This window comes from Vidua macroura, chromosome 11 (assembly GCF_024509145.1).
Source record: "Vidua macroura isolate BioBank_ID:100142 chromosome 11, ASM2450914v1, whole genome shotgun sequence".
Taxonomy (NCBI): Eukaryota; Metazoa; Chordata; class Aves; order Passeriformes; family Viduidae; genus Vidua; species Vidua macroura.
The window spans coordinates 18,576,703-18,681,776 of record NC_071581.1 but is presented as its reverse complement, the minus strand read 5'-3'; the positions used below and the strand labels follow the sequence as shown (position 1 = coordinate 18,681,776).

General features: G+C 40.8%; 3 protein-coding genes across 3 annotated transcripts; 1 reads left to right on the top strand and 2 right to left on the bottom strand.

The window, feature by feature from the left end:
- Nucleotides 1-13,025: 13,025 nt before the first annotated feature.
- HSD17B2 (hydroxysteroid 17-beta dehydrogenase 2) lies at nucleotides 13,026-25,176 on the bottom strand. The gene is made up of 5 exons (XM_053987534.1): nucleotides 24,918-25,176; nucleotides 19,698-19,910; nucleotides 19,193-19,378; nucleotides 16,536-16,673; nucleotides 13,026-15,100 (listed from the first exon to the last, which is right to left on the bottom strand). Exons 1-5 carry the CDS (start codon nucleotides 25,174-25,176, stop codon nucleotides 14,778-14,780), a joined length of 1,119 nt encoding a protein of 372 aa, XP_053843509.1. The 3' UTR covers nucleotides 13,026-14,777.
- A 20,337-nt stretch (nucleotides 25,177-45,513) lies between these two features.
- Nucleotides 45,514-48,933, top strand: SDR42E1 (short chain dehydrogenase/reductase family 42E, member 1). The gene is made up of 3 exons (XM_053987533.1): nucleotides 45,514-45,804; nucleotides 46,034-46,135; nucleotides 47,430-48,933. Exons 2-3 carry the CDS (start codon nucleotides 46,068-46,070, stop codon nucleotides 48,541-48,543), a joined length of 1,182 nt encoding a protein of 393 aa, XP_053843508.1. The 5' UTR covers nucleotides 45,514-45,804; nucleotides 46,034-46,067; the 3' UTR covers nucleotides 48,544-48,933.
- A 3,972-nt stretch (nucleotides 48,934-52,905) lies between these two features.
- PLCG2 (phospholipase C gamma 2) lies at nucleotides 52,906-104,537 on the bottom strand. The gene is made up of 32 exons (XM_053987201.1): nucleotides 104,315-104,537; nucleotides 92,440-92,580; nucleotides 89,764-89,857; nucleotides 88,594-88,641; nucleotides 86,116-86,200; nucleotides 85,286-85,369; nucleotides 83,885-83,928; nucleotides 82,736-82,808; nucleotides 81,764-81,865; nucleotides 81,492-81,610; nucleotides 80,515-80,600; nucleotides 79,487-79,607; nucleotides 78,263-78,431; nucleotides 76,327-76,431; nucleotides 76,009-76,098; nucleotides 75,294-75,472; nucleotides 74,712-74,912; nucleotides 73,323-73,442; nucleotides 72,121-72,301; nucleotides 70,844-70,912; nucleotides 69,622-69,731; nucleotides 68,730-68,826; nucleotides 67,737-67,803; nucleotides 67,327-67,484; nucleotides 64,613-64,715; nucleotides 63,446-63,655; nucleotides 62,702-62,847; nucleotides 61,548-61,662; nucleotides 60,190-60,357; nucleotides 59,787-59,875; nucleotides 56,226-56,410; nucleotides 52,906-55,455 (listed from the first exon to the last, which is right to left on the bottom strand). The coding sequence occupies exons 1-32, from the start codon at nucleotides 104,508-104,510 to the stop codon at nucleotides 55,413-55,415; spliced, it is 3,798 nt and encodes a 1,265-aa protein (XP_053843176.1). The 5' UTR covers nucleotides 104,511-104,537; the 3' UTR covers nucleotides 52,906-55,412.
- Between the last annotated feature and the right edge of the window lie 537 nt (nucleotides 104,538-105,074).

Here is a 105,074-nt window from a genome sequence, read left to right as displayed (position 1 = left end):
CAATGAGCTTTTTTCTGTCCTTAAAAAGCTTGAGTGAATGAGTTTCTCTTTCCAACCAACTGCCAGGTAATAACAATTTGTTTGCTATCAACCATCTGACGCAGAGGCAGCAGCGTGCAAGAATACCAAGAATACCAAGGCTTTTCCTTCTGTCAGACCCCAAGCTAGAAAGAGTCAGTGTGCCTCTATCCAATTTGGCCATGGAAATGCTGGTGAGGTATTCACAGCAGCCCTGGCCTGAGAGTCATTTGGCTCTGAAGACCTTCAGCAGTGTTTCTGGCCACCTGATTTCCTGCAGCTGGGCCAAGATGACTGGCTGGCAGTCAAAGAGGGGGAAAAGCAAGAGAGGATTGAAGCGACCTGTGGGTGGTGATAAGTCTCATCTCAGCAAGCAGAACAAGGTGACCTTCCTCTGAGTAGCCTGAATCATGTTCTGACAGTGTTTGGGGGTTGATTTTTTTTTTGTTAAAGTGATCATCTTTTACTATGTTGAAATACTTTTCCACTGAACTTTTAAAAACCTTTCCTGGTGACCTGACTTACAGCTCCATGAATCGTCAGGTGTTCAATCAATCAATCAATCAATCATCAACTTTTGTTTTTTTGTAAAATAGCTATTGGTGTTGTTATTAGTTTCTTGGCACCTTACACTAGAATTTCATCAAAGCAAAATGCTGATGCAATTAGCAAAGGATATCAATTTATGCAGCAATTCACATTATCCCTTAAAGCTTCATTAGCCTCAGAAGCTCAGGCACTGGAGGGAAAATTTAGGGAAGTGCTCTGTTCCCTTCTGCAGCTCAGCCCATCTGCGCTGCTGCAGTGCTCCCACGTCAGGCTGCCCTTTGCAGCTGGCAAAGGGAGATTTGGCAGCACCCAGCTCCTCGGCACGGGGACTCAGCTGCCTCCATCTCCCCTGCTCAGCCTGAGTACCCACTCACCCTTTTGGCATGAGTCAAAGTTATTGTGTGGGACTGAACATGTTTCAACAGCCAGAGTCAGAGCAGCCTGGGGCATTATTTGTAAGAAAAAAAGAAAACAAACTAAAATTCATCTTTCCTGTCCCAGACATGGTCTGGAGCTCCTGTTGATGGGTGATGCTTTCCTTCTGTGCCAGTGTGCCCTGACCAACTCCTGCTTCTCCTCTTGTTCCCTACAAACACTCCTGAGGTCAACAAGGCATAATTGCCCCATTATTTCACAGAAAAGCCACAGCTGCTGGTGGGATGGAAACCTCACTTAGCAGCCCTTTTGCTGGGAAGGTAATTTGGTCTTTAAAACTCTGAACACAACCACCTCTTTATACCTGTTTCACTGCACTTACCAGTAAATATTTGATGTCTGGGGTATTGGTGTAGGGTTTTTTTCTCTTTCAGCTGAATAACTTTAATAATGTTGATCCATGTTGTTGTCTTTATCTCTGCAATTCTGAATAGGAGCCTTGCCCTTGACTGCACAGCACAATGAAAGCCTCCAGGTCACAGCTTTCAAAACACTTGATATTGTTTTTTTTTTCTTTCTGGAAAAAATAAATAATATTAACCTCTCTTTTAGTGTAGAGAAAAGCATAAAAAGGAAAAGGCTTTCAAAGGCATATATTGGGCTGGGAGGATTTTAAACCTATTGACTTATTTGTACAGATTGACACAAAAATTAACTCATCTCCCAATTAGCTGAATCATTGAAGTGCATCATCAGATTTCCAGTCACATCAAGGAGATAGATTTACTGGAGAAGCCAGGTGAAACAATATTTTCCTTTTGCATCCACATCCCAGCTGGAGCTGGCTTGTACAAAAGACAGGTACTGCCACAGTGCTGTACCTGGAGGTGGAGGCTCAGGGAGACAACACAGGCTCAGGCTGAGCCTAGAGAAGCAAAAAGTAAATGGTCTGCATGTTCCTACATGCAGATATTTGATTTATCCCACTCTAAAACTGTTCTGATACAAATCCTCCTTCTTGTTAATTATTCTCTTTAACATCCTAGTTTTCAACCTTCTCTCAAGTTTGTAAGACAAAAGAGGTTAAAAAAAATTAGAACATGAGTAATTGTGCTATTTTACTTGTCTACAGTGACATACATTATTGTCCTCTTAAATTTTTTAGCAGCTTGGAAAACAGCAGGAATTAGCAGAGGATTTTCTAAGTGAACTAGTCCATTTAAATTAACTGTGTTATCCAGCTTCCTCTGGCTCCACGCTTGAAAACAACAAATCTGACTGCTAAAAACCAGCATTGTTGCTGAGCTGGAGGTGAGAACAGTCTGGTGGCAGGGATATTAGATGGGATTTGGAGACAGACACCCAGTTCCATCTTCCATGAGAGGAAGATGAGTGAGCTCAGGGCTGTCATGTACAGACACATTTTAGAGGCAGCCATTTGCCTGCTGGTGCAGATCAGCAGCCACAGGACTCATGGGCAGGAACTCCTGGGCCATTTGCTGTGCTGAAGTGCTGAATTGCAGGATCCCAAGTCACATTAATATCAAACTTTTGGCATGCACAGACCTTTTAAATAATTGCATCTTAAATTTAATTAGAGGACCACTTCAGAAGATCAGGTGCAAGGAGCCCAGAGTGTCCCAGTGCAAGCAGGGCACGTCAGGAAGCCTCAGTGTCTGTGGCAGCTCCTGGGAAGTCCCAGAAGGGAAACAAATCCCACACCTGACACCTTGCAAGGGAAACACTGGAGCTGATATTCACTTTTCTGAATCCACATTCAGGACAGGAGACACATCTTGGCTCTGACAGCACTTCTAGGAGCTTTCCTGGGTCTGGTTTTTCTAAGCAGGGGTTTCAGGAGTGTCTATTGACACCCAAAATTTACACCCCTGATCCAGCTGAGGGTGTCTGCATGAGACAAAGCAGAGATGACTTTGCTCTGAACTCCAAGACATTTCCTCACACTAGTGGCTAAGCAGGAATTGCTCTCTCACAGGATTATCTCTGTGCTCTCTTTAGCTTTGCCTTCACACCCAGCCCATCTGATCCATGGCAGGATCGGGCACAGGAAGGCTGAGCCTCTCCTGCTGCCATGGGCAGGACCTTCAGGAGCAGCCCATAGGATTCCTTAGCCCACAGATGGCCAACACCCCTCGCTGACCACCCCATGGCCATTGTCATGTCCAGCCACCACCTCACCTCACTGAGCCCAAGGAGTGTTTCTGCAGGACAAAGAGCACACCAGGTGCTGCTAGGGTGCAACCATGCTCCAAGTTCCACCTTTTCTGCTTTTTCAGCTGTATCCTCGTGACAGATGGCAGATTGTGACACAACTACAGCATCTCCTGTTCAACTGCAGAACAACTTTCCCTCCTGGCTTCATAAACTCCATCACTGCACAAGCCCTTGGTGGCAGCTGCTGTGAAATTATGGAATAGTAAGAAGCTGTCATTCATATTTCTCTGAACCTCTGCAGAATTGAGAAAATTGTATTTCTGGATAAGATTTAAAAGAATAAAACTCATCTAATTAAGAAGCACAGCCAGGCAGTCACATAGATTAAGGAGAAGAAAAAGAAGTTTCAAGGTGAAAAATTGAATCTGCCTAGATGGACCCAAGAGAGGAGTGTAAGGACTCTGGAGGAAGAGGTGCACTTTAATTAATGTTGTCTGGTGGGAACCTCTACCAGATACAGCCTGAGGGGCATCAGGGGCACAAAGAAAGAAACAGAGCCCACTGTCAGGAGAGGATAGGTGAGAAGGAGAGAGTTCTCTCCAGTTTAGTTTTAGTGCAGTAAGCTTGACAGTTTTTCCTCATTTTTTCATGTTTCATTTTGATTTTGTTTAATTCCTACCTGTGTTAGTTATTCAGACATTACAAAAAAAGACCTAACTCCTGGTAAGGGGCTGATGGGCTTCGAACCTTTCATGGTTTCCAATTCAACAAAGATGACCACAAGAAAAGACTGCTGGTGTTGGGGCTTGGCTTCTTCCCCTTGAAATGCTTTTTGCTTAGCATAAAGAAGTTGGGAGCCCTGGCAAGGCCCTGGACAGCCAGCTGCATCTGCACCAAACTGCAGTGCTTCCCATGCCTGGGAAGATTTCACAATTTCTTCTTCATTATGCATGAAATATTATTTCATTTGTAAATTCAAGCCCTGCATTTTTTTCCCCTTGGCTTTTGCTGTTTACAAAGATCTAGATTTTTATGAGAACATCCTGTGAATCTCACTCTGCATATTCCTGGCAGTAAGCATTTACTCACGATGAGAATATCAGATTCCTCAGTGCAGTGCATTTAGCTAAAGAAGGGGACACTGTGTCTGCAAGGAGGTGAAATGGTTTGGCACTTCTCTTTCCTTAACCTGGGAGGAAGATTTGCAGTTAGTTGCTGTTCAAAGTAATTAAGGCTCTAGACTGGGACAGTGTGTACTGTGCTCTTTATTGCAAACCACCTCCTTAGTACATTCAGATTGATTCTCACTGTTTTTATCACTAAGTTTGCATTCAGAGAGAGCACAAGCGTAATTTTTTTAACAAGAAAATGCAGCCCAGACTTGTTCATTGCAAACAGTGAGAATTCCCTGCTGCAGGTTCATCACTGTAACAACACCAACTGGCCACGTGTTCAGTACAAAAATGTATGTGAGGGCAACGATGTTTTCATAAAAGCAGCAAAAACTTTCTACAAAACACACAATCTCAAAGCTGCCAGAGTCCTTCCTCTGTTTTCTAGAGCTGTAAGGCTACTACAGCAGTAAGGACCAGTGTGGGCTGGGTGCAGTGCAGTATTGCCAGGAGAAGCCTTTGGTACCCCCCTGCCTCCATGGGTTGTGCTCAGCAGACCTGACACCTCAGGAAGGCAGCGTTGGGTTTGATGGGAGATGTCCTGCAGCCAACTCCAAATTTCCTGTGCCTGGCACTCAGGATGCCTCATTACCTGTTCCTGATGGCACCTCACAACACACCATTGCCTTGCTTCTCATCATTTTCACCTCTGTCATTCAGACACAGGCGCTGTTCCACCTGTCCCTCTTGGCAGCTCACATCAAAATGACACATCCTCAAAACACCCGTCTCAGCAGATGCTGCTCAGCCATGGAAATCCCTGCTTTCCTTCAAATTCTCCAGGTGGTACCTCCACTCCACTCCAGCCTGATTTTCCTCTTCATCTCCCACAGAAAAACAGCTAAATCATCTGCTTGTCTCCCTGTTAATCTTACAACATTGTTGGAATTAAGGAGATCACAGCTCAGCAGCAGAGGAGGCCTGTTTGTTGGGTAAAACTGGCACGACTTTTAGGAATTCTTGGGATTATTTTTTTTTCAGTATGTTGCATCATTCCTCACAGCCCAAAGCACCTCTGTGTGTGAGAGGATTTGTAGCTCAAATTCAGGTGTAACTATGCTGTAAATATTTATCAAAGCACAGTGAATTGTCTTGTTAATATGCTGGCAGAGAGACACAGCCTCTGACTGCTGCCTGAGCAGTTTTCAGAGTGGTTGCAGCTGAGCAGGCAGCAGCATGTTCTACTGCCTGGATTTTAGGGAGAGGGAGATTTTACCAATGATTGTTACCCCCAGGTCCCTGTGAGCACTGGCACAGAGGTGCCAGCAACATTCCTCCAAATATTGCGCACAAGAGATGGGTTGTGCCCCAGCAACACCTACTTTTATTGCTGGTCCCAAGTCACACTGAAGCTGCTGAATGAATCAGACCAAGGAGAAAGAGGAGCTTCAGCTAGCTGAGGTTGGAAGTGAGTAGAAAGCTGCTCATGGGGAAGATCAGTGAGCAGCTCTGCTGCCTGGAATAAATTGGATTGTCAAAGTCACCCTCGACACGGGCAGAGAGCAGCCAGCTTAATGGCATGGAGGGGACACAGAAACTCCTTCTTCACAGAAGATACCAGTGATATTTGGCACAGAGAAATTCTGTGATGCTGAAACAGCTTGTGAGACAACCCGTGGGGAATCCCAGCTCATTAGTGTAAAAATTAAGACACTTAAATGCTTTGGTATTGAAAAACTAATTACTGCACCAGGAATTTGTTAAATGTAGAAACATCCATTAAGAACCAGGAACAACCCAAGCTACAGCAGGGCTTCAAAAGGTGAAGGAAACCAAGCCTGAAGAGCTTCTAGTTCTCTGTGGAGGCATTTGCTCTGTGTCCAGGGCCTCCTGCAATAGCAGCGTGGGATGTTGCCCTGGCCATCCTGCAGGCATTACTGGTGCTCTGGCAGCATTCCTGCCCAGCTGTATGTGTGCCAGGAACAAGCTCATGGATGTAAATAACTGCCCATTCCCCAAGGGAAAGCCAGCACTTGTCTCCATTCCCAGCAATCAATACACTCAGATGGAGAGAGCTCTGACACAGCTCTGGTGTGCAAATGCTGTCCTGCTTGTGCAAACAGCACTGGTGTCACTCTGGAAAGAGAAAGGCTTGTGAAGGTGTTTCCCACATCCAGGTAGGATCCTGCCAGGCCCCTCGGTGCTGCCCCAGGCTGGGATGGAGCCAGGATCAGCCTCAGAGTGACTGTCCCTCCATGTTCTCCATAGTAACACTGCTCCAAGATGTGCAGCTGCAGGCTGAACAGCACAGGAGCAAGGATTCTTCAAGACCAGCCCAAATCAAGACCAAGAAGCAGCTTTGGGGAGCCAGCTTCCATGGTGGTAAAAGAGATCACAGTAACAAATAGTAAAAATGTGGTGAACCCCAGTTCAGGGAAGAAATGCTGATGTCTGGCTCCAGATCAGAAGGCTGAAGGATAGCTTTATTAAAACTATACTCTATTACATTCATATACTATTTAAAGAGACACTATCCTATTCTACACACTCACTTCTTACTCACCTCTCTAACTCAAACTCGTGACTCTGCTGAGAGCCCAAGCCACAGCTGGATCCCACTGGTCACTGACCCCAAACAACCTTCACCAGAATCCAGCCCAGCAATCACTGCAGGTGAACAATCTCCACACCACATTCCACATGGGGAAAACAAAGGGGCAGAGATAAAGATTGGTTTCTCTTCTTCTCTCTGTGCTTCTCCAAGAAATCCTGAGAGACAGAATTGTGTCTCTCTGTCCAGAGAATGTGAATGGCACAGTAACATGAGACCATCAGACCTTAACAGACGGGCAGACCCTTTTTCATCAGCCCTGTTTCCCCTCCTCACCCAGGTACACAACTGCCAGAGCAGAGCATCCTCCGGGCTGAGCAAGCACTATGGAGTAACAGGAGAAAACCATAAGCAGGGCTTACACTCAGTGGAGACCAGGAGGTTGTGCAAACTTCATGGGGAAGATTAACCCTTTCAGAGGAATTGTGTTTTTCTAAGCCAATTCCCTCAAAATGTTTGAGACTATTTTCTGTGGCCACTGGATATTTTTTTGAAGTAAGGAATGCAAAAGGTTTCAAGAGCTGTCTCTCCGCTCACAGAATCAGGAAACCCTAAGCTTTTCCTTCCAGCCACAAAGATTTGCATCTTCAGTCATTAATCCCCTAAGAGACAGACAGTGGTGTGCAAGCATCACATCCTACAGTTAAAAGTCTCAGATAGCATTAGGGTGAAAGCTCATAATTCCTTCCTTCCTCACACAGTAAGTCTGTGATACTTAAAATGCTTTCAAGGGGCTTTAAGCCAACTTACAACACAAACAAAAACAAAAAATCCACTTCACTCAGCCCTGGCCTGTGCACCTCAGCACCAGCAAGGACACAACCTCTCCCAGACCAGGAGTTCCTGTATCTCCTCTGCACAAAACCACCTTGAGAGATTTCAGCTTTAAGCTCTAACTGGTACATGGCACATCCATCACGTGGCACTCATTCAAGCTGAGGCACCCTTTCCTGCCTGGTGCCCAAATTCAGCTGACTCCAGTGGAGCTGGGCTGTTTGCAGCTCCTCTTGGACACCACCATCCATTACAGTGCACGTGTGCACTCTCACCACATCCAGATTGCTTCTCCACACCATATGTTAAACCTGGAGGCTGAGCACAATCATTTTTCTTCTTGGTTTTAACATCAGTCCTTTTTTAATATTGCAGTTAGCCTTTTCCTACCCTTAAGGACACTTGCAAAATGCAGAGGGAGCAATGGCATGGCCCAGAGTCATTGGCTTGGGTCACTGGTGGTGCATGGATCCTGTTTTGGGGGTGTTTTTGTGGGGTTTATGGTTGGTTGGGGTTTCTTAAACTTTGAGAGCAGTGCTTCCTGCTCTAAGGCAACCATAATGGCAGCATTTGGGGAAAAGGGATATAAACCACACTACTATTGCATGAGCATGCAATTCAAATCACACTATGAAACAGCCAGCTCCCAACATGAACTTCTAACACATTTCTACATGATAAAACATTTTCAAAAATGCTACGTTTTCAAAGCCTATCACTGCCTTAATTCATCTGTGCCAAGCACACAACATGATTACATTGCTGCCTATACATTAGAACACTGTTAATTAAGACTGTTTGCTCTGCTTTCCCCAATTCATCCTTTTAATTAAATTAGTTCTTTAGGATTTTGCTCTTCAGGCAGTGAATGCAGCAGGTTGTCCAGAGAAGTTGTGGATGCCCATTCCTGGATGGGGCTCTGAGTAACCTGGTTTAGTGGAAGCTGTCCCTGCTCATGGCAGGGGTAGAATGAGATGAGCTTTAAAGATCCTTTGTGACCCAAACCACTCTGTGATTTCATGAATTGAGCTTTTCTGAGAAACTAAAGGCAAAAAGATGCTTTCTGAGATACACAGAAGCCATAACACTAATTCCTAACCCTATGTCTTAAAAAGACAGGACTTGCCCACACAGCAGGAGAATAAATCACCCTCAGGCCATCCTCTGAGACATCGTTTTCATCCTGAGAGCTTTGTTGGCTGTGTCATGCACACACCAGAAGTTTCCACACATGCCAGTGGATCGGTGTCAGCGCTGGCTGCTGACAGTGCAAGCCCACAGGAAGCCCAGACAGACAGACAGCAGTGCCTTCTCTCACAGATTGCTGATATGTAAATTACTATGGCTAAAGGCCAAAGATTTCTCTTTTTCCACTATGAAACCAAGTACACCATGATATCCTTTCCCCCAAAGAAAGAGAGCAAAGAAGTCAGCACTGCCAGGCTTGTGTGGGCTGGGTGTGGGAGGGTAATGCTTCACCAACATCTCCCCTTTCACAGGGGTGTGGAAATATAAGACTTGTGTCTCCCATTACCACCCAAAGCAGAAGCATCCACCCCTGTCCTCACCACAGCACCCCATGTCCTCTTTCTTCATGGGCTGGGATGCTACAAGACCAAGAAATGTAAGACATCAAAGTAAGCAAATTTATCACAGGTCACAGCCTCTTAAATGACACTTTAAAAAGTCAGGTGTTAAAGGAGGCGGTGGAAGACAGTGGGTAGGTCAACCTGACCCAGAGTGTAACGTGTCACTGGAGCTGAATCTGCCCAAACCCATTTCCTGAGAATCATCCTTGCTTCCTTCCTTCCCTCCCTTTGTACCAGTCACTATAATTTTGTTTGCTTTATATCTTTCATCTTCACACCCCTTGATCTTTGCTCCATATTCTGGCTCTTATTTTGAAATGTGTCCTTTGATACCACAAGGGAAAAGTCCCAAATCAGGGAAACATGGCCAGAATGTACAACTCATAAATGAAAAACAGCCTATTAACAGGTCATTTCTGAAAGGCTCAGTGGAAAGAGCAACACACTCTGCACCTCCAGACCCCTCCTGATTTAGCAGACTGGTAGTGAAGGCCACGCTGGCTCCACCAAGATTTGAGAGCCATCCTTTGACCACTGAGCTGCCCCCCCTTTTCTCACTCATGGCAGATGCTGAGATCCAAATTCTCAGTTCCCAGGATGAGTTCCCAGCTTTTTCAGTGCTCTTTCCAGAGCTACAGGCAACAATATGAACAGGGATATAAACTTGGATTGTTTATCCTACATATTCCAAACTTGAAACCTGTGGAGACTGTTTATATCTCTGTAATTACTTTCATACAGGTTGTTAAAGTCAGATTCATTAGCTTAGGTTACAATGACCTGTACAACATGCTTAAAATCCATTTATCCTATTAAAGGGATTTAAAACTCACCTCCTTTCATGAGATGTCAGTGATTCTTGATTTATGGTTTGGTCATGCTTTAAAAATAAAAGCAATTACCTCTCTTGCTATGGTAAAAGCCCACTGCCTCAAGGTCGCCAGAATTCATCTATAATTGAACAGCAACAGCCCTGATGTTCAGCTTGACTGACAAAAGCATTGGCTGTTGAAATCCTGCCACGAAGGTGTCTGCATTCAGGGAGCCCTGTGCCAGCTGACAGATTCTGTCAGGAACAACTGCACCCCAGGATGCATTTGTGCAGGGTGTTTCCCTGCAGTGGGAATACTTTCCATTTATGTATCCTCAGACTTTTGGGAGAAAAAAATAAAATTCCCCACCCAATTTCCTCACAAGTGCCAAGATTTTTTTGTTTGAACCCTTTTCCTTTGAAGCCTTCATGAACTGGATTTCAAATTAATTTCTCTGAGCATTCCTAGAAATATGATGACTCTCTGATGCACAATGCCCTCAGGGGGTGCATCATTTTAGGAATCCAGTTGACTTTCCAAACACAGACATAAACAGGATAAAACAGACAACACTGTGACCCAGAAAAGATCCCATAATTAGTCTCTTTAGGAAAAATATCCAAATTCACACATTTGTCCCAAACATGCTGTAAATATGATTGGTGCCCAGATGGGTGCTACATGTGGACTCTTGGCTTCAAGCAAATGAAATGTGACCCATTTTGGTTGTACCTCTGCAATGCTGTGGCCAGGTGAGTAAATTTACAGCAAAACCAGAGTGTTTTGACATCACTGAGACCTGAATGTTCCTTGGAAGCATCCTCTGGAAACAAAGAATGCATACAAAAATTCTAAAAACTTTTCATATGCAACTATAAACAAAAAAAAAAAAAACCCTCACACATGCCAGAGGAACATGGAAATTATTCCCTCTTTTCTGAAGATAGCAGGGACTCAAACTGGCAAAATCTGAAATACTTTAGTTTAGAAATCATTAATTTCTGTTCATGCTCATTAAATTAGACAGAGTGACTATTACCTTTCTCCCTATTGCTGTTTTTGGCCCCTCCTAGTGAAAAATGGATCTGACCAAGCTCCTACAGAACTTGAAAGCAGTTTTAGGATTGATCCTTGTCCTTGCATGAGTCCATAACACTCAGTGACCTGGAGCCCTATTCTCCTACACCACTCTTCTATCCAGCCCAAACCCCCCTGTCAGAGCTCTCATTTGAGCACACTTTAAGCTTTCTCAGCCCTTTTCCTTACCTCCAGCCCATGTGTGGACAGCCCCACACATTAGCACCATGTTGATGGAGTGTTGGTCCTTTGGCAAGTGGCCACCAAAACTTCCCTGCCACAGGCAGTCAGTGACACAAACACAAAAATGCACAATATTTTAGCCATCTTCCCCAACCTGCAATGATGCAGGCATACATCAGGCAGGGTTGTCAGCAGGGGCCCCACAAAGAGGGGAAATGGAGCCAGAATAAAAGAAGATCTAAAAACAAATTGCTTTGTAAGTCACCTTCTGTATCCCCAAAGCTGCAGATCTTCAAATCAGCTCCTCCCAAGAAGGAAGCAACGAATGCAGAGCAGGAGAGTGAGACCCCCAGGACACCAGCCAGGGAATTTCTTTGTAAAAAACATCCAACAGCATTTACTTCTTGGTCACAAACTTCATTCCAGAGGCTGGATCAGAGGGATGTGTATAAAACCTGCTCTTTAATAATGATTTCCATAATTTATAACCCCTTTTTACTCTGTACACATGTGTTTGTAATATATACCCACTTGATTACTGTGGGGCATTACATGATGTTCCAGTCTATTATTCATCATCCTTTTTTAGGACCACAGCCAATTTCTTCAGTTTCTCAGCTGCTTTTCCTCACACCATGTGCATTTAAAAAAAAAAAATCTTATCTTTGAAAATAGGCCCAAATCACAAGAATTCATTTGGGGTTTTTAATACAATAGTTTCCACTGCTAGAACTCAGCATCCTCTCTTCCCACTCCCCAAATATCTTCATATCAGATCAGCCTTTATGGCAAGCAAAGGGCCATAACACCCAGACATTTGTCCTCAATAACATCCATGTGTGCTTGTTGACCACAAAAACCTACAATTTATTCTGCAGTTCTGCTACTCTCACAGTTTGGATTATTTGCAATGCAAGCCATTAGCAAAAGAAATTTAGTTCTAATACTACAGCCCATTAAGTGACACATAATTCAATAATGTGTTACAACAGAATTATCTTTAAAACACAAAGTAAGATCCCTGTAGGAACAAAACAATAGCAATCTTTGATATCGCAATTATTAGAGACCTGCTAAAATATCTTTGTAGTTAGGTGAAGAAACACAAAATGACTATTTAGAACAGAAATTTCCTGGGAAATAAAAGTTAAAAAAAAAAGAAATTAAGTCAAATCTTCCAAGTAAATGCCTAATTTAATATGTCTGCAATGTGCAAGATAATATTCCTATTAGGAAAGTCAATGGGAGAAAAAAAGATTACATTTTATAACCACAGCCAAATAACAAAGCAACAATTAAAGATTGTTATGGAGATTGCTAGGCAAAGCAGCTGACTGACTGCTAAGACAAATTTCGGCTGTATAGTGTGCCTAAGGGCAAAATTCCAGCCCACAGAATTGATACCCAAATTGGGCGTGAAGGGGAAAACAGCCACGTCCATGCACGATGGAGATGGAGATAGGCTCCCTGGCAGCAAGCCCCCTCAGCCTGAGGCAGCCAAAACTCCCAGGCTGCCACCCAGCACACCCCAGCTCCACACTCACCTCTCCTTCCAAGCTGCCTTTGAGCCAACTGGGATCTCATCCTGCCCAAAACAGGACACCAGCTGCCATTTGTCCCTCTTCCCTGGAAAAGCTCCCCACCCCTTCCCCCTCAGTGCTCTCCTGCTGTGGGAACAAGGCAGGGGATGGAGCACTGAGCCCCAAAAGGCACAAAGGGTGAGACAAGACAAAGAGTCACAACCATCTGGTTACTAAATATTATATTGTTTTATTACACGTTTTTGTTGACATACTAAAAAATGAGGGGAAATAGATAAAGGAAAAAATTGGGAAAGAGAGAGAGAGAGAGAGAGAGAGAGAAATAGTCTCAGATTTCCTGAGTTCAAGACATTGAGTGCACTTCCTCCAAGGAAAGCAAAACTCTGCAACCAGGGCACTGATACAAACCCAGCAGGTGATAAACCTTAGTAGCAAAAGCAGCTATTGTGAGAAAGTGTTCAGGACAGGAGGGTTCCCCCACTGGAACACAGATTGAAAGGACGGCCCGAGCCCTCTGAGCATCCTCTGTGCATCTACAGGAGCCTGGCATTGATGTGACAGACATAGGACAGTGAGGAATAAATACCATAGCTGCAAATTAAATAGGGATTTTGTCCAGTTGAGTGCAAGAGCACATCACACGAGTAGGGTTATGACAGAAGAGTTAGAAGTTGCTCATGAAGGAAAGGAAAAAAAATGTGGCTACATTTAAAGCTCAGAATGTGATCACTTTCAGTTTATCATCACTGGAAAAGAAATGCATCTCGTCAAGAACAGGACACATGGCCAAACCATGGGACTTGGGGGGATGAGGATTTCTTTCAAAGTATCACAGCCTTTCAAAGCCCAGGGATGTGACAGACAATGCAAAAAGGCAGGAAAAATACAGGTGAGTTGCCCAACCACTTGCCATTGGCGAGTGGAGGGAGGGCACCTGGTGCTCCTGGAATGAAGTCAGGGAAGGGGGGTGACCCCAATCCATCAGAAGCTGGGCACTGGACTCCAGCAAAGCCCCATGAAGATTGACTGATCTTGGACGAGTGAGCACAAACTCCCCCCAAAGCAGAGGGAGACACAAGAAGGTATCAGGTATCACATGAATTCTTTGTAAACCCAGACTTGAGTAAGGAATTGTACAAAAAGCAGAAGTGACATTAGAGTTTACTAACAATTAGATAAGCACAGGCATATACAGGCAATGCACAGAATGACCCAGACAGACCTAAATTAGCAGCTGATATACCCACTATGACTATTTTTAGTACTGTAGGAAGGAAATTGTTTATCATCTCTTCATAAAGATCTTGATCTGTTTGCATTCATTCCCCCACCCCCAGCCAATTTATGTTTTTTATTCTAGCAAAGAGAGCACATTACAAACTTTAAAACTATACATTGAAACTGAATGTATACATTACAAAACTTGGGGGGGAAATGATAATCATTTCTCAGGTTCAACAACAGAACAAAAACACCAGATCCCAAACATATTAGGCTGAAGCTATAGAGAAAAAGACTTGCATTACACAGTTTTAAGTCTCTTCAACAATAGGAAAATATTAAACTTTTTACAAGATTTAAGGTTGGTGACTCTCTAGGGGTTTTTGTTTTGCTTTAACAAAACATATTCTGCATCTCTTGTGTGTTGGTGATGCCTTTAGAAGCAGACAGGAACTACATGATTTCATGAGGTACCTTACACAGAAAGCAGGATACAAAGACAACAGGAAAACACTAAAATTCCTCAAAAAATGTCCCATCTGGGAATACCTTTCTATTTATGTTTATCCACTGCTTTTCCCAAACATGACTCTTAACACAAAGATTTAATGTTAATGCAACTTAACAAAGGCAGCACAATAAGCAGCAGTGTCTGTACAGAGCTCTTCCCAGCTACCTCATCCAGTGAGATAAACACCAGTGGACACCTCAGAGGTTCTTGTTTTCATCTCCTGATGCTCTCAGCTCCCTGGGAACTCAGCACTCAGCACCTTTCTAATGAAGAAGTCGTAGAACCAGAGGGGGAAGCAGCAGAAGATGCAGAGGAGGACGTAGGCCCCCTTGCCAGGGGTGTAGAGGCCCTGGGGTCTCCTGGCCAGCAGAGCATGCAGGACAGAGCCCAGCACGGGGGACAGGTCGGGGGCACAGTAGGAGGGCAGGTGGAGGAGGTAATTCCTCAGCCTTGGGAGATATTCCTCTCCATAGGCCTGCCTGGTGTCTGCCGGGACGCTCTCCATCAGCTCCTTCTCCTGCTTGTCCCACTGCTCTGCTGTGCCTTCGATACCTGCAGGAGCAACATCACAGGATAGCAAGGGGGTTTGGGGCTGGATTTGAAAGGAATAAATCTGTAATTAATAGTCAGTGTTGATCTAAACTGGGGCAGTGAAGAACAAACACCACAGCTGGTCAGCAGCCAGTGCTTTTAGCTGGAAGAGGAGGAAAAGCACGAGTGCTTTGTGCTACACAAAAAGCACAATGTTCATGCCCCATTTGGCTCCCTGTTCTACCTAAAAATGCTCTCTCACAGCCAAATCAGCATTTTTTCTTTCCCCCTCCTCCCCCCTTTGTCATTCTGTCCCGATTCATTTTGTGGAGGTTTCCAATCAGTATTTATTATAAACAACTGAGGACAGGCAAACTAAGATGAACAGGATTCACTTGGGTTGGCCAAGTGCTAAACTGCCCTTTCACAGGAGACATTAGTATGTCAATACTCATTTCCTGAAGGATTAGCATTCTATTAGGACAGATTTAAAATTGTAATTTAATCTATTTGTCCACCCCATCTTCATAATGTAGGAATGAAAGCAGGGGCTTCTCCAATGGAATTATTGCCTAGCTACCAAAAATTAAACATAGCAAATAAAGAAAAATCTTTTTAAAAATATTTAAGTCTCAAACCCCAGGACTCAATTTTACCCATAAACCTGAGAGCAGCTAAGCAGGGCCCTGAAGGTGAAGCCTCAGGCAGGTTTCACTGATCACACAAAGCTGTCAGAGCCCAGAGCCTCCCAGGGCCCTTCCCAGGAGAGAAGCATTCAGGGAAGCAGCATTTTATGAAAAAGACCAATTTGATTTACATTGACATAAAAAAATGCTCTAGGTAGGCATGGGGTGCACTGAGGGCATGTGCAGCAGGAGATGAGTCTAGAAGCTGGACAGGCTCTGCAAAAAGTGCTCAGTTGAAGGGGGAGAAGAATTTGGAACAGAAAGCATCAGGAGCACACAGGGAAGGAGTGGAGAGGAAAGATCAGAGGACATTGACAGCAAGGAAGCAGGATGAGAGGTATTGCTGCAGATACTGCCAAGCAAGACAGAGCAGCTCAATAAAGAGAGCTCTGATATTGAGGAAGGGAGGAGTGATGGGGGACCTGAAGCTCCCAGGTGGGACAAGTGAGCCATAAACTCAAACTGGGCACACAGTGCAGCTCCGTTTGTCAGCTCCAACAAAGTTGGGGCAAAGGGAAGGCACCAACTGCCTGAATGCTGCCCTGCCTCAAAGCAAAGACAGCTCTGCCCAGGAGAGGGGAGGCAGGCAGTGTGCAGAGCTGGAGGGAGCATCTCTCACAAAAAAACACTGAGCTTCATTTCCATAACCCACATAAAGAATGGGAAAAAACATCCGACCCCTGAGAATCACTCGGGGCTCCGTTTGAGGCTGCTGAACTACAGGGAAAGAGGAGAAGCAGAAAGAACAACCCAAAATGTCAAGCACCAACCTGTTCTGAAGCCTGATGGATGAATTGCCATGACTTTAATGCCCCATTTGGAAAGCTCTTGCCTCATTACTCCAGAAAACATGGACAGAGCTGCTTTGGATGCCCCATACGCAGCGTACCTCGGTAGTGGAATGCCTCCTGCAGGAGCAATAGAAACCTGATAAACCTCAACAGTGGCTCTTCCCAGCCTTTATTTTCATGATTTAGAAGGGAGATTATAGCACAACCAAAATTATGCCTCTCTCCCTGAGGTTAAAGACAAGTCAGTGAGGGAATCTCTTCTTGCTAGAGGTTAAAAAAGAGTGAAAGTTGTAAATGAACAGTTGCTTACAGCAGTTACACTCAGTAACACCTGGTAAGACACCTTGTAGGGCAGAAAAAATAAACTGGACTGCATTTAAGGGTAAAAACTGCTGAAAGTTATGACTGTTGATTTGAGAAACACTGAATTATTTAGTTCATATAAATAGTGAAGTAGTAGTTTTATACTCCTGTTCTTGTGACTTCAAGCCCCTGCAATAAACCACAGAACAGGGTAAGTAATCTCAGTTCTAGCTTTATAAAGCAAACTGTCTTTCCTGTTCTTACCAGAAAGGCCAGAGAAAATAATGCAAGAGTGGGGAAACCCTCTTGCACACCAAAGCTGGAATCACACCCCATGAGTGACTGGACTCCCTGAGACCCAGCATAGAGGCAGATCCCCTGCCTATAGTTATATCCCATCTTTTTCAATCCCAGAAACATTTGTTCAGATGGGAAAGCTATGAGAACAGCCAGTACATTTACAAAAGCAAGCTTCCAAAAAACTGTGTCTCCCAAATGCAGAGATTTCCTCTGTCCCAAAAAACTGTCAGATTGTCACTACTTCAGTGCTAGAAAAATACAAACATGCTTTGATTTGAGCATCTTCCACAGCCCTCCCACTTCCCCCACAAGGTTGGTATTATCAGCACACAGGTTTAAGATCATCACAGCCACCACAGGCTGTGCTGGGAGGAGGGAACAGAATGAACAATCCTTTCCTTGAGACACATCCCTCCTTCTCCTGCCTGCATGGGCAGTTGGGCACATCCTGCCTCTGTTTCACACGCTACACATTCATCTCAATGTCCTCGAGTATTTTAAAGGAAAATACCTCAGATACAGGGGGATTTTCAGGTAAGCCACTGGTGCTATTGGGTATTGTACTGGGATGACCAAGGTATCACAGGAGCTGTTTACACAGAGCCATTCCCTTGAAGAAGTCAGGCCAATTATATGTTAATTATTCTTCTGTATGCATCTCAATAAGCTGGATTGGTTTGAGCCAATGGAATCACATACTTTCCCCTCTGAGGTCAGGCTAACCTGAGCCCAGTTAAATGAGCCCTACACAGACAGGAATAGATTCAGCACAATGAGACCTCACTAACTTCTCCATTAATGTTTTACCAAAGGACCCCCAGACCCTGAGTTAAGAGGAAACTCTTCACCCAAACCAGCCTGTGTGCAACAACATCTCTGCAGACAGCTGGAATTTAAGCAGGGTCATGATCAGCTCCTGTAAGGGCACACTACTCAGCACAGGGATAAATGCATTTATTCCTTCAAGGCAGCTCAGGGATTCTCACAAGGAATTAAGACATCTGCCCCAAAACACCCACAGTGAGAGCTTCACTTGGGTGCACAGAGGAAACAGGGCTCTGGCCTCAGAGCAGCAGCAGAAAGGTTCTTCTGATAATTCAGTCCCGATTTCTCAGCGTGTCAGCAATAAACAATGAACACAGGCATGCAAATACAGAGCTTATCTGGGATTATAAAGAGAAAGCAATGCCAGACAGTCATTGCCTGATAGCCAGACTGCAGCCACATCCTCAGCATAAAGGGAACACCTACACAAGCCACCTCAAAGCAGCAGGATTGAGGGAGACTCTAGATATGCAGAAGGGCAAAGAAAAATGTGGGGAGCACATGACCCAGCAAATCCCTAAGAGCTCTAACTCCAAAATACTTTCCAGCAGCATGACCTCCTGCTTCTAGCAGGTCTCATTTTCAAAGGAGCATTCTTGCTCCTCAGCTGTTGGCTACCAGATACTGCATTACTGTATTACATTAGTTCCTACATCTTAGCATCTCAGCTGTCCTCCTAGAATAGAAGGTCAGGTTATAAAGACATGCATATATATCAAAATTTATGGGGAAAGAAATTAAAAGCATATGTTAAAATCCAAAACCTTTTTAAATTTTTTTCATGGCAAAATACCACTTTGCTAATAAGTTAGGACTAAGTATTTCTAAGACATCCAAAATATTTTTAGAGAAATATAGACACACAGCTCCCAAGTTATCAACAGATATCACAAACACAGATTTCTGCCTGAACATGTTATAGAAATACCTGTGATGTACCAGCCATCTTTATGGAAGCTCACAAAGTTATCTCTCACAGCATCTAGAACACAAGATCTTAATTTTACTGGGATTTTTTTCACAGCACATTTTAGCCACATTAAACTCTTCTTTAAAGGCTGTTTTCTGGGAGTAGTATCCCAAACTAAAGAAAAACCTGGATTTATTATCTTAACATTTATTCCCTGGATATACTGACGACCCAGACTGACAGATGCCTTCCTTGGCATGTGCTCCAGGACTTGATGTGGTGCTTTAGCCCAGCTCACCTGCCATGCTGGATATGTTCACCAGCCTCCCCTGCGATTTCCGGAGCAATGGCAAGAAAGTCTTGGACACCTCCACAGCCCCAAAGAAATTCACCTCCATGCAGTGCCTGTAGGTGCTCATGGGGAGTAGCTCCCCATCAGCAGGTAAGCCCAGGATTCCTGCGTTGTTCACGACACCCCAGAGCCCTGGGAAGAGGAGAAAGCACAAGGCTGCAACACACCAGGAAAACAACTCCATAAGGATTACTCCAGTCAGCTGGATGATGACTTAAGACCAAAGCAGAGATGATCTGCAGCTATAGATGCACATCCCCCACTCCTTGGCCAGTCACTATCATCTTCCCATATCCCAGAAAACAGAAGTCATGGATGGAAATGCCCTGACTGCCCAAGACTTTACCCTGGAAATGTCCTACACACCTAAGCCATGGTGCAGCCATGAGATGCACCTGCTAAGCTGCTACATCAGGACTTCCATTGTAAAGAGGGGAGAAAAAAGCTGTACCTGCATTTTGCACCTTCTCTGAGACTGTCAGGTAGGCCTCCTTGACCTGAGTGGTGTTGGTGATATCCAGCTGCAGGACTGAGAGTCTCTGGGAACAGGAACGCCGCAGCTCCTCAGCTCCAGGGCCATCCTTGTTCAAAACCCCAGCGAACACAACAAAACCCAAGCTGTCCAGGTATTTAGCCAGTGCATGTCCAATCCCAGTGTCACTTCCTGAAAGCATCAAAAAAATATGGAAAGTAGGTCTGTCCTACACCATTAAAAAAAAAAAAATACACACATTGGAAAGCCATGCAAATATAAACAAAAATATGATGACAAAGTCCCTGAAATACATATGTCAGTAGAAAGAAAGGTTCAGATCTGAAGTTTGAGGAGCTGGACCTTTAAATGTTCCTCAAAGATTGACAGGTCATGTTCTTCTGACTCGGAGCTGGTGGAATCATTTCACCCTCTGCCACTGACAGATGCTCTGACTTTATACGTAGAGAAGAAATAAAGCCCTACTTTGGTTTTATACAAATAATCAGACTGAAACCTGATAACAAAAGTATGTAAGAAAAAAACCAAACAGCAAAAAAAAAAACCACCACACTAATGTTTTAACTTGAAATCTCCAATGGGCAAAGCAATTACAGGGCTTTCAGATTCAAATTCTTGGATTCTATTTCTACCTTCCAAAAAGTAGCATTATTTCATTCACACATCTACCACACAAGATCCCTCAGATAAGCACTTTTTATTACAGACTGTAACCAAGCCAAAACTAAGCAACTGTTGCTTTACCTGCAAAGCTTTCCAATGTTTTCAGAACCTAAGAAAGCTTCCAAATGACATTTTTGTGCTAAGTCAGCTACTGAATTCATGTAAATTTGCATCAGAATTTCTCTTACCCTCTCTATCATCTTCCAAACTTATTCCCAAACTTTGTCTATATAAAGGGATGACCTAGCAGCTGCAGGAAGCACTATTAGAGCAAACAAACAATGGTCTTTGGGATCACAATTATGTAGTTCTTCCCATCAGGCACCAATGAAGGATACTTAACAAATAATTTGATTCACGAGTCTGTCCCTGTGACAGAGTATTTTGGTGCTGCTACAAACTAAAAGACAAAATGGTTTGGGTTGGAAAGGACCTGGAAGATCATTTCATTCCAACTCCCTGACATGGACAGGGACACCTTCCACCTTCCCAGGTGGCTCCAAGCCCTGTCCAACCTGGCCTTGGACACTTCCAGGGATCTCTGGGCACCCTGTGCCAGGGCCTCACCACCCTCACAGGGAAGAATTTCTTCCTAATATCTGATCCCGACCTGCTGTCTTTCAGTTTGAAGCCATTCCCCCTTGTCCTGTCACTTCATGCCCTTGTCATCAGCTCTCTTGGAGCCCCTTTAGGCACTGGAAGAGCCTCCAAGGTCTCCCCAGAGCCATCCCAGCTCTCTACATCTGTATTCACAGGGGAGGTGTTCCAAGTCCTCTGATCATTTTTGTAGCCTTCTCTGGACTCACTTCAGCAGGGCCACATCAGAATCCCCCCTCCCCTGCAGCCCACACGTTTTTTGGAAGGAGACCAGGACACAGCCGGATGTCTGGGCTGCCAGCACACGGTCCTGGGTCACATTCACTTCTCATCAACCAACATCTCCATTTATTATAAGTTAATTTTAAGTGTTTTCTCTCCATTTTTAAAATTCTGGTTTCCATTCTTCCCACCTGCAGTGAAACTTACTCCATAAGGAAAGAAACACATCACCCATGTCCCCACCAAGCCTCCCAGAGCAGTGACACAGGAGTGACAGGGAAGGAGTTCATAGGGGCTGTGCTTCAGGAGCTTTGCAAAGGACAAGATTAGGAGGAAAATTAGGAGTTTAATAAATTAATACAGTTTTTACACTGTAAAGCATCAGCCTGTTCTACAATTCTGCACCAGATCCTCCACTGTAACTACAGCAGAGAAAGGTCCTGGATGCTGCTGTGCACTGGGATCCAGCATCTCCTGCAATAACAATTTGCTACATCAATGTTCAGCTCCCAAACCCTGGAAACCAATGTGAGAGAAAGGACTGGAACTCCTGCCAGATCTTTTACTATTTTCTTGTTTGTGGAAGAGCTGCAATACTTCCTACTTAACCCTACTATAAAATTCTGAAGGTTTCTTGGTGTGATTTTGGCACACCAAGAAAGACATCAGTGTTATTCACAGGTCTGCTCCTACAGTCAAAGTATGTTGTCAATAGAATTAGATTGCCAAAGAGACTCATCATAAGCATGCTAGATCCTCTTTTCTGGGTTCTGTCTTTTTAAATGGGGCTTTAGTCCTGACTGGTGAAAAATATTAATTCCAGGTGGCTTGAAGAAAACACGTACTAAATGTCTGGATCAATCAGCGCATCTTGAAAAAGTAGAAAAGAATTGCTCATGCTCTATTTAATTCCTAGGAAGAAAAAAATCAGCTTTTTGGCATTTCTGAAGTCTGCAATTTGCTGAAGATGCACCAGAACACTACAAATATCACATCAAGCTTCTCCAGTCCTGACCTGACTGAATAAACCTGCATTCTTTCAATTCCCTAAAGAGCCAGAAAGAAGCCTGCAAATATCCCAGACACTAAGTTTGGGAGTGGGGTGATTTTCCTTCTTTTAGTGAAAAACCCTTCTTTTAGATCAAATCCTTCCTCTTTCATAATTTCCAGAAAGTACGCAGCCACAGCTACATATTACCTAAGTTTTACGATGCAGCTTTAGCTTGAAAATGGGCAGAAGAGAATGCAACTTGAACTTGGGATGGGCACAGCAATTCCAAGAAAGCCATAAAAGTTGTTTTGATCGTTGCCTGATGCTGGGTTTGTCCCTGGCTTTTTAATTCCAAAACAAATATGATTTAAGTTTCAGATCTGTTATTGAAGTCCAGAGAAGCTTTACTCTTCCAGCTCCTAGAATTCAAAGAGTCTCCATAGGGAAAAAAAAAAAAAAAAAAAAAAAAGGAGAATTGCTTCCCAATCACACTCTTGCTTCTATGCCAAAAATAATTTGTGGGTTATGAGAAGACTTATTTTAAAGAAAGCAGTCACTATTGACTGTGATGGATCCATTACTGAGAATTTACAATTAACTCATGCTGAACATGCACCAAATCACTCCCCAAGAATGGAAAGACCAAATTAACTGGAGAAATTCATCCCAATGCACATAGACTAACCAGGGACAGAACTTCACAACTCCTGTTACTTCAGGTCTTGGTTGTAATTTAATTTTTAGGGAAGGTGGCTATTGCATTTACCACTAAAGTGTTTGCATGCTGGGAGCTTGTTTAAGGACATTGGAGCTCTTGCTCCCACCCACAGGATCCACAGCAGAGTTTCAGCAATGGCTTTGAGCCTGCTCACATGCCCAGTTATCCATGTGAAAAAGCATTTTGACCACTGGGCACAGTTTTTCCCTTACCCTGGTATTCTACTGAACTGCTGCCTTATTTATAATGCAGAGCAGCACTGGTACAAGGAACATCCAAAGAGGACCAGAACAACCCATGACAGAATCCAGGGAGAGCAGCAGAGCTTGCTCCGGCCTCTGGCCAGAGGCTCTCAAGGAATACCTGGCAGGTGCTCAGGACACAGCCACATTCCTCAGCCCTGCAGGGCTGAAAGGCAGAGGGAAAATGAAAAAATAATTAAAATCACCACTTTCCACCAAATGCCTGCCTGAGGTCTTGTCTAAACTGGAGAAAATGACATCAAAATCTACTTAAAAGGCACCTTGCACCTGCAAATGAACCGGGCCACACATCCTGTAGTTGGTATGGGGGAAAACACCACAATCAGAGCAATTTAATCAAAACAGAGGTTGAGTAAAACTGCTGTTTCAGTTGATGGAGGGTTTAATGGATTGCATAGGACTCCAATAAAGTCAAAGAAGAGCCTCCTCAAATTAGTCAGTGTCAGAGATGTCCAAACTTGCATTTCTTCAGGACAGTTGCAGCACAGGTACAAGGAAAGAACATTCCCTTACTGGACTATACCCAAATGCTCCCAACTCCCTTATATTGCTCTAATTCAGACTCCAGAGCAGATAAGCACTCCCAGAGAGTGCTTTATCCTGAAGATTTGCAGTCTTACAAAGAGCAAGGAGATGCCCAAGTGCAAGCACATCCCCTGAGTCTGCAGAGGTGGGAAAGGATTGCTCCCCATTCCCCACACCAATATCCATCTTCACCTGACACACTTACAGGGAGAAACCCAGCTGGCAGATAAACTGCAAGGGGAGCTCTTGCTGCTGATCTTGTCCTCTCTCAACTTTTATATTTAATCCCTGTATTAAAGCTTGCTAGGCAAATCTAAATTATTTCCAGGTGTCCCTATAAAACAAAATGAAATTCTGCTAGAAATTGCTATATATAAACCAAAGCAACTTAATTCAGCATTCCAGTGGGGAAAAAAAAAAACCCAGAAAATAAAACCCAGCAAGTTAAGAGTGCAAAAAGCAGTCAGCAGGCACTCCAGTTTAAAGGTTTGATTAACACAAATAAGCAATATCTAAATAAACAATACCTAAAGTTTTAGAGGAAATAGGAGAAAAGCCATGAAGCTACAAAAATGCCATCCCTGCAAAATAAAAGTGGGTTTTGAGTGGATCAGAATGGTAGTAGAGACTGAATTAATTAGCTCTGAACTTTCTCTGCTAGTGAATTACTCCCTCCTAAATGATTTCACAGAAGGTTTCAAAGAGATGGCACCAAACCAGTGTCTTGAAATATGTGCATGATAGACACAGTGTATGTATGTACACACACACCCCCAAAAGACAATTGTACATCCATAACCAGCACAATTAATTCAAGCAAACAAAAATAATGTATGAATGTAGTGTTCTGAGGGCTCCCGGGAATTACTGCCTCTCCTAAAAAATTAGACCATCAGAAGTATTCTTATGCTTCTTGCACCAGTTAATTTCACAAGTATGTCTAAAAAGCTACTTGTAAAGATTAAATGAGACACTAAAAAATAATAGCATCTATTAAGATGCTTTTCCACTTAATTTCAGAGCACTTATTTACCTGGAAAAAAAAAAAAAACCATCTCTGCCAAAGCAAATAAAACAAGCAGAAAAAAGGATAAAAGGAACCCTCACAAGCATGCACTAACCGGAGGACAAGAAGTTTTCCAGCCCACTTGTGAGAAAAGGCAGGTTTTGTTCGTTTCTGTGCACTGGCAGCGCCTTACCTGTGATGAGCACGGCTCTGTCACCCACGGGCAGCAGGTCGCTGTCCCCCAGGCACACGGAGCACACGAGGCACATGGCCACAAACACCCCCAGCCCCCCGCCAGCCCCCAGCGTGGCCACACACAGCAAGGCGGGCAGGAGGCTGCAGAGCAGCACCTTTGCTTTGCCCAGCGGGCTCCTCTGGGCCATGGGGACCCCAAAAAGCCTGGTGACACGTGTGCAGAGCCAGCCAAGGGGGCTGCTGGCCGCAGCATCCATCGGCAGGGGGGAGCAGGCAGCACTCGCCCCACCGCCGGCTGGGTGGAAGCAGGTATTGCTAAATGCAGTGTGTGTTATATAGGAGCAGGGGGTGGGGCAGAGAAAGGGGACTCTGTTTAAAGGTTTGACATAATCTCACTTACCCTTGGCATCAGCAAGGAGCAGGAGCCTTCCTTTCCTTACCTTTCATTCTTTCTGCCTGACAGCTCCACCTTCTGAACAATGTGCTGGCTGGATAATGATTGACAGCATCAGGAATGGACATGATGTAGTAAGCACTGGCTCCAGGAAAATATTAACTGCTTGTTTTTTTTGGTTTTTGTTGGGTTTTTTTGTTGTTGTTGTTTTGTTTTGTTTTTTGGTTTTTTTTTCTTTTTTTTTTTTTTTTTTTTTTTTAATATCTTCAAAGTACACTTTCCTAGACAGTGAGAAAAGGAGCAGTTTCTTTTACAAGGAATAGTTGGGCTTTCCTGCTTAAAAAACTTAGGGTGTCGTTTCAGTGGAACTGGTTTTTGATGGGCAATGACAAAAATGAGTCAGGCCAGGGTTATTTAATCTCTGGAACACAAACTGACTGGGGCTTTATCACGTATGGATAACCCTCCTCTTTCAACAAAAAGCCCCAAATTACCTTCTCTGCTTTAGTGCCCACCTTTGCCTATTTACCTACTCCACATTCAGCAAATACCGACAGTGAACTGACATTCAGGGGGTGCTGGGAGGCTGGGAACAGATGATTGCTGGTTTGCCAGGGGGGCACTTTGTTAGGTGAACAAAGGTAGCACACCTGAGATCGAGTCTTCAGCTAACCTCCAGTGATGACATCCACCTTGGGTTTGGCAGGAATCACTGGCTTGATAGCCACAGCAAGTTGTGCGTGGGGGAAAAGTAATAAATTAAATATATTAAAGAGATTTAATATCTACTGTGCTGTGTTCTGGAAGTTATTTAAACAACTAAAAAAATTAAAAGCCAGCCAGCCAAAGGGATTGAGATACAAATTAGCCATGAATATTTAACCCTGTTTAAAAATCCCTGGTGACTGATTTGAGACAAGCCTACGTTCCACAGACCCAGCTACCAAGATGTAGCTGGTTTTCTAAGGCAATGTGATGCTGATCTATCTGATTTCAGACACGAAAAATTGAAGTGCCTGGTGCAAACCTGACATGAAACAGAGCACATTCCCATTCCATTATGCCTTTGGGGTTTTAAGGGATTACAAATCTGTTGAATATACACTTTTCCACCCAGGGAAAATGTCTACATACCTCTGCAGGTAGTTTACATCGGAGATGAAGTAATTTTCTTAAAGGAACATCACCCTCAAGGTCTGCCCATCATTCATTACTCTTGTGAACACACATCCACCCATCCTCCCACCAGTGCACAAAAAGAAAAAATATTTTCACTTCTCTTTGCCATTTGCTGCTTCTGCTTTTATTACCATGCTGCTCTTGAGGTCAGCTATACTTTGCTGTCCATTAAGGCATCTTCTTAAATATTTTCCTGGAGAATTTTGCTCTCTCCATTATTGGTCTTTGTCACACAATTTAGATGATCACAAATGTGCTGGCATTTAGAGCATGAGCTCTCACACTTGAGTGTACAGAGAGATGGAGCTTTTCCACAGTGGGTTGAGGGGCAGAAGTGATCACCTCCAGCCTGATGTTTGCTCTGACTCCCCTCAGCCCGTGGGGATGAGGCAGAGGCGGGCAAGGGGCCACGCTGGGATGGCCACCAGGCCTGGTGGCTGCAGAGCAAGCTCCATGAGATTCCCCCTCTGCTCCAGTCTCCCCTACCACATCCCCCACTGAAATGTGGTTTGTGCTCATGCACAGCCCCTCCCTCAGACCCAGCTGGCAGGGTGAGGAATATTTGGAAAGCTGGGGGGGCCACATGCATTCCTTATACACCCCCCCACTGTGGTGCACGGACACACCACCTGTCTGCACCCACACCCCTGCAGAACAGCTGAGGGGACTGATCAATGCTCAGTTTATCATTTTTATATAAAATACAATCACTGAAGGCATCTTTTAATGAGAAGTTGACCATGTGTTCAGCCAGGTGGGTGAATAAAATTCCATGTAAATGTGTAGATCATACACACCAGAAAGGAGGTTATGATCCAAAACTGGCTGAAAAATGCTAGTGTGGAGTGCCCACTTCACAAAGCCTCTGCACTTCTCTGACAACCAGCAATGACAGATTGCTGCTTGAGGATTTTTCAGCACAATTTTGCCACAAGATAACTTTTATCATCCTATGCCAACTACTTATCTTGAAAAAACACCTACTTTTCTCTTTATGCTTTTGAGATGTCTCCAGCTCTAAAAGCTGTACAGTAACCCAGGATTGCCATTGAGTTTGCATTATTTCCTATTTCTCTATGCCATGCTTACTCATGCTATGAATATACACCATTATCTCACCTTCTTCTTATAATTTCCTGCAAAAAGGAAGGTTCCTCCAAATTGTCAGGATTTTACATCACCATGACATCTGTGTTCCAATGAGAATGGATTTAAGTTAATTGATGTGGGGCTAAGCTCACCCTATCCTTGCCAGAACAGTTCTTTCTTCCAAGAGAAGAGGGATGGCTTTTCAGAGCCACCTCACAATAACTCAGTGCCCTGTCCTTTTATACCATGGCAAGTACAGAGTCTGCACTAAAGTCTGGACCCTGATTCCAGAGTCAGTCCATGCCAGAGGCAAACAGCAGCAGAGAAACGATCCTGAGCATCCTCCTGGCAGCTGTGCCATTGCTGGCCCTCACTGAGCACTTTGTGCCTGTTCCTGATGTTTCTCCTGGGGACTTTGCAGATCTCACATGTGCCCTAACATCTAAATCTCTTCATGATACATGGTGACTGTGGACAGTCAATTATTCAATGGCAAAAGAATATGGTTTTCCTGGAGAACAATCACTCCATGGTAACCAGCAACACGAATAGCCAGTCTCTAAAAATTCAGCTTGTCTTCCTTCAAATCCCACAGTCACAGCACCTTTCACCTGCTGCAGTATCCCTGCAGAACACTGTCCCCAGGACACAGCAAGGACACCCCTCCAGTGTGTGGGACCTTTGTCACAGACATCAAATTGTTGACTCCACCCTCCCATTCTGGAGGCTGAATCCCTTCTTCACAGACATTCACCTACTCCCTCCCCATTTCTTGAAGCTTTCGTCCTGACATATTGTGCTGGCTTTATGTTTTTCAGCATGATGGATGCAGCCTGTGCTTTTGATTGCTGTTCTTAACATAAAAAAAAAAAAGAGCAGAAGAAAGGTTCAGGTTCCCTAGTTCCTTTGAAACGTGGTGAAGCTGAGCCAGGTCACAACTTCTTTGAAATACACCACCAAGCCATTTCTTGGTTTTTCCTTGGTAATGAGTTATCTTCTGTCTTTGCTTATCATGGCTCCCTTTTGAGTTCAGTGATTTTCCTGATGTTTATAATTTTTTTAAGCTTCTCTGACTTTCCAGCATAGTAGAAGCTTCCAGTTCAACCACGAGGTTTTCAGGCATGTCTCTGTTACCTCATCCTGCATTGTTTTTCAGTTCTTTGGCACTTTTCCCATGGGCTTTCTTTGTACTTTCCAATTATTTACTAGTCAGTATTTTTTCCTTTCAGCACTTTCCCTTCAGCCAGAAGTACCATGTGTCATATCCAATAGCTGCTCTCCCAACTGGATACAAGTGATATTCTTCTGTCCCAAGTGGAACATCAATTACACCATCTAGAAGCATGAAGCACTTTTTCTATGCTTCCAATCTCTGTTTCAGCTTTCTCTGCTAGTCACAGATTTGTTTTTCATTTCAGGTTATAATTTCCCAGAGAACTCTTCAATTTACTGTTTTGTTTTGCCTGCTGATTCAGGCTTTTTCAGCTGTGGCTCCTGAGAGCTCCTGCTCCCTGTGCTTCTTGCTCTTTTGTGGCTTGGGTCAGGGCTCTGCATTTTAGGTTCTGTAGGGAGGTTCTGGTATACAAGATTTTTCCTGGAAAATAATTTCAGCATAAAACAGGTTGGAATCTGTTTCAACAAATGAGTCATTAAGCAAGACAGAAAATATATTCTAGTGATTAAGTACATATAGGACCTGTAGAAAAAAAAATTACTTACTTTTATTGCTGCAGCTTCTGAGAGACCATAAACACCTTCATACATTTGGATTTTGGTGGACTTAATGGCTATATGAACACTTGTCAGGATGTCAGGCCTGGATGCAGAAACTGTTGAACTTCCATAAACAAAATTAATTTGGGCAAACAGATTTTCCTCTTATAAATTCTGTAGAGCTCCTTTACAAAGGTCAAAATAATCCTCTTCTTTCAGCCTGTTCTCTCTTCATGCACTCAGCTTGAAGCACGTGAATTGTCCCAGTAAAGACAACAAAACCATTACTCTGCCTAAAGCTGGAAATGCAGCCAAGTGCCTTTGTGAATTAAGATCTCTGAACTCACAGGAATAAACTGAATTAAAGCAAAAAAGGATTATATACAAGTGAAAATAAAGCTGTGCAACCTTTCCTTTGTCTTCAAACTGTTTATTTAATAGACCCTTAGGGAAAATAATTCCTGTCAAATAAAGTGTATACCTATTAAAGAAAAATAAGAAATATCTTTTACCTCTAAGCTGCTGGTGATTTTGTTTTTGGAAATATAATAATGGTAAATATTGTAAATTCAGAGATAGACAATAGATCCTGAAGATCATCCCTTGACAGTGAACAAAAAACTGTAGCCCATCATTCCTCAAAATTCAATACTAACAAAAGACACTAATAATAACAACAGCAAAAATAACAACAATTTCCTCAGCTATATCTCCTGTTATTTTCTCAAATGGAAAAAAGAACCTCAGAGTGAAGAATGTCTGTACTGATGACAAATTTGGACCTGTAAATTAAGCCAAGGGCTGTAAGTTCTGCCTCAGTATTTACAAGAACTCTAATCACCCTTTGTAAATTTCTTGCAATAGACGAAACATCAGAGAAATCATTAAAATTATGAGCACTCCTTTGTATTTGCAAGGGAGGTTTTCCCCCTGAACTCTCCAGACATCCATGGGCTTTCAGGAAGAGCTAAAAGGGGATTGCACTCTTTCCAAAATAAGTAATTTTTATCAACCCAATTGTGATTATTTTCCAAGAAGAGGACAGAACCAGAAAACCTAAAGGCAATAAGGCACTCCTTGGGAAGTAAGCCAAGGTTCCTCATGAGAAATTACACTTGCCTGCCTTTTTTCTGTCATCCAGTAACATGAACCAGTTTTCAGAGAGCCATCAATGCAAGAAGAAAAGATACCACTTTATCTTAGTGCACTTCTCTGACAGCACAGACTGTTCCCTAAAATTTCCTCTGGTATATTCAGAGTAACACCCCAGCCCTGCCTAGGACAGAGCACAGCATAGTGCTGCCTCAATAAATGAGAAATAAAGACATAATCTGTACTCTCAACATGAAGTTTAGTTTGTTTTTCCAACTAGATTTTCATTATATCTCCCTATTCCCTTCCCTTCTCTGCAGCTTTGCCTCTCTGAAGTTAATGGCAGCATCTCAGCATCTCTGTGCTTAGAACACAAAGGATTTCCACATTTTCATAGACCACAGCCTGATCATTTCTTTGCAGGCGCTTCCTGAAAAGCAAATGCAGTTTTGCCTCCCTTACTTCTGATGCTCTGCCCTAACAAGTCATACCAGCCATATCTACATCAGATAAAAAACACACTTTGCATCATCTTTCTGTAACTGTCTTCAAACATTGGCAGGTTGGAGACACATCTGGTTTACATCCAGCCTTTTCCATTACATCTTAATATCAGACCACAAAATGTTTTCAGACATTTAGGTATTATCTATGCGAAAGTCACATAATTTTGGTGAAGTTAAATTCATGAATAGCAATGTAAATATAGAGGTAAACCCAGAAATTAGGCAAGCATGGTAATCAAAAGTCTGATTAAAGCACGTGTGGACAAACAGAAACTCTCTCAAAGAGTCCCTTCGAAATGGGGGGGGGGGATTTACAACATCACCAACATAACCTGTCATTCACTGAGATAGTGACAACATTAAAAATGAATCACACACAACTCAGAGCCCCAGAACATGTCTGAGCTTTGAGCATGGACTCTGCAAAAGGGATGAAAGAAAACGGGTGATAGCATCTCCCCGTTGTCATTTGGGTTATTAACTACGCGCATCTGCCACGTGCCTTCCCTCCACCTGCAGACTCTTAAAAACATCTCCGCCTCTCAGCGGGGGAATTTGCTTATTTTTAGATTTTCCTCAGAGTTACATCAGCCAGCCTTTGAAATGAAAAACGAGCCATGATTCAAAAAGCATAAAGCAATCAGCCATGACAAAGTGTCACCTGCCCCCAGTGCTCTCTGTTTGCTGTCACTTGAAGGACAAGGCCCTCACTTCCAAAGGCTGCAGCCATGTATTTTCCTGTTGAGGAATTGTGACCTCACTCTGTGTGTAAGCAATGGCTTACATTGTTGCAGTGATTGAATGCTACGTACTGGATGTCCCCGATTTCCCCTTCAGTGCTGAGATCTGAAGGACGTTCCCATTCCTGGCGGTTTTCAGCTGGTTTTGTGCTGCAATTGCGTTCAAACGTTGTCAGGAATGACTCAGTGACAGATGATCCTGCCATAGAGCAGGGGGACCAACAACCCTTCAAGGTCCCTTTCAGGATCTGGGGGGGTTTGATGGTTCTGTGGCAGGCAGCATTTTAGTTAAATGGTGTTTTTCCTCTGGTCAATCCACTGACTATGGAAAATCTCTGTATTCAATGTAATTTTTTGGTTGGTTCGCTTCCCTTTATTATATTGTCCATCTTAAACATTTTTTATCATTCAGTAACCTTTACCCTGACTCAAAAACTGTTTGGATGTAAGCAAATTTAATCCCATTAAAATCACCATGACTACCCACTCATAAAACTATACAGATGATTTAATAGGTTGCTGAATGACAGTCCTGAGACCCATTAGGCCTAAATGTCCCCCGAGAGCCCAAACTCACAGACACTTATGCACATTCTTAAAAATAAACACAGATATTCACATGCAAGTAAAGAAAGAAATATTCACAGCTATGTTTTTAAACATGCACACCTGCAGAATTAGAGCCTGCCTTAAACACCTTCCCCACCTGGATTTGAGATATGATAACTGATTCATGCAAATGAACCTACACCATAAAACTATTTATTTCTGCTTTCCAGGTGACACAACTAGCAAGTGAAACTTTAAAATGAACTTCTCCAACTTTTAAAGTCAGTATGAAAATATTGTCAGGCTCCAGGTGGAGGTCATTCCCAAACAGGCACAGATTCTATGGGGAAAAGTCTGTGCAGACACTTCAAAATAATCATCCCTTGTAAGAGATCCCTTCCTGAGCTGTGCAGAGCTCATAACTTGTTTTATTAATCGTGTAAATTATTGCTTCATTTTTATTTTTTAATTTTAAAACTGTTTTTAACAATATATATGACAGCCTGAGGGCAAATGTCTCTCTTGGAGGCATGCAAACTTTGCTGGAATCACTAAGGGTTAGGCAGGCGTAGCTTCAAAGGCAGATTTGGGACCTATAACATTAATTCATCCACCAAATGGAGCTCCAAAATCATTAAGGAAAAATAACTAGTAACCATCTGTCTTTATTCATCAGGCTGAAAGCAGTTAATCAAACCTAGTGGACATTTTTACTTTCTTCTTTCTCTCTCAACAGCTTTGAACACAGATGCAGCCTTTCCATAATTAAGTTGAGCATTGTAGCTCCTAGACAGATTAATTCTGGAGAGCTTGTCAAAAATGTCAGATGGCAGACAGGTTCTGTGTCTTGTCCCAGGGATTTCTGGGATTTTTATATTTATATCTACATATATGGGCAGATTCAGAACACAGATATTAAAATTAATAACCCTTTATAATTCTTATCCCATTCTCTATGATGTGGTAGAGTTTTTTTCTCTCTGTTAGGGATGCAAGTCAGGATAGGACCTCAGCAGTGAACAAATGTCTCCAGGAACTGAGCTGAAATATGGGATACAAATGGGCACCAGAAGGGAAATACTTTTGCTCACCACTGAACCACACTTTTAACTGAGGGGCAAAAAATTCTGTAAACACATTGATAGTGTTCTGAAACAACATAAAGGTGTCCAAGATTACAGGAATTCTATTCTAACAGGCTGGAATATCATTAAATAGCTCATGCCTAAGAGCTATTCCAGGCACGTGCTCTCAGGAAAGTTCTCAGACAGTTTCTATCAACTTTAAAAGGATACACACAAGTATCCAAGGAGGCTTTTAGTTCTCAATTACTTTTAACAATGAGCTCATATGGGGGTTTGATTCCCTTTTTCTGAGCTCTAACATTTTAAAGCAGAGAGCATATCCAATTCTTAAGGATTTTATGTTACCTGTTAAATATTATGTTTTTTCAATTTAAGTCTACAGTAAAATTTATGGACTGAAGCTAGAATTTAAAAGACCTTAAGAGTAATTTTTGCTTCCTTCAAACTGGATTTTTAAAGAAAGTAAAAGATCATGTCAAGCACATCTTCGTGCTGATAAAATAAGAATTTCAATGTCATTTAAAAGTTCAAAGTTTACAAGTTCTTACCACTATAAATGGTTACAAAGAAGAGTCAGTTACCGTTACATTTGATAAAATAATGCAGCTTGAAAATGAGATGTGCCAAATAATGAGAGATGGTCCCAGAGAAAGCCACTCAGTGACTGCAGCAGAGAGACAGGTGGGGAGGTTTTCCAAGCAGCCATTAAAACTGGACCACAGGAACTACTGAGGCAAATCAGCAGATATTGATCAAACTTAACTAGTAAAATTCAAACTAAATTAAAAAAATATATGGAGTATGTTTGGATCCTCAGGGGTATAATTTTCCCTTCATATGTTTAGCTGCTGATAACTGATTCATCCTCAGCCTTCTGTCCCCACAGTTACATTGAAAATGGCAAATGGAAATGAGGCACCCAAATACATGTGGAAAAGTGGGAAAGAATTAAGTACCTCTAGATATCAGACTCTACAGCAGAAAATAGAGAAGAAAGAGGTATTTTGAAGAAAAACTCTGCTGGCACAATCTCTCTTTCAATGGCACTTCTTTCCACCAGAATATTTAACCACTTAGCTGTCATAAAGGTTCCAAGATGTGAATACCATTCCCACAGAACACATCAATGAACTGAAGCAGAGAGATCATCATCTATTTAGTGCAAAATCCCAGCTAAGAACTCCTGGATCATGGCTCTCAGTCCTGTGCTCAAACACTCAGGGATCATCCTGATGGGAAATGCCCTTGGAGCACACACAGGCTACACCTCATCAGATAACACTTCCCAGACATCACAACAAAGGTCAGTTGACAGTTGTGTTGGAGATGCTGATACAGAATTTCTCTGGAGAATGAGAAAAAGTAGGAAGATGCCCAGCTGAGAAAATCCAGAGTGGGCAGTGGAGACAGGAATGGCTCATCAGAAAGGAGTCAGCATCTCTCTGAATCAGAGAGAAGTGTAAGAAATGTCTACATATGTACATATGTAAATAGGCAGATACAGGTGGGGAAAAAACTGCTTTTCCACAGAAAGACAAGGAAAGATGATATTATTAATCCATGGAAATTATGCCAAAAGCATGAATAAAAATGTTATTGTATGAAGATTTTGCCCATGGCCAATTGTAACTATGACACACCTAGTGTTGTGACTCACAAAGTGTTCCTTACACACAAGATAACCCTCTACTATCTGATAACTGATGTTATCATCCTCACTTGGTTCATGTCTGTTATCAGAAACAAAATTTCAGCATTGATAAATCCAAGAACAATTACTGAAGATAAATAAACTAATTTTTTTAAATGGCAGGAGTTTTAAAATTCTGAAGGTGAGACTCTTCCTACTCTTTTGAAGGCACAGTTTGTTCAAACTTGAAACCAACTTGCCAACAAAACAAGTCTCAAATCCAAGATCTTCAGCGAGGCACAAACTGTACCTGCATTGCAGCAGAGGCACATTAAGCTGGAATTTATGGACAAAGCAGCAGTGAGATGTTAATACAGGCTAAGCTCCTACAGGGTGCTGTTCTGCAGAATTGCTACAGGCTCAGTCCTGAACACTGCCGCAGTTTCACAATTCTGGGAGGATTCTTTGCACCCCACTCTTACCTCTTCTATTACCTTTCACACATCTTCTTTGCTCCAAGTCCAGCTGGAAGGAGCTGAGGGGGACCCTGCCACTCACTGTATCCCTCCTGAGAACAGAAGTTCCATGAAAAACTCTGGATTTAACCAACAGAGGTCAGAGAGGAGATACCTCACAGATGGAAAAAGTACAAACCTGAGTCTCAGATGAGTATTTTTAAGGGCTAAGAACCATAGAATCATTTAGGTTGGAAAAGACCCCCTAGGATCATCAGATTCATGACAGGAATTGGTAACACTAGAGCCTTTAAAACTGGAACTTTACACTCTGTGAAATTTTGTGAGCATGTTAAACAGCTACTGCAACCTCACGAGGCTAAAGCACAATCCCGCCTTGTACACACCTGCACAAACAGGAATGCATTCAACAAATTATCCATGAATGTAAAACTTCAAGTTTACAGTAATGCAAGACAAAAAATAAAGAGGGAAATACAGACTTCTAATTATTTTAATCCAACAGTTATTATTCATACAATAATTTTTTTCATCCAGCAATTATTTTCATCCATTCTTCTGAATGCCATCACATGCTTGAGTTTGTGCTGCTATAAATATGTCCTTTTGTAACCTCTAAAGTCTCTAAAATGCCAGAGAACACAGAAAGCTTTTATAAAATCAGTATTTACAGTAAGGGATCTTGAAGACTTAGATGAATGGTGTTAAAGGTTTACATTTGATACCTCACCTGCAAGAGAAGTTCAACTACTAAAAGAGTCAAAATTGGACATCTCCATCACCCAGAGACTTCAGAGAGTGCAGCTGAAATACAACAGTCATAACTCAAAGGCTGCAGATGCAGCACAGAACACAGGAACCAGAGGGGAAAAAATTACTGTAACTTTTCTTAAGAGTGCTGTTGTGAAGCCTTCAGCATGAGACACAAAAACAAGCTCGAGCTATTTCATGTGAACTATACTCTGTAGTACTCACATACATATGTTTAATTTAGCCTTAATTTATACACTAAATATTTCTCTATTTATTCCATAAAGGAAGAAAGTAAATTAAAAGTTTGTAACATACAGCACCTTCACCCCAAGATATCAGTGATGATAATCACTTCAGCTGTTATGGCCAGAAGCACCAGGCAGTCAACTTGTTCAAGAAATTCAGTAACCCAAATAATCTAATAATTCTAATTTGAAGAAGTCTGAATTATGGAACTCAATAATGATGTGATACTGCACCAAGGCTACCTAGGAAAAGTAGATTTGGAGGCAGTAGATGTTAACTGAGACCCCTTTTTAAAATGTAAGCTACAGGAGATGGAGCCCTGCCTCTTTGTTCAGCCCTGCTTGGACTGCTTCTATTTGTTCCAGAGATAATGAGGGAGTTTCCAACCAAAATGGGAAGAATGACTGTAGCCTGTTCTCACCAGGGACATCCCAAATTTGAAATGCTCTTCAAGTTAATAAACTTCAGGGCACCAGGGGAAGCCCATCATGAACAAAACCCTTGCTGAGATGGCAAAAGCAGAGTGACCCATTTGCACACAAGACACAGGGAGTTTGGCTGCACAATATATTCTTACTGACACCTCCAAACTCTGAGTCATTTTGGTTTCTCAATTACAATTATGGAAGGCATTTTCTCATAAACAGATAAAACATGACGGAAGGTGGGATGGTTCTGCCTGATAAGCTAATAATGTGTGTGCTGTTGAAGTGTGATTAACTGCTTGCTTCAGTTGATGCCTGTTCCTAGCACAGATTACCTTTATTTATGGCAGAAGGGAAAGGAGCCAGGACCAAACATGAGAAACACAAATGGTGAAATCTGCTGGCTTTGCCATTAACAATATGGCACTGCAGGGATTGTCAGTGGCCACTCAAACTGCTTTCACAGGCTTTCCCAGAGCAATTTTTAAAAAGATAAAGGAGCTCAGGCAATGTAAAGTCAAAGACTTGGGAAAAGAACTGCACCAGATTAATGTTTTCTCCTGGAAAGTGTTAAAACAACAACTGCTAAACCAGGCCTTCTTTGCTACAATTTTTTTTTTTTTTTTTTTTTTGGTAACGGGAAGATTATGTATTCAACTTGAGAAATCTTCATTATACAAGAAAGCCAATTACTAGAACATGTTGTTCCTCTAAGTCATCTAGAAGAACATTTCAGCTTATGCAGTTTGTCCATAATGCGTTTGATGTTTGATTCTTCCATGATCCTATAATGAATGAAGAATTAAGCTGATGTATGACTGGAATTAATCCAGTGTTTTCCACTTGCACAACTTCTGTTTCTATGGGCTAGATACTCTCTGAAAGACATTGAAGCAGCATTTCAAATGTAAAGCTCCTTCAGAACTGTTTTACCATAAGAATCAAAGAAAAAATCAGATATTTCAATTCCCTCGTTATTCAGATCCTGCTTCTCCTTCAAAAGATGCAAAAAATCAAAATTAGTTATAACCAGATGCTGCACCCACAAATTCTGCCACAAGGAGTGAAAATTAGGAGCAAGAATAGCTTGCAGTAAATTACTAAAGTTATAGCACACCTCCAGTTGCATAGATCCCACCTTCTTTGTGTTATCATTCCAGGATAAAACATGTCCAAATAAGGCTTTTGAACAGAAGAAAAATGCATGTTGTAACTATCTCATCTTTGTAACATCAGCAATTTCCCCCCATTTTAGAGTTATTGGATTTATTTTGTTTTGACTAAGTACTTTGAACCTTCAAAATTTTTGGTTCTGAACAAATCCCTTTTAAAGGAAAACTCAGGCTTGTGTCAGAATCTCTTATCTTGAAGTAGCTCAGAACAGAGTCACACATCAGGCCATGATAAAATGTTTATGAATTCTGAATTCTGCAATCATTAGTTTCATGGAACAGAATAAATCAGTATCAAAGATACACAAGAGTGTGGTTCTCTTGCAAACACCAAGATGCCATTAAGGAAGCCTTATGAAGGTTATCTTGCTCAAGCACAGCTAAAGCAAGAGATTTTGTCCTCTTTTGAGTTTGTTTTCCCCTACTACCCCACTCTTACCTAATCTTTCCTCTGCAAAATTATGTAATTTTTGGAATGTTTTCAAGGTCATTACAGAACTAAATGGTAGTAACATTTTTAAAGCCAGTGTCCTGATTTCATGCAGCTCTAAGTGCCTGAAAATGGGAGACCACTGCCTAGATCTTGAACACAAAACCAGGAATATGAAAGCACCAGGAGTGTGAAGACAGAAAACACTGAAGAAAATTTCCTCAGCAAATACACTTCCTTTCCCCCTCATCAAGTGCATTTTCCACTGAGAAGCCCACAGAAATGCTACAACAAATTCAGGCCCTGGTGTTCTTGCTGACACATCTCATCCCCACCACCAGTGTCTGCAGACTTCTTACACACACAGAGAAAATTAGCACAGTACAAGACTTGGATTAATGAACGCATTTTGCCTTGAGTTTGTTCTACATATGGTATCTACAGCACATGATTAGCTGCCTGTGAAGCTGAAAGATCCCTTAGATCCTTCCAAAAGATCAAAGTAAAACATCAACTGGGTGTTCAATTATTAGTGTCAACCATTCATAACAGACCAACCTCATCTTGCTTTTGCTGGAGGGTAAGATTTTTGTAAACCCATAGATAGCTGAATTAAATTATAAATCACTTCAACAAGAAGCCTTCCCTTGTTATTAGTGTGGTAAATAAGGGTATCTGAATGTACATCAATCACACTTGAAACTGTATCAGACAATTACTGAAATGTAAGTGTATAATTACCTTCTGAAGTAGCCTCCTATTGAGAACTTAGAAGACTAGCTTTAAGTAACAGAATCAAAGACATTCAGCACTGCATTCCAAAACCTGTCCTCCCCTACTCTGAGAGCAAAAACATCTGTGAGAGTATTTGCAATAATATTTTATTAGTCTTTCCATAAGACATTTCTTAACATACTAACTTTTAAAGTATATAATCCTTTCAGGTACAAAGAGGCTCAACCATTGAGCCCATGCAGTCCTGTGTGCAATATTGAAACTATTAATGAGGTTACAGGAAGAGCTAAAATTTGGCTTTTACTTCCAAGGTGCTGCAATTACATTGGATAGCATCAGCTTGTACTGCTAAGGACTAATATCAGTGCAACATGTTATGCAAACAGATATCAACACCTCGGGACACCAGGTCAAATTACCACTTAAAAAAACACATGAGGCTTAAGGGAGCTAAAGATCAATATCACAGGAGCAAACACTGACTTCAGACACCTGGACTGAAGTGCTCAGCAGTGGATGAGTCCCTGCAGACTCTGTTCAGCTCCATGGAGGTTATGAAGATTAAAATATACTCATTCTAAGAACTAGATTATTGATGTGCCCTGCAGGGTACACAAAGAGACACAGAGACCACAAACAGCAACTTGTCATCAAAGTAAAAAGGGAGAACACAGTCCTATGCTCAACCATTCACTCATCCCAAAATATGCAAACTTTCTTCCCTTCCCTTTATGATAAATAACTGCTACTTTTGGAAGTGGGATAATCTACATTTTTCAAAGCATTACAGAATGGAAAATAAGTTAATTTCTGATGGCTCCACAGAATATATGCATCACTCCTACTGCTGAATGGACACCTCAGAATCAAGCTTGTTCCCTAAGAATCTTCACCAAGAGAATTCAAAGCATTTTCAGTGTCTTTTATAGGAATGATTTTTTCATAACTAACACAGTGAGCATGGCCACACTGAAACCCACCCAGAAAAACCAAGTTAGCCAAGGCATGACTACTGAGCTGAAACTGTTGTGCTCTTGATGCCTTGTGAAGGCTGACCTAGAACAGAGGCTGGACAGAGTTAAAGAATAGAATAGAATAGGGATTTATTAAAATGCCTCAATGGATCCACCTTGGGCAGTACAAGAGCCCAGCCAGGGCTACATCAAGATGAACCAAAATAGTCACAAAATGGATGACTGGTCACGGGGTCTCTCACTTTTATAAGTTCTGGTCCATTTGCACCTTGGAGTTAATTGTCCAATTACAGCTTTAGCCCATGAAGTCCCATCCTTCTTGTTTTTCTCTCTCCAGCCCACGGTGTTTGTGCTCTTGGGCCTGAGATTTGGATCATTTGTCCTTGGTCCCCAGCTAGAGAAAGAATTGTTTTGTCTCCCTACTCTGTGCAGAGAGCTCACCATCCCCTAATATGAAGCCCAGAACCACACACTAAAGCAGTACAGAATCTGAAAAATATAAAAGCTAAAATCTGAGGCATCATTTCCCCCCTTAAGGCATCACTCTGTGAAGGAAGGCTGCCCTGTGCCAGCCTGTTGTTTACACCACACAGGGCACATGTGTTGTCTGAAATACCTCGCTGGAACTAAGCCCTGACATCAAATACAACAGTGACATTAATGCTGTCAGTGCTGCAGCAGTGCTACAACAGCTCCCTCTCTCAGGGCACGGGTGGTATCTGAGTATGGAACTGCAGAAGGAACCATGCAGACACTTAAAGTAGTTGGTTTGACCGACAGCTGCTTGGTATTTCTGCCCAACCTGTTCTTTTGGGGTGAAACAGCTGAAGTTTGAGCAGTTTGTCCCTTCTGAAAGCTGACTGCACCTTCCTACACCCACACTCCCAGCCAGAGCTGCTCCTGGGGATGGGGGGGGATGGAAGGTTCCCTCCTGCACAGCCTTGAGCAGAGCTGCCTCGAGCAAAAGAGGAGGGACAGAACCGCGTGAGCAGGGACAGCATCACATTCCCCTCTCTCCATGGGTTATTCACTGGATCTTGCTTCTGGACATGTATGGAAAGGAACTTGTTAGCTACAGGTTAACATTCACCCCAAAATCCACATCCACACTCAAGAGGATCCCAAAACTCTAACAAATTGGAGGTTTATCCTTTGACAGTATAGAAAGAATTACATAACAAAGCCTTTCAGTACAACATAAAAATCTTCCTTCACGCAAGGATCTCAAAATACTCTGCAAACAGTCTGACCCTTTCCAAGACTGCTGAGTAGAGGCCACTTTCCATTTTGTGAATTCCCACTTTGATAAGGAATCCACTACTCCCTGCACCTCCTTCTAGTCAGGACTAAAATGTTTATAAAGTCATTTCTCCTAAAGTGAGAGAGCACAGCAAAATTAGATTAGGAAAATGATATAAAGCAACTGCTTGGATGAACAATTCAGTGAACGGTGTTCACTAAGCAGTAAATACAATTAATACTGAAATCCTTTTCCTTTCTCAGTGTGGAAAAAAAATAGGCTAAATTTTTCCATTACTGGAACTCACAGGAAAAAACACCTAGTAGCACTTTGGATGGTCATCTCCACACCACCAGATGTGTGACACTTCCACAAGCAACACTGTACAGTCAACAGCTGCCCTAAGAAATCAGTGCTAACATTTTCAAAGGGTGTAACTTGCACACTTCTCTGAGCTCTTTAAGCTCCATAAATCTGATTTCCTGGTTTATTTTTACAGCAGTTCCCATCTGAGCATCAGAAACACAAACGAAACCAGCACGACCATAACCTCAGGCAGGGAGAAAGTTCAATGACACCTTTGTCACAGAACACAAATCAATGTTCTGAAGGTCTCTACGGAAACCTCTGCCAGAACCAAGACAAAAACTCAGACTAGCATTTTTATCCATAACACTTTTCCCCTTGAAACATATTCCAGTCTCATCGAGACTGAATGTTTGATTCTAATTTTGAACATTACAATTCTAATTTCCCTCCCTGTGTTCTGTTTTCAACTCTTTAGTATTATTTTAACCAATTGGTTTTATATGTTTTAATAAGGCCATAAACATGGTTGGTTCTACCTAGTTTTAAATCTTGTTCTCTTCTCTCATTGCATTGTTCCATGAAAAAAAAAAATCACAATTAAGTAATACCCAAAAGAAATCAATCAAATAGTAAGAAAACAGTAAGCTAAGGTTTATTTCCTCAGTTGAAATATTGCCCAGCTTCCTGAAAAAGTACTGCTAGCACACTTTTTATTTTGATGACAAAAATAATTTTACTAGCTAAGTATTTTAAATTGCAAAGGGAACCAGATGAACTAACAGACTATGAAAGAATAATTAATTATTTAATTGCTTATTCATTCTAATTTGCACTGTTTACAGCAGCTGTCTATTTAGCTGATTTAAGGATTCCTTTGCAGCCCATTTCAGGTTCACTGCAGAAAATTCCCAGTTACACTGCAAATCCTTCTACCCTGACATATCTTGCCCTAATGTGTAATTCAAGGTATCAATGCAATCTCTGCAAGTAGTCTCATTCCCTGCATACTGAGATACATGCAAGTCATGCTCCAAAAAGCCTGGATCTTTAAAGGGAAAAGTGGGTTTTACATGGTTTTTTTAAGAAGGACACAATCTCGGGCCTAACATTCTATTATGTATAAAATAAAACTGGAAGTCCATTCATTTGATGGCAAAACAGAACTTATGATACATTCAGAAAGTCCATAAAACCTTAGGAAAAGCAGAGTCTCACAGGAAATGAAAAACCAGTAATAAATGGGTTGTGCAAAACTCAGATCTGTGAGTGTCAAGTCTTAACACCACATCTGTAAATGTCAAAGGAGGACAATATTGACCCACAGCTTTCACAGACGCCACCATTTTGAAGGAATGAATCTTCCTCATTATTCTCTGAAGCCAAAAAAGGACAGCTCACTATAATGAGAAAAAAAAAAAAAAAAAGATAGTGGCTTAAGAGCAACATCTTTACAGTATCTAAACCACAGCCTTATTTAAGTCACAATATCCATAAATATGAGATAACCTGTCACAATTCACTCCCTGTAGATGACATACCAGGCAGAGAGCAAGATAAAGCAGAAAGTACAGAGAGGGGTCTCAGTCCTGCAAATTGTCCTGGATGGACACATCACAAAGTCCAGGGACAAATGTCATCCTGAGGTTAACAGCTGCCTATGCAAACAGAGGGATTTACTCACACAGCACGGAGGGTGAGGTCAGTGCTCAGAGAGCACAAAGTTCTCTGAGCACTGAGGAGAAAGTGGCTGAACACGAGTTCATCTTTGGAGATACTCAATGCCAACACAAACCCATGGAACCCCTCTGGCTGGACCTGCTTTTCACAGGGGTTCAACAGGGCAATATCCTTCCAGCCTCAGATATTCTGTCATCCTTCAATATTCCATTCAAACACAATTTCTTTGATCAAAAGAGAGCCACCAAGAGCCCTAATCTCAGTAAAACTCCGCAAAGGTTAAAAAAAAAACTTTGTGTCCACAGATCTCAGGGAAAGTTCAGGACTCTTTTGGACTTTGCAGGTGATTAAACACTTGGGAAAATATTCTCAAAACCTTCTTGGGAAAATATTCTCAAAACCTTCATCAAGATTATGAATTAATCCTGAAGGTATATGCAGCCATACAGAATCCTTATATTTAGTATTTAGGAATAAGTAAGGGATTTTTCTGCTTGTGAGCTAGAATTCTCATACCTCTGTGAACACACCATTGATTATATGTCTGGATGGTATCTTAGGGGATGCCTCAAGGCTGTTTCAAACCCACTCTCCTGCTACACAGACAGGAGACAGGGAAATCAACTATGATTGAGGGATGCCCTCCACACCAGACACTGCACATCTCCACAGGTGCAGCAGCTCTGTATAATCAGGTACAGCACCGGCTCCATCTTGAAATTTCTATTTAAGAGTCCCAGAGGTTCACCAGCAAGAAATCATTGCTAAAGAAAAAAAAATCTTTAGTACTTGCAGAATTCTTAGAATCTGCTTAGTTCTAATTCTTGCCAGCCATCCATCAAAAATACAATAAAGCCTACTGCCTCTACTTCTGTCAAGGTTTTGCAAAACAGAAAGGAGTTTTGCAGTTTTAAGTAGCTTTGACACTGAATCCACTCTCTGGCATTTCCCAAGTGGCTCAGTTCTGCAAATGAAAAATGGAATACACCACAAGCCAGGCTTTGATCATGTAATTCTTCATTGTTTTCCTACTATAGCTCTCTCTCACAGACAGCTGGGACTGCTGATGTGAACTCAGGAGCAGTTCTGCTGCAGCCAGGCAGTGCTGTGCAGCGTCTTCCCACTGCCAAAACCATCTCAGCCTCTGCACGGGGCACAGCAGACTCCTGAGAGTGTGCTCCATGGTTCAGGCTCACAACAAACGCAGCAGGATGTGGGACAGCCACTTTGATACGGGGAGATGCTGTGAGGGCACAGCTCTCTCAGACGTGGTGGAACATTCAAAGGCAGCACCAGGGAATCACAGACTCACTAAGGCTGGAAAAGACCTCCAGGATCATCAAGTCCAACCTTTGACCTAACACCACCTCGTCAACTAAACCACAGCACTGCCATGTCCAGTGATTTCTGGAACACCTCTGGGGTTGGTGACTCCAGCACTTCCCTGGGCAGCCCATTCCAATGCTTGACAACCCTTCCCATGAAGAAATGTTCAGCAGCAAGTCCAGAAACTCCCATGTCCACCCAAATTACCCAGAGTCAAGGGTTCTTCAGCCCTTCTTAAGTATTCCAGACCTCTGCAGAGCCTCATACCCTGGGATGACACTTGCAGGCACCCCCTGAAGGAATCACAGGATGGCTTGGGATGGAAGGGACCTTGAGGATCATGTAGGTGTCCTTTCCCATGGCAGGGAAAGGACACCTTCCACTAGACCAGGTTGCTCCAAGGTCAGGGATGGGGCAGCCACAGCTTCTCTTGGCAACCTGTGCCAGGACCTCACCACCCTCAGAAAGAAGAATTTTTTCCTAATATCTGATCTAACCCTACACATTCAGTCTGAAGCCATTCCCCCTTGTCCTGTCACTACATATATTGCAAATAGTGTTGCCCCGTCCTTCCTGAGTTCCCTGCAGCTACTGGAAGACCACCATTAGGTCACCCTGGAGCTTCCTCTTTTGCAGGATGAGCAATCCCAGTTCTCACAGCTGGAGGCAGCTCTGCAGGTGGGGTCTCACCTGAGCGGGGCAGAGGGGCGGAATCCCCCCCGTTCCCTGCTGCCCACACGGGGGGACCAGCCCGGGGGGATCAGCCCGGGGCAGGGGGGGTTCAGGGCCGGGGCAGGTCCAGCTCCCAGCCACCAGCACCCCCGAGCTCTTCTCCCACGGCTGCTCCAGCCCGGGTCGATCCCGGGGGCTGCGGTACAAACATCGAGGCTCTGATTTCACCACCGAGCCGCGAGCTCCGTGTCAGAGCGCCTCACGCTGCGAGGGGAGCGCAGCAGCACCACCGGGCCGGCACAGAAATCCACACGAGCACGGCTGGCCAGGGCAGCCCAGGCCCGGGGCAGCCCAGGCCGAGCTCCCCGCCGCCATCTCGGGCCGGCCCCGCCCGGCTCCATTTCGCGGGCTCGGCACCGCCCCGGCAATCCGGCAGGGACGGGCAGGGACGGGCCGGGACGGCGGCGCCGCAGGTACGGGGGGATCCGGGGGTGGCACGGCCCCACCGCAGCGCTCCCTCCTCCGGGAACAGCTTCCCTTTGGAGCCATCCCGGCGCTGAATCGCCTCCCGCTCCCCGCCGGCCGGGGAAGCGAAAGGCTGCGATTAAAGCGTGAACGAGGGCAGTGAATAAGGACGGGAATGTGCGCCGCTGGTAAAGCGCGGACTGGTTTTAATGGGCGTGTTTGCGGTGTGTTTTGTAGGTCAGTTCCAGCGCACGGTGCGGAAGGAAAGAGGATGGAAGAAGAAAACGCTGCCAATGAAAGAGTCCTCATAACTGGAGGAGGGGGTTATTTTGGCTTCCGGTTAGTGCATTAAGTAGTTATTACATGCAGGAATAAATGCAAGCGGTTGCTGCTGGGGAGGCAGCAAAATCCATCAGTAGAATGGAGACTTGTGGGCCTGAGACACCTGATCCAGTTGATCCCATCTTCTGGTCTCCGTTTTAAAGAACCTCAGTTACTCTGTTTCCAGAGGCTGTAAGTAACGCTGTTAGCCCGTTTCCAAATGTCAGGCCTGGCAGACATTTATTTACCTGTGTGCTCACCTCTGTAGAGGGGTGGGATCACCATCGTCAGCCTGCTCTGAAGGACAAGCCTACACTTGTACACACATTTTTCTTTTGACCTGCAAATACTTACACGTGTTCTTAGCTCTACAGATTAACAACTCCAGCTGAACACTCAAGAATATATTATTTTCATGAACAGTGATGGTTTAGGATTAGGGTTGTTAATAAGGTGCACATTTCAGTAAAATCTATTTTCCCTTGCTGTAGCTGGCTCTGCAGGCCATTTAAAGAAAAAATCCTATTCTGAGCCCTAGACTATAACTGCTAACAGAGGGGAGAGAGATCACAGTCAGGACCAGAAAATAAAGTAAATTTCAAGTCAGGAGAAGGAAAGAAAAAATCTCAGGAGATGCCTCTCTGACATCTGCTTGGTTTTTCCCTCCACTCTCATGCCCTTAAAGCACAACAGACATACAAAAATGTAGGAAGGGGGAAGAGAAACACCAGAGTTACACTTTGTGTCAATACAGAGTTGCACTTTGTGACTTGGAGTAAAATGTAGACATGTGGCAAAGCATTCATAGCAGTTTACAAGCATCTGTCCCACTCCTCCATAAATTTCGAACACAACAGCGAAAACCAACTTGTTGTTTTGCCAAAACTGGGATGGCACAAAAGCAGTAAGATAAAACAAGTAAAGTTTTTTGTGTTGTTTTGTTTTTTTGGTTTTTTTTTTTGTTTTTTTTTTTTTTTTTAATATTTGGCAATAGTTGCACATCTGAAAGTTGCTGTTACTGATCTGAAGGGGACATAACTTCAGTTATTTCTCTTCAGAACTTTCATTTACAGCAGTTCTGCTTCTTTTTTCTTTTTTTTTCTCCAAGTATTGATGGAATGTGAGATATCTGTTCAGTACCTAAACTATCACAACTGAATCTTCCCTAAAGTGGGGGGGCTGAGCATTTAAAAGACTCCTATCAGAAAAATAATGAGCATATAAACAGTTAATAGTCCTCTCTCCCTTCCAGGTGAGATGTTTCATGCACCATGGTGCTGTATCCTAACTTATGGTTTCTGTCACGTTTCAGTTTAGGTTGTGCCATATATCAAAAGGGAGTGGATGTGATCCTCTTTGATGTCGTGAAGCCACTTCAAACCGTGCCAGAAGGAATAAAATTCATGCAGGGGAATATCTGTTGCCTGTCTGAAGTAGAAGAAGCTCTCAGAGATGTAATCTGCGTATTCCATATCGCTTCCTATGGAATGTCTGGCAGGGAGCAGCTGAACCGAACACTTATAGAAGATGTTAATGTGAAAGGAACAGAAAATGTCATCCAGGCCTGCAAGAGCAGGGGAGTGTCGAGCCTGGTTTATACAAGTACCTACAATGTGATATTTGGAGGCCAGATTATAGAAAATGGGGACGAGTCTCTGCCTTACCTACCTCTGCACCTTCACCCCGATCACTACTCCCGAACGAAATCTTTAGCTGAAATGAAGGTGCTGGAGGCAAACGGTGCTGAGCTGGGAAATGGGAGAGGTGTCCTGAGGACCTGTGCTCTCCGGCCAGCAGGGATCTACGGGCCTGGGGAGCAGAGACACCTGCCAAGAATAGTCAGCTACATTGAAAGGGGACTGTTTAGATTTGTGTACGGAGACCCTCTGAGTCTGGTAGAGTTTGTACACGTGGACAACCTGGTCCAGGCTCACGTCCTTGCCTCCGAGGCCCTCAGAGCCAGCAAGCAGCACATTGCTGCAGGCCAGGCCTATTTTATTTCTGATGGCAGGCCTGTAAATAACTTTGAATTTTTCCGACCACTAGTGGAAGGTTTGGGTTACAAGTTCCCAACCCGGCGCCTTCCCCTCTCCCTTGTCTATTTTTTTGCATTCCTTACTGAAATAGTTCATTTCCTTGTGGGGCGCCTTTATAACTTCCAGCCCCTCCTCACTCGCACGGAGGTTTACAAAACTGGTGTCACGCACTACTTCAGCATGGAGAAGGCCAGGAAGGAGCTGGGCTATGAGCCCCAGCAGTACAGCCTGGACGAAGTGGTGGAGTGGTTTAGATCCCAGGGATGTGGACCAAAGCCAAGAAATTACACCATGATGCAGCTGGTTAGGGATGGAGGGCTGCTTGTGGTGCTGATTGCTGTGCTGGTCTCCTGCCTTCCATCTGCAGTGACATTTCACTCTGAAAGATGAAATACTGAGGACAGAATTTAGTTACATTCTCTGCTTACTGTTGGTTTTGACAAGTAATAAAAGACTTTTTAAAAAATAACATATTTGTGTGATTGAGGTAAATAACACCTTTATCCTCAAGGAATGGAACTGCTGAGTAAAAAGGTGCAATTTTTTATATATACATTCTCTTCAAAGTAAAATTGATCAGATCACTAACAAGATGAAGCTCAGAATTACTGCAAACAGCATTTTATTCTCAGGTACAACAGCACAATACAGTGAACGGAACAAATGTCCTTAGGCTAACTCTCCTCCCTGATGGGATTATACTCCTGATCCCTGCCCTTTATTCCTCTAAGAGTTTGTGTTACGTGATCCAGAGGAAAATAAACTTATTCTTTGATCACATTCCAAACCCCAGTTCTGCTTCCCAGCTTGGATGTATATATGCCTAACCAAGATTAACTGTTAAACTTCTAGACAATAAATAAATGAGGTTTTTACATGAATACATTCTAGTATGCTTTCCTGAGTTAACTCTGATATCTAATGACATTTCTGGAAAATGGACCATGCTTAATCTAAATTACAGCAAAGTGCTTGAAGCACCACAGATTTGTAGATTTTTCTAACAGTAAAATATGCCTGTTTAAAATGAATGAGCCAGCTGAAGTGCATTCATAAACAAAACCTATGATTTTTCCCAGCATTATTTAATGGTTAAACAAATAATTCATCAAAGACATTTGGTGAGTGATTGCATTCACGTTCCACTATTTATAAAACAATTTTAGCCTTTAATAATATTTATTTAACACCTGACACCATCTGAATAGAATTTCAGCTTTGTGATAGGAAGATAAACACTTGCTACAATGAAACTCATAATTTTGTGGAATTTTAAGATTAGAAGATAAGATTAAAAGTACAGGTCAGTGCTGTTCCATGCAATTCCCCCTGTCAATTTAATACAGAAACTGGGAAACTTCACCTCAAATGTTAAACACAAAGTTGTTTTCCCTTAACTCATCAGCATTGCAGGGTTCAGTACCCCTTGATAAAAGCAGAATCCTTCAAGAATTTAAAACTTCTCTTTAAACTTTAGTCTTTCCATTTTAATGGCTGAAGCTACACTGATCTTAAATTAATAGTAACTTCCAGATGCTTCTGTCAACTCTGCTGCAACTGAAATGAGGAAGTAAAGAATAAGAAGCAGAGCAGTTCCATTGCACTGTTAAAGGAGTCTCAGAAAACAAGAGGGCCTAAATAGAGGAACCAAGGTAGAAATCCACAGCCACCCCTGCTTAGAAGATGCAGATTTTTACAGCTCATGGTGACTGAAGACAGCATTATTTTTTGCCTGTTGAGTTCTCTTCCTGATAAGTTTACCTTAAAAAAAAAACAGCCCACACTATAGATAACTTTTTGTATTTTTATGCTTCAAATCTGACTTTTCTCCCTCATTCCCCTACCAGTAAGTACACCATGAAAGAAATTAAATTTAATACTTAGCTTGAGGGACAGCTCAAGAGACAACTCAGTTTTTTTTTTCCCTCTCTAATAGCAAATAAGCTGTTTCTGTAGCAGGAGTGTTGCACTCTCTTATAAAGAGCTTATGTGTCTCCAACTGAGCGCTGATGGCACAAGGGACACTCTCCAGGAGTCATTAATATACAACATCATCTGCAGAAAGAAGAAATCTTCTTTTTAATAAAACAGAAAAAAGACATCTATGACCTCATGAAAGCACTGGACCAATGCTCTCTTTCCAACAGCTCTGTTTTTTCAAGTGGAAACCAGTTTGTTCTTTTCCCCTTTTAAGTTCTCTGGCTTTGACACAATGTTATCAGAAATAGATTACAAAATTCTAATGCCAGCAGAAGACAAAACCAAAACGTAGAAGAAATTGCACAAGCCTGTTGCACAGAAACAGCATCGCTATTTCATGCCAAGTCTTGTAAAAAATTTGTTTTTAACGCAGGGAATTGAACTCCTGTGCCCCAGAGGAATTTTCTCTGCTACTTGTATCTTTTAGCAAAACCCAGCTACTGCTATTTATAATTATCTCAATGGTGGGTTTAGTGAAAATCATCTATGGAAGGGTCCTTAAGCCATGAATCCTAAATCCACTCTGTCAATACCAGTTGAGGTTCAGGCCCTGGTCAGCTTTTGAGGTACAGGAGCAGCAGCAGCTCCTGACAAGACAAAAACAGCCCAACAAAACCCCAGATACCAGAAGTCCTGCAGGAGCTGAGCTCAACATGTGAAGCTTTTCATCTGCCTGGAGTCAAGGACAGAACTCTGATAACAGAGCATGAGGCACTGTTTTGTCCTAGTGGAGTGTGCTCCAGCACAGGGATTAATGTGGGGACACACCCCAGAGCCATCATCAGTGCACTGGGTTCATTAATTCTCCATCAATTAGCTCCATCTATTAAAAAAGCCAAAGTCCTGACCACAGCAGAGTTGAAGGATACACTTACTCTTTCCAAAAGGAAAACAGGCAGTCTGTGTATCTTTAGATACTCTAAAATTGCTTGAAAATTCCAGCCCTGTAAAGACAGTCACAGCTGCTCTATTTGAAGTATTTTGCAACGAGAATTCTCGCTCCTTTTTCCTGTTTTTTTGTCATTACTCCTCATGCATGAATAGCTGGGTAAATTAGGGTAATTAATTCAAGTGTTGTGTCTCTTTTCAAATTTTCGTCTTACCTGTTTTCCTGAAACTGAATTACCAGAAATGCACCTAAAAATTGGAAGAGCAAAATGAAAATATAGCTCAAATTCAATTTTTCCTAGTTCTCAAAATTACTGAACAATTGATAGGTGCCTCAGTATGAAGAATGATGCTGATGTTTAATGTGAATAGTTTTAGAATATTTGGTCAGCTACTTAACCTCAGACACAGCATTTCAAGGTACAAATTTGCAAGATATACATGAAAACTTATACTTCTCATGTGTATTTAAATGTATTTATTTTAGATGCTTAATCCAACCAGATTTTTCCAGGCCCTTCTCCTAAGGGATCCAACCAAAATGTCCCTTTGTTTCTATTTATCTATCCACATACTTTCCAAATTATAGTGGCATATTTAATAATTTACTATGTGCTCTTCAGAGAAAAGGGTCCTGAAGGCTGATAATTTACACATATTGTAAAGAATCTGGGATTCAACTGTAATTCAGGAGTACACAAGTGTTGGGGAAACTACTGCTTTACTTTAGTCAAGCTCACAATTCTGTTTTGCTGGAGTAACAGCTAAAAATGTAGACTTGCAATGAATTAAACTGCTTTTAATTTAATTTAAATTCTTTTAAAACTAATAGCTGGGCATGTTTATAAATACTGTTATGGATCAGAAGATAAATTCATCTCTGAACTGATGCTGAAGGTTAATTTTCATTATATTTAACTTCTACTTCTCATTATATAAAGGGAATTTCAGTCTGGAACAAAGCCAACTTGTTGGACTGCAGTTAAAAATGCTGACACATGACTGTAGCAGAACTCAACCACTGCAATTCAGCTTCCACACCACATTCAGATTTTTCCAACTGGTTTGAAGAATTCAAAGATAATGGCTGGTACACAGCTCTCACCTTCTCACCATCTCCAAGGTTAAAGAACTGCAAAACTAACAAAATGCTTTCAACAGAGAAATATATAGATATGTTGGGGTGGAAAAAAAGTGGCAATACAGGTAATAAAACACCTAAATGTAGTAATTTTTTGGACTCCAGAACTCATGCATACCAAACTCCCTAAGTTTGGCTGATTTAATGACCCAGGAGAATTAGGCTGCAGACACCTCACAGGGATTCATGTTCAATAAGCATGAAATTTTGATCAAAAGATGAGGAAAAATCTGTTCCCAAGACTCCCAACAATTAAAAAAATCACCACAGAAAGACAGAGTGCATCCACCCAGCAGCAGTTCTCCCTGTGCAACCTCACAGGCAGAAAGTGTTCTGATAAAATTTTTTTGTAAACATCAATATTACTGTCCTTCTAAATTACCACAAATTTAATCTTTGCCTTGCTCAAGCTCATAAAATCTGACTCTTACTAGAGCTGGAGTTTGTATCTGCCTCTCACTGAAAAAGGTTGGTCTGGAGTCACAAGTTAAACTCAATCTTTGACCTTTTCCTTCTGCCTCATGTGTTTGGAGCCAGAGGAAGTGCAATGATAACCATGTCTACTGAAACAATCTTTGAGTCAGTTCATCTTAAAAACACAGAAATGCCCTTCCTCCAACCTCTAGCAGAGCCCACCACACCATACCAGCAATAAGAACTCACTGCTTCAAATGACTGGCAAAAGTAATGAAATTCCATGAGCAATGCTTAAACAAAGAAGCACCTGGCATCATTCACATCAATGTGAGATATTAACAATTATTTATTAAAATAAGTTATTTCAATGATTTAAAACAGTTTCTATAAGAATATAACAATTTAACAATTGTTAACTTCAAAAATTTATAAGTGCTTTCCCTCCTGGATTAAAAAAAATAGCACACACATTCAATTCTACTTTCATACTCAAACAGTTGCAACTGTGATAAAGTTGCTACAGAGTCTGCCCCAAGGAAGAACTGAGAGGTGAGGTCTTGGACATAAAACACAGAATGCAAGAACCAAGACAAGAGTTAGAACACAGCCTTGCCCACCACTTGCAAGTCAGCAGAAGAGTCACTGCAGTATTTTCATTCTGCACACAGTGGAACATCATATTCTGGTGAAAAATTTTACTGTAAAACAAAATGCATTTGCATAAATACTGATGGAGTGCCTCTTATAACCCCTGACATTACGCGTGAGTGGAGAATGTGCACAGCACTTTTCAAAGGACTACAAAATGAGCTAATTCTTAAATATTTGCACAAGAGCAGCATGAGGGACTCACTCCTGTGTCCATCACACAGTGGCTGTGCTGTGTCAGGAATATACACACCACTGGAGGAAGCCAGGACAAGTGGACAGTTTGGCTGGGTCTGCTCTAGAACTGAGCTTAAGAAGAATTCCAACAGGCAGAACAATCCACACCTGGATAACAAAGAGAAAGCCAGCTCTATACAGCAGTCTAGGTTATAGCTCCACCTCCCAAATCCACAGCTGATGTGATTTCTTTTCTTTATTTGAGCAGGGTTTACACCCATCTAATCCTTGAACAGGTCAATCACAGCTGGGTACTGAAGAGATTTCAGGAAGAAGGATGAAAAGCAGAGAATTGCCTTTAACTTTTCTCAGATTTCCAGTTGAGTGATTAGTAATTAATTTCTTTATAATAAAAAATTTACAGAAGCCACCCCATTGTGGGATACACTATTATAACACTTTCATCTCTGAGACAAGACTGTCTTTACAGAATAGCTAAAACCTCAAGGGGGTTCCTCAAACCATCATCTGTGAATGCACAATGGCATCAATTAAGCGCCTCTTGCAACAACAGAAGTCACAGCGTGGGGAGCAAGAGAAATTGAAAATTGCTGAGGCAGCTGCATCAGGCCATGAATCCCAAATCTGTGCAAGTCCTCTGTGATCAGAAGTACAGCTCTGTGGAAGCAGCATTTTGTGCCTCAGGCAGTCACTCTGAAAACTAAAACTAAACTAAACTCCTCTACACACATTTGAACACTGAAATTGGGAATATAGATAGCAAAACTCATCCCATGTAGAGATAAGACAACCAGGAATTGGTAACAATACAGCACTAGCACAAAGGACCAACACATACACAAATTATGAAAACTGCTGTTAAATATTCCATCAAAGGCCTTTAGTTCTGCTCTGGCAGGAAAATACACTTGCTAATCAAACAAGTATTCTCATCTGCAGCTTCATGTTCTTGATTTGATTAAAGGCACCAGAAGGATGTACCTCTATATTTGTGCACATGATCATTCTTGGATTAGTTACATTTTGGGAAAACAGTCTACATTTACAGAACACTATCATTTGACTATTGTCTACATAGGATTGCAAGATTAAAAATTGACAGTTAATTTAAAAATTCATTTCTAAGCACATTAGCAGCTGAAAGGATTTGCAAAAATGATACTGTACAAAAGTAAGTGCTTCTCAGAATTTTAAATACCTTCCCTTTCTGCAAACAAACAGATATCTCTTACTGCATATCTTAAAACTTCTCCTTCCAGTGCCTCGAGGCTGTGAACAGAAGTTCACAGGGTCTATGAATAGAGGTTCACACATTGCTCCTTTCTTAAACCTTTAAAGAGAGTTCAACAGGAAAAACACAACTACAGTAACAGAGGGTATTTGCTTTCAACAAAATTAACATATTATCTTGTTCTCAAAAATGTAACAGAAATTTTTTAATAAGAGACAATAGCTGCCCAAAATATTTTATACAGTATCAGCAGCACAATCTGCTGTCTTGAGGACTGTAACATACATGACGTGACAATGCTGGTGTAGAAGTGCTTTTACAGCATTTAATAAATTAAAAACTCACTACTAGTTAATCTTGAGGAGCCAGGTTGTTAAAGTGGTGTGATTCCATGCATGCAAATTGTTGTGACTGTCTTATCTACAGCCTGTGTACACACATACAGGAGATGATTTGTACTTCAGGTATTGAGAATGACAAGTGAGGTCCACCCAACTACACATCCTCAAGTTTTAAAAATCTTGAATACACAGAAATTCTGGCTGCATAGAGGGTATGCTTTGTACAGAATATAAATTATTAGGTATTAAAACAGTTTTTCTTAGAAAAAGAAATTATAAAGGAAATCCATATTTCCTCTTCCTTCTCTTCTTCCAGTCATTCTGTCTGATGAGACCGTCACTGAGTAGGATGACCAGGATAAATTCATCTCTTCCTGAATTGCACCATAAAGCACACATCAAAGAGTGATGGGCTCTAAGAGTAGAATTTGCTGTTACTGACTTTCTTCTCCTTTAATCTTAAGGGAAAAGAAAAGGAAAAAGTCAAGCCTAATAGGAATTTCTCAGAGGAAAACAGTCCACGAAATTCAATGTACTTGGATACCAATGGCAAGTAATGTATCAGCAATGAGCACTGCAATTTTTCCCTCAATAAATGGGAGTAAACAAGTGATACACACAGCTGTTCAGCACACACAAAAAAGAGCAAGAATATTTAAAGTCTTGAGATCTACTCAAAACTTCCTCTTGGTGCATGAAGCCTCCGTCTATCTCCCTCACCCCCAGCCCAAAGGTGGCAGCAAAGGAGAAGGAACCTTCCCCTAAGCTCTGGATAACGCACCTGCACTGAACTGACAATGCTGTGCTGTTTCAACTCAATACTGGTTTTATCTTTTGTGGTTTGTGTATCTGTTCCCACATATCTCATATGTGCATGACATTTCCAGGGACATAACTCTGATAGTGTAGCAAGAGTGAAGAGGTTTATTTATTTGTCTGTATATACTTCCAGGCTTTCCTCCCAGAGAGCAGCAGAGAGGGATATAAAACCTGACAGGATTACAAGTGTCACTGTGATCGAGATTCCACTGCACACATTCTGCAGCTTCTGCTGGCCTCTAGTGGCTTGAGGCCCAGCCTGGCTTCTCTACAGCCCTTCCTCATTCCAGATGAGCTCATTCTACCCTCACCACTCTTTAGATGCTTCTTTTGATATGTCTGAGGTTTCCTTACCATAAATCTTGTCTAGACAGAGCTGCCTTGGAAGGGAGAATGATCATCAACCCACCTGCGGTTGCAAGTCTCTTGATAAATCTGTAGTTTGTGCTCATTGATGTTGAATTCTTTCAGAATAGCATCCCTGTTGGGATTCCTCAGGTTCATGTGGCCATCATAGAGGAACAGCTGGGTATTCAGCTCCTCCTGGCGCTTCCGCAGTTGCCGACAGGAGGAATAAAGCTCTTCTTCACTTTCCTTCAAAGGAATGTTGGAAATCAAGGTGATTTTGTAAAACACGTTCCCAGAAAGACAGGGAACCAGCAGAGTTTGGGGGATGAGTTTGTTTCTCTAACCACATTTTAGTAACTGCATGGAATGTTTTATAAATTTAGTTTGATAGGATGTTTCTGGAATGTTTCTGGAAACAAACTAACTTAGAAAGCACTAAAAAAAACTCCTCAGCCCCACAGTAAGACCAGCTATACCCACTGACAGGGACATCAGGGACATTCTAGCACAGGTCACAAAATTTGTGTATCTAAACACTTCTACTGGAATATTTTTCCCTAATAGACCATGCAAGTCTGTTGAGGAAAGAACAGAAAATAGTGTATCATGATGGCTTATCAGATTATAATAATATTAAAAATACATTTTTAAAATGTTTAGGTTTTGGGTCTTCCATCATATTTGTGTATCATGTGACAAAGTGACAATCCTGGGGATTTTTTATTTAAATGTAGACTAAAGGTCAAAATACTGACTGGTAAATAGGAGCCCATACAGCAGCAAGTACTCAGATGTACCAAAAAGAAGGACAGATCCTGTATTTCTTTGTAACTATGGCAATTCAGAACTTGCAAAGCAACTGAGTAAGTCTGAGTTTCTATTAAAGCCCACAGTAGTAGGTCTCAAAGTATTTCACAACCATAAGCAATCATCATGATTCCCTTTAGGACTTCAAATTATTTTAATACTTTAAAACTTTGGATGCAAAAGCTGTCTCTTTATAGAGTTACTAGTGGGGAATAGAACTGGCAGGACTGAAGTCTTAATTTTCACATCAGCAGCAAAACAAGATACTCCTTCTACAAGAAATGACATGCAATCAATAAATGTAATAAATCCAAACATTTTCAGAGGCAGCATACTAATAAGAATGCCTCTTTCTGCATTCAGTCCAGATCTAGGAAAATGGATAGCAACATACCCAAGGAGCAACAAGATCCTTTCCTAAACCCTTTTTTTCTCCTGAAACATTCCTATGCAGGCATGGGTTGGAGCAACTGAAACAGCTTCACTGCTATATTGCTAATTAAGACTTAAAGAGTAACTTATTTAATTTTTGTTTGTAAAGGGGTAGGAAACTTTGTATTCCCAAATCACAAAAGAAATGCAGATTGCTAATTACCAATTTGCAGGTGTAATCATCAAGATGCATATGTACCACTGTTAGTTCTTGTAAATAAATGTATCCACAAAGGTACAGCTTAAACTGCATTTTAAGATGTCGCCTTCAATCTTTAAGTCAAGAACATACACACCATTGAGGCTGACTGTAGTCAGAAAAAGCTGAAGAAATACATGCACTTTCTGAAGGAAGCAAATCAATTTTTCAAGCAAATAAAATATGCCTTTAAGTGCAACAACCACCTCAGTATAGTATGATTCCAACAGTATCAAAAACATGTTTGTTTAAGTTGTACAGGTACTACTAAGGCCCCACATAATAATTCCCAAATGTGTATGCTTATGTCTACAATGTTTTCCCTTTACTATTCCTGATAAACTCCACAGCCATCTCTAATTCCTCATTACAATTTTGTATTTCATCTCCAAGCATGTGCAGATGGGCTCTGTATATAAATAGGGCTGTTATTAAATGGCATTAAATGTTATTACATGGCATTCTTTTATGGAAGGCCATCACTTTTTAAAAAGAAGCAGAGGAACAGAGGCAGCCTTGATCTTTTCTGATGCTTCTTGAATGATCTGGCAGAAGTTCTAGAGCTGACAACTGTGGTGAGTCTGGGTTTGTTGCAGACTGCCAAACAAAAGGAAGTTTTGGAAGTTGTCCTGCACTGCATTGCCACCAGGCATTGTAAAAACACCGAGCTGAGCTGCATCTTCATTTGGTTTAACAAGCAGAAGGGGATTCTAGAGTGTGAAATGTGCTACTGTCAAAGGAGTCAGCACTGACAGATTGGGGGACAGACTGCTGCTATGAACAACATTTGAGAGCTGCTCCTGCCCCAGGCAGTAATGATCTGGATTCATGAAGAGAAACCACGGCAGGAGGGATTTGCAATGTATCCACAAGTGATATCCATGCTCAGCATTAGGCAATGGTGACTTTGTCAGTTTTCTCTAAGGGAGCAAGCCCAAAACCAGAAGTTTACCAGGCCTCCCCTATGAGACTTGAGTCCATGAAACATGAACAATTTAAATATTATCTTGAAAGGATATAGGTCTCCTCTTCACACACACATCCCTGGTCTCAGCTTCTAATCCTCTCCTGCTCTCATATCCCTTGGCTGGCCCACAGAAGGAACTTAGAGGAACCTACCACAGCTTTCAAACACTCTCATTGCACACACTGTCGTTTTACATCAGGTGTTACAAGCTGGCTTCATAAAAACCTCCACAAAGAATGTTTGAAAAAGGCTTCCACTCCTTTGAGAAGAATAATGTGACTGAATTCAGTAATTTCCAGTTCAGTGTATGCAACTGCAGGCACAAATCCCTCCAGAGACATAACGACTTAGAGTTCACAGAAGTTGATGTTTCAATCAGGAAAATAATGTAACTGGTGTGAAGTGCAGCGTGGGCCTGAATAGTCTGACAGACTAAAAATAAGAACTTGAAATTTTTTTTTTCTCTGAATCAGAAGGGTGCTGGAAAGCACCCTGAAATAGCCACTTCCCAGAAGCATCTTTAAACTTCCATCATATCACAAGTGTATTTAAATTATGTAATATATTATTGAGAAAGAGTCTGAGAAATATCCTACAAATCAACATATACAGCAGCACCCTTGGAACACCAACAAATACTGTTCACAGATCAGCTGCTTTAATGCCTGGATTCATGAGCATCGTTATTTTTCCCCTACGTGTTTTAAAATACTGCTATTTCAAGTAAGTGTTTAGAGAGGCTTAAAAAGGAGGAGATTAGCAATTCTTTAAGAACCAGATATGTCTTCTACTTGATGGGTTGTTTATTTTAATGAAATACTGGGAGAAATTACTATCTTCTACTGCTGAAGTGATTTCTTTTTATGTAGGACCTTAAAAAAAAGATTAATCTACAAAGCCAAAGCTGATTTTAGCTAGCTTTGCATGGCATCAGTCAGTTAACAAGGAAAGACAATGACCATGCTGTTACAGCAAAAACTATTGGAGGTAATGAGGCTTTGTTTGTGTGTTATTTCTTTTAACAACCGTGTAATCTGTCCACCCAGAGGGAGAGTAACTCAATTTGTGCTATTTGTCTTCCCCAGTACCTGCAGAAGAAATGCCTGACAACAGCACATCAGACACAGAACAGAAAACTGAATCCTCAGTTCCTGGTTTCCACAAAGAACTGGTAACAGACACCCTAAGGGCGCACAACAAACCCCAGTGCTTCTCACCAGAACTTGTTGCATCTCACAGTGCACCAGAAGTGAGGCCAGCTCTAGATCTTCACTGTAGCCATTCTTGAGAGGAACTGACCTAAAACCTGGGGCAGGGGGAAGGAAAACAAAGGGCAATTACAGAGTCCATCAGGGGGGAATTTGCAGTCACAGAAATGGTGCACACTTTGAACATTCTTCAGTGCTCAAATGCTCCTCTGCTGAGGCCGGGCTCTACTATGGCAATTGCAGTGAAGCAAAAGGCAAGACTGGCAAAACTGAGCAACACCTGATTTCACATGCTCTTGAGAAGTAAAGCCAGAGGAAGGAGCTTCATCAAGGCAGGAGGGAGTCTGGCATCAGAGAGGAAGGCACAGTTCAATAATGCTCAACAGCACCTCATTATAATTGCTGCTCTCACCTGATTTGATTCCTTTGATGGGAAAAGTGGCATGTGCTAAGAAGTTGGGATCACTGAACATATCCTCCTCATAAACAACAAAGCGCAGGAACGCCAGATTTGGGTCGTAAATTTCAAATTTCACTTGCTCTGCATAAGGTGCCCAAATTGGATTAAGGCCATTGTCATCTGTAATGAAAAGGAAACATTTGCAGTATGAAGCAATAATTTCACTTCATTCACATATGAGTACGTATCACAGGACATTTTCTAGGGATACAGGAGCCCAAAAATCCTATTTGCCATCTGTCTCATGTTGCAACCTTGCTTCAGAAAGTTTGTATTTGTTTACTTGGTGGTGGGGGTGGGAGGAAACTTGGCAGGGATGAAAATCCATGAAGAAAAGCTATTATTGTATTCAAACATATAAAATCTCCTAGGACATGTATTTGTAAAGAAAAGAAAAAGCTAATTAATTTCTCACATTCATAAGCCTCATGCTCCATATCCAAGAGAAGCAGGGAAAGCTCTAGGTACCTTGGTCAAATTTTTGTAGTTATGCACAGAACACCAAGATTTGGTATATTTGACACAGCCAGGAAGTTTGCTCTGTAAAGTCGTGGTCACCTCCCACAGGAAGTTCAAATTATAATCATCTCTCTGAAGTACCGAGGAGCCACAATGCACATTCTGCTCCTGATGCTGTGTCTGTTTTCCACTGGTACCACTGGTTTGGATAATCAGAACCAAAGCCTGTTTTTTACCAGAGGAACACTGTTGCATCAAGAAATACTAAATGGTGAAATATGAAGTGGCTGAAATATGGCCCCACTTCAGCACACTTAAGTTCATGCACACACAAACACATTCCTTATCCAGAATGCCCCAGGACTAAACTTTGATCAAACTTCTAATGCATTTCAAGTTAAAACATTTTACAGCCCTATACACCCGAGCTGCCTCCAAGGGGGTGCAGTCTTAGAACCTCAGTTTAAATAAACAGTCTGGAGCTCACATTAGTAACTCCCCATTTGGGCCAGTCTTTTGGGAACTGACTAGCACTGTTGGAGGCACTCTCAAGACAGTAATTATTTAAAATATGCAAATACACAAACTTATGCATGGGCAACAACATAACAGAATTGGACTTTCTTTCCCCAAAACCTCAACAGTACTGTTTTTTCTAAATTTGATGTATATCAAAGTTTCTCCAATTAACAGGCCCCATGATAAGCAAAAGAACAAGAGTTTGTGACTCATCAGTCTAGAGCTACAGTTAACTTACTATAAGTTAATAATGGTCATCCTCTGCGCACTTGGTTTAAGTACCCTAAAAGCAGAACCATATCCCTGCAACACAGAAACCCAGAGATACTCACTCACAACTGTTGTCTTGAATTTGCTGTTATCATATTCAGCCCCACAAATTTCAACCTCTACAAAGGGACAGGCAATGCTTCTACCAAGTTTAGGGAGATGACGAGCACCTAAAACCTGCAAAAGCAATTGTAAATTAGAACCACCTCCAAAGGAAACTTGGCATCTTTTTTGTTGAACAGAAGGTAGCCTACAAATCTAGAGGGGGGAAAAATCCAGAACATGTGTCGCCACGCACCACCACAAACATGGAAAAGCACACATTCTCTCTCTTGAATATGTTTACATGTATTATCTGTGCCAACAATAACAACCTCCAGTAGTCTGGGTAACTCAATGATTTTCATTGTAAGAAAAAAAAAAAAAAGACAATGTAGCTGACATTCATTACATACACTGTGCAGCCCTAGGCCAGGCCTGTAGCACAAATTTTGTTATCTTTCCGCTGTGTTTATTACATACCCATTTCAAGACATTTCTGCTTTGCATTCACAGGCCCTGTTTACCTCACCTTTAAACTGTAGTGAATAGCAATTAATGTGTTTCTTCTTTCTCAGAAAACATAATTTTAAAGAACCTGTCTTACTACATAGCAACTGAGAACAGAAACAAGTTAAACCCTGTTTGGCACCCAGTCAAGATGGCAACATTTTCCAATGATAAACTCATCTCTTGAAGACAAATGAGAATGACATTCAGATTAAGTCATAGTGTATTAAATATGAAGTGGGGGATCAGCCTATTAGGTTTTCTGTTTAGTTTCTATATTTCATTATAACTATCTTTCTTTCACACTCAAAATCCCTGAACTAGTTAGTCTGCTGCTAATCAATCTCCAATAGCACCCTTCTACAAAGAACTCATTTGATTGGAAAGTCAGGTTAGTTCATTTGATGTATTTATTAGCAATTACACAAAATCATCCCAGGATTGTGTTTTCAGTCCTATAGCACGTTCTTCATTAGCATGATAAAGACAGAGACATGTATTTCTTTTCAGGAACCAGTGAAGTTAGTTTTAGTCTCTCACACACTGACATTTAAAAACAGTATTTTGACAATCTGTCAGATCTTGCTCTGAAACATAATAGCTTTATTTTTAGTTTTATAGATACTTATGACTTGTAAAAAAAACATGATTTACAAAAGAGATTTACCCTCACTGTCATAATCATCTGCAATTTCCTCTTGGAGTCATTTGGCATTGGGTCATACTCCTCATTTCTCATGCTCTCTGGCTGCAGCACGTAGCCAGTGCGTCCATTCAGGGAAAACAAGGCATGGTTCAATTGCATGTATTTATCTGGGGAGAGAGTTAAACAGTCACAACACAAGATCCCCTGGAATAAAGCTAAGGAAATACCAGCTTAATGGCTCCTCTCTGCAATTCTTTCTGGTCACCACTCCATCAAAAAGAGCTGGAAAGGTGGGAGACTCGGTTCCTTCAGTAACTGACTCTGACAGGCCATTTTTCACCAATTCTAATCCCCAAAAAACCCATCTCCATCCCCAGTTAGCTTCCTATCAGTGTATCACAAACTAGCTGGCCCTCACCAGGGCCAGATGAAGTGCAATACAGCCTTCCCTGTGACTGCACAACTATGCATCCATCTGAAACTCACTGTAAATATGTCTGCTTGCTTAATACAAAGAGATCAAAGTGAAATAAATCTTTTAGGGCTTGGGGGCAGTTAGGCTCAGAGACAGGGCTTTTGGAGACCTATTTCTGGGGCCCGGCTCTGGATGGCAACCCACACATGAAAAAGCAAACTTCAAACACCACTTCTTGCAGAGAAGTTAAAATAATTAGGATGGTGATTAGAAAGGCAGAAGGGCCATAAAGGGGCTCATTTACAGTGAAACAGAAGGTGGATTAGATTCTTTTTCAAAGGGAAGATTACCTGGAGTTTGGAAGTTCAGAGCCACCATCTGGGAGCCACAAAGCCAGAGGCGAAAGGGGTCATAGTTGGATGAGTCAACCCTCTGTCCTTTGGGGTAGACACGAGTCAGACCCTTCAGGTTGTACTTCAACAACTCCACTGGCTTTTGCCTAACGATGCTCTCTGCCTTGGTTTCCACAAAAGAACGGATTTCTCTGAAATCAGGATTGTCTACACAGGGGGAGGAGGAAAAAGAGTAGTTACCAAAGGAAGAAAGAAGTTGACATTTATACTGCATTTTCACCAACATTTTGTTTTACTTTGTTTTGCCTTGTCCTTTAATGCAGGAATTGGCACTCTTTTCAGGCAGTCACGGCAAAGTGATTGAAAATCATGCCTGAAAGTTAAAATTGCCTTCTTGCCACATGCTTTACAGAAGGGCAGATAAGAGCCTGCAGTCATGTTCTCATCTCATCATTGCTAATAATGTACTTCTGATCACTATAACACATATTTAAATGAGACATCTTTTCCTGGGTCTAAACGGGGAGAAGAAAGGGTGAGCCAGGGTTAGCCAATGCCTCAAAAATGACTATAATTATAATGTCTTAAATGAAGTGACAGCTTATTAAAAACATTTGCAAAGAAACTTAAAGAAAAAGGGCACATTTACTGGCTTCTCCAGCAGCAATGACAAAAAACTGGAATAAAAAAGTACATATTTCAGTGTCAGAATCCACAGCTGCACTTACACAGGCCCAATTATATTATGAAGCCATACATCATTCCAACAGCTTAGTCCTGGCAAACATGTTCTTACAGTAAAATTTACAAATGCATAGTAAACCTATTTATGAAGGTTTTTTACAAACAAATCACAAGTGTTCAGCCAGAGTTTTTAATCTCAAAAAAGTCAATTGACACATAACTAGTGAGCTTCCCCATGGAATATACATCTGAGAGTGTGTCTCTAGTTAACTAATTAAAATTTGTGACAGTTCTTTTGTGATAGATGAACAGCACCAAGTTCCCTGCTGTACAATTTCAAAGTGCTATTGAAAACTGCCTGGGTGAAGCAGAGCTTTGTTTTCCAGTAGGACAGATTTTATCTTCAGACCTAAAATCCCAGCTAACATCTGTAAAGATAGTAGAAAGGGTAAAAATCAGATGTAATATTAAAGGCAATACCTAAATTGTCCTTGGTTTTGCTTGTTGGCTTGCAGTAGATTACCAGATCAGATAATTCAATAGCAATTAACTGATTCTTTTCCCAGTATTTCCTCCTGTTCTCCTGGAAAACATAACAAAGTTTTAGATTCTAGGAACACTGAGTATTATGGCACAGTAGCTCCAGGGTGCACTCTAATGAATGCCTTCGTTGGTGCCCAGATTCCTATCTGATACCTTAGACACTTGCACAGATGTACTGCACTTTCAGACCCAGCTCAGAGAACAGGTAATAACAAAATGGTGAGGTTTAGCTGGGGATGTACTCTTAGGGGTTTTTTTTGATGGGGAGAAAGGTGTTGTTTTGTAAGCAAGGGTTTCAGCTCTTCCCTGATCAGTCATGCTCAGAATCCTGGCAACATTTTTTTTTCTTTTAATGTGGCTCCACTCAACCCAATTTTAGTTACATTCTTAACCCTATACCTCATATAAATGCAAATGTATGCAGAAGAAATGCAAAGGGTAGTAAAGTGTTTCTGTATCTATTTATAATCCTTGGCAGAACTTGAATCTTGTTAGTAACTCCCAAACAGTGAAATTCAAACCCTCTGAGCATCGTTCCTATGTCGTTTTCTATTTGTGCACCAAACCCATCATGTTCTGTATGGAAAATCATGTGCAAGCTTGTTAAATCCCCAGCATCCAACCTGCTCTCTCTATTTCCACGTTTGCAAGCACCTGCTCTGTGGAAGCTGAGCAGTGTTCCCTGCCAGCAGAGACTGAGAACTGCTAAAAGCAGCAAGACATGTCCTGAGTGGAGACATTTGGGCTGGAGGTTTTTCAGGCATAAGAAGCAGCTACAGGATAAAATATGTTAGAAGAGTCCTATACTGAACAGTGATTAGCTTTGGCACAAAAGATCATGAAGCAGCAGCAATCAGGAAGCCTTCCAAAAGAATTCCCTCAACACGACACACATAAAAGGAATGAAAATCAGAACCAGCGAGCCACAGGTTTCCAGAATATCTCACTGAACCAGAGATTATACACTGAAATCAAAGAAAAAGAAAAAAAGAGGAATACAGTGTTTAGACTTGGAAATAACCTTGGGAAAAAGCTGCACAAACCTCATTGTACTTAGTAATCCACCACAGTTCCCAGACATTGCTCAACACTTTCTGGTGGCATAGGCTCATTTCCAGCCAGAACCCTCTAGAGATAACCAAGGAAGAGAGCAAGGAACAGCCACCCCAGGGAGCATGGCAAGTGTCAATACTGAGCAGAGATTACAAGAGACATGAAGCTTAGCTTTATTTTTTGTGCATAACAGACATTGTCCAAAACCAAACTCCTTTAAAAATCCCCCTGTATCACACTGCAGCATAGTCTTAACTCACTGTGCTTTTTCCTTCCCCAAAATTCAGCCTCTTAACTGTACTGGCAACAAGGGCCTTTCCTCATCTTCATCCCCTCCCCATGCAGCAGTCAGTCTGTCATGTGAACTTTGTAGAGGCCATGCTGTGAGAAAAGCCTCCCAACTGACAGAAATGAGTTTTAAAGCATCTTTGAACACAGACTGTTTAATACTTCTCCAACTGTACGGAGAGAGAAAAAGCTACCAGGCTCCTGAAGAGTCATTGTTGTAGCATAAAAAACATTCAATTTGGAGACACTTCTTTTAGGTCATGTTTCTCTTTTTCTCATTTTTACTTCTAAATGAAAGCCTGGCACAAGAACTATATCTCTCCTCCCCCAACAATAGGTCAACAGCTCCTGTTGCTTCTCCCCTTGCTGCATTTACAGTCCCCTGCTTGAGATATCAACTTGTCTGCTATAAATAGGATCAGGACAACCCTCAGAGCACTTCCACTCCATATGACAGATAAACAGCATGAGCCTGAAACACATTTTCCATCAACCATATCACCCACTTAACAATAAAAGGTGAATAAAAGCAACAAAAAAAAAAAGAGTATCCTTGAGCACAGACAAAGTAAGGACTTTTTGGTCAAGTCAGAAACTTCTTAAATACTAGAAAAGATTACAGGGAGGTAAATTAGTACATCATAACAGGAAAAGCAAGTCCTGAAGAGTATCTTTAAGTAGCAGTAGAGGGACATAGAAGCTAAACTTAGGCAGAATCCTTGAATCTTTAGGCAAGTACTTGGAAATACTACTATTGAAGAACAGGGAAATCCAGAATGTACTTATTAGTTACAAATAAAGTATCAGCCAAACAATTGTCCATCAGTGCCACTGCATTCACTGGAAAACAGAGTTAGCAAAGAGAATAAGAAGAGTTTAGGGAATGGCAGCTCAGATTTCACACACCCTTACTGGTAGATTCACAGCTCTGAAAAGAACAGTCTGATATCAGAGCTTCTGCTGCTTAACACTGGGATGAACCAGTGTGACCAGATGGAAAATTATTGTGGTATTCACTCTGGCCTACCAAGCACACTTCACTGAGGGGCAGGGTGCAATACAGACAGTACTCTGCTGGAAAACTCCTGTTAACATCAATTTACACAAAATGCTAATTCATGTACTATTCCCCAGAGAGGTTATGGAACAAGATGCACAGCATCAATAAAATGAGCAAACAGCAATATGCAAGAGGGTGAAGGATCATGTGAGAGCAACATTTGGCAGCACACGGCAGCAAAAGACAAAAGCTATTGTAAATTTATAGCAGTTCATTATTAAAACAACAGCAGATAAATTTGCAGCAATACCTCTTCTGCTGTTTTCCAGGTGATCTCACGGATACTTTGGTACCATTCAAAGAGTTCTTCTACTTTATCAGTTGCAAACTCAACACATGGATCTTCTGGATTCTTAGGTTCCAGAATGAAGACAAAAGGCTTTTTGTGTTTTCCTTGTGGCATTTTCACTGTTAGGTAATAGCATAGCAAGAAATTTATACTGAAATCCAACAGCTCTTTTTCTAAGGTGTCATTGTTGATTTATTGCAACATTTAGCGTTATGAAGTTTCAACAAATTAATTCTGCTAGCTATATTAATACAAGTAGGTGTTTGAGGGGTTGGATTAGATTTTTTTTAAATCTCTCCTGCTAAATACAAAGGAGTCTACTCAATAGAGAAAGGTCAGGAGTCCATATGTAAGCATCAGAAAATACACACCAACGTTGTACGTGTTGAGCACCAGGATGCCACGACACAGAGAGCCCAGTGGGTTGTCCTCAATGATCTGAAAAACAGGAGTTAAATCTGACCCTAAATCTCTTGAGTGAATGTGCACAGAACATGAACAAATAAAAAATGTGCACCATTAAATTTAATCTCAGCTTTACTGAAAGCATGCTCACTATAATGTTTAAAAGCCTGTTTTCATACCTAAAAGACACACAAGAATCTCTTCAGTGAGAGAAGTCAAAACAAGACTACTTTGTAGTAGCTTCTGTCCTGACATAACTGTTCATATTTCAAGTCTGCTTAAGATTACAATAACCAGGGGGGAGGAAATGTAATACTTGTGGTTTTCTCCAAAGACTTCTGGAAAATCATTGGAAGTGCTTCAGAAGAAACATAAGAATTCAATGTTTTACTTTTGAAATTCAAAGATGTCAAAACTTATTACTTATTTTCTTTTGTTCAAAAGCTGTTTGTCCAAGACACAGGACTAGATTTTTTAGATTCTTCTGACAAACAGGATTGGTTTATGCATAAAAACTTGATAATGGAGAGTAAAAAAAACTAGCAAGATGTGTTTGGACATATAATTTTCTTATTTGTAAATATTAAGACAGTGATTATACAGGAAAACTAGTTAAGTTTCAGGCATGTTATTGTTTAGACAAACTATGAAAAATCTAACCTGTTTATGATTTTTATTAGCAGGAAACAACCAGAATCTCCTGAAGTCTCACCAACTTAGCTATCATAAAATCATAGATATGTGGAGGTCCCTTCCAACTCAAGATATTCTATCTCCTTAAAAAGCTTTCAGCAAGGGATGTCCTGACAAAAATATTCAGCAGCAGAGAACAATGAAAAATGCATTAATCCCTCTATTCTGCTCTCTCAAACACAGCACATGGAATTGTGAGTGTATAAACCAGACGTCCACTTCAGTAGGTAGCCAAGGAAATGTAGCAGACAAATCATAACCCTCACCTGATTTTCAAGCTCAGCAGAGTTATCAGATGACAGATCTTCAACATAATTAGATGGAAAATAATGTTGGACTTTTTCTCCATAATCGCCCTTCCACCTGAATTTAAACAGACAAGTAGAGAGAATGAAAAAAAAAAAGATAAAGAGCTTCAAAAGGCCATTAATGAACCAATAATCCCCAAGAAATTGGTCATTAATACCCCATACTAGATTGTCTAGCTGCCTATCACCAAAACTATAAATGATGAAGTAGCTAAGAGCTCTAACAAAGCAATCATTAACTGTAGTAACAGATGATTTCAGAGGGATTACAGTTACTGTAAACTGCAATTAATGACTTAAGAGGCTTTTTCCCCCTCCAGTACTAAAAATACTATTATGTGGTTGATTACCCTGTAGAAACTACAGGGAAACATTAGATTCCCAAGCTTTCCAAGCAATTTACAAGCCAGCTAAAAAAGAGAACCTGTTATGAAAGGAGACTGTACGGAACACTAAAAAGGGTGAGTTTGATTCCTGAGCAATGCTTAGTAGAGCAAGGACAGAAGAAGAGCAATGATTGCAATGACTTCCCAGAACACACAAATGCTCAGGAAGGAGGGATGTATTAAGGGAAAAATATGGGATATACCAGGCTGTGGAGGTTCTGCAGGCTAAGGTTATTACTGTGGGATAGAAAAATGAAAAAGGTGTGAAAGGAGAATTGAAGATGAGGGGATTTTGGGTTTGGGTTTTTTTTTTTTTTATATGCTGGCATAAAGATTCCTAAGGACACAGTTAATAAGCAGCAATCAGACAGCAGGCAGTTTTTAAAAACTATTACTCAAAGCTTATTTTTTCCTCCATCTAATAAGTCACCAGAAGTCCTCCCAAGAGGAATCTTTGTCCTTACCAGCCTCCAGTTTCCTTTGTGACATTATGAATTAAAGCTCCTCGAGAGAAGCTCAATTCATCACTCCTTTTGGCTCTGTAGTCATACAAGGCTTTCACTGTTCTCTGAGGCTTTAAGAGAAACAGAGCAAAGGGGTCATCTGGGGGGACAGGTCATAAAATAATCAATAATGCAATCTTAAAACAAAAAAAAAATAGGGCACATTGGATTTTTTTGTTGTTGTTATGAAGCTTAGAAAACAAAATATTGAAGTTCCCGAGTGACATCTATTGGTGGAAGTAAGTGATGCTACTTTGGTACTCCTCAAGAAAAAGGAAAAAAAAAATCTTTCTTGGGTGCTGCAATATAATTGATGTAGGATGCATAAAACCAAAATATTTTTTAAAACCCAAAGTGAAATATAAATCCTCTATTTTTATAACATGTTGAAGTTTTCAGGCTTATGTGCCTCCACTTCAAAACCACATCAGCAATCCTGCTGGCCACATTTCCTTTAGGAAGATATGCAGTTTCAGCAGGATGAGCTAAACCTTTATCTTGAATTTACTAATACCCAAATGGTTCAGCAGCAATGCAAATTCACTGGCAAAAAAAGACTAAAAAGAATTAGTCATAAAATTCACAAGCAGGTGATTTTCATGAGAACTTACAAGTAGGCAGGCACTAGGAAGAATTACAGGTAAGTAATGTTTGCTGGGACACTTGTTTTTGAAACAGTATATAAAGGATAAAAACTCTAATGATTCATTAATAGACCAAAGGCACCAAATTTTTATAGAAAGCACATGAATAAACTCTGCACTTACTTGTACATGCAGAAGATGTTTGCTAATGGAACAAGAGTGCACAGACACCCACACAGAGAAATTTTCATGTTTCAACCTTCTTTCCATGAAGATGTGGCCTTCTCAAATTGAACCCTCTCACAGGCATTTAATTTGGGGGCCCACAAACCAAATCACCTCCACAGACCCAAGAGCAGAAAGTGCCCAAATTCCCAATCTGAATGAATCATTACAGGATTTGCACACAATAAAATGTGCAGGTACAAATTTTAACAAGAAGCTAGAGAAAGGTCACACCCTTTAAATTTCTGTTGTCCAGTCCCAACTAAACCAAACAGCCTGATGCTTTCAATTCTTTTCATTACTGCCAACAGGAAACCAACAAGTCTAATTTTCAGAAGTCTACAGTAAGTGTGAACATCTGTCTTAAAGCATACCACTGTGGGGGTGATTTCACTGGGCTCCACATACATCCTGACTTCATAGAGGGAATTAATATCTTTTTCCTAAAAACAAGGAAGAAGAAATAATCACATTTCAGGAATCAAAAATTTATAAAAGTACGTCACGTTTATAGAACATTTATTTCTGAAACCACCTTTTTGAAAGCACATAGGCCAAGAGAAGAAAAGGGAAGCCAGACACCTCTGTTTTGCCCACTTCTACAGTTGAAAATAACTGAAGATGTGCTATTTAATCTGTCTATGACTCAGTTTAATGAACAGTAAAACCCAATGAAACAGCAATACCTCATAAAGGTATCTCTTAATCAGTCAAAAGGTTTTTTGATTGTGAGTACTCTTCTATGTGCAACCAGAAAAGAAATACCTGCAGTTATGATTTCTGTGTTACAGTACTTTAGTACCAGTATTGGTTTCACAATTAGATAACCCTACAACAATATACAGAGTCATATTTTTCATTTTATCCTCTCCTTGTGATTCCATTTGAACCCACTCCTAAGATACAGAACTTTTGCTGTAGGCAACATTATAAAAAATCCTGAGGTCTAAAGTATTTTCAGCCTCTTTTAGTCTCCCCAGAAAAAACAAAATCCCCAGGTTTTGATTTCCGCAGACCTGCCAGATGTAGTTTCCTACAGCTTCTAAAAGACATATACTTGAAAAGTGAAGACAGCACCTCAGGCTTTCCAAAGCAAAGCTCCCTCCAAATGAAACACATCCATCCTGAAAATAGCCCTTTATCCTCAGTTAATTATCTAGGCTCCTTGTTTAGTCAGTGGCTAGAGACAAGTCTCCTGGGGAGATTTCCTCATGCTTATCTCAGAGTGAGCTTTCAGAGGTACCTTTTACCACAGAAGGCAGTGGGACACCGTTCCTGAAACGTCCAGAGTGAGAGGCACAGCAGAATATTTCCTTTTTTCTGAAGCACGTAGCAACTGGCATCTGCATGATCATTTTAAGATCAATGCCCACTTCAGCAATAGGAGACAGGGCCAACAGTAGGCAAGGCTATTATCAAAAACCCATTTGAGTAGTGCAACGACCCCCAGTACACAGTGCCACTTCTCTAATCAAATCATGAGGAGGGCAAGAGTTGGCTTTTAATCAAAGATGAAGCTATTCTTCACACCTTTGTGGGAGAAGTCAGTATCGCCATCTCGATTTCATAGGAAGTGACCTGCTTAACCTCCCCTGGAGATCCTGTACCAGAGCCAGAGCCCAGCCCAGTCCATCCCAGGCGGTGCCAGTACCGTGCTGTAGCGCTTCAGCAGCTCCTCCGTCACGGGGTAGCGCAGCTTCATCTTCCTGTACAGCGGGTGCTTCTCGTAGTAGGTCACCAGCTCCACCAAGCTCTCAAAGTAGGCCGAGGTTCCCAGCACGAAGTGCCGCCCCTCCTGCTGGATCCGGAAGTGCTTCACCTTCCCCTCCGCCCTGCGGAACAAGGGCACAGCTGGGAAAGGTGGCACCAGGGCTCTGAACTGCACCACAGCTGCTTTGTGCACCTTCATCAAGTGAAATGACTTCTCTCTCCAGCAAAGCCTCTTTTATTCAATTATTATGGTTATTGTAATTATTTTGATAGTTATGGAAATCAGTTTTTAAAGAAAAATTATCTCTTGAGCTTGAACACAAGGTTTGTGTTTGCATTGATAAATGCAGTAAAACAATCCATTGACAACCATCCCATCCAAAAAGACCTTTACACCCTTTTCAAGCTGCTGAAGTTTTGGTACTCCTTGTTTTCCCTGGTGTGAAACGGTTTTATTGAGATGCTGCAGTTCCAGTTACTTCAATGTCCACCTTGGTAACAGCAGAAAATTTCACCCTGAAGTACACAGGAGACTGGGGAATTTTGAACAACTTCAATACACAATAAGGCACCTAAGTAAGCCACCTTATATTTTGCTAAACTGCATTTTCAGAGAAGCACAGTTTGATCTGAAGGCATGATGCAGAACATCACAATTCTATATATTTCATTTATGCTTTTACAAGAACCACAAAACTGTTCAAAATATTTTCCCTGGCAAGAGGAACCAACAATTTCACTTTAACATTTCAGTTTTTTGACCAGTCACGATTTTTAGGGGATAAGGACATAGAATCATTGATGAACCTGCACCTGCACTGCAGTTTTGAAGGAAACTTCAAAACAACACTCTTCAGCAAGGAGTGTCAGGGAATGAAAGAAGGGCCACCCATAGTTCTGTATGGGAGGAAGGGGACAGCTGGTGCTCAAACAATCTTTATAAAAGCATAATGGTTCAGGCCAGTCACAAATTAACTCTTGCACACACTCTCATACATGGACCTACTGCACAAATCAACCACGCTGATTATACAAAGTTTAAAAGCAAGAAAAGCATGACTCTAAAAAGACCATTTTTTTTTAAAGAAAAAACTGAATATTGTTGGGCTGCTAGGCAAGGTAATCCTGTCTGTCTTTTCTTACCTGAAAGTCATGGCAAAAGAATCAGGTTCATCTCTCTTTCTAATGAGAAAGGCTCCATCCCGAGGAATTCGCATGAGCATGTCTTCTGCCTCACCCCGACTCAAGTTGTTATAGTACCAACTGCAACAGTGAAAAACCAGAATGGGCAAAGCATTACAAGGCTTGTCAAATGTCATTATTGGAGAATAACAGAGAGCATTATTAACAACAGAGTTTCAAACATTCTAAGGAAAGTTATGCATTAGATTTTCCCTACCTTGGCACCTATGACAGCAGTTTATTACAAAACATTGTAAGACAGCAGTTTATTTTGGATGAAAGCATCAAGAATATATCAGAACACCTTGTCTTTCTGAAATCATAAAACATAAATCTGCATTTGTTCCTGAAACAAAGGCACTGCATCCTGCTTTTAGTCTGCCATTCGGTTTTCAGTATTTATTCCATTTTGACAGAGTAGATTTAAGATAAAGCCTGAACACAGACAAAAGAAAGACACAAGGGATTTGTATTTTTATTTCAGAGCTTGATTTTATCTTTCAACATAGGGATGGACCTGTCTTGGATCCAATGTGCCTTCAGTGAAGCTGTGGCCACTTATAGTGGCAATGTATCTCCAGCTTATGCAGAAAGGCAGGAAAGCCTAACCCTTAAATTCTCCTTCACATGTCACTAGCCTCCAAAGTTATCTATGGGTGGTCAGTGACTCCCAGATCCCAGGGGGGCAAAAAAAAAAGAATTTTGAAGTCACTGATTAGTATTTTACATGCAAAGAATTACTTTTGCCCACTGCAAAGAAAACAGAACAAAGGGCGGCGATAACAATGTTCTGCCAAAAAAACAAGAGCAAGCTCTGCCCAGGATCTATGGCAGACAATTACCAGCTGGAAATAAACACCATGCTTAGTTCCTATCACACGGGGTGAAGTCAGCCTAACCAGCTCTGACAGGGTGAGGTGGAGGATGGGGTTAGGCAAATGTAGCTGTTTGGGCTCACTGCCCCAGTAACAGAGCTTCCAGATGGCACCGACCATGACCATTTAGTTGCCAAACCACAGCCAACTACTGAAGATCCAACCCAATCCACTGGGTGTTGTAAAACACTGCACAGACAAAGGAAGAACTGGCACATTTCCACAGCATTACAGTTCTCAGTGATCTTCCAGTTGCTGCTAGGAAATTTGCTTTCTCAGTGACCACTCTTTGTCGTACCAGGTTCTCAAAGTCAGTGTTCTCCCTCAGCATCTTTCAAAACCCTATTCCTCAAATTTCCACAGACAAGCAACACTGAAGTGTGCTCCTGAATCCAGGGAATTTTCTATGCAAAAATCCCACCTAAAGCAAGGCAAGGACACTGACGTGAGAGCAGTGCTTGGCTTCTATACATACTCTTTGGTCTCATGAGGGCTGGGGTTGGGCACAGCATCACTGAGGCGCAGCTCAAACTCAGCACATCGCAGGTGGGCCTCCTTGTAGTGTTGGATGAGATCGTAGATGCTGTCAAAGGTGAGGTTGTCTGTCAGGTAGTATTTCACAGTGTCCCCATCACTGGTGGAACGGATCCGGCAGTGCTGGACTCTGCCTGACCTCCTGAAGGAGTAGAGGGGGCATAAGGGAAACACAGGGTTTGTAAGAGATTTTCTTTTTTCAAAGCATTTCCCCACCCATTCCTGGTCAACTACTCGGGGAGCTTGTGAAGAGGCAAGAAATCTGTGTCATCTCATAAAATAGCCAAAGTAACAAGTAACAAACATTCTGACAAGGGAAGTTACAGGGCCAAAAACAGTAATTTTCAACAGACAGTAGTTTAAAATCTGGGATAAACTTATTCCGCAAAATCTGGTCTGACAGCTCTCTAGGTTAGAAATCTATCTGACACTATTCCTCGTAATGTTCCAACCAGAAGTAAAAAAAACCCACCAAACCCAGACAAACAAATCCCCCATTAAATTTGTATGACAATGACCATACCAGAATGACAAGGTGTAGTCATCAGGGAAAGCTTCACTTTCCCTAACCAGGAATGTCCCATCTTTGCCACCCATTTCAGCACAATATTCCTGGAGCAGTTTCTCAGCAGTTGTTCTCCCTCCTTTCATTTTCCCATGGAACCATTTCTCTTTTAAGTGCAGTTCAGTTTGTTTCAAATCCTAGACCAGAGAATAAGAATTTTTTACAGCATATTTCTAATTTTATCACTTTGAAACTAAGTACTTGTTATGGGTGGTATATAACAATCTACTACTTCAGGATTTCATTTCCTCCTAGGCCTGAGCTCTCCAGCCAATCACCTTTATAATTAGCCTGCATCCACAACAGCCAAGTAACACACTAGTAGCACAATACACATTAGTTCATTCTGCTTAGTTTGAGAAGAGCAGTAATACTTAAAAGACTTAGTACACACATCAGCATTAGCATAGAAGTACTGAAGTTATATCCATTGTCCTTGTACTCTTCTTTGCAAGCCCTCCGCTAACCAAGGGAAAAAGTTATTTTATTAAAAATAAGGTCAACTGGAGCTGACCTTGGCAAAGACCCTTTTATAGTTTTTTTTATCCCCACACTTGTTATCTAATTCAGAATCTCTAAAATTTCATCATCATAAAAAACAGACATCTGTAGACATTGAAATAATCTGAAATAATAAAAAGAATATGCTTAAACAATAAAACACAGCCATCACCTTGAATGAATCTTCATCAGCACTCTGTTCTATATCATCACTGAATGAAAGCTTTTCATCAGCAATAGCGCAGTAGTGCCGAGTCCATTTCTGGAAGTTGGGAGATATTAAAACCATTAACAGAGGGAAACTCCCTAACCACTCTCACCACAATCTCAAAACAGGGTGCAACAATAAAAAAAAAAGAAGACTTTCTTCCCCTCATCCACACCTGTTCAATTGACAATATTACTTACAAAAAGATTAAGGAAATTCATGTAAATTTTCAGTATTACAGAACTGATTAACAACCTGTAGCAGATGTCATAGAAATAATACCTGTTCTATTGTATCCCACATGTAAAGTTCTCCTTGTTGCTTCTTTTCTTCTTTCTTTTCTTCCAAGTTCACATCAATGTCTCCCTTTGGCCCCAGTTTTTTGTGCTTAAAAACCAGAAAATAAAATCAACATTCATACACTCAGAGATAATCACACATAAAATTGGTCATACTCTTTCAGCACATTCAGAGTTACTGGAAGTATCCATTGCACAGCCACCTTCTATCATTATCATAACAGCAGCTGTTCCACAAGGAACAACAGGGCTGGAACTTCCTTCTTTAAAATTTAGATCCCATTAATAAAGGTTAAAAAAAACTAGCAGAGGTATCATTGAAGCAGTGAAGAAACAAGTAGTTTGATAAGATCTCACCATTCTTTGGAGAACAGAAAACATGAAGTGACACATACCAAGAAGTAAGGATAAACAAGAATCCTTTTGCAGAAAGTAGAACATAAGGAACAAAAAACAAAAGGAAAAGATAAGGAATTAAAATGAATGAGGAATTCACCCTTTTACAAGAAAAATGAGTACAAGGGAAATCCCTTATGAAAAAAAGGGGTCAAGTTCAACTTTCTTTAGAGTTTTCACAAAAGCGTCTCAAGGGGCTACAGGCAATATAAATTACTTAATTGCAGTTAATGATGGGATTAATCATCTCATACCAGACCTCAACCATGTTCAGTTCTGCACAGCCTACTCTTGGCTGATTTCAGTTTGACAGGCCTGTATGAAAAATCCCACAGGCCAGTGAAGTAGGTGTTGCCTCTGACTGTTTACTGACAACATTTTCTAAACAAAAGCCAAACAACACAAGTGACTCACTGGCAGGTGCTGATCTATTTAAAGACTCGTCAATGCTCTTTTAGACAGCACAGAGTGATATGGATGTTCTCCTGTGCACACTCATAATAGTTTGTAATTCCCTTTAAATCAGATATGTCACATTATTATTAATCATGTGCCTATTGCAAGTCCCCTCTCTGCTCTGCACAGAAACAACAGACAGTCTGGAGAGAACAAAAAACATCCCCAAAAACTTAAGCACAGAAGCTTTCCACCTTATAGGGGAGCTCTGTTATTTCCAATCTTACATTCAAGAGCATATTCTTATACCTATCTACCCTAATTTCTTCCATTCAGATGTCTAATACATGGGATGCACTACTGTTACAAGAGCAAGAAAACAGAAGCATGGACAAAAGTAATTGTTATTTTACTACAGAGATCACAAGCAGCCTTGAGATTCTTCACCAAATTTTGCCATTTGAAAAGTTTATCACAGTTTCAATCTGAGAAGTCTTTTGGTTGTGTTGTTGCTGCACAGCAGAGCTCATAAAACACCTGCACTACCCACAACATCCCACACTAACAGGGACTGCCTTCTCAGAGCAGTGCCTCTGTGTTTCACAAGTGGCTCACTAAACTGCATATTTAAATCACACTGAGTTAGCAAATACTCATCAATTCGTGCAATCCTTACCACTTCAGTGTGCACCCAAAAGAGCTTTGGGTTTCACTTGAACAAAAGGCAGTCTTTGAAAAAAAAATAGCAATACTGATCTATCTTCCTATTCAAGAACATACTTCTATCATTTTTAAGCAGGCCACATGGTGTAAAATGTCTGTGATGAACATCTGCAGCAGTGAACCCTTGCTGAAATTTAGCAGTGACATTTCAGGAGGTCAAAGACCTTTAGAAAAGAGCTGACGTTTGATCTGGCACTTGAACTGCCAACACTTACTGCAAAGGAAACCAAGAGGAAGCACTTTAATACAGAGTTTTACAGAACACTGTACATTACTGGCAAATGTAACCAGTCAACACTTCAAGCAAGGGGTTTCTTGAAACTAATCTGTGAAGTCAGGAACAGTATTTCAGGCCCCTGCTCTTGTTCTCCTGTTTTATCTCCCAGCACACAAAGCAAGCCTACCTTGATGATGATTTTTTCTTTCAGCTGGGTTGGCGATGGGAGCTGATCTGCACTGGCTTCAACAGGCTTCATCAAAAGCTGATCCCCAAACACCTCCTTGAACACTTTGGCCATGTGTCGCTGCTGCTCCACACTGCAGTGCTCTTCAATTGACAGAATGACTGGGTATCTTTGGTGGACAAAACCAAGGTGAATGAAGATAATTTCTTTTTGCTACAGCTAGCAAGGCAAGGAAGACAACACCCTCCCTCAGCCCCCAGATGAGAGAAAAATATTTAAAGGAAACAAGGAAGACAAAAGGAAGATACAGACACAACAAATAACAACAGATGTGCAATCACAGAGTTGCCAAGGGCAGAAGGGACCTGTGAAGGCCCATCTAATCCAAACCCCTTCTTTGGGAAGGCCCAATTCCTAGGTTAGATCAGGTTGTTCAGAACTTTATCCAGCCAAGATTTGAATATCTGCAAGGACAAAGGTTCCCTCCAAGCTCTTTGGGCACAGTTTCACTGCTAAAGCACCATTAGGTGAGAATTTGTTTCTCCTCTTCTCAAAATCATGTCTGTTTTCCTTCACATGTACTCTGAGAACAGTCTGAAACCATAATGCATCCCATATTATGGTTGTCAGTAACACAAAGTTCCTGTGCAGACACTGATCCAGATGGGAAAATACTGCCTCTCTGTCCAAGTGGTACCAAGTGGTAACATGGAAAAACAGGACACTGATAGCTTGATTTCTTTCCCAATTGCTGGGTAATATTTTTCATGTCAAGGACATCTCAGCACAAGTTAAAGAAGGGTTGAAATGCAGATCTAAGCCAATGTTACCAGTTCAGGTATGAGCTCTGTATCTTTTCAGCTAAGACCTTCCCTACAACAGAAACACCACGTGACAGACATATTATTTGTCAATTGTACCATTTTGCTATTTTTTGTAAGATTTAAGACATATTATTAAGCATTTGAAGTTTCATTTTAATCAAAGAAGACCCAAAGAAGGAGCTGGAAACCACTTTAGGGTACTCACTATCTTCCTTAGCAACAAAAGGTTATGCACTGAGACTCTTCCTCAAAACAGCATCTATTAAAGACCCACATGTGGCAATAATGAAGGCTACTGGAATGCATTATTCTCTGATTACTTTTTGCTCTAGATTACTGAGAAATTCAGTTCAGAAGGGTCTAAGCATATGAAAACAGGCTGAAGGAAAACAAAGCTTACTCAGATGTAACAAAGGCATGGTCTTTGATTGCCTGCACTACATCATCGAATTTGATCTTTGTTGTCCGTGTCCATCCATGGTAAATGATGGGTTTCCCATCAGGACCATCCCAGCAATCCACTAGGAAACACAAGCAGTGGAAAAAGCAAGAGAAAAGGTAGCTCTTTAAATGACTCTGGTAAGAAGAATACATCTAAAACTTCAGTGTCCTACATAATGATTCACAGATCTTAATATTCTAATAAAACATTCTATCAGATGAATTTATTCTCTCACAGAGGAAACTGAGTTTACTTAAGTAAGAGCAAGACAAATAAAATACATTACAAAATGTTCCCAAAGCATTATTATGTGGGAATCTGTAAATAAGAGATTCAGGCAACTATAGTGTCAATCTACTACTTTACAGTAATTTTCCAGGGATAAATACACTCCAACAAGTGACAAGCTGAGAGCTTCTGTCTTTTGTTGATTTCAACCCTGAAACTCTAATTTGAGATACATTTTGCATTAGTCAAATAAACAACATGAAATTGAAGTGAAAATTTTCAATAAAGAACACAAGCACAAAGCTGAAGACAGATACACAATTGCTGGAGAACAAAGACATTAACTGATTTACAAGCAAGTTAAACAGGATGACAAAAGGCACAACATCACAAAAATCTCTGTGCCTTCGGCTTGTCAGTATTACAATGAAGGTAAATAAGCTATCTATGCTATACAAGTACTTCAGCTTAAATCCTAAACTGTCATATAGATTCAGGATTGAATTTTTGGTGTAAAGTGAGAGGAGATTTAGGAAGACTCTCTTAAAACTGCCTGGGAACAAGAATCAGAGGAAGTGAATGAGGCATTGGTGAGACATAAGAAAAAGAATTTAGGAATCAGTGATTTTTATATGACTAACTTCAAATTCAGAAAGCAAACAGTTCTTGATTTCAGTTCTTTTTTCTTTCTTGGTAAACAGAGGAAACTACTTGTACAGACAAAATGTTACAAACCACTCCACTAGCTCTTTACTCACACTCAATACATCGACATCCCATCCTGAGGCACCTGATGTAAGCTTCTGTGGAGGATTCACTGCGAAGCTGGTCTCCTGTCAGGTATCTAAGGAGCAAAAGGAAATGTTAAAAAAACACAGTCAATTTCAAGCAGTTCTCACTCACTCACTGGGTGACATTTTGCCTCCTGTTATGGACAATGTATGTTGATTTTTTTTTTTTTTCTGTTGTCATTTTGTTGTTAGTTTGGTTTGGGTTGTCTAATTCTGATGGAAGAACCAGACTTTGCTGAACCTGATGCTATCAGGTTTTTAAATGGACCAAATTATAGCAGGTTAAAGGCTCAATCTAAATAGCAACCAACCCTGACATCCTTGAGAGCAAATAATGAGCTTTGAAACCCACCTAAACCTCATCATGCTCATGCATGAGCATGTGGGAGGTATTCAGAGTAATATCACACCTTATACTTCAAAATACACCTGCATGCTATATCCATGCCCACTTTATTGCATTCCCTGCATTATTTTATTTGTTCATCTCTCCTCCCTCTCTTTACACCTTTTTTTCCACTACAGTGCCAGATGAGCAAATCCCCTTCATTTAAAGACAGTTCAAACTCATCATCACATACTTTGTATAATTAATGAATTCTGTCATGAGCTCAGTTAGGCTGTTGGTGCTTGGAAAAAAAGGAAGTCCCTTCAGTAACTTAAATTTTTGAAAGCAGGGGTGGCTTTCAGAACAGTTTCAACTCAATACTTTATATTTTTTACCAGGACTTGGGTTTTCTGGCAGCTGAGTTCTATCTCAAAACCTGTAAGACCTTATGAGAAGGGGAAAAAACAATCACAGAAACTCCATTTGCCACATTTAGACCACACTGTAGGAAGGTTTCACACATCCACACAGCACATTTCTGGCATAATTTACTGTCTCTCTCACATTCCCACATTTGTTTGAACCGGGATAGACAACAGGACTTTTGGTAACTTACGTGTTATGAGAGGAGGAAATCCAGTAGTGGGACAAAGGATTATTCATGTCCTGTACATCTATTGAATCATATTTCTCATCCCAAATACTGTTTTCTTTTGCAAATAGGTAAGCAAGGAACTACAATACAAAGAAACTGAGTTTAAACATTTTTACCCTATGAGAGTAAAAGAAACCCAGCAATGCAGCAAGAGAGGACTACAGGTCCTACCACCCAGTGAAAATTCTGTGAAAGAAGTCTGTGTGAACTACTACAAAGCACCATTATCTCACCTCATCAACAAAGAGGAAAGGTTCAGCAGTTTCTCTCATAGTGTCGTCGATAAACTTTGTCATTCGTTCTCTGACTTTACTGAGATCCTGTGCCCAAGATTCCTTCAGATAATTGCAATATGGTAAAAAAAATACTTTAGAAGTGGTGTTATTCAATACAAAAATCAAACAAGGACCAGAGAGATCTACAGAGAGAGACACACTATGTAAGTACATATGTGCATTGACAGGGAGAAAAAAGTTGGCCTCCTTGGACATGCCTCAACTATAATCTCATTTCTAAGTGCCTTAGAAAACATCCTTTGAAAAGAGTGAAATTGGGAGAAAAAGAAAGTACCAAGCTTACACAGGAAGTGTAGGTCTCACTTTTAATCACATTTGCAAACCTGGACCTCAGCAGTGCCTAGCAAATACTGCACCATTTTTTCACATGGAGTCTGTGCTAAATAACATCATAGAAATCCATGAAGACACAGTTCCAATCCCTGCCCTCATCCTTATCTGCTTGCTGGCATGGGACATCTACCTGGCTCCATTCAATAGGAAATTACCTTTGAATGGGATGGAGGCAGGCAGCAATGTGAGAGCTGCAAAAATGGGGCCATGGCCAAGGCATTACCCCAATGCCCCTCTGGTGACAGCAGTGACCAGACCAGGCATTAATCTCTGACTGCACACAGCATTTACTTCTAACCTTGTCTGTTTATCTACATGACTAAGTGGAGGCTTGTTAAAACCTTATTTATTTTGTCCTCCCTCTTGTCCTCTGGTGCACCTTCAGAAGCTTTATATAAATGAAAAATAATGGTTCTTGTGGACTTCAATGGCAACAAAGGAGAAATCTTTCCAAGGCCGAGTATTACAGTGGCAATCAATCATATTCTATGACTCTTCACATTTCTGTTTAATGAGCACAGAATTCTGTGATACGATTCCAAGGAAAAGAGTTCAGTATTTCTGTAACCTTCCCACCTGCTGCTCATGTAGCAGGAATCTCTGGAAGTCATGAAGGTGAACTGCTGAAGCATCTGGGCGGTCAGTATTTCTTTAAAAAAAGAAAGGGAAAGTGAAGCTAAAGAAATAAGAGAGGTTAATCAGATGTTACAGCAGAAGATGACATGGGTTTGTATCTTGGATTTACAGTATAAAGGTGCTGCCACCAGCAAGAGACTTTTTATCATTTCAATGGGATTTAGACTAGGCATGCATTATCCAATTCCTGTATTTTGAGCCTCCTGGATTCCTGATGTACTTTTGAGAGGGGTTCATTGGGAAAAGCACCAAACCTGCAGTCATTGCTTTGTAGCAAATGAGCTGCATTAACTTGACCAGAGTTTTGGTAAGTTTAATTGAAACACATGGAAAAGCTCCTTTTAAATTATCACAGAGCCACACTTCACAATTCCTTCTTTATAATATTTAGATTGACCAAAATCTTCTGAAAAAGGGGGCAAGGTGCAGCTGCACCAAGGAAAAGTGGTATCACTGATGTGCCTTCTATAAGTCACAATCACAGCAGCATCTGGTATCAGGAAAGTGCTTAGAAATTTGTGCTTTTAAGTGGCCTCACAGTGTAATTATTACATGATGCAGAGCAAAGGAAATACTCGGTATACTCAGAGCAGACTATTACAGTTACTTCCTTAATCTGTTAATGTCATATTCAAAACTAAGATAAACCAGTTTAATCCACAATCAACGGGTTAGCAATGCCTGGGACCTTCTTCATGCTGTACACAACATGTGGAAGATGCAGAAACCATTACTACCAGTATTCAGCTCAACTCTAGGCAAAGCCTGTGCACCACACACTCTCCAGACTGAAGCAAAACTTTCTGCATCAAATTGTCCTTCTATAGCTCTGTTCAGCTCTTTATGAAATCAGAAGACAGGCAGCTTCAGTCCATACCATTTTTGTAGTCAGAAAGTAAAAAGCAATCACTAGGACTTACTTCCAATGTAAATTCACCTTTCTGAATGTAAAAATATTCGTGATTTCTTTTCACTTACTAAAACATTAGAACAAAAAATTAAAAAAAACAGTGAGATAATTAAAAAACAATCCTGCAACACTAGAACCATATGAAAATGTGGGAAAATAATACAAATGAAGAGTCTCACCCAAGAATGAAAACAGAGGAATCCTTTCTGAATTCATCAAGAATCTTAAAACAAACAAAAAACAAACAAACAAAAAATAAACATAAAAAGGGAAAAAACATAAATAATAAAATAATATCCAATTTTCTATCTAAGTCCATCTAATAATGTCCATTGGTTTGGAAAGGGGAAATAAATGCCTGTCTGCTCTAGAGACCTTGCACACAAGTTGGCAAGACACATTTTTAATTAAATGTATAAGAAAAAACATACTGCCAAGGCTGGCAACTGCACTTCAGGCCTTTCAATGTGAACACAATTCTCAGACAAAATACTTGCTTTGATAAAGCACCTTATACAAGTAGTCAAGTTTCTGGGGAGCTTTTACTGTTTGATATCCCAGCAAAACTGGAATTAAGTATCATCCATCACATTTATTCAAGTGTATATAAAACCTAAATTGTTTTTAGCTTGGCACAGCATCGTTAGAAATTGCAGGAAACTTATCAAGTGACCCAAAGCACTTGTAAGCAAATTGAGAAATTTCTTTGCAGTGATTCACACAGGGCAATAACAGGAGCTTAAAGAAGTCAGAGAGGCTCCTTGATGTGTGTTTTACTCTTCAGTTTTCTGCTCAAGCTAATTAACAGGACTTTCACGGCCAAAACTAAAATCCTGTCAGCTAATCTAGGTTTTTTATCACTTCACCATGATTTCAGCATCACTTTTAAACAGCACAAGCTGTACTGCCAGAAAATCACCATTGACTTTGACTATCGAAGCATCTACTTTAGCATCTGCAAAATTAAAGTTGAATCCACAATAAGCACATAGTCAAGAAAGACATTCATGCAAGTAATTTCAAATTATGTGTTTTCACACAGTTTTAAAGGGTTCCTAACTTTCAGAGTCACTAAAAGTATGCAGTTTCCACCCGCTTCATGAATCTGTACAGCAAATACAAGGACACAGTAGTCAGGCAGTTGCCCACTTAAATTAGCTAAAATGTAATTTCACTGCATTTATGCCTCCCAAGGACTGTCTTATGCATGTTCTGTAATGGACTCACTGCTGGTAATCTGAAATATAGAATTGCTTCTACCAGTAAAAATACCAACCAAACCTAATGAAAAAACATTTAGCATCCTGAACAAACTCACAAAAAGAATTCCTCCTAAAAACCTACTAATGTCTGTGCCTGTCTCTACTACCAACACACAAGAAGCAACATGAATGACTTGTTCATCTCCTTAGGCCAATTGCTGATAGTATCTGTTATCTACACATTGAGTACAGCACTCACTCTTTTTCTGGTACAAGAATGAGGAAAAAAGAAAATGAGTAGCAAACTAAAAGATAACCAGCTCTCACTGCTCTGATGCAGAAGCTGAACAGTATGAAGACTATTTATGGAAAGCTTACCAATTTCTGCTGTTCAAACATGATTTTCTTGTAGAACAAATGAAACTGTTCAAAAGTAAGCTCTTCCTTGTGAGCACCTATTTCCTACAACAGAAACAGCACACAGTGAATTTAGAATTGCCTGAACTGCCATTGCACAGTGAACAAGTTACTCCAGTTGGCATTCTCTCACACATTCTATTCTATTCCAACTTTATTATTTTTAACCACTTGGTTTTTAAAATTTATTTATGCTCTTAAGAATACAAACAAGAAAACAGATGTTGGTTTGTGACATAATGCTCCTAGCCCCCATCTTTGGCCTTGTATTTTGCACCCTCACTCCATTTCCATGAGCAAAAAGAAAAGTAGAGCCTCATTTAGTCATTGTTAGCTGGGCCAGCAGAAGCAAGAATGTCTGCTTTAAGGGTGGAGAGCTGGAAAGCAGGAAAGGGTGCGGATATTCAAGGTTCCTGTAGGAATGGAATGACTTCAAAATTATTAATATTGGCATTAGTTGGAGAGAAGTTATTATTTGATCATATTGAAAAAAAATTAAGATGAAATTCATACAGAAGAAAAAGAAAGATAAAATACTTTTCTATGTACTTGCTCAGTACTGAAGCTCAAAACCCAGTGTTGCTTTGGTCACCCACACAATGAAAAGAAGGAAAATTCATGTCTGTATTTTCTTATACCCTCAGACACAGGCAATGCCAAGCTGACAGATTAATCAGTATAACTTATTTAACTATACATGATATAAATAAAAAAAAAAAAAGGAAGTCCTAAAAAGAAACATCAATACTTATCAGATAGTACCAAACACATTTAAGTAATCAGGTAATTACCGCAAATTTATCCTTCAAATACTTCATGCTGCTCACTTTGAAGTTTACTTGGGGAAGGACATTTTTCAGCTCTCTAAGACTGATACTGGAGGAAAAAAAAGAGGAAATAAAAAAAACAAAATCACCGCAGTTGTGTTGTGCCTAGTCAGCTACTCATATATTTTCTATCAACACAAAAATGTGACTATTGAAACATTTTGTGTAAGGCTCATCTCACATACCTGTAAACTTACATAAACTTAACACCTACATGGAAGCAAGGCAGACATGGAGAAACAGGCATTCCAATTAATTTGGAATTAAAAGAACCATGCTTTATAGATATGTACTTCTCTCTCAGCAATTAAGCAGATCTAGATGTAGCTCAAATGTAGATGTTTATACATGGTCAGATGAACTGCAGCCTTTCTTCCACTGAAACTGGATTACAGACATAGAAAATACCATGCAAAGGCTGTACTGAACAGATGAGCTCAAACAGAAAATAAAAAGGCCCAGTTTTCAATACCATTTTAACCTTTTTCTCCAGATGTTATTCAGTCTGGTAATGCTGATTTGCAGCAGCAAGACTCTTCCCTTCTGCAACATGATCTCATTCTCCTCTCCCAACCAAGTCTTCCCTTCCAGTTCCATTTACACAGACCTGGTGATTCTTTTCACAGAGTTTCAGAATGCCCAGTGACATCCCAGCAACACCTCAAAAACCAAAGTTTTCTAGATAACAGCAAGGCAGCAAGTCAAGGGAGCACAGGTACAAGACCTGTAGGTCCTATTGCTGAAGCCCACAAAATATTAAAGCAATACCAACAGCACCCAACAAAACAAGATGGAGGGACTCAGCCTTCAGGACAATTTAGAAGCCATTAAACTTCTGCAAACACAGGGTCAGAACAGTGTAGCTTGAAAGCAACAAAACCAATTTGCACACAGATGAAAGTAACACTTCCATTCTACACTGTCCATGCAAGCAGCTACCCCGTAAGATATTCTCATCTCCATTGTGCAAGAGGGAAAGAGACAAAGCAAGAAGGACCTAAGCCAAAATCCATGCCCAAACCAGATTAGAACTCAGGAAATTCCTGGCTTTCCACGTCGTCGCCAGACCTCTGGAAAAAAAACACTATTAGAAGTAAGAACGAGCACTCCATTTGTACACTAAACACCAAGCACAAGCAATTTCCTCTGGCCAGACAAGGGCAAGAGAAAACAAAGAGCTAGGACTTCATTACCACTGGAAAAAAATTCAGCCTGTGGAATAGGACTTGCCTGGTAGCCTAACCTTTACAATTAACCTCCCTAAAAACCACAGTTCTGAACACAACAGATCTCAGTCCAAACTCCTTTCCTGAATTTTTCTAAAAGCATGAATAATCTAGAAAGAGAAGGAAAACCTGCTCTCTCCACAGTGCAAGTCTCCTTGGTCCCAACCAAGCTGCCTTGTAGCAATAAAACAATCCTAAAGCAACAAATGAAACCTCTTCAGCAGACACCTACTGTCAGCTACAGCTTCTCCATCTTAACATTTGCTTTTGCTTTGTGAACCCCAACAACACACCCCCACTTCTGGGTTAGTTCTGAAAATGCATCAGGGGGTACAAGTCAATATCCAGTACAGGATGGGACTGTGGCCAGTTGAGGAAACAGCTCTGAAATGGGGTCTCAGCTCACTCTGCACGGTGCCACAGACTGTCTGCACAAAGGTGTGATTTCCTGCAATACCACGGCCTCAGCCACACAATGAAACACCTCACTGCAGTTTGCTTTGGGGAAAAGGTGTACACAAGAGGAAAAGCATGAGCTTTTCTACACTGATTTGTACTTTAGAATAAAATGCATGTTCCAGACAAAGAGAAAAATCATGGTGAAATGATAACACAGAAGGGAGGAAAAGTTAACATTCTTCTTAGTGTCACATGATTTCTGGCAACTCTAAGGAGAGCTGTACAGCTGAATTTGTTTTTTTAAAAAAGTCTCCTTTGTGTGTAAAAGCTACAAAGCCACATCACACATGGACCTGAAAGGAACTACTGAAACCCGAACACATGAAGCCACACATCACACTGGGAGCCAGAACCCCTGGGACCTCTTTCACATGAGAAACATCAGGTCAGAGGTGATTCTTTGGCTTTGGTCTGTTCAAATACAAGGCAGAGACAAGCCCATGGCCAGGCAGTTGCCAGCCAAGCTCAATCTCTACAATAACACCTTGCTCATTTTGGCAAAGTAATTCTAGGCTAATTCTAGTTGTCATAATTTGTTTCCTCATTATACCATGTACATAAACCTGAGGGAATGCTATGAACACATGGTATTTAGCAAAAGGCAAAATTCAAGATGCTAAAGCAAGGGCAAATGCCATTTTCAGGGATTTCATACTCCACATTTTGGACAATGAATTCTTTATTTCTTTTCATTCCATATTAGAATCTGCAATAAAAATTCACTAAAAACATCTGAAAAAAAGACAGAGTTTCTTACCTATTTTTTCTAGTTTGATCAACAGAATAGATCTGCTTTCTCAGCCAGCTTGTAGAAGAGGGAGGAAAAAAAATAAATCTAAGAATTATAAAGCATATGCAGCCAATGAAATTTCAAAATCTATAGACAAAACTCAATAGAAATACTTAAAGGTCTTAAGATTCATCTCTTTTAGCAAAGCAAAAACATTACCAGTGCAGCATTCAAGAATCCAGCCAGTTTTTTTAACCGCATTTGTAAATATGTGCTTTGCTGCATTTTAAAGTCACATAAACAACACAGGAAGGGGAAGGGTGGGCAGGACAGAAAAGAATGAGTAACCAGAAGCTGTAAAAAAGTAAGAGGATGAAGTGAGCCAAAACCTTAGCTAATCTAAACTGGAGTAACTCCATAAAACCAATGATTTCTGCCAGATTTATCTTTGAGCTGTTGGCTCAAATATCTGTTAGATGCATAAAAATTAAAACCTAGAGGGAAGGGAGAGGGGTTTGGAGAATTTTAAAGAAAATTCTCATTACAGTGCATGCCAGTATTAGATGCACAGTAAAATGCTTTTAGTTGCACCAATAGTAAATAAATACATACACAATTTTGATCTAAAAGATGAATGCACTGCTAAGCTGATCTTGAGCCTCAACAGGAATTATTCTTGCTTGACTACACCAGTGTCAAAGCCACAATGTGGTCAAGGAGCAGAGCATCCTCACTAACAGCAGTGGCCACAAACAAAAACGCCAGCAGTGATGAAAAGCAATGGGGTACGGAAACATTACTGAAACCTTGTCCACAGATCTGGCAATCTGAGCCTGAGCAGTTTCACACACAACATCCTCTAAAGGACAGAGGTGCAGTTTCACCTTCATATGGCTGACTTTTGAATTTCCCAAGAAGCCAACACACAAACACCAGCTGCTCTTGTGACCTCATGAAGAGATTTTGTTTTGGGTGCAGAGAACAAGGTGAATTGCAAGTTCGCATTAGCGTATAAAGCAGAGTGTGACTCCAGAGCACCTATGTAGCAAAATAGACATTGAGAATTTCCATATGAGGTTTCAGTGTCATACACTAACTGAAAAGTGTTCTTAGCACCACCTGTTGCACCTTAAAAATTTCATTCAGATTTTCCTCTTTCAATTCCCAGTCTCACAAAGTGAAAATATGTCCACGTACCTCTCTGTGATTGAAGGTGTGGGAGCACTCATGACCTCTTGATACAAGATATTCAAGCCACACAACCATTTATCAGTATCATCTTTAGAGTCAGCTGAAAAAAATAATATGCTATGGTAAACATCCAAACAAAATCAACACAAAACCAAGATATAACTTGTCTAGACAAACCCTAGTACACAAAGCTGCTGACTAACCTTCTTCTTTGATAAATCTCATTGCATAGCTTCATGTTGCTACTAATAAAGCTAATAAAAAATAGCATAAATTTGGGGGCAGGTAAGCTCTGACAAAAAATACCTGCTTCTAGAACACTTTTATCAGAGCAGGAAAGTTTCAATATTTCAGCAAAAAACACTATAAAACTACTGCTGAGCTCCTGTGGTAACAGAATCAAAATTAATTTTCTTATCTTCTGTTTCCAAAGTGGCAAAAGCCCAGGACCCAGATCAGAACAACTTGAAGGACACAGGGAAAAAGAACTCAGTACTGCTATAGCATAAAGCTGGTTCATTATATTCCCAGCAACCTACAACAAAATTGTAATATACTGGCTTTTGACATAATCACCTTCTATTTTATCTTAACCATGCCTCTCAACACAGACTGTTCCAGACTAAATTTCAGCAAGACAAACAGTAAGGGAGCAATGTACAAAACTAGTGTAGCATATATAAAACATTTCAATACAAGTCAAAAAAAGGTATAAAATTCCTTATGTGGCTTAGCTAGAAGCCAGGTACGTCTTCCTCCCTGCCCTGCAAATTAGTATATCACTGCTTTGTTTTGTTTAAAATTTAGTTTGCCTTTCCATTTCCCAAACCAGAAGAGTCCTCACCACTTATCATGATTGCATTTGGTAATTCTTCAACCTGACAGAAGCAAGATGAGGCAAGAAGCAAGACTGCTTGCTGGGCAGGTCAGCTTTCCCTAGGAAATACCAGCTAAGCTGCAATAACCTTGCATGAGATGTGATCTTTACAGCCCTCAGCTGGGCAAAGTCCATTTGATTTAGCAGGCTGGCTCTGAAATGGCATGAAGGCTTTCTTCAATTAAACCAGCTCTGAAAAATCATTTTCACTCAGGAGCTGAAATCTTTTATCAGCCTTCAAAGCAAACAAGTTTCTCAAAAGGTGAAGATTACATTTTATTCAAACATACTTTGAAACAATGATTTATCCCCCAAGGATGAAGCTGGAGCCCAGCCTCAGCTTCCCATTGAAATGTTTTTCAATTAGTTACAATTTCAGACAGAACACCCACTACCACTGCCAAACAAATTCTTCTCCCAAGACAATTCTACCCCTTCAGATAGCTACCATTCCCTTCAAGGAACAATTATTTTATATTGTTTTAAGAAACCATGACAAAGGCTTTCCACAAGGAAAAGGATTTCCCCCTTAAACGAAAGTTATATCATGTTGTTCTGCAGTTCAGCATTACAGCAACAGCTCATGGTACCAAGTGTTTTCAAAGTATTGGCAGAGGCCTGTTTTGAGAACTGCCATGGGGGAGGGACTGGAGGGGCTGTCAGAGGAAACCAAGCTGAAGTCCCTGGCACAGTGGCACGTAAGCACAGCCACTTACTCAAAATTTTCACAGAATTCAGTCAACAATGGTAAAACTTATTTAAAAACTTCTAAGAAAGGATTAGTCTTTCATTTCAAATGCATTTGACTGCAAAAAACTTGTATTCTAATACTGTAGGCTATAAGAAATTCATCCCATAAATAATAAAAAATAAAAGCTGTGAGTATTTAAACACTTACAAAGCACTCCCCTTTTCTCACATTAAGATTTTGCAATTAAGTTAAAGATTTAAATGGGTAAGCATGTTCCTGCTCAGGACAGAAAGAACTACGACTCCAAATAAATTGTCTGTATGGTTCTTAACCAACAACCCATTACAAACTTTTTATAAAAGAAATCTCTTTGTAAATTCCACTAGTTAGAAATTGTATTCAGCCTGTACTGTAAAAACTTATATCCTTTTAATTTCAAAATCTTTGGGTTTGTGACCCTCAATAATCTTGCCTGTAATAAAAAGTGTTCCAACCCTTTCTATAGATACAAATTCTCTTTGTTTCACATAGATCTCTTAATTTTAAATTTATCACTTTCCAATTTTATTTATGGTCCCCTAGTACTTATTTAGAAGAGGTTTAGTATTATCAGGTGACACGCACACAACCCAAACTAAAACTTCATTTTTACAAATTAGTCTGCAATTGCTCATAGGCGATAGGAAAATTTCTGTGATACAGCCGCAGTCCAACTTTTTATGGCTATTACGTCCAAAATCATTTTGGCCAGACTAAAAGTGTTAGGACAATATTCTGGCCACACAGAATAGCTGTCTTTAAAGAGGGCAATGTTATCTCTGCTCTTCAGTGCTGAAAACCTTACTGGAGTTATTTAACCAGCAAAAGTCTACCTCGCTAGAAAAATCAGAAAGGACTCTTGCACGACGCACCACTTGAAAGTGAAACGTTCCAAATGCAGCAGGTCACAGACAAGAAGGGCTGAGTAAAAGGTCTGGCTCCAGATTTTAGGCATCTGGTGCACTCCTGAACTGCAGAAGTTAAAACCACAGTATTCTGTGCATTTCTGTTCCATCAATGAATTTGACTTGTTCAATCAGTAATTTTAAAGAAGAAAGAAAGAAGATAAAAGTACCTGCTAAACTTAAGGTGTTGAGGACAAACTGGGTACCATAAAAAACAGTAAAGCAGTGTTCTTCTCTGTGCCTTGCTTTGCAACGTTCAAAGTCCTTTGAATTCTTTCCTGGGCGAATTTCTTTTATTTCCATCAGATCCACTGAAAGGAAACAACATTCAGTCAGTACAACTGCAGAGACTGAAATGGTAGGATGGATAACTCAAAGTATGCACGCACATATAAAATAGCTATATATATATATAAAAGTGCAGATCTGTATTGGAAGAGAAGTGCAAATTGTGCCAGCTTTCAATCCATAAATCCACAAATAAATAGTAACAAACAACAGTAGAAAAGGACCAGAAGAAGAAAAATAATCTGTCATATTTTTATTATTTCACTGTCACTGATTTTCCATGGACAAGGTGTATACACATGGCCCTTCCACAAATGGCATTAACTCTAATCAAGTAATTTTCCAATTGCCATGACAACTGTTCAGAAACAAAAAGAAAAGATACAATTCTAACTTACCCACCTAAACTATCCACATATATCTTACATAGCCAGCTAACCCTGTCAGCTAGTACAGTCACTGGTGCTTTCAAAAAAAATATTTGAAGCAGTAATATAAAGAGAAAATCAAGCTTAATAATTAAAATGTTGGGTGAGTTTTCTGATGGCCAGTTCCAGAGAGATGTGTTATTTAACATAACCTGTTGTATCACTTTCACCTCGCAGCTCTCCAGAGAACACAGGTATGCACAAAAGCACAGCAGAATGGAACTCTGCACAAGCACACACTCTCCCAGCTCAGCTCCCTTTTTTCAAACCCTTGCTACAGGGCCTGCAGAACAGGAGGGAGACAGCACTGAAATAGAAATATTTGTGCTCTCAAGATAAGATACTTATTAGAAAACTGAGGAAGTGGTTTTGCTCTGCCTGTGGACCAGAGAAATAAACAGCTCTTTCCACTTCTGGACAAAGTGCTACAGGACAAAGAGTGAAGAAAAACAATACATGGCTGCTCTTGAAATGTGTTTATCAGACCTAGCAAGATCCAAGGAAAACAGGTGAGGGTTTCTGTCCATGTATTGAAGAATGCCACAATATAAACCCCCTGTTTTAAATGAGCACCTCCTCAGTAACAGAAGACCTTTAACAACATAATGAAACAGCAGCTCTGCTGCTAGACTTGGGTGAGCTGAACAACAGCAAAGCTTCCACCTGTGTAATGCTGCATTTCTATGACGCCAACATGGACAGACAAGCAAGGAAGTTCATCAACAAAATCCTGATAATGAAATATTAATTCATCTTGGAACTTCTTATTCCTGCAAAGTATCCCAGGCCTAACTTCTACTAGACACTACTTTCTCACAGTCATTAAGCAACTTACACTGTGAAAATGGGACCTCAAAGGTTAACCTGAACTACTCACAGGATACAAGCATCTTTCTTAAATGAATTTTCCAAGCATCATTATTCTCAAGGTAGAAGTTTTAATGTCTCTGCCTCCCTCTCAAACTACGAAAACATCTCCTAAGATCTGCGTATCTAATTGGTGAAGACTCCTACATTTAGATGTTTCCAAAATAAATTCACATTGTGCCTATAAATGACCAGGAACCAAAAGCCCCTAATGATGACTCTCTGATCCCCTTACCATTCAGAGTCTCACCTGGATCCCTAAAGATGTATCCAAATTACCATCCTAAATGTCACCACCTAAAAAAGTTGATCTTATGCCACAAATTTACATTAATATTGACAGAGAAGAATCAGAATGCAGAGATAGAAAGTACCCAGATGGAGAGGGGAGGAGGTTGCATGGCTGCAGTAAATGGCATGGGACTGCACACCAGGCTGCCTCATTCCAGTCTTTGGCAAGTGCAACCCCAGTCACCTCTTCTGCTTTCCCTTCACCCAACAAATCCCTGCTGAAAACCACAGTTTTAACTTCAAAGTGAATCATACCTTTCTTTTCAGACTCCTTTAAATCCACACACATGAACAACAAAACAGAAGGCCCTCTAAAAGTACAAACTAGAAGCAGTGACAAAAGAGATTTCACAACCTGCATTGCTGTTGTCATTTCCAGGGGCTCTTACCTCACACTGACCTCTGAAATAAACACACAAACTTACCCAATGTCTCCCCTCAGTTACACACACTCACTACAGTCCTTCTCCTTGCACTACAGCCTTTCAACCCCACTATCCCCTTCTCCTGCATGAACCTATGTGTATGTACATAGTGGCACAAGGATTTTTATGTGCACAGACATGTTGTTGCTCCTCCAACTGGTTTTTCAGAAAGGGCTTCACTATACGGTGATTGCTAAACATTCAGTAAATAAGAGAAATGCTTCAGCAAGAGAACAAAATTGGGTGAAAGAGAGGAGAAAGAAATATTTATATTCAAAAACTCAAATTCAAACTTTAACATCTCTAACATCTCTAACAAACTCAAAATTTAACATCTCTACTATTTTCAGGGAACATATTCTAAATATCCTACAAAATTTGGGCAAGACATCATTAAGTTTCCTTAGAAAATAAATTAAGCAGGTACAAAACACAAGTTTTATTAAACATTCTTTAGATTTTTACAGAAATAAAGATGTAATACACATTAAAGTTTCAGAAAATGACTAGAAACTACTTGTATGTATTTTAATGACATTTCATAGTGTTGGTTAGGATGTATTACTCTACATTATTGAGAGAAAAGCCAATGTAGAGAATCAAAGGGAGAAAAGAAAAATATGAACACCAAGCATTAATTTTGGTCTTGCACTAAGCTCTGCATCCTCCACAGGCAGTCTGGAGTCGCCTGACCATCCACGTGATGCCCAGTAATTCCAGAATGGCAGATTCCAACTATACTGAGAAAGGAGCAGGGCAGGAAAAGCTGCAACATGTTTCAGACTCAGATTAGTGTATCAACTGTACCAACGTAGTTGTTACGCAGCTACTGTGAACTTTTTTAACAGCACAATCTGTCACTGTACAATTAAAATGTAATTTCATACCTATGCCAGAACTGCAGGCACAGCACTTCAGACACACTATCTTTGTACTGCCTTGAAGTACTGGAGCTTTCCTCCTTCTCAATCCCACATGCAAATTGCATAGCAATATCCTGCCCTGGCTTCACAGACACATATTCCTGGGGCCTGATACACCCAAAAAAAACCACAGACCTGGACAGATGCACCTTGCAGTGTCAAATCAAATCCAATTTGATTGGAAATTGCAGGTGCAATTTCCACAAGAAAGGTGAAAGAAGATTAAAACATTTCCTAAGGCATTTCCTGAATCAAAGTATGCCCTGTAATTGACTCACATCCAGCAAGACAAGGAGAACACTCCCCCAGCACAGCCAGTCCCCAGCCAAACAGTTTATAAAAGTCTAGTGCCACTCTAAGACCCACAATTAGTTTACAGTTCATCCATTCCTTTACGTGACTATTTCCCCAAGTTGAAAGGGTCTCCTTAGCAGCCTCATCAGTCATGGATTCATTCTGACAACTCCCTCAAGTGGTTTTTTAAGGAGACCAGACTCCAAGACACCTTCAATTACCACGCTGTCTCAGGCTCTGATCTGGATATGCTTTGGAGGCAGTTCAGCTCCTGCTGCTGTATTGTTTGGCAAATCAGTGAATTCAATGGATCCTCACGCTACTACATAGATACTTTCTTAATACTGCACAGATTAATTGTCAGTGCCTTCCAGGGTACCTGACAGAGCTCTTTACTGCCATGAACTCAACAATAAACTTTTGATCCTAAACATCTCCACTGATCTCCATTCAAATAACCCAGCAGCAGCAATCATGTTCAGTCACACGCTTGCAGGTACAAATTCCTGTTACATTTCCTTCAGCCACACTTGGAGGTAGATGGTGAAACAGAACTTGCATTTCACTACAGCAGGTGCTGTGCAAGCTGGGGGGAAGACATGATACAAGATAACCAAAGGCAGAAAACAATGTCAATAGGAGAACTGTGAAAAAAACATTACATTGTTATACACAACACTGTGCTGCACTGCTGTTCAAAGAGAGAAGTTCTGGCTCTCTCTGCCACAATGGTCACCCACCAGCCATCTCTGGGTGGGAACACAACCATCCAGCACCTGAACAGACAGGTGGGTTATGGAAGAGACCCTGCTGAAAACCAGCCAGTGCCACCAGCAGAGCACCTTCTGTGAGCTGGAAGTGTCCATTCTAAGTTCACTGGAGGAAGGCAAGTTTGCAAGAACACCTTTGGTCAAATCAGATAATGTTAGGCTGGAACATCAGGCTGTTGCATATAAATGCATGGGTCAAAAAACCTTAAAAGCTGTCAACCCAACCACGAGGTACCCTCGACAGAAAAGTCTACATTAACGGTGTAAAAGTTTACCTGAATCTGCCATTATGGACTAGAGAGTTCTGTAAGATAACACTCCTGATTCAAAGCCCAAATCCCCCATGTGTTTGTGGCCACAAATGGTGCTCAGCTCAAAACTAAATCATGTACTTAATGAAGGAAAAGGAAAAGCCTACAGAGAGTTTCAGAGGAGGCTTACAGAGTCAGAAATCATGCTGTGAGCATTATTTCAGGAAGTCTCAAGAAGGCTTAAGGGAAATTACTGGCAATGAAGAAAATAAGGGACTCTGATCACCCAAGCTTGTGTGCACCAAGACATGAGTTGGCCATTCTCTCTATGAATATAATTGCATTTTCATGCTTATATATGTGTAGCAACATTCCGCATTCAGAACCAGATTTTTTCCCAAATATTTGCATCACAAAATATTCCAGAGTAGGTTTCATTTTAGAAAGGCAGACACTGCCAACTGCAACAGAGGCTGCGTGCAAATGAGTGCCCAGTGAATGAAGAAAGCCTTTAGTGTCCTTTTGCAAATGTACTTCATGGTGGTTAGAGAGGACAATGGCTCTGCTCTCACTTCTGCAGAATTAAATATTAACTACCTGTTTTAACAGCCTCTTTTTTTCAGAGCAGCAATGAAACAAATCTTATGTGACTCTAGAGGGAACTCTAGGGAACTCACCTCAAGGTGAGGCTTCTCTCCGAGGACAAAGTCACAAGAAAGCAGAAATGCCCTGCAGCATGGCAGTCCAGATGTGGCAGGGAAAGTAATTCAGCTCATATAAACAGAGATGTTTACTGAGACATTCAGAGGCACAAGGAAGACATGACAGATAAGCCACAAAACTTGTGAAAACAGAGTTACAAGGATGAAACCTGAGAGACAGTGTGGTGCACCTTGAGAAAGCACCCGTGAGTACCTTTCCAAGGGGTCCTCTGGGGATTTAGCTGAGTGATTGATTGACGTAAGGTTTAGAGAAGTGCACCTTTTAAACCCACAGGGCTTTATGTAACCAGGTCACACAGAGCTGGCATGTACAGTAACAACAAATTACTACTAAATTCATAACTCCTCACTTGGATTGCTCAGTACAGCACCATGTTACAGTGCTTCCCAGTTTGAGCTCTGAATTCAAGGGGCTGCACACCTGGCTACTGCTTTCGTATTAAAAATTGAAGGGCACCTCCACAAAACGGCAAAAGAATAGGGTAAAATTTACATATGTGCTCTTTACATTCTGCTCCATGCAACAAAACAAAACAAAAATCTTGGCATATAAACCTGACTTTGGGAAAAGGATGGAGTACCTACATCTCATACTCACTTTGACCAACCAATTTAGGGATGCTGAGGTCTGTGCAGTTCATTCCATCCCTGTTTTGCTGGCTGGCCATGACAGGAAGTCTGGTCGTTGTAAGTTAGCATCAGACATTGCAGAACTGAGCTGCTAAAGGGAAGACATTATTTGAAAGGAGCTAGAGGCTACACATGTTCATTTTTTCATTTGACCACAGAAACCAAGCTTCATGTACTCAGCTGAAGACTTACACAAAGATCCCCTGGCTAACAACTGAAATACAGCCATTTCAAAACACACCAAAAAAAAAAAAGGTGAATTTTAATGTTCTTTTGTGAAGCTACTCCATAAAGAGCAAGAAGTGGATTCACTTTGCAATGACACATTGTTCTTTAACAGTATTCAGAATACAGAAAGCAAATGACAAAATAGAGACTCAGGGTTTTCAATCTGAGTTAAATTTATTTATTACTTTAAGTCTGAAACAGTAAGGAAATTCAGACAAAAATTCTGCTAGCAGTAAGGAAAACAAAGGTACCTACTAGAAGTCAGCAAGATCAAGTGCAGTATTCAAGCCAAATTAAGTACTCATTTCACACTCCTCACCATAATATATATATGCTCATCACTTCTCCCAGAGAGGTACAAATGTTTATACCATCTTCTCCAATGGGGCAAAAAAAAAAGTTTCCACCACAGAACAAATTTACAATTATATTAACAATTGTACTAAATAAATTACTCCGCTTTTTAGCACATAGAAAAAAAATCAATGCTTAAGAATGTGAGTCACATGCATGAACACACTCTTAGGTGTTAGTTTTTGAAGCTCCCCAAGGCATCTGACAGCCAAAAGGATGCACAGCATAAAAATTTGTCCACTTTGGCAGTCATTTTAGCAAAGATTTCAAAAGCAACATTATCAAAATTTAATTTCAAGGCAAAGATGCTGCTGGATAAAATTCACAAAATAAAACAAAGATAGAAAACCCTAACCCTTGTTAGGTAGAACAGCACTGCCTGTGGCAACACACAGAAGGTTGCCATTAAATTAAACTCCAGGTCCCTGCTTTTCCCCTCACCCTGTCAGCTGAATGTGGCCTGACCTGGTGCTGGTATCTACATGACTCTACTACAGATGCACGGCTCCTGTAATGAGCTTTGATCATTAAATATCCAGGTGCAACATTTGGCAGAAACTAGTGATTCCTGCTTGGCAGTGTAACAAAGTCTGAAAGCACAGGACAATCTTACAGATTGAGAAAAAGCAGAGTGGCTCCCACAGGTTCTAATTCTACTTCTAACATGAATTTACTAAGTCTGATTTTTGTTTTCACACTCCCTTTACCTGAGAAACATGAGAATTCAACTTTGTTTTATGTCTGGATTTTTTAATCATGTTCTAAAGGACAAATTCTGTAAAATCTCCCCTTTTCAGCAGGGAAGAAAATCTCAAGTGAACTTAACACTTGATAACTCTTTCCTGTAGTTTAAATGAAAAATCAGCAATGCTAAATGACTTTGAGATGGTACATTTATTTAAAAGTGGTCATTTTTTTCCTACAAACTCTGGGAAAATATTAGACATTAAACTAGAGCAGTGAGACAATGTGAAATGAGCAGTTCACATTAATTCTAAAATAACATGTTATGCATTGTCAAACACAGGTTTCTGCTATAAATGGAAAAAAAAGATACAAGTTAGTCCTATTGCATTAATAAAGGTCTGGGCTGCAGAAAACAGAATTGGCTGCTATTGTTGTACTGTGGTGGGTCACGAGCATCAAAAGCTTCAATTTAAGTATAGCCTTTATTCCCCTGCTTCATAATTCTGCAATTATATTGACATGATGTCTGCATCTCTGCCACTCCCCAGTCCAGGTACTTCATCCTCTGAGAAAGTTTTCAGAATAAATTAATACTAACATTTCTCTTCCCACCTTATCTACACCCTGACCTCTCACTCTGCATACAGAAAGAGCAGTTTCACAGCTGATATATTACATAACTTTTTCTAAATATGGCCCTCTGATGCTTTAAACTTATTTCTTGTTATGAGCTTGCACAACTAAATTGTTACTAGATATTTTTATTATCGAGTCTTTTGCAATAAATAAAGAACATGAAAAAAAAATGAAAAGGTGATCTTTCTTTTCCAAAAAACAAGGGATTAAAATATGGTTTATATAATTTTACAAAAGCAGGTCACCTCTTCACATAAAAAAAAAATTCCTAGGTATTCAAAAACAGAGAAATCATCCTCTGTCCTCAAATAGAATCTTCCTTGAAATGAGCATGCTTGTATTACAGAGAATCACACACTTCCACATTCAAGGATGGCACCACAGATTTCTGAGAGTATAAATTCTCCTGGCTGTGAATCATCCCTTCACTCAAGGGATTCTTGGAAGAATATGCAGAAACTCACACATTTTCCAGTGACTAATCCAACTCTAGTCACCGTGAGCTTTCCCTTAATAACAGTCCTGAAAGCACTTTGCATCTGAGAAAGAATGGAATGCCCATAATGGATCAGCTTCCTGGAGATTTACACCTTGGCCACCTGCTTGCCCTACAAGCTTAAATATCATAACTTTGGGGCTTAATTTATTCATGTACATATAAATGCTGTACCACAATTTGGGAGGCCTTATTTGGGAGCTCTCAAATATCCTCTCAGACAGCAAACCCCAGGTGTCAGCCACACAGCTGTGTGTCTCAGCAGAGTCCTGGCAAATCCTGCCCTCCTTTGGCCACCTCTCCCTTGGCCTCTGCCTGTCACTGCTGTTCCAGTGTGCACAACACCCCTGGGACAGTCTGAAGTGGGCAGAACCAACCTCGTGTGTGTGTGACCCAGGGCACCCATCCAGACCCACACAGAGTTGTTACCACACCAAAGACTTGGATCTAAGAAGAGTTTTCTGAAGTTTCTCATCCAGAAAAACCCATCTGCACTGAGCAGGAAATAGCCTTAATTTTAGCAACTCTTTCACTCTATTCTAAACAGATATGCTGGCAGGTTTTCAACAAAAGGGGCCTTTTATGAGCAATGCAATTTAAAATACACAGTAGTGCCACTTTTGGGCCCATGGGGTTGTGCAAATATTTATATAAGCATTGCTAATCCTACATCTCTGCCCTGCTCCGGTCAATTTATTCCAGAATAAGAGTAGCTGCCTTTTTGTTATTGTGAGACTTAACTTAAATCATTTCTAAAATAATATTAACCAAACTTGAAAAGGTCACTGTAATAATTATAATCAACTCTGGCTTAGAGGAATTTGAGTGTTCTTCAAACATTTACAGTCCATCCAATCTTGCTGATTTACAACAAGAAAATCAGCACTATGGCATGCAAAATTCACTACACAGGGCAGTTAGGGGAAGAGAAAAAAAGACAAAACATTTTTTCTTGATCTCCAAAGGGAGAGTACGAAAATAAAGTATAAAAGCTGGACTTCATCTTTGCTATCTATTAGCAGCCTATTTTTGTGTCCCAAAGTTAAAGAACTCTCCTCACTCACTGATTTAGAAACACAAACCCATAGCAGATGCAAACATTGAGTTTTCTGCCTTCTGCAAAGAAGTTGCCAAAGAAAGAACGTTGTCTCAGTTGCCAAACTTGAGTTAAAATAGCACACACGGAACAGGAAACCATCTTAACTTTCCCATTTGTACTGAATATTAATTGCTTCTGGACTGACACACAAGCAAACAGCAACCATTAAGATCACATCATGAATATTATATTTTGTACAGCATAAGTGTATTAATATATTATAATACTTGAGATGATAACTCTCTGCCCTCAACCACTTTTAAAAAATCAAGAAACAAAAACATGGGTTTTATTTGTCACGAAGTCCATACAATCCACCAGCATATATTTGGGCTCATTCATATATACATTCATATTCAAGAGGCTACTCCATTCAATTCTCAAATAGCAAAGCTTCAAATCCAGCATTTTTCCACTTTTCCAGCAAAAAGAAAGCCTGAGTCTCAGTCAAAAGATGCAACAGCAACATACAAATAACTAACTAAATAAAATACTTCCTTCCTCTTCAGCAAAAACACTGTCAGCAAGCTAAAACTGCAGTGACTTTCATTTCTAGTAGACCAGATACAGTTCACGATGAGTTGGAACAACTGTTCACATCATATTCTGGAACAATACCTGCAAAATAGAGCTTGTTGGGGCAGATTCATTGCTTTTTAAGCCAATAAAACAGTATTTTGCATATCTGTGCTTTAGACTAGGACGTATTTTCAGACCTAAAGTTCCCAGGGTTATACGCGTCACTGAAGTGTTGCTCAATTTAAAAAACTGCTACAGTACTACAATTTTTGTGGAGAGGCAGATGGCTTTTGGGTAAGTCACAGGTCTGGAGCAATATCCCCTGTTCTAGCCTGTGGATCTGGAAGCAAGTCATTACCCTGCTGGGTCACCCGGTTTAAGAGTCAAATTACAATATTCACCTTCTTTTAAAAGCATTAAAATCCATGCACGGAGCAGACTAGTTAATTTATTACCACAAACACACACCAGCCACAGAAAGCTTTGAGAAAAGGTGATTACAAGACAGGACTGAAAAAGTTGACCCCAACATCTGGAATGGACAGTCTGTTCAGCTTTAAATTTGTTCCCTCTGTGCAAATGGCTACGGCAAGACTTCAACACACGGTTTGGCCAGAGGACTCTGAGGTCTCCTTCCCTCACTGAGTGGTCATTTTCTGCTATGTTTTAAGGTTATTGCTCTATGTGTAAACCCCAGGCTTTATTTGCTAAACAATATTCAAGCACTGCTCTCATAACTGAATTCTACATGCCCTCTCAGGACTTCTTTTTTGGCACAGTTCCAGCAATACACTTGTACTTGCATTCACACACATCATTATAGGAAAGGATAATTACCCTCATTTGTCACGTATGAAACTGAGGCAACAAAAGATTATGATCCAGAGTACTTGTTAATTGGGTGTCCAGACCCATTTGCTTTACCTCAGAATACTGAATATGACCATATTTTCACCATCAATGATAAAAACATCCTCCCAGACAACCAGTCTTTTATTTCCACTTTATCACATTTCTAGTTGCAGGTCCAGTCTCCACAAGGAATGAGACAGGAATCAATGGAAACAGAAGCAGAAATTTAATACTTATAAGTCAGGAGCATGAAGAGAAACTGCTCACACAATCCCAAAATCATGCACATTCTCAGTGCCTCTCTTTACAACCTTAAAGACCAAAGGATTTTTAACTTAGGGTGTATTTACCAAAAAAAACAAAACCTTCTAAAAATCCACACCTCAACACAACAATAAATGATTCTGGTATTTCAGACAAACTATTCAATTCCTTTATTGAGGACAAACACTACTTAGCAGCTGTAGAGTAAAATCATGCTCACAATAATTTTAAGAAGTTACCATATAGTCCTATGCAAGCACTGTAATTACATTACAGCACCCTGATCTGCACAAATCAAAGAAAGCCCAGGCTGAGCTTTCTTGGCATCAGTTTGTTCATAAGAACTGAGTATTAGTCTCACTTTATTCTTCTATTCTAGTTTTTGTAGCCCTATCTAGCCTTACACTCCCCTTCTCTTTCCTGACCTTGCTATAAATAATGGGTTTAGTCAGTTCCAATATCAACTAAAGAGACAATACCAACTCAGGGCCTTGAAACCACTTCATATCTCACAGCTTCATCCTCCTAAGCCATTGGTACTTTCCAATAATGGTCCTAAATAATGACTTCCATCCTGAGACAGCAAATTGCCCAAGAATACCAAAATGTGAATTCAGTTTCCTTGTATTTGAAGGCGTTTTTTTGGTTTGTTCCTTTTTTTTTTTTTTTTGGAGAGAAGTGGTAAAGAATAATTACTCACTTGAATTTATATGACACAATGATGGAAAACAGTCTGTCAATTCAGAGAACACAAACACCATCATATTCAAAGAGGAAAACTTCAAGAACAAGGCTAAGGATAAAAGCATGTTAATCACATTTAAGTAGTGTTAGATACCTAAATAATGAGCTGCAGGAGATTCTTTGTCTACATTACAAAAATTCAAAATATTCTCAGCATAAATAAACTCTTTCAGCCAAAATCTTCATAATGTTAACAAAAGACTCGTTAAATTATTATTTGACAAGTACATCAATTTATTAGTAACTTCAAATTCAGGTGCACATTGCAAATACTCACAGAAACCTTCAATCTTGTCAGCTGTCTTGCTCCATGCTACCTGCCTGGTTTCCATTATGACTTGAATAGTCCTCCTTTCTGGGCTGCTTTTCTTAAGACTGAATATTGTCATAACAGTTCCCAATTCCAAGGTCCTTTTGATCTGGCTTTTCTCATACTCAGGCAGCACTCCATAGTCTATAGTTTTTCTGGCCATCTTTTCTTTTTAATCAAACTTTTATAGTCTTCAGTGTCCTTAAGAGAAAAAATATAAGGAAGAAAAGGGAGAAAATTCAATATTTAAAACAGCATTTTGATTACTTTAAAGATCACATTTGTGTAGTTAGATACCTAACACAGACTCCTGCCCATGCAAATGCAAGGCAGGTACATGGCCAACATTAACTCTTGCTGGTTTATCCTGAAAGGAGGTACAAACAGCCTTCACAGAGGGCAGCAACTCTTGTATTGTATTAGAATTAGAGGAGATCTACATGAGAATGTAAAGCAGGTAACTGTCCTTTTGAGAACTGTAATGAAGGGAAAACATGAGTAATACAAACACTGAAGTGCTGGCAACATCTAAACATCAGTTTTAGCACTTTTAAAACTTCATGGCTCTGTTTCTCCTACACAGTCTGCATTTTCTTACCCACATGTTGGGTGGCAGATATTTGTGTGCATGCACTTGGGACACATCTTGGCACAAAACAGCCAAAAGAGACGTGTTCAGAGCAAATCTCACAAATATTAGCAAGTTTCTGTGCTCTGTGGTGTCCCA

Excerpts from the sequence above, each read along its gene's own strand:
- HSD17B2 (XM_053987534.1), bottom strand. The coding sequence starts at position 25,176 with ATGGATGCTGCGGCCAGCAGCCCCCTTGGCTGGCTCTGCACACGTGTC. Across the intron at positions 19,379-19,697 it reads AGAGAAGGTGCAAAATGCAG|GGCTCTGGGGTGTCGTGAAC; the intron begins GTACAGCTTTTT and ends TCCTCTTCCCAG. Across the intron at positions 15,101-16,535 it reads TCCATCAGGCTTCAGAACAG|GTATCGAAGGCACAGCAGAG; the intron begins GTTGGTGCTTGA and ends TTGCTCCTGCAG.
- SDR42E1 (XM_053987533.1), top strand. The coding sequence starts at position 46,068 with ATGGAAGAAGAAAACGCTGCCAATGAAAGAGTCCTCATAACTGGAGGA. Across the intron at positions 46,136-47,429 it reads GGGGGTTATTTTGGCTTCCG|TTTAGGTTGTGCCATATATC; the intron begins GTTAGTGCATTA and ends GTCACGTTTCAG.
- PLCG2 (XM_053987201.1), bottom strand. The coding sequence starts at position 104,510 with ATGGCCAGAAAAACTATAGACTATGGAGTGCTGCCTGAGTATGAGAAA. Across the intron at positions 88,642-89,763 it reads ACACCTTCAATCACAGAGAG|CTGGCTGAGAAAGCAGATCT; the intron begins GTACGTGGACAT and ends CTCTTCTACAAG. Across the intron at positions 68,827-69,621 it reads ACAAAGGAAACTGGAGGCTG|GTGGAAGGGCGATTATGGAG; the intron begins GTAAGGACAAAG and ends GTTTAAATTCAG.